The following is a 144,179-nucleotide window of genomic DNA, read 5'->3' as shown; positions in this document are numbered from 1 at the left end:
GCAATCTCACAGTCCAGGGACGGTGGTCGACAAGAGAAATGCTTTTGCACATCAATGTGCTCGAGTTGAGAGCGGTGCAGCACGCGTGCAGGCATTTTCAGTCATGCATTCAAAATACAATGGCAAGGATTTTAACAGACAACACGGCGACTATGTTTTATATAAACAAGCAAGGAGGTGCGCGATCCCGTTCTCTTTGCGCAGAGAGCATCCGTTTATGGAATTGGTGTATTACCAACAACACTGTTCTAACAGCTTCCTACCTGCCGGGTGCCGACAATCTAGTAGCGGATTCTCTCAGCAGGCGTTTTCCACACGACCACGAGTGGGAGATTCGCTTGGACGTACTGAATCGTATCTTCGGTTGATGGGGATTTCCAACGATAGACCTGTTTGCGACAGAACTCAATTCGAAATGTCCCAATTATTGTTCAAGAGCCGGGATAGGACGCCATTCGCTGGGGGACGCCTTCCTTCTCCATTGGGGGACGTCATTACTGTTTGCTTTCCTACCAGTAGTGTTAATTCCCAGAGTTCTCGAAAAGATCAATGTAGACAAAGCTCGAGTAATCCTTCTCACGCCAGCATGGGCTCGCTAGCCTTGGTTTTCAATGCTTCACCAGATGTCAGTGAAAGTGCCATATCCTCTACCTTCCCTTCCGAATCTGTTGACCCAGGACAACGGATCCCTCAGTCATCCGCGACCGGAGGTCCTACACCTCACTGCGTGGATGCTGACTGGTTTACCGACTCCGAGCAACCCTGCTCCCAACGAGTCAAACAAGTGTTGATGCATAGTCGGAAACAATCTACTCGAACTGCTTACACAGCTAAGTGGGCAAAGTTCCAAGCATGGTGTGCGGACAATAATGTGGACTCGCGTTCTGCACCCTTACCTTGTGTACTGGACTATCTCTTGCAACTACATGACAATGGTTTGGCAATTGCATCGCTACGGGTGCATTTGGCAGCAATTAATGCATTCCATCATAGAGTTGGCGGTATTTCTTTGTTTGCTCACCCCACTACGAAAAGATTTCTGAAGGGGCTCTTGAATCTCCACCCTCCGCGGAGACCCCCCCATCCCGCATGGAATTTGGACCTGGTCCTACAAACTTTGACTCGTTCCCCTTTTGAGCCCTTAGCGACAGTAACACTACACTTACTTACGCTCAAACTGGTTTTTCTCCTAGCCCTCACCTCAGCTCGCAGAGTGAGTGAGATAGCAGCCTTCATGGCTTCTCTGCCCTACACAGTCTTTTCGAAAGAATCAGTAACGTTGAGAACCCATCCAGCGTTTATTCCGAAGGTGTCTTCTGAATTCCACATAAATGAACTGGTGGTCTTAATGTGCTTCTTTCCGAAACCTCATACCTCAACTCAAGCAGCGCACTTACATACTCTGGACGTGAGAAGGGCGTTGGCGTTCTACATCGACAGAACACGGGGTTTTAGGAAAACAGACCGTCTGTTGGTGGCAGTAGCGAGTCACTCAAAAGGACAGCCTTTAACTTCTCAGCGTATTTCTAAGCTCATAGTTTTATGTATATCCATGTGTCATTCGCTGCGAGGGAAGCCTCTCCCCTCTCGCCCTAAAGCTCATTCAACTAGGGCAGTGGCTGCCACTACGGCCTTCCTCAGTGGAGTGTCATTTCGTGACATTTGTAGAGCAGCAACATGGTCTTCATATGCGACTTTTATGAAACATTACGCTATAGTAGAACAGTTTACTTCAGATTTTTCCGTGGCTACAGCAGTACTAAATCGTGCTGATAGTCTTGGTTCCGGAGCGCTTTAATTCTGCTCTGTGTACTGCTCCGGAGTCACCTAGAGTGGAGCACCCACGGGGCCACTCGAAGAAGAAAGAGAAGTTACTCACCCTGTGAAGTAACGATAGTTCTTCGAGATGTGCCCCGTGGGTGCTCCACGACCCGCCCTTCCTCCCCGCTCCGGAAATTTTTCCTTCTTAATGTCTCTTTCAGATGAGCGGATGAGAGGAACGGACGGTTGCCGGCTCGCGCGCGGTTGATCAAAGGCGCGAACGCTATCCTGGTGAACCACGCATGCGCGCGCCGGCGGAGCACAGCTATGAAAAGTCTCCGAGCCGCGGCGCCGGGACGGGACCCGACACCTAGAGTGGAGCACCCATGGGGCACATCTCGAAGAACAATCGTTACTTCACAGGGTGAGTAACTTCTCTTTCTGACTGTCTTCGTTTGTGACGTTTTCAGGCTTGTCTTAGTTCAATATTAGTTTTTATATCCTCCTGTTTTAAAAAAAGAAAAAAAATCCTTTGTTTTTCATAATTAAATGTTCCAGTTCCACTTAGGGTTTATATGGTTGTTCTTACCTTGTTATAAGTTTTCAGTTTTTTCTTTTCTTGTTGCTACAAATTTAAAAAAAACAAATCAGAGAGAAAGGAAAAGAACACAGAGGAAGGGGTGAGAAGGTGACAGAAGGTTTTAAGACACTTGGGGGTTTTTCCCTCATTGGGACTGAGTGACGCAGTATAAAATGCCCGGCTCCCCGGGATTCAAAAAATGTGAACAGTGCAAAGAGGCCATGCCAGCTTCTGATGGCCACGCTTCGTGCATATGCTGCCTAGGAGAGAGCCATGTCCTGCAGAAGTGCTCTCTTTGTTCTAAATTAACAAGTAGAGCAAGGCGTGAAAGAGAAATGAGGCTGAAAATGTTTCTCTTTGATAAAGCACTCCAGCCCCAGGTGTCCTCCCTGCCCCCCGCGGCCTTCACCACAGCCACAGAAATGCCGGGCCTCCTCTCCGACTGCTTCATCTCCCAGAAAATCAAAACCCTCCCCAACTCACTCTCTACCTGTTACTTCTAAGAGTAGATCGAGCGTCGGCACAAAGCCGAATACCTCGGGCCTATCTAAAGCCCGACCGGCACCGACCAAGGCACCAAAACTTGCACCATCAGTGCCGATAGCGCGCCATCTGCTGGCACCGGCAGACACCGCACCGACAACTTTGGCGCGCGGTGCATTAGCACCACCAACAGCTCCAAGAGCCACAACCACCCCGTCGGCACTGCTCCGCACCGACGACCATGCAGCACCGAAGCTCTCAAAGGACCACGCGCAGACTATAGCACCACTCCCAGCGGCACTGCAAGAGTCCTTGGTGCCAATCACCCCTCCAGATAGGGAACCTATTCTGGCACCAAAAGAGCTACAGCCTAGGAAGGCTACAGCAAAGACGCCAAAGAACAGGAGCCCATCTCCTCTCTCTCTCTCGCGTTCTCTCTGGAACACACCTTGCCACCACTACCGTCTCCCATCAGAACGCCACCTAGAAGGTTCCCTTCCACAGAGCGTCTTCCATCTCCATTCTTGACACCTCCCACACACTATAACCATCACGTGTATCAAAGTCATTACCAGAGGTTCTCCGCCTCTCCTTCTCCAATACGTCCTGCTTCATACTTTGTCACATAGGTCGCCTACTCGATCCTACAGGAGATCTTACAGCAGGTCCAGATACCATGACCGCTCTCCATCTCGGTCCTCATATTAATATAGGGAGCCGTATGACAGCCGCACATATTATAGGACCCACTCACCTGATTGCTGAGCCTACTATCGATCCTCCAGATCGCCAATCAGATCGAGGACACGGGATTCCTCTTATAGGTACTCTCCACCCATGCAGCCACCTCCCTCAGTGCATATCCCTCATTCACCATCACTTCCTCCACCTCAAACTGAAGGGGAGTAGCATACATTCCAGGAACCACATCAGGATCAGGAGTCTCTGGAGGATCCTTTGTCATCCTCCCCCAACAAGGCAGTGATACCAGGTGACATTTCACCCCCGGATGATATTAAGCAGTTCCAGGACCTTTTTAAGTCGCGCTCTCTCAAAACATCCAACTTACCAAAATACAGAGTAAGCACCACAAGCTCTTTAAGAACTTAGAGACGTCACAACCTCCCAAACTGGCTATCCCTCTGGATGAGGCCATTCTGGAGGTCGCGAACGAGCTGTGGCAAAAACCGGCATCTGTACCTCCAACTAATAAGAAGACTGACAAGAAATACCTCATGCCACCTAAGGGCTCAGAATTCCTATTCATGCACCCACTCCCCAACTCCCTTGTAGTCGATGCCGCACGCCAGAGGGCATGGGTGCCACAATACAGGAACCAAAGCTCGGACAAGGAGTCTAAAAAACTCAATTTATTTGGTAGGAAGGTGTATACCTCCGCAACCCCGCTTCTACGCATAGCTAATTATCTGGCTCACCTATCCAACCATTATTTCAATAATTATTCGAAATTTATTACTCTCACCGACTCTTTGCCAGAATCAACGTAGCCTATTCTCCGAGCATTGGTCCAGGAGGGATACGCCTCTACAAGAACCAGCCTGCAAATAGCAGCTGATGTGGCAGATACGGCAGCCAGAGCCACGGCTACAGCAGTGGTCATGAGGAGATTCTTGTTCCTACAAGCAGAAGCGGTGCCCAAGGAACTGCCCTTCAAAAAAGACACCTTGTTTGCGGAGAAAACAGACACCCTATTACACTCTAGCAAAGACACCAGGTCCACACTGCGGACTCTTGGTATGTATACACCACCATTTAGAAGACGCCGCTATACACCATTCCAGAGGCGTTATGACTTTTACCACCAGAGGCAGCCATGGCAACAGCAGCAGCAACATCAAAGGCCATTTGATGACTCTTGACAACGCCAATGACCTCCCAGACGCCATAACCAAAATAGCCGTACGCAAACCCAGCCAAGCGCCAGGCAGCAAGTTTGACTCCTTGGTTGAAAGTAATCCTCTAGTCATACCGACACCATCCTGTTGTTCCATCATCATCTACGCCCATTTTACCACCAATGGGCAGCTATCACCAATGACAAATGGATGCTAGAGATTATAAGAACCTGTTATACCATACCCTTTCTCTCCCTACCACCTTCAACCCCCCGAAACCCGTCCCTTTTCAGGGACCCCTCTCACGCAGCTCTGCTCAGTTCGGAGATTCATCACCTACTGCAGATCGACGCAGTGGAACTAGTTCCACAAGAGTTCAGAGGGAAAGGGTTTTATTCCCACTACTTTCTCATTCAGAAGAAGACAGGAGGTTGGAGGCCGATCTTGGATCACAGGCAGCTGAACAAATTCCTTTGAAAACACTGCTTCAGGATGGTGACACTTTCATCTATAATCCCAGCTCTAGATCAGAATGACTGGTTCGTTGCTCTCTACCTTCAGGGAGCATGTAATATTTTCATATTACAATTCACCCTGCCCACAGACAATTCCTCAGATTTGTGATGGGCAACGGACATTATCAGTACAGAGTCCTCCCTTTCGGGCTTTCCGCAGCGTCAAGGGTATTTACAAAGGTATTTTCGGTGGTCACAGCCTACCTATGTCGCAGCACGAACTATAATTCCCTACCTCAACGACTGCCTGATAAGGGCCACATCCTCTATACAGGCAAGCAAAATGCTGACATTCACAATGCAGACCTTTCATTCTCTGGGGCTACTTGTAAATAACGACAAGTCAACGTTATCCCCAACCCAAGACATAGAGTTAATTGGGGCAAGGTTAGATTCAAAGAGAGCGAGAGCATTCTTACCCAGCATAAGATTCCAAGCCATACAATCCCGGATAAATGCATGCACATCCAACACCAGCAGCCAGGTCAATGAACCCATAGTGTTACCAGCGTATTTCCCCAAGCCACACTCTTCACCCAGGGAGGCAGCTCTCCATACATTAGATGTACGCAGGGCACTAGCCTTTTATATCGACCGCACCAAACACTTTAGGAAATCTGACAGGCTCCTACTGTCCCTAGCACAGCGCTCTAAGGGCGAACCAATTTCTGCTCAGAGGTTTGCTAACGTTATTGTTAATTGTATATCTCACTGCTACACAATTTGGGGAATTCCTCTCCCTGCATGCCCTAGTGCACATTCCACAAGGGCAATAGCAGCTTCCACCGCCTTTCTCAAAGGGGTTCCACTCGCAGACATTTGTAGATCGGCCACGTGGGCATCCTACCGCACATTTGTGGACTATTATGCTGTTCAGCAAAGGTGGCTTTGGCTAATCGATAGAGGTCTTGTATCCCATCTCCTCAGTGCTAAGGGGGTGGGGGGTGGGGGGAATACTACTGTGCAGACACCTTCTGTGGAGCACCCAAGGGGACTCCTCGAAGAAGAAAGCGAAGTTACTCACCTTGGTGCAGTAACTTGTTCTTCGAGATGGTCCCCGTGGGTGCTCCACTACTTGCCCTCTTCCCCGCTTCGGAGTCTGTGTCTGTTTCCTGTGTTACAGATACTGAGTGGGTACGAGGAACTGGCTCAGACCGGACTGAGCAGCGCAAAAGGGTGCAAAAGCCGTGAGACATTCCCCGTACATGCACAGTCCGGCCAGACTACTGCTGCAAAAAGTCTCCATCCTGTGGCACCAGGGCAAGCCCAGCACCTTCTGTGGAGCACCCACAGGGACCATCTCGAAGAATGAAAGTTACTGCACCAAGGTGAGTAACTTCGCTTCTGTTGCATCCCAAAGCTGCATCAGCTCAGCACATAGCTCTAGGAATGTTGCTGCTGCTTCAAGTGATTGCTCACATCCATTCCATATAGGTGTGCACACGCTGCGTGCATGGATCATCAGAAGATTTTTCTTTCAGTGGTACTCGTTGAGGCAGCAGGGGAGCCCCTTGGAGTGGTGCCCCTATATTGGCGCATGTATACTCCTGCTGGCCTTCCACCCCCTCAGTTCCTTCTTGCCGGAATACTTCGATGAAGGGGTGAAATTTGGAATGGACATGAACAATGCATCTTAAACAATAGTTACAAGAGTTAAGTAACTGTTTTTTCTTGGAGTGATTGCTCATATCAAATTCCAAATAGGTGACTCCAAAGCAGAACCCAAGGAAATGGGGTCACAGGCTCAACCTTCAATGGAAAGAAATACTGCCCTACCAAGGGTCACAGCATCCCTGGCGTGGTGCACTAAGATGTGATGATTAACAAAAGTGTGCCCTGAGGACCAGGTGGCTGCCCTACAGATGTCAAGGATAGTTACTTGACAAAGAAAACTGTGGTGGATGCCTGGGCCCTAGTGGGCCATCAAAAATGGGGCTGGTAGCCCAGCCAGGTCATAATATGCCTTAATGCAGAAAGTGATCCATGATGAGATATGCTGGGCTGAGACCAGGAGGCTTTTCACTCTCTCAGCTATTTCAACAAAGAGCTGAGGGGACTTGTGGAAGGACTTTGTCCTGATTAAATAAAAGGCTAAAGCTCTCCTAACATCCAGAGTGTGTAAGACCCATTCCTTACCTGAGGCGTGAGGTTTGGGGTAAAACACAGGGAGGAGGATGTCCTGAGACACATGAAACTGGGATACCACCTTGGGTAGAAAGGCCAGGTGCAGGCACAGTCTGACTTTCTTCTTAAAAAAGATTGTATATGGAGGGTCTGAGGTTAGGGTCTTAAGCTTGGACACCCACCTGGTCAATGTGATGGCCACTAGAAAAGACACCTTCCAAGAGATCTAGGAGATAGTATTAACAAACAGGTTGCCAAGGGCTCAAAATGAGGACCAGTGAGCTTGGTAAGGACCAACTTAAGGTCCCACAGGAGGATGAGCTGGTTGTCATGCAGGTAAAGACTGTCCAGACCCTTCATAGAACACTAGAACTGGAAAAGACCTTGAGAGGTCATCAAGTCCTGTCCCCTGCCCTCACTGCAGGACCAAGTACTGTCTACCTTCCCTGATGGATGTCTATCTAGCCTGCTCTTAAATATCTCCAGAGATGGAGATTCCACAGCCTCCCTAGGCAACTTATTCTAGTGTTTAACCACCCTGACAGGAAGTTTTTCCTAATGTCCACCCTAAACCTTCCCTGCTGCAGTTTAAGTCCATTGCTTCTTGTCCTAAGGAAACGGTGTACCATGGGGTCTGAAAAGAGTGATTTGCCCTGGGAGCCCGAGTGAAAAGCAGAGATAGCTACTAGATGTACCCTGACTGACAATGAGGATAATCCCTGAACTCTTAGATCTAGGAGATAGTTGAGGACTTGGGTATCCATTGGTGATTGGCCCCTCTGGGAAGCCCAGATAGAAAAACACTTCCACTTAGCCAAATACATGGCTCTAGCAGAAGGTTTCCTACTCCCCAGCAAGATTGCTTGGCCCCGCTATGAGCACTGATGTTCCAGTGCTGTCAACCATGGAGCTTCCAGACCATGAGGTATAGGAACTGCAGGTTCGGATGGCAAAGCCTGCCATGGTCCTGTGTTTTCAGGTCCAGGTACATTGGGAGGGCAATTGGCTGCCTCAGCCACGCTGGTGCTTTGAGGATGAGAGAGGACCTGAATTCCCTGGCACTTAGGATCACCTTCTGCACCAGGAGAAAGGGAGGAAATGCATGCAGCAGTCCCAGGGGCAAAAGGGTAAGGAGAGCATCTCCCAGAGATTCAGGGCTATGGCTCATGAAAGAGTAGAAATGGGTAGTTTCTGTTTCTGAAGGTCACAAACAGGTCCAGGTGGGGAAACTCCCACCTCTGGAAGATGTCACGGTCCACGTCTGCCCTGAGAGACCATTCATGACCAGAAAAAGACCTGTTGAGCCAGTCCTCCAGGGTGTTCTGAGTGCCCAGGAGACACAAGGACACTGGGTGAATGCCCTGCTGAAGGCAGAATTCCCGGAGTAGAAGGGCTTTGTGACACAGGGTAGGGAAATGAGCACCATCCTATTTATTTATTTAAATATTTTACCCCGCCTCTCTATTTAAAATATTCAAGGTGGCTTACAAAAATTGTTAACACAATACAAATATATATAAAAATTTAAAATACGAGACTCCAGAGGGATATAAAACCTGCTAAAACATATCAAGAAGAGGAACATACACATACAGACTCAAATATTAATAAAAGCACAAGTAAAATGGGTGGCTTTAGCCTGACACCGAAATAATGCTAGTTTTGGTGCCATGCAAATATCCTGAGGAAGAGAATTCCACAGCCTAGGAGCAAAAGCTGGGAAGGCCTTGTTCCGTGTAGATGTTAATCTCATCTCCACAAGTGGGGGAACATGAAGCAGAGCCTCCCCAGCTGACCTCAATCCCCGGGCAGGTTCATATGGGAGAAGATGGTCCTTCAGATACCCAGGACCCAAGCCATTTAGGGCTTTATAGGTCATAACTAAAACCTTAAATTGTGCCCGGAAACATACCGGAAGCCAGTGCAGCTGCTGAAGCACTGGCATAATGTGCTCTGTATAATGAGTATTAGTTAAAACTCGAGCAGCCACATTCTGGACCAGATGAAGTTTCTGAAGGCTCTTTAGAAGCAGCCCCACATAAAGTGCATTACAATAATCCAGTCTGGATGTAACAAGAGCATGGATCACTGTGGCCAAGTCATGCTTGTTCAGGAAGGGTCGCAGCTGGTGGATAAGCTTTGTTTATATAGAACACCATTATCATATTGTCTGACAGAACTAGGACCTCCCTGACATGCGAGGTGAACCACTCTCAGCTCCCTAACATTTATATGAAGGGATAGCTCTTCCTGGGACCACATACCTTGCATCCTCAGGTCCCCGATGTAAGCTCCCCAGCCAGTGTCGGATGCATCCATCATGAGCCACAGTGATGGCAGGGGTCGAGAGAATGGAATCCTGGTGCGGGCCACCTCCTGGAGCCAGGGGCAGATGACCATTTTGCGTGGCCCAGGGCAACACAATTTCGTGGGGCCCCCCTTTGCCACGGTGCATGCGTGAGGCTACTTGAAGCACAGGGCCCGGGGCGGCCGCCCCATTCACCCTGCCCTATATCCGCCCCTGCCTGGAGCCACCAGTCGAAGGAGGCTAGGACATCGGCTGGAACTGTCATCATCATGTCTAGCAGGTAAAAGGCTGGATTGTACACCCGAGCTAGCCACATTGCACCCAAGCTAACAGCTATAGGGGGCAAAGAAAGAGCCTGGCATGCTGCACCATGTATATGCATGCTGCCATGAACCCAAAGAGCCACTTACAGTTCCTGGCTATAGTCATGGGGGAGGCCTGCAGGTAGGATGGACTCCTTGATGGCTAGGAGCTGAGGCCTGGGCAGAGAGGCCATGGCTACTGTTGAGTCCAACAGAGCACCCACAAACTCTATTGTCTGGGTAGGGACCAAGGTGGACTTGACCTCATTCAAGAGAAGACCCAGGTCTAAAAAGCTGGCCCAAACTAGGGATATATGTTCAAGAACCTGGATGGGAGAGGGTACCTGAACCAGTCAGTTGTGCAGGTAAGGGTGGACCTGAACTCCACAGAGAAAAGCGGTTACTACGGTCATGCATTTGGTAAAAACCAGGGCGGGGGGACCTTAAAGAGACCAAAGGGGAGCACAGTGAACTGGTAATGGTCCATGAAATGGGGGAAGCATCTGAGAGATGGGATGATGGAAATGTGAAAGTAAGCATTGTTGAAGTCTAGGGCAGCATACCCATTTTCCAGATTGAGGGAGGAGATGATGGTCACCAATATCACCATCTTGAACTCTGTCTTGTTTATAAAGGCATTGAGATCCCCGAGGTCTAGGATGGGACGAAAGCCTCCTCAAAATCTTCATGGATGCAGAATATGGCAGCCAACACAGATGTCATATTTAAATTCCAGGGCAAAAAAAGATCAGCATGTACTTGGTTTGCACTGTGTTTCTTTAAAGAAAATTCAAAGGCTATTGTTGGCCAGGCTGAAGCAATTATTCTGAGATATGAGTCTCTCCCTTATTGTTTTTGAACCTCTCATATTTGCAGTCCGGGACAGACCTAAATTTTTAGAACTATAAAAAAGCCATAATCTTCATATGCAAAAAGAGTTAAGAAACCATACCAGAGATCAACAAGTTGGAGTGAAACAGTCACTTCAAATTGTGCTAATTTACTTCTCAGTTCAGTTTAATTTAAAAAAAAACTCACAAGACATAATAGGGCAGGAGTGTTACATTTAAAATATATAGTGGGGATGCTTATTTTTAGTAAGAGAATATTACTTTTTTTAAAAATTTGATATTTGTTCCTTGTCAAGGTCTCTGAAGATCTATGGACTGGCCATGAATTTTTTAAGTGACTAGAGATTTTTTTATTGGTTTATTGAAACTTTATTGGTTTTTGTCCAAAATGTCTTGTAATGTTATTTTTATCACTACAGTTTGTTTACTCTCTCTCTCTCTCTCTCTCTCTCTCTCTCTCTCTCTCTCTCTCTATATATATATATATATATATATATATATATATATATTTATATATAATCTCAAAATAAATACATAATACATGGCACTTTGCACTCTATCCACCGCTATTTTGGCTTTTCGTCTCTAACTGGTTGGCCACCCCTGGGATAGAATATCTGTTCTCCACTATGTTCAGTAGTCTGATGTTACAGCCATCTAGCCACAGTGACAAGCGGATGAACAATTCAGGAAGGGGAGAGTGCAGGAATGGACCAAATAGTAAATAGTCACTATTGCTGACTATCCGGCCAAGCGTTGAAGAAGATACAGTCTTCAGTAGTTACCCTGCGGTCTTACTGGTGGTTTCTTAGCCCTTTCAGTCTGAAAATGGATCTATGAAGAACCTCCCTGAAGTCAGTTGAAATTTTCCCTCTCATTGCAAGCTCAGGGCCATGGACTGTAATGTCTTCAGGATGAGAACTAGGGCCCCAGAAACCTCAGATATATTGAGGTACCTAACACTATTGAAAAAATAGGAGTTAGGCACCTACATGCAGATGAGGATGTGGGCTTCTGCCTAATAGTCCATATCATGCAAACATTACTAAGTAACTTTACATATGTTTAGTGCCATTAAGTTCAATAGGACTATTCACATGAGTAATGCTACTCGTGTGTATATTTGTTTGTAGGGCTACGCTATGCATTTGTATAACACATAGTACATTTGGGCCCTGATCCTGCTCAGATGATGCCACATAATAAACAATGTTTTTCTGTCTGTGCGAGTTATCATAATACAAGATAGAATTAATTCATAATGTAGCAGGTTGACTCACTTTTTTGCATGGCTCACTCCCTCAGGGTAGCTTGTGGGGAAGTCACCAGCTGCTCCGATGCCGACGCACCCCCTTTGGGTGAGGTGTTCTCTTCAGGTCACTGCCCTCTGGCAGTGACCACTCCGCAGTTGGTCCACACCCCCTTCCGGAGGGTAAGTCATTGCTGTTCTTTCTTCAGTCCAGGGTCCTCCCTACTCCCTAAGGGTATGTCTACACTACAAAGTTAGTTCGAACTAATGGACGTTAGTTCGAACTAACTTTCATAGGCGCTACACTAGCGCTCCGCTAGTTCGAATTTAATTCGGACTAACGGAGCGCTTAGTTCGAACTAGGTAATCCTCATTCCATGAGGATTAAGCCTAGTTCGAACTAGCTAGTTCGAATTAAGGGGTGTGTAGCCCCTTAATTCGAACTAGTGGGAGGCTAGCCCTCCGCAGGTTTCCCTGGTGGCCACTCTGGCCAACACCAGGGAAACTCTACTGCCCCCCTCCCAGCCCCGGACCCCTTAAAGGGGCACGGGCTGGCTACGGTGCCCGTGCCAGGTGCAAGCCTGCCAGCACCCAGCCAGCAGACCCTGCACCTGGCACGGATCGAGCCAGCCACCCGATGCCCCCCAGCCCTCCCTCTCTTCCCGGGACCAGGCTGGCGGCTCCCAGGAGCTTGCCCGGGACCGCAAGAGGCGGGCACCCGCCTGGGCTAGTGCGGACATCGTGGACCTTGTCCACGATCTCCGCACTAGGCACAGGAAAGTGGCCGTCTAGGGCAGGAGAGCTGCCAGCCTGGCCACCCAGGAGCAGGTGTGCATGAAAATCAAGGTGGACCACTGAGACCCCCGACCCTGAGCCCTGAGCTTACAATGGCTGTCCTGGGTCAGACCAAAGGTCCATCTAACCCAGTAGCCTGTCTGCCGACAGCGGCCAACCCTAGGGACCCTGGAGGGGATGGACCGAAGACAGTGACCAAGCCATTTGTCTTGTGCCATCCCTCTCCAGCCTTCCACAAACCTTGGGCAGGGACACCACTCCTACCCCCTGGCTAATACCACTCCATGGACCCAACCTCCATGACTTGATCTCACTTCCCTTTAAACTCTGTTCTAGTTCTATCCTTCACAGCCTCCTGCAGCAAGGAGTTCCACAGGTTGACTCTTTGCTTTGTGAAGAACAACTTTCTGTTACTAGTTTGAAGCCTGCTACCCATTCCTTTCCTTTGGTGTCCTTTAGTCCTTCTTTATAGGAACTAATGAAGAACTTTTCTGTATGCACCCTCTCCACCCAACTCCTGCTTTTAGAGACCTCTATCCTGTCCCCCCTCCGTCTCCTCTTTTCTAAGCTGAAAATTCCCAGTCTCTTTAGCCTCTCTTCATATGGGACCTGTTCCCAACCCCTGATCATTTTAGTTGCCCTCCCCTCTCCCAGTCTCTCTCTTCCCCTCTTCCACCTCCTTTTCCCAGTCTCCCCCAGTTTTGTTCAATAAAGACAGATTCCATTTTTGAACACAATTGTCCTTTATTTTGTACATCAAGAAGAGGGGCTAGGGAAAGGTAAGTGGAAGGAGGTAAGGGAGGAATGGGGCACGAGCCCCCGATGGGGAGGACTGGGCTGGCTCTGCGGGCTTCTGGGGGTGGAGCCTCTCCTGCAGCCCCCCCAATTGCCCCCTCTCCCCAGGTGGCAGCCTGCGGCAAGTGCAGCCGGTCTGAGGGCTGAGTGCTGTGATGTGCCCAGTGTGGGTAGTCCGGGCAATCCAAGCCAGGACTGCTTTGCAAGCGGGGCACCCCTGAGAACTGTCTGTCCGGGGTGGGGGTCGGGACCCTTTAAGCACAGCCCTCAGCTAGCCTGAGACAGCATCTCCACGCTCTAAGTCCTCCTCTGATGCCCTGCTGGCACTGCTTCCGGCCAGCCTTAACCCCGCTTCAGGGTCCACTTAATGTGGACATGCTAGTTCGAATTAGTAAAACGCTAATTCGAACTAGTTTTTTAGTCTGGATGCGTTAGTTCGAATTAGCTTAGTTCGAATTAACTAATTCGAACTAAGTTAGTTCGAATTAACGTTGTAGTGTAGACGTACCCTAAGACCCCCAGTTCTTCTGCCCCAGGAACACTCAGTTCCCTCCACGCCGTCCCGGCCTCAGTGGCCCACTGCCAGTCCCTTAATAGCCCCTCCAGGCAGACCACAGTATCTCCAGGCCCCTCCTCCCTGGCCACAGGCGCGCCTCTGCCTGCCCAGTTGCCTCCTACAACACTGCCTCCTGATCTTATGGATCTTCCCTGGCTCAAGCTTCCCCTGTCTACCGCAGCTGTCTCCATGCTAGCCATGGCTGCCTCCTTCGCAGCCCGGCCTTTTAGGGCTGCCTCCATGCTAGCCCTGGCCATTCGTGACTGCCTCCTTGCAGCGCTGGGCCTCAGGCCAGGTAGCCTGGGTTCATCCTGCCATAGCCTCCCCAGTCCTGCCCTCCTCCAGGGAGCCTCTTGCTTCCCCGGCAGTCAGGTCTCCACTGCTCTCCCTCCAGAGCAGCAGGCAGGTAGATCTCCTTCTCCTCCTCCTAGGAGCTATTCTTACTGCCTCCAGCTGGGCCCTCCTCAACTGCCTCAGCTGGGTTTCCCCCTGACTCCAAGTCCTAGCCCCGTAAAGGGCCAGAGCAGGGCAATACCCTGCCACAATAAGCACTTCTTTTAATTTGGTAACAAGGAGTCCTGTGGCATCTTATAGACTAACAGATGTATTGGAGCATAAGCTTTCCTGGGCAAAGATCCATTTCATCAGATGCTTGTAGTGGAAATTTCCAGAGGCAGGTATAAATATGCAGTCCAGAATAAGGCTAGAGATAGTGAAGTTAATTCAGTCAGGGAGGGTGAGGCCCACTTCTAGCAGCTGATGTAGAGGTGTGAACACCAAGAGAGGAGAAACTGCTTTTTGTACTTGGCTAGTCATTCACAGTCTTTGTTTAATCCTAAACTGATGGTGTCAAATTTGCAGATGAACTGTAGCTCAGCAGTTTCTTTTTGAAGTCTGGTCTTGCAGGATGGCTACTTGAAATTTGCTATGGTGTGTCCAGGGAGATTGAAGTGTTCTCCTACAGGTTTTTGTATATTGCCATTCCTAATATCTGATTTGTGTCTCCATGATACCACTGATTTCCTGAGAAAACTACAATGCATTGGTGATCTTCCAGAAAACACCATCCTAGCCACCATGGATGTAGAGGCTCTCTACACAAATATCCCACACATAGATGGAATACAAGCTGCCAGGAACAGTATCCCTGATGATGCCACAGCACAACTGGTGGCTGAGCTCTGTGACTTTATCCTCACACACAACTATTTCAGATTCGGTGACAATATATACTTCCAAACCAGTGGCACCGTTATGGGCACCCATATGGCCCCACAATATGCCAACATTTTTATGGCTGACCTGGAACAACGCTTCCTCAGCTCTCATCCACTAACACCCCTTTTCTACCTACACTACATTGATGACATCTTCATCATCTGGACCCCTGGGAAGGAGACTCTGGAAGAATTCCACCATGATTTCAACGGCTTCCACCCCACCATCAATCTCAGCCTGGACCAGTCTACACAAGAGATCCACTTCCTGGACACCACAGTGCAAATAAGTGACCGTCACATTAACACCACCCTATACCGAAAACTTACCGATCACTATGCCTACCTTCATGCCTCCTGCTTCCATCCCGGACACACCACACAATCCATTGTCTACAGCCAAGCACTAAGGTATAACCGCATCTGCTCCAACCCCTCAGACAGAGACCAACACCTACAAGATCTTCACCAAGCATTCTTGAAACTATGATACCCACATGAGGAAGTCTGGAAACATATTAACAGAGCCAGACATGTACCCAGAAGCTTCCTACTGCAAGGCAAGCCCAAGAAAGAAACCAACAGAACACCACTGGCCATCACCTATAGACTTCAGCTAAAACTTCTCCAGTGCATCATCAGTGATCTACAACCCATCCTGAACAATGATCCCTCATTTTCACAGGCCTTGGGAGGCAGGCCAGTCCTCGCCCACAGACAACCTGCCGACCTGAAGCAAATTCTCACCAGCAACTATACACCGCACTACAGTAACTCTAACTCAGGAACCAATCCATGCAACAAACCTCGGTGCTAGCTCTGCCCTCATATCTACACTAGCGACACCATCACAGGACCTAACTGGATCAGCCACACCATCACTGGTTCATTCACCTACACATCTATCTACCAATTTAATATACGTCATCATGTGCCAGCAATGCTCCTCTGCTATATACATCGGCTAAACTGGACAGTCCCCACACAAAAGAATAAATGGACACAAATCAGATATTAGGAATGGCAATATACAAAAACCTGTAGGAGAACACTTCAATCTCCCTGGACACACAGTAGCTAGCAGATTTCAAGGTAGCCATCCTGCAGCAAAAAAACTTCAAGACCAGACTTCAAAGAAAAACTGCTGAGCTACAGTTCATCTGCAAATTTGACACCATCAGTTTCAGATTAAACAAAGACTGTGAATGGCTCACTAACTACAAAAGCAGCTTCTGCTCTCTTGGTGTTCAGATCTCCACATCAGCTGCTAGAAGTGGGCCTCGCCCTCCCTGACTGAATTAACCTTGTTATCTCTAGCCTTATTCTGGCCTGCATATTTATACCTGCCTCTAGAAATTTCCACTACATGCATCTGACGAAGTAGGTCTTTGCACAGGAAAGCTTATGCTCCAATACATCTGTTAGTCTATAAGGTGCCACAGGACTCCTCATCGCTTTTGCAGATCCAGATTAACATGGCTACCCCTCTGATACTTTATTTGGTGAGATCAGCATCTATATTTTCATTGATACTAAAGCCCGGTAATGCACAGCCTTGTGTCATTTAGAATTGATTTCCATCTCCATTCCAACTGTTGATTGCCTTGCCTTTAAAAACCAGCTTTCCATTCACAGGCTGCAAATAAATAAGATTTGAACAGATGTTAAATAATGTTTTGTGAATCTAGGGTACTTTAGGAACCTAATTAGAAGTATCATACACATACCTGGCATTCAGCATAATTAATCACTGCTATTTGCTTTCATTTGCTATCAATATACCTTAGCTAATGTGTGAAATTATCTCATGTGTAGCAAAACATAATACATAAAACTTACTAGGAAGACAGAAATTAGCAGTGCTTAGCATACATTGGCATTAGATGCAAATTTTGACACACATGGTCAATTGCTTTAAAATCTGAATGTATGAATATAAAACAAATGTTCTTCGAGTGATGTCCCCGTGGATGCTCTACTGTAGGTGCTGGGCTTGCCCCAGCACTGCAGGATGGAGACTTTTTCCAGTAGAAGTCTGGCCGGACCGTGAATGCATGGGGAGTGTCTTGCAGCGTTCGCGCCCTTTTGCGCTGCTCAGTCCGGTCTGAGCCAGTTCCTCTTAACCACCTCAGGCTGCAGATGGAGGAAACTGCTCTCCTTGGACCCCTTTTCGTTCATGAGGAATTCAACCTTGTTTCTTGTTCAAATCCATTCTATACTTACCTTTTCTCCTTCCATTCGTTTCCTGTTAAAAAAAACAAAACAACAAAAAACCATTTTTAGTTAAAGACTTACAGTTTAAAATAGCTAGCGTAAGTGCTTAGCTTCCTTTACTTATTAAGTTTCCATTGACTCCCCAGTTTACCCTACTCGTTATTCTCCCTGTTTAAAAAAAAAAAAAAAAGAGAGAGAGAGAGAGAAAAAAAAAGTTAAAAGTTAAAGCTACAATGATGGATTCAAAAAATGTGAGGCCTGCTGTGAAGCCATGCCTGCTTCAGACAGCCACTCCTCCTGCATTCGTTGCTTAGGTGAGGGCCATGTTCCACAAAAATGCCCTCACTGCTCTAAGCTTACAGCTAGCGCTCGGTGTGACAGGGAGATGAGACTCAGGATGATCCTGTTCAACAAGGCTCTTCAGCCTCCAGGATCTGCCTCCCTCCCATGGCCACCATGAGAACCACAAAAGTGAAGGGGCTCCTCTCCAACTGCTGCCCCGCGAAGAAAGAGCAAGCCGTCTCCGACCCGCTCTCTGCCTGCTACTTCACATGGCAGATTGAGTGTTGGCAATAAACCGGGCACTTCAGGCCTGTCTGCGGTGCACACAGCTGTAACGGCACCATCCAAATTAGTAAAATCCACCTCCACAGTGCCGACCACATGCCAATCATTGGTACTGACGCCTGCGGCACCGACAAGTTCCACTTGCGGCAAGTCAGCACCATCGGCACTGACTGCAAAGGTGGCACTGGACCCTGCTGAGCCTCACCTGGCACCGACTCCGGCGCTGAGCCGCCTGGAAAACCAGCCCGCCCGTGCGGCACTGATGCTATCAGCACCACAAGCGGCGCCGGTGCCAACAACGCCATCTCCTTTGATAGAGGAGTTGGCACCGACATCGACACTGAGATGGTCGCAGCCCAGGAAGGCTACAACCAAGACACTCCGTGAGCGGAGCCCATCTCCACGTGCCCCTTCTCCAAGCTACTCTCCAGAACCCTCGTCGCCACTACCGCTTCAGTCACCTAGGCGGTCCCCACCCAGGAGATTCTCTTCCCATGAGCACCTCCCGTCTCCATTCTTAACCCCACCAAAGGAGCATCATTACCATCACAGGTTTTCCACCTCTCCCTCTCCCTTACCAGAGAGGTCCTACTCTCCGTAGTTACTCCTACAGACAGCCATAAAGCAGACCTCATCACCATGAGCGCTCACCGTCTCACTCCTCCTTTTATTACTGGGACCCTTATGACAGTTGCACATACTACAGGACGTATTTGCCATACCACCATTCTTATCATCACTCATCCAGATCACTCCCAAGATCCAGGACACATGATTCTTCCTTTAGACACTCACCTGTGTCCAACCCACCCCGCTCCGGGCATGGTCCATGGTCCCCACATCCTCCCCATCCTGACGTGGAGGAGGAGCCGCTCGCAACAGTGGAGATGCACGAGCCTGAGACATTGCTTACCGACCCGTCATCATCCTCAAAGCAGTTATCCCAGGGGATGCTTCTCCCCAACGATCTCAGGCAATTTCAGGACCTTTTTAAAAGAGTAGCAGTCTACCAGGAGATCCAGCTTACTGAGATCAAGAAGAAACAGCATTATCTCCTCAAGAATCTCCAGACGCCTCATACTTCCAAATTGGCTATCCCCTTGGATGAGGCCATGTTAGAGGTCGCCATCGAGTTGTGGCAGACCCCAGCATCAGCATTACCAACAAATAAGAGGGAGGACAAGAAGTACTTTGTCCCCCCCCCCAACGGATCAGAGTTTGTATTCACCCACCCACACCCCACCTCCCTGGTGGTTGATGCAGTGCAACAAAGAGCACGGGCGCCACAATATATAGGAGTCACACATCAGACAAAAACTAAAAAAGGCTTGATTTATTTGGAAAAAAAGTCTACACATCATTGACTCTTCTTCTCCGAATAGCCAACTATTTAGCACATTTATCCAATTATAATTTTGATAATTATTCGAAATTGACAACCCTCATGGAATCGCTGCCTGAATCAAAAAGACCTATTTTAAAACCTGTGGTTCAGGAGGGTTATGCTGCCACCAGGATGAGCTTGCAGATAATGATGGATGTAGCAGACATGGCGGCTAGGGCCACTGCCACTGCAGTCGTCATGAGAAGGGCCTCATACCTCCAGTCAGCAGCAGTTCCCAAGGACCTGCAAACAAAGATAGAGGACTTACCCTTCGAAAAAGATAACCTCTTTGCAGAGAAAATGGATATGATGCTATGCTCTAGCAAGGATACCAGGTCAACGCTCCGAACACTTGGTACATACACTCCACCATATAGGAGACGGCGCTACACCCCATTCCAGAGGCAATATGATTATACCCACACTATGCAGCCATGGCAACAACAACACTGGCCCGTAGATAACTCTCACCTACATCAACGGCCTCCAAAGCACCACAATCAAAATAACCGCCCACAGAACCAACCCAATACCAGGCAGCAGGTTTGACTCCTTGGTCAGGAGCACTCAACCAGTCTCACCAGTTACCATTCCGCTGTTTCACCATTGCCTACGCCCATTTTACCACCGCTGGACAGACATCACCAGCAACAGATAGGTACTAGAGATAATCAAGAGCGGTTATGCCATACCTTTCGTGTCCATGCCACTTACAACCCCCCCAAGCCCATCCCTCTTCAAGGACCCCTCTCATGAAGACCTCCTCATTACCGAAATCAATCATCTATTGCAGATCAGTGCAGTGGAAAGAGTGCTGCACGAATTCAGAGGGAAAGGGTTCTACTCCCACTATTTCCTGGTGCAGAAGAAAACGGGGTTGGAGACCAATATTGGACCTCAGGAAACAAAACAAATATCTTCGGAAACAGAATGGTAACCCTTGCATCTATTATCCCATCCTTGGATCAGAACAACTGTGTGTTGCGGTGTGGTCACAGATTACCCCTCGGGGGAGTCTCCTGGGGTGCTGACATGGCCACTGCCACTCCCCTTCCTGCTCTCTGAGGCTCCTCACCACCCAGTCCTGCTGGGCCAGCTCTGCTGGTCTCCCCCAGCCAAGGCCCCGAGCTGAGGTTCCTGCCCCCACGGAGAAGCAGTACAGACACTGAACCACTTTAAGTCCAAGGAGAGTGCAGTTTATGGCCCAGCCTCCTGAGAGAGCACTCCCCAGATGGGATCAAACCCCAAAAAATTAGGTAAGGCCCATTTGGCAGTAGCCTGCAAGATCTGCAAGTCTTTCAAGCCTCGTACCAGAAAGGACAGAGTTTCCCGCTTGAAGCTTCTCCTTATGGAGACGGCGCTTCAACCGGCACTGCCGGACCAGCCTGCGGTGCGCAGCGCACCGGCCTCCACGCGCGAGGCCATACACTGGCACCGGGCGTCGGCGGCGGGCTCCCGGCACCAGTCTCACTCTCCCCCGTCTAAGAGGGTGAAGATAGTCCAGCACACTATCCAGGACTTGCCCTTTGAAGGGAAGACATTGTTCTCGGAGCATACAGACTCCAGGCTCCATACCCTAAAGGACACTAGGTCAACCCTGAAGTCCTTGGGCATACATACGCCAGCTACTCAGCGGCGTCAACTGCCGTTTAGGCAGCAGGGTAGAGCGCAGCCCCAGATCCCCCGTGGGGACTTCTGGAGGCACCACTACCGGCCCTCCGGTGGAGGTTCCGGGGCGGCTGCACACTCTCAAGTATCTAGGGGTCGACGTCGTTGCCCCAGGTCAGAGTCCCAACGGGCAGGCCCTCACGGCCCTTCCAATCAGGGCAAGCCGCAATTTTGACTTAGAGCTAGAGAGTGCCGTACTAGTCTGCCACCCAGGCCCCCTGTTTGGGGCCCGACTTTCCCGTTTTGCCCAGACATGGGCACAAATAACGTCAGATGCCTGGGTCCTCAACATTGTACATACGGGCTATTCTATCCCGTTCCTGGGCCCACCGCCTTCAAAGCCCCCTACCCTGTCCCTAATAAGGGACACCCCTCACGAGCACATCCTGCTTCAGGAAGTGGGGGCACTCCTCGAAAAAGGGGCAATAGAAAGGGTTTCCCCGCACTTGCGGGGCAAGGGGTTTTACTCCCGTTATTTTGTTGTCCCAAAACCAAAGGGGGGTATCCGCCCTATCTTGGACCTCCGGTTTTTAAACAAGGTGGTGGTGAAACAAAAGTTCAGAATGGTAACTTTAGCCTCGGTCATCCCAGTACTACAACTGGGCGACTGGTACGCGACTCTCGATTTAAAGGACGCCTACTTCCATGTGGCTATCAGGCCCAGTCACAGGAGGTTCCTTCGGTTTATGGTGGGCCGTCACCATTTTCAGTTTACGGTACTCCCCCTTGGGTTGTGTACTGCGCCAAGGGTGTTCACGAAATGTATGGTGTGGTTGCCGCCTTTCTGCGCAATCGAGGAGTACATGTGTTCCCCTACCTCGATGACTGGTTAATCAGAGGTCGCTCGTACGAGCAAGTAGAAGCTCACGTGTCACTCACAAGAGCTTTCTTCTTAAGGCTGGGGCTCTTGGTGAATGTCGAGAAGTCATCCCTGACCCCCTCCCAGAGCATAGAGTTCGTGGGAGCTCTACTCGATGCGAAGGTGGCCAGAGCGTTCCTGCCCCATAGCAGGTTCCTTGCAATAGGGGAGCTGATTTCACAGTTAACCCGGTCCCCCATCACGACTCCCCGGGTCTGCTCCAGGCTCCTGGGACATATGGCGGAATGCACTTACACGGTGCGACATGCCAGGATGAGGATGAGACCTCTGCAGGCTTGGCTGGCGAAAGCCTTCTGCCAGTCCAAGGGCCTATGGGACTCCATAATCACAGTGCCCCCGGACATTCTGGACTCCCTACTCTGGTGGACCCAGGAATCTGTGGTGCACAGCGTAGTTCCCTTCAATGCCCCCCCCTTCGCTGACCCTGGTCACCGATGCATCTGACCTAGGGTGGGGTGCACACCTCGGGGGCCACAGAACTCAGGGCCTCTGGTCCCCGTCTGAACGGTCCCTGCACATCAACGTCCGGGAACTACGAACGGTGAGGAAAGCCTGCGAAGCTTTTCTGCCGAGGCTTTCCCACTGCTCCATCCTGGTACGTATGGACAACACTGCAGCGGTTTTCTACCTCAACAAGCAGGGTGGGGCACGTTCCCCACCTCTGTGCAAGGAAGCTCTGCTGTTATGGCATCTATGTGTCACGCACAACATCTCGCCCCAGGCGGAATTCCTCCCCGGGTGCAAGAACCTGCTTGCAGACACACTGAGCAGATCCTTTGGAGCCCACGAATGGTCGCTCAAGGATTCTGTACTCAGCCAGGTTTTCCACAGGTGGGGCTATCCCCACCTGGACCTGTTTGCCTCGGCACGCAATAAAAATGCAGGAACTATTGTTCCCTGCTGGGGCTGGGGAAATTTTCCAAGGGAGATGCCCTAACGACTACGTGGCCAAAGGTCGTTCTCTACGCTTTTCCCCCATTCCCACTAATATCCAGGGTGTTGACCAGAGCGAGAACTTTTAGGTCCCGATCATCCTCATAGCCCCCAGGTGGCCTGTTCTGGTTCCCCATTCTGGTGGACATTTTGGCCCGGGCCCCCATAGTACTCCCTCCAGTTCGGGACCTACTAACCCAACCTTGGGACGGAGGAATAATGGTTCACCCGGATCTCCGGTCTCTCCACCTGACGGCCTGGTTTATCCGTGGTTGAACCAACCGGAAAGGGAATGTTCCCGACAGGTACAGATGGTGCTTCTTAGCAGCAGGAAACCCTCTACAAGACGGTCGTACGCTGCCAAGTGGCGGCGCTTCTCGTCTTGGGCGTCCCGGAGAGGAGTAGAGCCATCTTCGGCTCCTATCCCAGCTGTTCTCAACTATCTCTTTCAACTTCGTTCCTCTGGCTTGTCCTTTTCATCTATTAAAGTCCATGTGGCATCTCTCTCCGCCTTCCATGTGGGTACGGCAGGAGCCTCTCTTTTTTCTAACCAGGTGGTTAAAAGGTTTCTTACGGGGTTGGAGAAATTGTATCCCTCGGTGAGGGCTCCATACCCCGAATGGAACCTCAACCTGGTTCTCCACAGGCTTATGTCCCATCCCTTCGAACCCTTGGCTACCTGTTCGCTGAAGCACCTTTCATTGAAGGTTGCTTTCATAGTAGCCATTACGTCTGCTAGAAGGGTATCAGAGTTAAGGGTGCTGACCATAGAGCCGCCCTACCTTGTTTTTTCTTGTGATAATGTGAGGCTACGACCTCATCCAACCTTCCTCCCGAAGGTGGTTTCCCCTTTTCACCTATCCTAGGAGATTTATTTACCAGTGTTCTTCCCTAAACCTCACGCATTCCCTAAGGAGCGTGTTCTACACTCCCTGGATGCCAAGCGAGCGCTGGCTTTTTATATTGACCGAACCAAGTCCTTCCGTAAATCCCAACAGTTGTTTGTCACATTTGGGGGAAAGGGAAAAGGTTCGCCTGTTTCTACCCAAAGGTTATCAAGATGGGTGGTGCAATGTATAGCAGAGTGTTACCAACTGGCGGGTAAAACCCCGCCCAGGGTAAAGGCACGCTCCACTAGGGCGCAGGCATCCTCGGTAGCCTTCGGCGCCCAAGTGCCTATCACAGAAATCTGCAGGGCAGCCACCTGGTCTTCCCTCCACACGTTTACAACGCATTATGCGCTACCTCAACAGGCCAGGGAGGATGCGAGGGTGGGCTCTGCAGTCCTCGAATCTGTGATGTAAATATGTAAATATACAGATCTCGTTGTCTTTGTTCTGGGTTGGTGACTTGTCACTGTTTATTTGTTCAAATAAATCTGTTTATTGTTCACCTTCCTTTATGACTCTGGTGCTATGACTGTTCCGACCCCTCCTCCTTGGGGTTAGCTTGGTAGTCACCTACTTCGAATGGACATGAGCAACCACTCGAAGAAGAAAAGAACGGTTACTTACCTGTAACTGTTATTCTTCGAGATGTGTTGCTCATGTCCATTCGACTCCCACCCTACCTCCCCTTCGTCGGAGTATCCGGCAAGAAGGAACTGAGGTGGGGCAGCACCGGCAGGGGTACTTATGCCTCGCCATGGCGGCGCCACTCCAGGGGGCGCCCTGCCGGCGCTACGGGTACCGCTAGGGAAAACGCTCCGGAAGACGTGGTGCACGCGGCGCGCTCACCTATTTCGAATTGACATGAGCAACGCATCTCGAAGAACAACAGTTACAGGTAAGTAACCGTTCTTTTCTTCAACCAATCTTTCACAAGTAGGCTAATGAAAAGTTTACTGTAATTCAAAGCCAACTCAAAGGCTACACTGCTCCCTCTTATGCAAGAGAATATGCAAATGAGGTAAAAGGGTGAATATTGCCGTGCTTCATTTACATACTTAATGAGCCGCCATTTTGCACAAGGGGCTTTTGCACAAAAAGGAGCTGTCTACATGGCTCCTTTTTGCTCAAACGCCCCCTCTTGTGCATTCTGTCGCTTTTTTTCCAGGAAGAATGGCTCTTGTGCAAGAGGGGGGTTTTGTGCAAAAAGGAGCAGTGTAGATGGTTCCTTTTTGCGCAAAATGGCGGCTCATTAAGTATGCAAATGAGGCACATCGATATTCACTGCTTCATCTCATTTACATATTCTCTTGTGCAAGAGGAAGCAGTCTAGACATAGCCAAAATGTTACAAGCATATACTTGCCAAGGGCATATGTTCTAACTTTTTGTTACCCTGGAACCTTTAAGGCTCATGAATTCCTTCACCTCCAAAATCCTACCTTGTATGGGAGGACATTTCTCCTCACAGTGGGGAAAATAAAATGCAGTTCCTCTGTGGAGTGTATAATGCTGTGCTTCAGATGGATGGAAGCGTACACAGTGTAAAAGCTCCATTAAACTGCTCACATCTCTTTGTGGACAAATCTAGTGCTACTGCTTGCCTGGCCCAAGCTGTATTTTAAAATTGAAACTGTCCCATCAGAAATAACATGAAAGGATTTCATATTTCTAAAGCTAAACTAGCTCTTTATTAACATAACTTTAAGCAAAGGCATTGCAAGTGGCATACAAACCAGAGGCACACAAAGTGCCTGTTTCAAATGCTTTCCTCTTGCAACCTATGTTTCTCCTTCCAACTGCCATTCAGGTTGCTCCCTTCAGTATGTCTTTTACTTTACAAGTGAGAAGACAGGCTATTAGAAATCTGTTGAAATTGTAAGTTCTAGCCCATGTGACAGAATGCACCCCAACATGAGGCATGGCCAACCCAGGGCATGTGAGCCCTAGTTAAAGTGTTATTCCTGTAAAGTTATAAGATTCTTCTGTATAATATAGCCGTAATATGTTAGAGTTAGAAAGGCAGGCCCAGAACAGTTTTTCAGAGAAAATGGCACTCCAGCCAACCGTCAGGATAATCAGATGAACTGTTGTAGGCTATCACATAATTAAGTTTCAGGGGGTAGCCGAGTTAGTCTGTACAGGATAAACTTTTAAAACAACAAATGGTCTGGTAGCACTTTATAGGCTAACAAAACATGTAGATGGTATCATGAGCTTTCGTGGGCACAGCCCACTTCTTCAGATGACCTAATTAAGTGGCCATTTTAAGGCTGTAAAAAGGTGTGAGCAAGAACTTTCCATATTGACAATGGGATAGTTAGAAGCTTTGGTATAATCAAACTGTCTGTTCCCTGAACCCTAGCTGGAGGTAATTAAAGAGGGAATAATGGGATAAGAATGGAAGACACACACAACACGCATTCTTTCTCTCCCCTCTTTTCTTATAACTTTACTGGAATAAATTGCCCAGGGAGGTTGTGGAATCCCCATCTCTGGAGATATTTAAGAGTAGGATAGATAAATGTCTATCAGGGATGGTCTAGACAGTATTTGGTCCTGCCATGGGGGCAGGGGACTGGACTCGATAACCTCTCGAGGTCCCTTCCAGTCCTAGTATTCTATGATTCTATGATTTCTACTCATAACATCAACAAGACAAAGAAGCATAATTGAACGGGGGGCGGGGGAAGACCTGGCTGAAGCAATTCACCCAGCCAGCTATAAGCTTTCAGTGAGAGAGAATTTTTTTCTTTGACGTTCACTTGTTAAGTTAGGTATAGTTTGTGATTTAGTTTTTTATTATCTTTGTAACCAGTTATGACTTTGATGTCTCATTAGTTGTAATCACTTACAGTCTAGCCTTTTGTAGTTTATAAACTAGTTTCATTGTTTTATCTAAACTAGTGTGTTTGAAGTGCTTGGGAACCTCCACTTGGGCTTACAAGGCTGGTGCATATAATTTTCACGGATGAAATGATTTTCTATGAGTTTGCATTGTCTAGAAGGAAAGAGCTGGGCAGTACAGGATGCACATTTCTGGGGGAAGATCTGGGACTGGTATGATGCTGGTGTTGTCCTGTATGTATGCTGGCCATGACAATCATTGTAATTCAGGTAGGAGTGATTTTTACATTCTAAAAGCTATGTATGAGCAGTAGCAGAATTGGTTGCTCTCACAGCAATGCAGTGTAAAAGGCACCTGAAGTTGGAGATTTGAGGGGATGTATCTGTCCTGATTGTACTTGGGGGACTGTCGCACTCAGTTAGTGGACATTAAATCATGTAGAGGAGAGTTATGATCTAGTGTTCAAAGACATGAGCAAGAGTCAGGATCTCCTGAGTTTTAATGCACACACTCATGCAGATTTCCTGTGTGGTCCTGGACTGGAGCCCGTCAGGAATCTTCTTACAAAATAGTTTTCCTTCAGAAAATGTCAGTTGGTTGAAACCAAAATGTTTTTCAGAAATGTTTTTGGGTTTAATGAACTTTTGCTTAAATGAAGGCAGGTTTCTGAATAGAAATCTTCTTGGTATACTGACAGCTTACCAAATGGGCTGCTGGGAAGCATGGGTATCCAGGGGCCATACAGTTTGGAAACCCTGAGTCTAGGCTGCTAGCTCGCAGTGGGGAACCTGGAAGTCCTGAAAGCATCAACTCACTGTCAGCAAAAAGGGGAAACTTCAAGGTTACATCTACACTACGGGCTTTTTGCGGAAGAACAGCCATTCTTGCACAAAAACTTGCAGTGTCTACACTGCCCGCGCGTTCTTGTGCAAATGAATTAACAGTAAAGTGTCAGAAAAGAGGGCTTCTTGCACAAGAGTTATTCCTCTCCCTACGAGGAATAAGCCCTCTTGCACAAGAAGGCAGTGTGGATGGGCAATAGAGGTTGCTTGCACAAGAAACCCCTATGGCTAAAATGGCCATCAGAGCTTTCTTGCACAAGAGAGTGTCCACTCTGCCATGGATGCTCTTGCGCAGAAGCACATGGCAGTGTGGACGCACTCTTGCGCAAGAATTTTTGCACAGAAAGTCTTGCGCAAAATACTTCTTGCGCAAGAAGCCTGCAGAGTAGATGTAGCCCAAGGGTTGTCTCAAACCTGGGAGGTTGCCCCAGGCTTCCCCGGATGGCAGCCCAGGGAGCTGGAACAACTAACTGTTCCATTTTGTGTTGGGAAAAAAAATAACATGGAAACATTTCAATTTTTCAGAAATCTTTCAGAATGGCCTTTCTGTGGAAAATTTTAAAATAGAATTTTCATTTAAAAAGGTCAGAATTTCCATTTCAGAATCAAATGGAATTTCCATTTCAGAATGGAACAAATTTTCATTTCAGAATTGAACAAATGGAATTTCCTTTCAGAATGGAACAAAAATTCTCAGTTTCAACCAAATCTAACTTGGATAAGTTCCTTACTTCTGCCTCATTTTCTGTATAACTAAAATATGTACAGTTATATCATTCACCTGTAAGTATTAATTAGATGAAATTTTGAAAGCACTTTTGGCGATAATTTTAATACAGCCAGTATTTCCAACTCACTGTAATGTAGTTTTTAATGCAGACAGTTTTAACTTCTAAGAGTTTATTATGCTTTTAAAAAGAGAGACAGAAATTATTTAAAGTGGAAATACCTGCTATGGGCTCTTCTTTTTGGAACTCTCTCACTCTTCTGCCTACAGATGTATTGCATTACCAAGGCTATTCTGGGATAAGAATTGTATAAGCCTGATCATCTTAAAAGGAAACCATTCAGACAAAAAGCTAAACCCTAGATACAGAAGCCACTCACATCAAATTTACTTGCTGACTAGAATTGTATTTGTAGAAACATAAGCAGGACAGCTCTTAAACATGCAGCACTGTTTTGCCTAAACCATAATATATTTGTCACTGGTCAATGAGACATTTTGCAGCAATATATCTGTTTTGATTCAGATGCGGTCCCTTCCTAATATAGAGATATTCACAGACTCTTACAGAATCGGGATATTGAAAAGGGGAAAGCAGATTCTTTTATTTATATTTTTGTAACCATTTTTGAAGACAAAATCAAACTGAAGAAACTGCTCCAACTGTTTAATGGGTGTGAAGTATCAGTTCTGGCAATGGATTTATTAACAAGACAGGAGTCAGCATGTGCATCTGGAGGAGGAAACAGTGCCCTCTGGGAGCTCAAAAGTTAATTTATGATACAGATACCTCTTGATATGATTTTTCCATTATTGTCTGGCTCTTGATGAATTTGGTTTAAAATTTATTTTAATTTGGAAATAAAGAGAAATCCTGTTCATAGGCAGAGAAATGTGATCATTTAACTCCTACAGCGAATGGTCCAATGGGTTCCCAAATAATCTGCCATCCTATAAGAATATCAGTATGAGAACCACAAAGCTTTCCTTCTGAACAATAAAATACCTTAAGAGAAGAGAGAGAGTGCCACAAGCCTCATGATACTATCATACAATAAATCTGAGCACGATCATTCAGCATAGTCCCAAACTGCCTGGACTTTTTAGCTTCAAGGGGATTTGGCTTCTGTTCAAGACATAACACAAAGTGCTTCTGCACAAAGGGTCTTCGCAGAAGGGACTAATCTGCCCTTGATTGTCATACCATGATTTTAATCTGCATCCAGCTTCTTCCACAATGATCTCTTTGGGGATCATTTGCCTCTGCCGGCCAGGACATCATTTTTACCAAAACTACTAGGGCAGCAGTGGGAGTCATGGTGCCTAGCTATCATGGCACCAGTTGTGTAGCCTGTTAAAATATACATGCCCATTGAGAAGGTTCTGTATTCTTTGATCCTTTAGGAATAAGGAAGTAAGCTCTGTTTTTTCCGAGTCTAAAGATGCTGGTCAGAACTGAGGGAGCTGGCTCCAAAAATCTAGTATCTCACAGCATCAACATCAATTAACTCACAGAGCCTTTTCCTTCATTAGTAATAGAAATGTAGCCGTGTTAGTCTGGTGTAGATGAAGCAAAATACAGGACTATGTAGCACTTTAAAGACTAACAAGATGGTTTATTAGATGATGAGCTTTCGTGGGCCAGACCCACTTCCTCAGATCAAATAGTGGAAGAAAATAGTCACAACCATATATACCAAAGGATACAATTAAAAAAATGAACACATATGAAAAGGACAAATCACATTTCAGAACAGAAGGGGGATGCGGGGGGGGGGGGGAAAGGAAGGTAAGTGTCTGTGAGTTAATGTTATTAGAGGTGGGGAAAGTTAGATGTCTGTGAGCTAAGGTATTGGAGGTGATAATTGGGGAAGCTATCCTGGTAATGGGTAAGATAGTTGGGGTCTTTGTTCAATCCGCCCCCCCCCCGGAGAGTGTCGAATTTTAACATTGAGGTTAGGTGGTTGTCTATAGGAGACTATGGGTCTGTCTCCCAGAGCCTCTTGGAGTATGGTATCCTGTTCCAGTATAGGCTGTAGTTTATTGATAATGTGTTGGACAGGTTTAAGTATATATGGTTGTGACTATTTTCTTCCACTATTTGATCTGAGGAAGTGGGTCTGGCCCACGAAAGCGCATAATCTAATAAACCATCTTGTTAGTCTTTAAAGTGCTACATAGTCCTGCATTTTCCTTCATTGTTGTTTGGAGGAGGATGAGGGGAAGGATACCACTCCCTCTGTGGCGAGCAGTCCCTTTTTCTGATTTACCAGATGGAGGTCTGGCTCTGACAAGGCACACCGTCCCAGGAATCCAAAGTTTATCAATTAAAAACATCAAAATAAAAATAACACTGAAGCAGGTGGCTGTACAAACATAGCACAAACTTAACACCTATGTTCAACCACATATGGAATGACAAGGTTAAACCAGCAGGGCCATTCCAGCTGAGATGGAAGAAGCATTCAGCATATGAGAGCATTCTTTTGGTTTTTCAGGACTGCATTTCATAAGAAGAATTAATCTGAGAGATACAAAGGACAGTTCTTTCCCACATCAATTTGAAATATGCACTAATGGAGATTACTTTAATGAGTCCATAGATGTTATGCCAACTTTTATTGTTGATGAATGCATATAGAGCTTTCTCTCCCATCTATCATTCAAAAGCAATGTTAGTTTTTATAATACATTTATATATCATAGAGAATGGAACATTCTGACCAACTTTCCCTGGCTTGTCGGTTGATTTTAATGACTTGGCTAGTTTACTCTGGAGCTATGCACATAATGCAAAACAAAAATACCACTGCACACCACTCTAAAGGTATTCTCTTAAATAAGTATTATGGGAATAAGCTTTGGGAATGTTCACACCTTTTTAGTGAGATTTTCAATCCTCTCCTTAGTGTCTGTTTGGTGATCTGAGATCAGCCATTCTAACCTGTGCAAAACTTTCTTTGTCTTTCTTTTCCCTTCCTTTTTATTGAGGTTATTTGTTTTGATATGTTGAGATTTATTTTCTTTGAAAGGAAAGTGAGGAGTATGACATGTTATCTGTTAAAGCACTGTTGTATATATTCACCTACTGACTAATCAATAATACACAATTTGTTTGTTTAAAAAAATACCTCTTCCCATACCTGACACAAAACCCAGTGAGTGAAGTTAATGGGAGTCTTTCCATTGACTTAGTGTACTTGGGATCAGAACCTTAGCCTCTTTGAAAATAATTTTTATAACAAAGGACCAACACCAAATGGCAAGACAGTTTGTTACATATCTTAAATTAACAGAAAAAAGAATTAAGGGGCTGGAAGATTTTAAAATGAGTCTAAATTAAAATAGAATAGAAAACCAAGCTAAGAGGATATAAATTAGAGGTCTCGGAAATAATGTTAGTATCACCGGTCCTCTGTTTCATATAGTTTTTTATCAGCATCCTAACTAGCTTTCTTTTCATCTGTCAAGTTTTTGGCAGTATCATTAGAAAAACCCTTCGTTTAAATATACTTGACATTCACTAAAAATCATTAACTCCATGACTGCATCATAGAATACACATGTACAAGTCCTAGAAAATCCTGTTAGGTCATCTCCACTGTCAGGTAGGATTCTCCCTCATATTATTCTTTCATGAGTTTTACCCAAACTAATGGTAATGTCTCAGCTGTTGATTCCTATCATAGCATCTATAAACTTCTTTATCTATAAACCTAACAGGCCCGTACACAGGAATTTCTGTGGGGCGTGTGTGTGTGGTTTTTTGTAAATGTGGACCACAAAGGTGTGAATGCACCCCCATGATCCTCCCAAGTAAGTGGGGAAATCAGCCCCAGACTTCCCCCAGCCAGCCAGAGCATAGGGGAGGGAGGCTCAGGCAGTGCGCCGCTCCTGCCTTACCCTGGCCAGCCAGAGCATGCTTACTTGGGGGACCACTGAGGGATGCTTTTGCACCCTTTGCGCACATACACACACCCCGTGAACAGGCCTGCCTAATAGCCTATACATTGCATACCAAATTTTTTATACATCATATGCCAAATGAGCTATTCCTTTCCTGACACAAGTCAACTTAGTCTAGACAAGCTAAGACGAGGGAATGAGCAACATTTATTGATGGCTGTTGTTCATTTAGTACAATTTGTACTTTAACTGTTGGCAGAATAACAAATTGGGGGCACTTCTGGCCAAACCAGCTTTCATCTCTGTGCATTTAGCTAGCACTCACTTTAATAGTGAGCCCTTTTTGTCCATCTGAGGAGAAAATGGCAGAGAGTAAAATTTCCATTACAATGCATTTTCTCAGCCTCTTTGGTACCTGTTGTTGCTACATTGTTATTTTTGCATTGCCTTGTTTACAGATTTCTATCACTTCCATTTTACTTCCAACATTTTCTATTTTCCACTTAATATACATGAAAAGAGAGCTTTACACCTCTCCACAAAAAATAACAAACATTCATTATAATCAGCAAACCCATATCAATCTAACAGGATAGACAAAAAATACCAAATTGAACTGTGTATTTTAATCAGCCCTTAATTTTATGGTAATAAGTAATTTCTTTTTTTAAAAACATCTACTCTCTTTGCAAGGTAAAAATAAGCCCTTTACGTAGTCCTAATATGGTTTATGCATCAAATGTGGAGAAGGAAAATTTTCTGCCATCTTGTGGTACCAAAATTTACTGCAGTTAGGCAGCAAGTCCTTAGTGATGATTAGCTTCATTTACATCAAGCAGTAAATGTACAGACGGGAAGATGACCAGTCCATCAGATTCTTAGATGCAGGCTGAGGATTTCAGAACATGCTGTTATAGAGTTATATGCAGGTACATGAAGTAAACATGGCTTTGACTCAATATCTAGCAAAAATATTTCACTACATTACAGTACAATTAAATATTATTAGTATTAGTAATTAATATTATATTATGCTGAGTGCCCATAGATCTCTGTTGGAATAGTAATCTATTGTGGCTTACAGCCCAAAGCTTATCTGTGATACAGTTTGTCCATTGTTTATTTCCCTGAAGTGGAGCTAAATACATAATGTTCATTTGAGCCATGATGAACAAAATAACTTACCTTCTTGAAGAAATCTGGATATATGAAGGAGGCGATTGTCCGTAAGATTCCAGCTGATATCTTGCAGAAGTTGGAAAGTGCATGGGGCAGAAGACGGCAGGAAGAGGAACAATATTCTTATGGTTAAGGCAGATGAATGCTGCCCTGAATAACCAGATTCTGTCACTGTCCAACTCTGTGTCATGCTGAGCAATTCACTGAAACCAAATTATTTGTTTCTTGTTTTCCTGGTGCTCCACTTTATACACTGGAGTCTGATTTGCAGAAGTGCTGATGCTCACAACTGCAACTGAAGTCAACAAAAGCTATGCTTTGAATGTATAAAATGCTATGTAATTCTAAGTATCAGAGGGGTAGCCGTGTTAGTCTGAATCTGCAAAAGCGATGAGGAGTCCTGTGGCACCTTATAGACTAACTGAAGTGTAGGAGCATAAGCTTTCGTGGGCAAAGACCCACTTCGTCAGATGCATGTCATTTACATGACATGCATCTGACGAAGTGGGTCTTTGCCCACGAAAGCTTATGCTCCTACACTTCAGTTAGTCTATAAGGTGCCACAGGACTCCTCATCGCTTATGTAATTCTAAGTAACCAAAAAATCGGGTCCTACACATTTCAAACTGGACACCTAAAATTAGTGGACACTTTGAAAATTAATCTCTCTGTGACTCAATGCTTATCTTTAAAATGGTCATAACATCATTTGCTCACCTCACAGTGGTATTGTAAAGTTAAATTAATTATTGTTTGGGAAGCACTCAGATACTTTAGTGCTGAACATCACTGAAAGTGCCATGAGGAAATTAGTATATTGAGAGAAAGGTTTGAATTTTAATTTAAAAAGGTGTAATGTGACATATTGAACATTCAGAATTAAGTAAAATATTGAATAGTGAGCATCATCCAGTATGTGGACTAAATGAGATAGGGGTCCTGTGCGAAAAACAGTATGACCCAGATCCACCTAGGTACAGTAAACTTCCGATAATCCGGCATCTTTAGGACCCAGGGGGTGCCGGATTATCAGATATGCCGGACTATCAGAAGCGGGATGGGCTATGAGAGGTCTGGGGTGGGGTGGGGGGATGCTACCCCAGACCCCCTCATAGCCCTCCCTTCTGATAATCCGGCTCTGCCCCAGGAGTCCCTGATTCAGCCGCTGCTGGTCAGTTTCAGCAGAGGCTGAATCGGGGACGCCTGCAGCAGAGCAGCTGGAGTGCTGCCGGGTTGGTCCGGTAGCGCCGACCCTTGGCGCCGCGAGACCAACCCGTCAGCACCCCAGCTGCTCTTGGGGATGCCTGGGGCAGAGCAGCTGGGGTGCTGACGGGTTGGTCCCGCAGCGCCGCTCCTCGGTGCTACTGGACCAACCCAGCAGCACCCCAGCTTCTCTGCCCCAGGTGTCCCCAAGTCAGCCGCTGCAGAAACTGATCAGCGGCTGACTCCAAAAAGCCAGAGGCAGAGCTGCTCAGCCCCGGGCTTCCTGGAGTCAGCCCTGGTCAGTTTCAGCAGCGGCTGAATCGGGACAGCTGGGGCGCGGCTGGGTTGGTCTGGTAGCACCAAACCTCGGCGCTGTGGGGACCAACCCAGCAGCACCCCAGCTGCTCTGTCCCAGTTGTCCCCAAGTCAGCTGCTGCTGAAACTGACCAGCGGCTGATTCCAGGAAGCTGGGGCAGAGCAGCTCTGTCTTGGGCTTCCTGGAGTCAGCCACTGGTCAATTTCAGCAGCGGCTGAATCCGGGACAGCTGGGGTGCTGCCGGGTTGATCCCGCAGCCCTGAGGGGCAGCGCTACTGGACCTACCCGGCAGCACTCCAGCTGTTCTGCCCCCTGCTTCCCGGATTCAGCGCTGGTCAGTTTTAGCAGCGGCTGAATCAGAGAAGCTGGGGGCAGAGCAGCTCCAATGGTCCGGCTGCCCACAGCACTTCCAGGTTCCTGATGGTGCCGGACCATCAGGAGTGCCGGACCATCAGATGCCGGACCATCGGAGTTTTACTGTACTTAAGATTTGTGATGCTGTGTATAACCCCACCTAACTTTGAGGCACTTAGGAAATGCCAGGAAGAACATTTTGATCCACAAAGTATGTGTTAGGGTGCCTAGGCTCCCGATACAATGAACAGGAAGAAATAGGAATCATAGATTGCAATCTAGGCAGCTCACCACCTAACATGCTGGTTTTGTAAACTAGCCAATGAGAGACACCAAGCAGAGAGGTGTGTACTAAATCACAGTTGCTTGCAGGAGGCTCCTTCTAGCCATTTTGTTTTGGCCTCGCATGCAACTTACGTGGCCACTGTTTGTGACTTCTCTTGGACAGATTGACAACAGGTGCCCGGATATCTATCATGAGGTGCACATGCTCAGAAGAGAGATAGGTATCTATGTGAGACTGCACTGTGCATTCCCAAAGGAAAACACTGGGATGCTAAGTGTGCCTATATGGTTAGGCAGCAGCCAAGCAAGAGTTTGATGGTTCACAGTTGTGCCTAAAAACAAGAATTAGGCACCTAAGTACCTTTGTGGATTGTACCCTTTGTGATCACATAAAGAGTGTACGACATAAGCACAAAGGAGCCACATTAAGTTCTCAGGCAACCTTAACTTTAGTATTTCCTATCTTTTAAGAGCTTGACTACGTCCTTAATATGTTCTTAACACAGTTTTCTGAGTAATATATATAGGCAGATTTTAGTTCCTGCTGCATCTCCTATTCACCACTACAGATATATTTAGGGATCAAAAAAGGTAGCCAATGATCTCTAGGAACACTCCTCTGTGATGCTTTATAAGGAATATGTGAAATACTTGGTGATATTACTGATACCAAACAATCTTACCAGATAGGCCATAAGAGAGCTACAAAACGTTATAATTTGCCAAGTAGGATAATCTTGTTTCTATATTTTTACACCTTTGTATGGTGAGTTACAGAAATATAGCACATAGCTGTATTTCCAAACTTGTGCTGTGTTTCTAAGTGACACCCCCAGACAGATTGGCATCAATGCTAACTAGCCCATTTGATGACCAATCAAGAGTCTTCAGTTGTACAAAGTACCCGTTGAAAGGAGCCGGGGATAGACCTTGTGAGTTAGCAAGGCATGTAAGGGCAGACCAATGGAAAGAACTCTAAAGCTTTTCCAGGCCATGTGCTGTGAACCTTGTGTTTGGGACACACAGTACAAGCCACATGGTATCAAGGGCAGCTGCCTGCAACATCTCCATTTTGTCTTTATTCCTGTTTCTTACCTCTGGAGTAACTTTTCTTCTCACTGAAGCTCTGAACAAAGGACTGAATGACCCATCCAAGCTGTGGATGTGTTCCAGAGGCATTTGCAAGTCAGCAACTCATTAATACTGCTAAAAATCTGATATATGTACTTCTTAGTCTAACGCATGTATCACATTGCTTATCATCTTGTTATTCTTTCCCTTATAATAAACATTTAATTTTAGACACTAAAGTATTGGCTGGCACTATGGTATTTTGGGTAAGATCCAAACTAATACTGACTTGACAACATGGCAGAACCTTTGGAGTCTGAACAACATTTTGTATACATGAGCAGAGTCATAGAACTGAAAGGGACCTCGAGATGTCATCAAGTCCAGTCCCCTTCACTCATTGCAAGACTAAGCACCAGACCATCCTTGACAGGTGCTTGTTTAAACAGCTCTTAAAAATTTCCAGTGATGGAGATTCAACAAAACCTCCGGAGGTAATTTTTACCAGTGCTTAACCATTGTGACAGTTAAGAAGTTTTTCCTAATGTCCAACCTAAACCTCCCTTTCTGCAATAGAAGCCCATTGCTTCTTATCTTATCCTTATCAGAGGATAATTTTTCACCCTCTTCCTTGTAATACTTGAAAGCTGTTATGATGTCCCCTTTCAATCCTCTTTGCCAGACTAAACAAACCTTTCAATCTTCTCTTGTAAGTCATGTTTTCCAGACATTTAGTCATTTTTGTTGCACTTCTCTGGACTTTCTCCAATTTGTCCACATCTTTGCTGAAATGTGGTGCCCAGAACAGGGCACAACACTCCAGTTGAGGCTTAATCAGTGCAGAGTAGATCAGAAGAATTTTGTCTCACATTGTGCTTAAAACACTCCTGCTAATGCATCCCAGAATGAAGTTTGCTTTTTTTTCCCAAGTGTTACTACAAACAGGAGTTTGAGAGAGAAAGGAGATCCCTCTACTATCCATATCTGAAACATAACGGAGGAATTGTTGAGCATCATCTGGCCCTCTGATTACTACAGCAGATCAGAATGACTACAGCCTCTGGGAGTAGGGGTGAAGGAGCTAGGTGCACAGTGGTGCTCTCTTCTTTCTTTCCAATTAAGGGTAGAGCCCCAGGCAGAGATAGATGCATCCTGGAGGTGAATGCCGTGCTGCAAAGAATATGTTGCTAGGAAGGCTTTGGCTTCCTTGACCATTGGATGCTGTTCCAGGAAGAAGGACTGCTAAGCAGAGATGGAGTTGACCTATCAAGGAAGGGTAAGAGCATATTTAGACACAGACTGGCTGACCTAGTGATGAGGACTTTACACTAGCTTCAAAGGGGGTAGGTGACCAAAGCCCACAGGTAATTCAAATGATTTCTCACTGTATTGGACCTATGTACTGATTAGGAGCCAGAGAACTGGAATGCAATAAAAGAGCCTGTGTGATTTTTTTTTTCTCAGTTTCTCCCATAAGGCATGTAGTAAATTGAGGGTTAGTAACATAAAATCAGCAGGGCTGAAATCTAGTGAGCAAGACTTTGGTTCAGTAGAACTGCAAGCAGGAAAGAGGCTTGGCAAAGAGAAATAGTATAAGCCAGGTCAAGCATAAAGACTGCCAAAAGGTACCATGCACAGGTACCAAGCACAGGCTGCAAGCACATTCCAGAGAGGTTGTAACAGAACGTCTTACTGAGAAACATTTTGGTACCAACTGCCTCCCCACAAATAAAGTACATACTGAGCTAGGTTCAGGACTGAGTTGAAGTTAGCAGCATGATGAACACTAAGTAAACCCTCCTTCTGCAAGGTAGGGATGGTAACCAGTTAACAGGCAACCTCATGTGTGTAACTTGCTTGTACCTGTGTATAAAAGTGCACCTCAAAGTGTGATCACTGGCTGACCTTGGGGGATTGCTGAAAATTTAGGGTGCTTAATGGGTGTTAGTCCATTGCCACGGCTTACATAAGTAGTGCAGCGGCAAGTTTGTTCGCTGACAACTATTATTGTATGTCGTTTGGCAATAAACCTGCTAGGGTAATTTCAATCTTTATTTAATTTGTGGTCTCTGGGGGCTTTCTCAGGAGTCTGTCATGTTAACTAATTGTACATGGTTAACATGCTAGACGGGAGCAAATGCATGCATGCACGCAGCCAAAAGTCTATAATGAATGGAGTAGAGCAGTGTTTCTGAAAGTGTTCCGGGGAATCACTCTCAGAAACACATTAACTGGCCGCCCTGGTTTGTTTATTTACCGGCGCCGCGGCCACGAAGCCTTGCAGCTCTCATTGGCTCCATTTTGTCCTGTGCAGCCAAGGGGAGCCGCAGGAAGTGGTGGCCTGGCCCACACTGCAGATCCCCTTAGCTGCAAAGGACGAAACGGAGCCAATGGGAGCCACAGCGCCAGTAAATAAACAAACTAGGGCGGCCAGTTAATGTGTTTCTGAGAGTGATTCTGCGGAATACTTTCAGAAACACTGCAGTAGAGGACCTGTCAGAAACCCTTCAGAACAACCCCAAATCCTAACTGACAAGAAGGCTGGCAAATATGGCCCTATGCTGTCCCCCATTACAGCCTCTGGCCAGGGCCATACTAGGTACACGAGAGGAAGTAGTCAAACTATTCTGCACTCTGGCTAGGGGGGATGTAAAGCAGCCCATTCTGGCCACAACAAGGTCAGAAAAATCAATCAGTATGCAGACCCCCTACATCAGAAAAATAAACTAAGAGAAAAGACAAACAAAGTAAGGGGCATACTCTCCATCACCTTCTCTGCTGTGCACATTGAACTAGCACTAATGTCAGTAGCATTCGCAGAGGAGAATCATTCACTACGTATCTTATGTTTTCATAAGAACGGCCATACTGGGTCAGGCCAAAGATCCATCCAGCCCAGTATCCTGTCTGCTGACAGTGGCCAATACCAGATGCCCCAGAGGGAGGGAACACAACAGGTAATCCTCACATGATCCCTCCCCTGTCTCCCACTTCCAGACAAATGCTGTGTTTCAGCTGCTGAGTTTCAGAGTTATCTTCAAAGGACAAACTGCAGAAAGCCATCTGCCTTGATAAAAGTGGCAGCCACCCAAGATCTGATGCGCTGTACAGAAGAAATTGGTTGAGCAAGACAGTAAATGTTTTGACAAAGCACTTTAAAAAGAATCACAATGCAGAAACAGAAGGACATGGATGGAACAGTCAGCTATACACTGTCAAGAGATTTTCCATTAAGGCATCCTCTAAGACAGTGGTGGGAAACCTTTTTGGGGTTGGGAGCTGCTGACCCAGAGAAAAATCAGTTTGGGGGCTGCAGACAAGTGAGAAACAATGTGAGAAGCCCCTAATTGAGAAGGAGAAAGATACTCCCCACATTCCCCTTGCACACCAGAAATTAGGGGACCCCAGGCTAGTAGATTTGTGTGCTCCAGCCCTGAAGAGTTCTGCAAACCCCATGGCCGGCTGGGGAAGGATCCCCCCAGTGTAGGTGCTAAGGATTGCTATGACAGCCTTCTGAGACTCCTCTCACAAGCCAGAGTAAGGAGGGCCTTTTGGGAGTACAAGGGGCATGTTGAGGATTGGGGGCACACTACACAGCACTATGAAGATTCCAGAAAGTATCACAGATCATAAACCACTCTTGGACACTGCTGTAATTTACACTGGCCTCCAGGATTGCTCCAGGGGGCTCTGCAGCCTTTGGAGCAGCTTAGGATCAGGAGAGCACAAAGGTGGCTTCTGGCTAGCTTAGTATCCTCCTTCCTCTTCAGGCCAGCATAGAAGGCACAGCCCATAGAATCTCACCCATCCATTTTAAGGCCAGAAGAGATGGGGCATTTACCATGTCTAGTGCAGGTCAGATCGTGCCAGCGCTAGACACAAGCAGACTTAGCAATTGTCTACAAGCAGCTCCAGGGGTTTCCCCAACATATTCCTGCTTAGAGCTCCCAAATTTAGTGGTCCAAGCTCTTACCATTTAGGAAGAATAGTGATAGAAATGTAGCCGTGTTAGTCTGGTGTAGCTAAAACAAAATACAGGACTATGTAGCACTTTAAAGACTAACAAAAGCACTTTTGTTAGTCTTTAAAGTGCTACATAGTCCTGTATTTCATTTAGGAAGAGTTCTTGAACAAACTCACAAATGGGATGGTCAGACAGACATACAAATTCTTTCAAATATATAGTAGATTGCTAACACCAACCATTCCAAAATCAAACAGGCCCTCAAAAATGAAATGACTGACTTAATAATCATGCATTTAACAAAATATAAGTGAGTTCTTTTATTTTCCTCGTTTTTGAGCCTTTAAGATGCACTTGAGTTACATTGTCAAGTTCTTCTCTGCAACCATGTGGGCTAGAATCTTACTGTGTCTTCAGAAATGACCTAAGAGTCTCACCTAATCACTTTACCCAGGAGCTATAAGAAAGAAACCAAATATCACAAGACATAATAAAACTGCAAGAATTGGAAATGGTGATATTCAACAAAAAATAATTGATATTAATACAACTGAGGATCAACTGACAAGGTTAAATAATAATCCAATCAATAACTCATAGCTGTATACTATAAACTTTTTATAAGCAAAAATACCTGAAAATATCAATATTAAAGTTGTGAATTGCACATTCTATAGAAATCATCTATTTTGACTTGGATATCACTTGCAGGGATAATTCTGTTATAAAGGATATATTGGGCTGTATATAGCTATAACATAGAAAGTCAAAATAAAGCCACTGTAGCTAATTTTGAGGTTCAATATTCATTGTGGCTACATCTACATTGCCCAGTCTTGCGCAAGAACATATGCAAATGAGGTGCAGCTATGAATACTGCCATGCCTCATTTGCATGCTTAATGAGCCACCATAATTGCACAAGGGAGCAGTGTAGACTGAAAATATGAGGCTTTTGCACAAGAAGGAGCAGTATAGACTGCTCCTTCTTGCACAAAAGCCCCTTTCACAAAAATGGCAGCTCATTAAGTATGCATCATTTGCATATGTCATTGCATAAGACTGGGCAATGTAGACGTAGCCTGTAAGTTCAGTGCTTGTCCTCTACTTCAGAATAATTAATTTGTGGATTCCAACTTCCTGTGAGAACTTCTGATGCAGCTTTTTATATTTTTTCAATAGGACTAAGAATTGCTACATGAGAACAAACTGCACCACTCCCTTATAAACTTATAATCAGCAAAACATATGTTATTCTGTAGACAGCATGGTCAATCTCAAACCTTTCTACAGAATATTAAAAAGAAATCCATAATGCATGCCATTGTGTAATATTACACAATGGCACAGGGAAGAATTTCTTCCCTACCTTATCAGGCCTATCAATTAGTTCATACTCTGAAGAATAAGTATTGATAATCAGTATAATTTCTATTCTAGAAGATGAATCCTAAGATTCAGGAAGAGTGGGCTCCCAATAAGTAAAAGTAATTGTGTGAAAAGCTACCCATTTGCACATGCAGCTACCCTATTTGAAAATGGGAGTTTTGTTGGTAGAATGTGTACTTTTTGCAGACTCACTGAATGTATTTTTGCAGGTATGCCCATGGTATTCACAAGCAACAAATTCTTCATAGACATATTTGTGATGGTTTGAGACCCCCGGGGATGCCAACTGAAGTGCTGAGAGACCCTCTCAGTCAGCCTATTCTGCCAGCCTTGGTCCCTCTTAAACCTTGTCTTGCTTAGCCAGATACTAAGGCCTCCTCTAGCAAAGCGCACAATCAAGACCACACCCAGCTGCAGTAAATACAGCTCTGGAAGACTCAGCTTAAGGGATTTATTATAGCACCCTAATGTTCACACACACCTTTGGAGCACAAACTCAACATTATATGAAGTTTGCATCTTTCATTAGTGTGAAGGAAGGCATGCACAGCCTCTCATTCCTGCCTCCCAGTTAGAAATTACATAAACTGGATTATAAACCAGAAATATGTTTCTTGAACATGAAAAAATATGATTTAAGTTCATAAAGAGTTGGCAAACAGAGCAAAGCAGATTACTAAGAAAATACAAACCATACTATCTAAGGTAGATTCACTAAAGAAACTGGTTACAAATAATATTTTCTCATCCTAGACATTATTTCAGGTAAATTCCTTCACAGGCCAGGTGTCTTTTCCAGCTTGGGTCCAGCAGTTCTGTTTCCCTCCCGTCCTCCCCGTTACATCCTTTTGTTTCTAGGTATTTTCAAGTATCTCTTTGGGGTGGGGAAGCAGGAGGTAGAGTAAGCCGAAGACCATCATTGTTTTCCTCCCCCACCTTTTATATAATTTTCATAATTTGCTTAATTTCTTGTACCTCCCTTTGGAACAGTTCAGCAGTCCAAAATGAAGGATAGTATCAGGTGACCAGGCCACCTGATTCCTTCATCCATGAGGCAGTAGCATAATGGAATGTTGGCAGCTTTTTCCACAGTCCATTGTACTAGCTAATGAGCCATTAACCCTGTCTGGCATCTCCACTGTAGTCCCCGAAGTATCAGCAGTAGGAGTGACCCAAAGCAGAAAATATGAAACACAGATACACAGGTCAATATTCCTAACTTCAGGTACAAACATTATACATGCATACAAACAGGATAATCATATTCAGTAAATCATAACCTTTCTAATGATACCTTACATGAGCCATCTTAGATAAAACATATTTCAGTTATGTCATTCATATCATAAGCATATTTTCATAAAGCATATAGAATGTTCTGTCAGTCTTCATGCTAGCCTTGAAAAAAACCAGCCAAGAGGGTATGTGCCACAGTACTAAGAGCCTGGGGAGAGAGACGTTGTTCCCTAATGAAGAGGTAGATGTGGGGAAGCATGCAAGCAGGTCTTGGGGAATAAAAGATCCAGAATTCCCTAAAGACAGCTTCCTCTGATTTCCTGCCATGTCTGTCAGTGACAAAGCTTTAACAAACATTTGTGATAAGCACTTTGTCAGGCTTCTATAGTGAAAGCTTTGAAACTGTGCCTGATTGTAGCTGGTGATAGTGCAGCAGCCATTATCCATCAAACCTTTATTCATCCAGTTTTATATTTATCATCAAAGAATGACCTTGTATTTCTCCTCTGATAGCTCCTGTTCACAGACAAGTGCTCCCAATTAGCTTATCTTTCACTTCTTTTCCTGCAGCTTTTCTATTGTTGCCACCTGTCCCTGCTTATCCATTGCTCTTTCTGTTCCCTGATATATATCAAATTGGAATGATAGAAGTTCCTGGTTTAAGGGCTTTCAATGGTTCAGAGGATATGTGATGGTATACAGAGCCTTACCTTGGGGACATTTGTCTGCATCCAGCATGGAATACTAGTTTACAAAAGTTGTTAACATTTGTTAGCTGAAATGGGTTGCTGGTCTCAAGCATCTTCCTGGTGGACATGGATCATCATCATGAAACCACCATCATAACCAGCACTCCTGTGAGCAGACTAGGGAGTAAGGCAAAGGACCTCATGGCCTAGAGACTGACCTATACTTTGTCTCCTAAAACAAAGCTGAAGCAGGTTGGCAGGGCAGTGTGCTGAGAATTTTGTTTTTTATTGGAATCATTAGTGTTTTTCCCCAATTCTATTTTTTAAAACTCCAGTTTTAGTGAGAATCCAAGTTCCCATCTCCATCTGCCAGAGCTTCGGAGCTAGTGCCACTACTAATAAATAGCTACAGCAAAAAATGAATACAATTTACTTCTAGCCATTGCCGCTCAAAAGATAAACCAGATGGTCTCACTCCAACAATGTCAGTCACTTGTTCACTGAAGAGATGTCTAGAAATGAAGGTTTCTATAGAGTGAAAGGCCATTACTAACAAGTAGCAGAAAAACTGATGACTACTCAGCTGGGTGATTCTTTAGGGCAAGAAACATCTAAATTCCTTCCAGCTCCTTATGCTTCCAAGTCAGATTTACAACATAATATTTGCTGGAATTCTTGTTCACTTTCTGTATATCCTTGTTGAAAATGGTAAACAGAGCAAGTAGCAGGACTGATCAATTAACAAAGCAAAAGAAATCCTGGTACCCCTTATTCAGGCACTTTAAAACCAAGTAATTCAGCTGGGACTAGGGCCTTCTTTAGCACAGTGCAAAAGTCAAACAAGATCCCTGTTTTGAATTATAATGAAAATATGTGGAGTATAAGTTTCCACTCAGAACTGCACACTTCATATTCTCCAGTTTGGATTAAAACTGGTGGGTAGATGGTTCTGGTAAAGTGAAAGACTGGCATCAATGTACTGGAACATCTGTATCCTCTAACTGGACTGCATGATGTTGGAGACATCAGGCCTCTCTGTTCCTGCACTGAGGTGTCTACTCACTTTCATGCATTGGTTGGGACCAAATGCATTACGACACTGAGGTGAGAAGGCACAGATTCATCAACCACCAAAGAGGTTGTACATGAAATGAAATTCTCTAGTGGACTTCAGTGGCAGCTAGCTAGATCTCGTGCTGACCATCTGCACCGTGGGTGAATTTCAGTGGAAATTGCTTCCCATGAATGGGTTATACTCTGTATTCCCTTAGTGAGAGAGAGGTATTGACTGGTTTTGCGATGAAATATACACACCTCACACTGGACAACACAGGGTTAAAGAACTGCTCTTGGTTCAGCCAGACACTCCCTGCCTCACCTGTGAGAAATGCACCAACTAGAGGAAGAGTTGAAAGGCAGAAGAACAGCTTATTTGATGGTGGCCCAGTGAAGAGAGCAGACCTGCAATCTGCAGTTCCAGGAGAGGAAAGCTGAAGTCAAGGCAGAATCTCTCCTCACAACAGTGCCAAAAGTTCCCTTCCAGAGAGAAGGGAGGACCTGCTTCAGAGACATCCTTTGAGGCAAGTTTTCCCCTTTCCCTCTCACATAAACTCACCCCACTTTATTTTGTTTGACTGTCCAGCAGGGGAGAGCCATAGGACTGAGCTGGCCCAGCAGGGCAGGCCATACCGCGGAAGGAGACAGTTGGCTCTTGAGAAAGGAAGAAAGCTCCCATGAAGCTGCCAGAAGATGCCTTGTGAAGAGAGGACATCCTTCACAGCACTATAACCCAGATGGTAATATTGGGGCCATCATAGGGTGGGTGACAGAGAGGACAGCTCTAAGCATCCTCTAGCTCTCAGATCACTGGTAGCTCTCAAAAGTCTCTGGGTCAGAGCCTGGTGGAGGGGGTGGGCCCAGGCTCCTCCACCAACAAGCCGTTGCAAGTCATGGACTTAAAACCCCAAATTTGCCTTCTGGTTTCTAGGCCTCTCCAGTCTGAAAGGTGATATTACTTTAATGGATGTCAAGTCAGTTTCCACCCCTCCCCCCCCCCACACACACACTTTATATTCTGCTATTTAGGTGAACAAAATAGAGAAAGATGTGTTCCTATGCATTCAATTAGCATTCCTGCTGCACTCTGTGAGAAAAATCCCAGGATATGACCTTGCATATGTCTCCCTTTGCTGCAAGTACTGTTTTTGGTGACTGAAGGAATGTTGTATACTATCTTATAAAACTCTAATCTCTCTCTATATATATTTCAGAGTGCATCTGACTTTGTGTCTGTCTGCATGTCTGTTTGGTCAAGAACTCCTCCTAAACTGTAAGAGCTTGGACCACCACATTTGGTGTGCAGCTTCCTCTTCTCCTAACTTAAAGCAAGGTCATGGTCCAGTTGCACCAGGAGTAACTGGAAGCCCCAGGAAAGGAACAGTTTTCCATAATATGGAAAGGGAGGAGTGGCTGCTGTTCCAAGGGATGTGATATGACAGTGGTCACTGGGGGCAGCTGTAGCACCAAGGGAATGGCCAGCAGGACTGGGGATCTGCCATTTTGCCTGCCAGCAGATCAGGTAAATGGGGCTTCCCTGCCTGGGAGACATCCTAGCTGGCCTTCCTAGCCTAGGAGGGGCCAGAGGTATAACAGTATGGTTTTTCTGTAGCCATATTGGAAGGCCTAAACTGAAGACTTCTACAGCCAGACTGAAGAGCAGCAGCCATTAGTTGTAAATCCTGGAGTCTCATACTCACATTCCATCTAAATTGCATTAAAACAGTGTCACACTAGGCTGTGAGAAGGTGACCTTGTCCTAATGGCACCCACTGTCACCAGATAAAGAAACAGCTATCAAGATGGGTAGAGAAAACATAGTTAATAACAGTTTGTGTGGCAAGAAACTGCTTACAGGTTGTGGAATCCTCATTCTATGATTATTGTCCTCACTTCCCTATTGTTTGTCTGTGTGATCTCTGTCTGGTTTGTAACTGTTTCTGTTGCTGTATAAATAATTTTGCTAAGTGTAAATCAACTAACGTGGTGGGGTATGATTGATTAGGTATTCTGTTACAGTATGTTATGATTGGTTAGTAAAATTTTCTAAAACAATTGGTTACAGTATAGCTAAGCAGGACTCAGGTTTCACTATATAAACTGGGGTCCAAGAAGGAGACCAGTAAGCAGAGGAAAAGGGGGGAAATCGAGAAAGAAAGGAACACCAAGAGGGAAGAGGGAAGACCTGAAAGAACTCACCTCCAAGACACAGCCTCCTCTGCATGACCGTGACGTGCAGCAGCTAAGCTCCAGAGAGACTGGCCTTTCCTGGCCAACAAGGGAAGTCTGCTTGCCTTTATCAGGATTGGTGAGCATGACACTGTATACTTAGCATGCGTATTCTGCTTGCTTGGGAATTGTCAATAAATACAGAAGAATATTACTGTGTAAGGCTCTTTCAGTGGCAAAAGATCCTGCAAATGTGCAGGAAGTTACGCCCTGAGCCCGAGGAACAGGGGTTAATGGTGACTGTTTATATTAACAGGCTTGCACCTTGAGCCCTAGGAACTGGATAAAGCTGTGTGTCCCTAAAGTGTGGAAGAGATAGAGAAATTTGTACAGGTAACCGAGGAGAGGGAGAGAGGCCCCTTTTCCACCCCGAGCCAGGCTGGGAGTGCAGGGGAATGTCCCCTCCCTGCCTAGAGCCAGGCTGGGGAGGGAAGGAAGGAGCCCCTGCTGGTCCCCGGAGACAGTCCCTACTGCCCTGGGCCACCTCCATGGAGAAGCCAGTGGCTATCCCCACTCCCTGCCCTGAGCCCCTTTTCACTTCCTGCCCTTACTCCTGCACCTTCCCATGCTCCAGCCTCCTGCCCTCAGCCCTCCACATTCCCAAAGCTATGCCTTGACTCCTGCACTCTCCACACCACCAGCCCCGCCCTGAACGACACGCGCAGTGCTGAGTAAGTCTTTTAGTTAATGAACAATTAAAAACTTGCTTGTCCATATCAAATATAAAAACGAAAACAAGAATGAAACATCTTAAAGGCACCGAAGAGATCTTAATTTTAGTTTTTTTTTACAAAGGAAAAGCTATCAGTCAGAAATAAATCTGCAAAGTTACATTTTACAGGAATTGAACACGTGTTATATTTTTGTTCATAACTAATTCAGACAAATATGAAACGAGACCCTATAGACGCTTGTTTATGATATATAGAATTTTAAAGCAAGGGAGAGACAATGCTGGAGGTCAAGCAAGTACAGAGATTTACGAGTCCAAGTAATGCATTAGACTTAGTGTTGGCAAGAACTATGCACAGCAGAATTTTGAACCAGATGCAGCCTATGAATCAGCAGCTCTGGAATGCCTATGCAGAAAGAATGGCAGTAATGGATCCAAGAGGACACAAATGCATGTGTAGGCCATTCCAAATCTATTTTAGTAAACCACATGTCTCTAAGCTCAGAGTGGGTGGGGAGAAGCAACATGTATTGTGGAGAAGAGCTGAATCTGTCCTCAGCTGCCACTTACTGCATTGCAGCAGGATAAATGCCAGGTACCTGGAAGGCTAGATATAAACCTCTAAATTGCAGAACAGTCCCCCCACTTAGGGAAGTGGTATGTTGGACTGATATATTTCATTACTAATATTCCTGGCTCTCATTACTAATATTCTCTTGAGCATGCCAAAAAATTCTTGTCCTGCTATTTTTGCACAGGAAAAGACTCCCTGTTCTCTCTTATCTTTTATAGTCCCCTTCTCCATCTTCCCCCATCCCCATCTCTTGTCCTCTCTGCATGTGCCCATGTCCAGTACAGAGCAGCATTTTTTCTCCAGCATCTTCCAAGATCCCATTCCCAAAGCATCTGACTACTCATTAAAGGAACATGATTTTAGACTGTTAACTTGAAGAAAAAGTGGAGTACAATGACCTGTTTGTTACTATAAAGGAGAGGAAAAGATGAGCAATAACAGAAGAATTTTGCAACTGTGCTTTATTTTTATTCAGGACCTCTTCCCCCTTGTTGAATTCATTTCAAATCTTTGTAGAGAATGTCTATCTTTGCTCCAAATCTAACTTACTAATTCTGAGGCTAATATAACCTTTTTGTGAGTTCTAGAGGGCAGACAAAAATAAGTCTTGGAATGAAGCTCAGTTGAAAACTTAATTGCAATTCCTATTTAAGAGAACAAATGATTCCAGAATAAACTTTTCTCCAAACTTCTTCACAATAGAACTCAGTTATCTAAAAATCTCCCCTGGTTAACAGAAGCAGCTGACTGAGCATTCAGAATTCATTGCTGTCATTCGCAGCACAAACATTAAACTCTATTAAAAATCATTTGGCAGTGCAATAATGGTGGCTAGATGGATAGCTGGAAGGTAGGGCTCTGAAAGTAATAGCAGAGACTTCAACTAAAAATTATCACTTGGTTTTCAGTTGAATGGGATTCTCTCAATCATTTCAGTTTCTTGTGAAAAGGCAGGCTCTGTTTTAAGTAGAAAAGAGTAGCTCCGGTGCTTCCTATACCTATTTCTATAACAGTCTCTAACTGGAGGTTCTTTCAGCATATACTATGGTTTACTTGTGGTACCTTAAGGGTATGTCTAGACTACATGCCTCTGCTGACTGAGGCATGTAAATTAGACATAGCGACATAGTCAATGAAGTGGGGATTTAAATATCCCCTGCTTCATTAGAATAAAAATGGCCACCGCATCGTGCTGGCTCAGCTGTTTGTTGGCATGAGCCAAATTTCAAAATAATCTGCTATTCCAAAACGTCCCTTACTCCTTGTGGAATGAGGTTTACGGGGATGTCGGGATAGCAAGCCCATTATATTTTGAAATAACAGGTTTGCTGTTAAGATGCGGGATAGCTATTTTGGGGTACTGAAGCACTGCAGTCTATAGATAGCCTTTCAGAGAGAAGGATAATAATCCTTCTACCATTACCTGCTGCATTGAAATCCTTGAACGAGATTAAAATTGGGATGAGGGCAAGCCAGAAATTAGAGGAAGAAGAGTCATTAGCATTTAATGCAACTTCGCCACTATAAAAAAATCCCAAAGGTATCATAATGTATTTCATCAAGGATTGGGGTCAGAAGGAGAATATTGCATTCAGAAGATTATTGGTAAAGTACTGTTGTGAAGAACTGCACTGTTCTGATCTCTGAAAGCAGTATATACCCATTCTTTTCAGCCCCAGTATGTCCAAGCCAAGGGCTTAAGTGGAACTTTAATGATGCATAAGGCCTTGTGTGGGCCACCTACACTGGGTTGAATTTCACCCACAATAATGTGAACGCAGGCAGCAGGACCAACTTCCCCACATGCTTCTGCTAATGACCTCAGCCCTGGTATGAAAGTCTACTTCTAGGATGAGAGAGTAATTCACTCCCCTGTATTCATTCAGTCATTGTTCTCTACTGGCACTGCCCACAAGTGTGGGTAATAAAATGTGACAGTGTGGGTAATAAGGACACCTGTCCACTGAAAACTGAACTGACACCATTATAGTTTCACACAAAATACCGAATAAACTACATGTGGGATTTGAACCAATAAATTAAAGGCATAAGGATGTGTCCTGTTGCTTAGCCCCTGGGCTATAAAAGCATAAAGGAACTGCTGAAACCTCTGGCTGTTTTTTTTAATTTGTTGCCCAGGGAGGCTTTGTCTTGCCTCTAAATAATGAGATCTGTCTCCTGCTCAGCATTTTGCCCTTAATGAGTAATTTTTAATAATTCAAAATAAAACAGAAATCAGTGCAGAATAATTATTTTACCCACTGAATATAAAGCTTTTCTGTAGAAATAAATACATCATTAAACCAACAAATATAGTCTGTAATTGTTCTGCTGGAAAACTCAGTTAATTTACATTACTCAGCTGGTCCCTTCCCCCAAGGCTGAGGAAAAAGGGCCCTCCAGAGGAACAAGCAGAAAAAAATGATTTGAACAGTCACTCTCAATATATGAGACCACTTAAATAACACTTTTTGAGATGCTTATGATTTTGGACATCAGCTCTGGTTATGGGCAGGAAAAGAAAAGAGCCGAACAAAGCATATAATATGTTTTAACAGTAAAATGTCTATTTTGGAACACTTAAAGTAAAAGGTAACTAGGTGTGGTACATCACTAAATGATTATTTTAAAGCTGTTATCTAGACAAACAATTTTAATGCATGTCTATGTTCTTTAGCATTTACGTATATCCAGCTTTTATCTTTATTAGCTTTTTAATAAAGGAAGTATAATGACAGGATAGAAAATTGAGAAGTCATTGGCAGATGTGGGCATGCAAGGAATGTTGTTTGGACTCTAAAGTATGCATTCTCTCTCTTAGTGATAAGTGCAAGATATATCTTTATACGCTACCAGCCCAATTCTTTGTGAGCAACGAGCAGACATCTTAACAGGTTAAATGCAGGGAGTCCACTTCATAAATAATATTAAAATGCTATACAGTCTTTAGATGTCAATAAAAATATTTGATATATTATTCTTGATCATGCACAAAATTTTGATCTGAGTCAATGGTTTGTTGTGGAGAAGGTTCTTATCAGTATAGCTAGTGCTAATAGCATGCCAACACAAGAAAAAATAATTCTGAAATGTTATATCATTTATTAATTGAGCCAGCTGGAGTCTCAAATACAGGTTATCCAATGTCAGAAATGTCTATAACAATTCACTATATCTATCATATATTTTGAAAAGTTTGTTTGTTAGTGGATTTGTTTGTGCAAAATAAAGTCAGACTTTGTGATTACCTACAGATACCAAATTTTGATAAAATTGCATAAACAATCTTGTCACTTAAATTAGCTGAATGCACTACTTTTTACACTGGAATATGCTGCGTAAAAGGTTTAAATAAATATTTTTGTTTCTCATTGGAAAAAATATTATTATTATTATTAGAATTAATAAAAATATTTGCTAACAAAATTAAGATAGTCACATATTCAACTGTCATTTTAGTGCAAATAATATTTTTATTGTTACAAATCACAAAATAATTCAAATTATTTACAGAAAGAGTAATGGAAGCTTTACAAGTTTCTGATTCAAATTTACTATATATGGTAATTACTCAATAAAATAAATAATGTTTGAAGTTGAAATCATTCAAATTTAAAACTGTTCTTTTACTTCCCTTTTGCAAGCATGTTAATTACCGGTAAAAATTCTATTACATATATTTAATTTCTTGAACTTTCCTATTAGTGTAATCTACACAAAATTATTTTGCCTGGTCAATGACGGGCCTCACCTGATAGTACTAAATATGTGCTGAAAATATGAGCTATCCCCTGAGCTGGAGTTCTGAGGTTACTGTTAGGGCTGTCAATTAATCACAGTTAATGTAAGTGATTAACGCAAAACAAATTAACACTTTTTATCCACAAGATCTACTCTCCGGTCCTTGGGGATCCACATGCTGGCCCCTCAGCATCGTCAGCTTCCTTATAGACAGCAGGGGAGAACGCAGTCCCAGGTCCCCCATGGGGATTACTGGAGGCGCCATCCTCATGCCCCCAGTGGGGGTGCGGGGGCAGCTGTGGGCCCGTCGTCCACAAGGGGTCGTCGATGCCGCCCAAGAGGGGACAACCCCTGTGGAGTTGGTCAGGGCCCCTCTCAGCAGCCCAAGCACCAGTTTTGATGGGCTGCTAGAGAGTAGCGCACCAGCCTCCCACCCTGGCCCCCCGTTTGGGGCCAGGTTATACCGGTTTGCACTCCTCGAAAAGGGAGCCGTGGAGAGGGTCCCTTCACATCTGAAGGGCACGGGGTTTTTATTCCCAGTATTTCATTGTCCCAAAACCCAAGGGTGGGGTTTGTCCCATCTTAGATCTCAGGGACCTCAACAAGGCGGTCATGAAATCCAAGTTTAGAATGGTAAGCCTGGCCTCTGTTATCCTGGTTTTACAGTTAGGAGACTGGAACGCAACTCTCGATCTCAAGAACGCTTACTTCCATGTGGCGATAATACCCAGCCACAGGAGGTTTCTCTGTTTTATTGTTTCCTAATGCCACTTCCAATTTACAGTGTTCCCATATGGCCTTTCAATAGCACCCAGGGTCTTTACAAAATGCATGGTGGTCGTAGCGGCGTTCCTCCGCAAAAAAGGTGTACACGTATTTCTGTACCTAGATGACTGGCTGATTCATGGTCATTCCTACGACCAAGTGGAGGCCCATGTTTCCCTCACAAGGGCCCTCTTCGTAAGGCTGGGACTCATGCTAAACGAGGAAAAGTCATCGCTGAGTCCCTCTCAGCACCTCGAATTCGTAGGTGCCCTCCTGGACTCCAGGGTGGTGAGAGCACTCCTCCCCAGAACCAGGTTCTGTCCATAGTGGAGCTGGTCTCCGAGTTAACCCAGTTCCCCATCACGACCGCCTGGGTCTGCTCGAGGCTGCTGGGACACATGGCGGCATGTACGTATGTGATACGCCATGCTCGAATGAGGCTCAGGCCTCTGCAGGCCTGGTTGGCAAGGGCATTCAACCAGTCCAGGGGTCTCTGGGACATGGTTCTCACAGTGCCTCCAGAGGTGATAGCCTCCTTACAATGGTGGACTCAGGAGGCGGTGGTGTGCAGCAGGGTTCCGTTCACTGAACCTCCTCCCTCGCTTACACTGGTCACAGATGCTTCAGATCTGGGTTGGGGAGCACATCTGGGGTGTCACAGAACCCAGGGTTTGTGGTCTCCTGCAGAGCGGGCTCTGCACATAAATTTCCGGGAGCTCAGGGCAGTCAGGAGTGCCTGCGAGATCTTCCTGTTGAAGCTATCTCACCGCTCTGTCCTTGTCCTCCTGGACAACACGGCAGCTGTGTTTTACTTCAACAAGTGGGGGGAGCCCAGTTGCCTCCCCTCTGTCGCGAGGCTTTGTGGCTCTGGGACCTGTGCATAATGCACAACATAGTTTTGTAGGCAGAGTACCTACCGGGGTGCAAAAACTTGCTGGCTGATGCTCTGAGCAGGTCCTTCGGAGCCCACGAATGGTATCTCAAGGATTCGGCCCTTCGCCAGGTCTTCCACAGGAACGTTCCACGAGGCATACAGATAGTTCGGATTAGAAGCCTAATCCGAACTATCTAGTCCGTGCCGCGTGTAGCCGCGCGGCACGGGGTTCGCACTAGCCGGCTTTTAAAAATGGCGGCGCCGGCTTTATGCTAAGGAAGCCCGGGAAATTCAAATCCCGGGTTTCATTAGCAAGTTCGGTATGCATACATTACCCCCCTAGTTCGAACTAGGGGGATAGTGTAGACATACCCTGAGTGACAGAAAAGAAGAGCAACCTGTTTGTTTTGGATTGGTGGAACAGTAGGCAGGAAAATGGGTGTGGAAAAAATTCCGAGTGAGCTAAACTGATACAGAATAGCAGAGAACAAAGGGGAAAAAAACAGATTCTGAAAGTTTTGAAATTGGTTTTACAATTGTCTTATTGTTGCTGTTGCCTTATCTGTGCTAGTCTCACACTTTGCTATGAGTATCCCCTTCTAAACAAACGAGTAATCTGTATAAATGCTCAGATGTCACAGTCTGTGATGCAATGGGTATATCAAATTAAATTAACAGAATAAAAGATAGAAATACAGAAAATAAGATAGGTAATAAAATTCCTGGAGAGCAATGGCAAAGAAGAAATTCAATATTGTAGAACCAGAGACAATATAGATAGATCTAGCATATAGACCTGTACAGGCAAACCTCTGTCTCTGCCCACAGAGTCAATTTACAGGATCTGGCACATAGCAGTGATGGTATAATCATTCCCCTATCTCAGTGGTGGTCTGCCTACCCTGCTTTCCTTCTTTCCCACTCCTATGCTAGTGCTGTGCTATGAATTGCCCAGGCTATTGGTAATTCCTTCGATACAAATACACATTTTATTGTGAATGCTAGACTGATATCACAGATTTTTTTTTTTTTTTTTTTTTTTTTTTTTTGAGAACTGGCAGTCAGGAAGGAGCTCAGATATCCAGGAATATTTTCTACTATTTTCACTATTATTTGTTTCCAGTATCACTTACAATGCTTAAGAATACATCAGAGTCCGTATTCAGAAGTGTTTTGGCAAAATGGGGGAGGGAGGTAAAACACACAAGTGACGTTATCAAGTGAACAACAGACCATCTTAAAAATACATTAAAAGTACAAAGTGTATATAGCAGTGGTGGAAGCCTGTGGCCCGGAGTTCTATGTGTAGCCCACGAGACATTTTGTTTGCTGTTGCCCATGCACAGGGTTGTCAGATTCTGCTGGTTTTTGTCTGCATAGTTTTTTTCCTACTGGCATTTAAAAAGGGTATGCACTTAAAGCAAGGATATGTGAAGTGAGGTGTGTGCTGATTATACTCAATATTGACTGTGAGAGCCGTGTACTCCCTCTGCATTCAGTCAAAGCGCTGCTATGGTTCAGTCGACACACCCTGCAAATTCTAAGTATGCAAGTGTAGTTAGCAATACTACCCTATCCTAGGAGACTGTCTTGGCTACAACAATCTTGCAACCTACTGAGATGAAGGACGGCCACTTATGCGGCCTACTCACTATCCTGTTAAGTGGTAAATAAACTGTTCCCAATTGTCCCTTTACTTTGCCATGACTAGTTGGCTAATTTCTTGGAGACATCAGAATAGTAGTGATTCTTTAGGAAAAACTGGTAGTAGTTTACAGATCAGCTCAGGAGGGCATTTCATGTCTAAAGAATGATGTGATAGAAAGCATAGAGCAGGCCATGGGAGAAGTAGACAAATGGTGCACTGAGGCTGGGATCATTGCAAGAGCAAAGAAGATGAAGAAGCCATAAAAGAGGCAAAGACAGGTAAGTAAAGAGATGCAGGATCTCAAAACTTAATATGGTGGAATAGTGATAGAAATGGAGCCGTGTTAGTCTGGTGTAGCTGAAACAAAAAACAGGACTATGTAGCACTTTAAAGACTAACAAGATGGTTTATTAGGTAATGAGCTTTCGTGGGCCAGACCCACTTCCTCAGATCAAATAGTGGAAGAAAATTGTCACAACCATATATACCAACGGATACAATTAAAAAAAATGAACACATATGAAAAGGACCAATCAAATTTCAGAACAGAAGGAGGATGGGGGGGAAGGTAAATGTCTGTGAGCTAATGACATTAGAGGTGATAATTGAGGAAGCTATCTTTGTAATGGGTAAGATAATGAATGTCTTTATTTAAACTCAGGTGTAAAGTGTCGAATTTAAGCATGAATGATAGTTCAGAGGATTCTTTTCAAGCGTGGTCTGAAAAGGTCTTTGAAGCAGGATGCAGGTAATCAGGTCATTGAGGTAATGTCCTTTCTGGTCGAAATGGCAAGAAACTTTTTTCTTTGTGATCCTGTCTAATATCTGTTTTGTGGGCATTGATTCTTTGGCGAAGTGTCTGAGACATTTGTCCAATGTACATAGCAGACGGACACTTTCGGCACATGATAGCATAAATTGTATTTCTGGATGATCAGGAATATGTGTTCTTGATCTTATAACTCACTTGGTTAGGACCAATAATGGTATCGGCAGAGTGAATATGTGGACAAAGCTGGCAACGGGGTTTGTTGCAAGGGAAGGTACCAGGGTTGGTATTAGTGTGGTATGTCCTGTGGTTGTTGGTAAGAATCATCTTGAGGTTAGGTGGTTGTCTATAGGAGACTATGGGTCTGTCTCCCAGAGCCTCTTGGAGTTTAGTATCCTGTGCCAGTATAGACCGTAGTTTATTGATAATGTGTTGGACAGGTTTAAGTTGGGGGCTGTAGGTGATGACAAGTGGTGTTCTATTGTTGGTTTTCTTGGGCCTGTCTTGAAGTAGATGGTTTCTAGGTATTCGTCTGGCTCTTTCAATTTGCTTTTTTATTTCTCCGGGTGGGTAGTTGAGGTTTATAAATGCTTGGTAGAGATCTTTTTCAGACCACACTTGAAAGAGAATCCTCTGAACTGTCATTCATGCTTAAATTCGACTCTTTACACCTGAGTTTAAACAAAGACATTAATTATCTTACCCATTACAAAGATAGCTTCCTCAATTATCACCTCTAATATCATTAGCTCACAGACATTTACCTTCCCCCCCATCCTCCTTCTGTTCTGAAATTTGATTGGTCCTTTTCATATGTGTTCATTTTTTTTAATTGTATCCTTTGGTATATATGGTTGTGACGATTTTCTTCTACTATTTGATCTGAGGAAGTGGGTCTGGCCCACGAAAGCTCATTACCTAATAAACCATCTTGTTAGTCTTTAAAGTGCTACATAGTCCTGTTTTTTGTTAATACAGTGGAGGTATTCAAAGAAAAGGAGCCAAGCAAACAGAGCTGTAAACAGGGGAGTTTGAGTGGGAGTTCTGTTGGAGGGGCAGTGTGCTGGGAGAGAAGCTGAGCCCTGATTAGGGGGCGGGGCTTCACTGATTAGGGGTCCTATAAAGGTAGCCTTCTAGTCAGGCAGCGGCACAGATAGCTGCAGCAGCACAGGAGCCAAGCAAACAGAGCTGTAAAGAGAGGAGTTTGAGTGGGAGTTCTGTTGGAGGTGAAGTTTGGATATTGGAACTTGTTTGGAGTTTGTTTTTCCTGTGGAGGGGGTGTTTTGGTTTGTTTTTGTGTTCACCGGACTAATAGGATTTTGGTGAGAAAGGAGATAAAACATAGAGGCATTAGTGGCCATGGCCCAAGTAGTAGAAAACACAAGGAGGATGATTGGATGTGGTATCTGCGGTATGTACATGATTCTGGAGGGGGTACCTGAAAGGAGTTTTGTTTGCATGAAGTGCCGCCTGATAGAGCTGATGGAAGAAAAGATCCGAGGACTGGAGATGCAGGTGGAAACTCTGGTCGAGTTTAGAAGGGGGTTTGAGCAGATGATGGGGCAAAGGCATGACGTGGCTAAAGGGGAAAGCTTAGATATGAAGATGGAAGCAGGATCAAGGGCCTCAGAGGGGGGACTGCTGGGCAAATAAGATGGACAGTGGAAGCATGTGACTCAGACGACCAGGCAGAGGAAAAGATGAGTCAGTGAAGGAAAAATAGAGCTCAAGAACAGGTATGTGGAGTTGGAAAATGAAGAAGGGATACAGCAGGTAGATAGTGAAGATGGAAGGGTAAGGAAGAAGAGAAGAGTGGCTAGTCCCATAGATAAAGGGGAAGACTTAATGGAGACAACACCAATAATGAGCATTAGGATTACAAGGGAAAATAGGAATGGTAAGGATTTGCAGCTAGAGGAAGCTAGAGATAGACCAGAGAATTTCACTGTCACTAGGAAAAGGCAGGTCTATGTGATTGGGGACTCCTTATTAAGAAGAATAGATAGGCCTGTAACCAGAGCTGATCCAGAGAATAGAAGGGTGTGCTGTCTGCCAGGTGCTAAGATACGAGATGTGGAACTGAGGTTGAAGAGAATTATTAAGGGAGCAGGAAGGAATCCATTGATCATCCTTCATGTAGGAACAAATGATACGGCTAGATTCTCGCTGGAACGAATTAAGGGAGACTATGCTAGGCTGGGGAGGATGCTCAAGGAAATTGAGGCTCAGGTGATCTTTAGTGGGATTCTGCCTGTTCCTAGAGAAGGGCAACTAAGATGTGACAGGATTATGATGATCAATAGATGGCTTAGGCAGTGGTGCTATAAGGAGGGCTCTGGGATGTATGGTCACTGGGAGGCATTTATGGACAGAGGACTGTTCTCTAGAGATGGACTTCACCTAAGTAGGGAGGGAAATAGACTTCTAGGGTGGAGGCTGGCTCAACTTATTAAGAGAGCTTTAAACTAGGAATTTGGGGGAGATGGTTGGGAGATGCCAAGGTAATCTCTACGCCAGATTTTAACACTGAGAGGGAGGAAAACGAAGTAAGAAAGGAGATAGCTGGGGGTAGGAGAATGAACATGAGAAAGGGTGGGGTGGATACTAGTCTAATAGGTCATATTGGAGGTATAACATCTGTGCCAAATTGGGTAAAGAATGTGAATGAGGCCGAACAGCAAAAATTAAGAAGTTTGTACACCAATGCGAGGAGCCTAGGTAACAAAAAGGAGGAACTAGAGCTATTGGTCCAGGAAGTGAAACCAGATATTATAGGAATAACAGAAACATGGTGGAATACTAGGCATGACTGGAGTACAGGTATGTGCAGTTTAGGAAAGACAGAAATAAGGGTAAAGGTGATGGAGTCGCATTGTATATCAAAGATGAGGTAGATTGTAAAGAAATAAAAAGTGATGGAATGGAGAAGACAGAGTCCGTTTGGGCAAAAATCACATTGGGGAAGAAAACTATCAGATCCTCCTCTGGGATAGTGCTTGGGATGTGTTATAGACCACCAGGATCCAATTTGGATATGGATAGAGACCTCTTTAATGTTTTTAATGAAGTAAATACTCATGGAAACTGTGTAATCATGGGAGATTTCAACTTTCCAGATATAGACTGGAGAACAAGTGCTAGTAATAGTAATAGGGCTCAGATTTTCCTAGATGTGATAGCTGATGAATTCCTTCATCAAGTAGTTGCTGAACCAACAAGGGGGGATGCTATTTTAGATTTGGTTTTGGTGAGTAGCGAGGAACTCATAGATGAAATGGTTGTAGGAGACAACCTTGGCTCGAGTGATCATGAGCTAATTCAGTTTAAATTAAATGGAAGGATAAACAAAAATAAATCTGAGACTAGGGTTTTTGATTTCAAAAGGGCTAACTTTAGTAAATTAAGGAAATTCGTTAGGGAAGTTGATTGGACTAAAGAAATTATGGATCTTAAAGTGGAGGAGGCCTGGAATTATTTTAAGTTAAAGTTGCAGAAGCTGTCAGAAGCCTGTATCCCTAGAAAAGGGAAAAAATTTATAGGCAGGTGTGTTAGACCAAGTTGAATGAGCAAGCATCTCAGAGAGGTGATTAAGAAAAAGCAGAAAGCATATAAGGAGTGGAAAATGGGAGGGATCAGTAAAGAAAGCTACCTTATTGAGGTTAGAGCATGTAGGGATAAAGTGAGAAAGGCTAAAAGTCAGGTAGAGTTGGACCTTGAAAAGGGAATTAAAACCAATAGTAAAAGGTTTTATAGCCATATAAATAGGAAAAAAACAAAAAAAGAAGAAGTAGGACCACTAATTACTAAGGATGGAGTGGAGGTTAAGGATAATCTAGGAATGGCCCAATATTTGAACAAATACTTTGCTTCAGTCTTTAATGAGGCTAATGAAGATCTTAGGGATAATGGTAAGTTAACAAATGGGACTGAGGATAAGGAGGTAGATATTACCATATCCGAGGTGAAAGCCAAACTTGAACAGCTTAATGGGAGTAAATCGGGGGGCCCAGATGGTCTTCATCCAAGAATATTAAAGGAACTGGCACATGAACTTGCAAGTCCATTAGCAAAAATTTTTAATAAATCTCTAAACTCAGGGGTTGTACCATTTGACTGGAGAATTGCCAATATAGTTCCGATTTTTAAGAAAGGGAAAAAAAGCGACCCGGGTAACTATAGGCCTGTTAGTTTGACATCTGTAGTATGTAAGATCCTGGAAAAAATTTTGAAGGAGAAAGTAGTTAGAGACATTGAGGCTAATGGCAATTGGGACAAATTACAACATGGTTTTACAAAAGGTAGATCGTGCCAAACCAACCTGATCTCCTTTTTTGAGAAAGTAACAGATTTTTTAGATAAAGGAAATGCAGTGGATCTAATCTACCTCGACTTTAGTAAGGCATTTGATACAGTACCACAAGGGGAATTATTGGTTAAATTGGAAAAGATAGGGATTAATATGAAAGTTGAGAGGTGGATAAGCAACTGGTTAAAGGGGAGACTACAGCGGGTCATACTGAAAGGTGAACTGTCAGGTTGGAGGAAAGTTACTAGAGGAGTTCCTCAGGGATCAGTTTTGGGGCCAATTTTATTTAATCTTTTTATTGCTGATCTTGGCACCAAAAGTGGAAGTGTCCTAATAAAATTTGCAGATGACACAAAGTTGGGAGCTATTGCCAATTCAGAAAAGGATCAGGATATCATACAGGAAGATCTGGATGATTTTGTAAATTGGAGTGATAGCAATAGGATGAAATTTAATAGTGAGAAGTGTAAGGTTATGCATTTAGGGATTAATAACAAGAATTTTAGTTATAAGCTGGGGACACATCAGTTGGAAGTAACGGAGGAGGAGAAGGACCTCGGAGTCCTGGTTGATTATAGAATGACTATGAGCCGCCATTGTGACATGGCCGTGAAAAAGGCTAATACGATCTTGGGATGTATTAGGCGAGGTATTTCCAGTAGGGATAAGGAGGTGTTAGTGCCATTATACAAGGCATTGGTGAGACCCCATTTGGAATACTGTGTGCAGTTCTGGTCTCCCATGTTTAAGAGGGATGAATTCAAACTGGAATAAGTACAAAGAAGGGCCACTAGGATGATCCAAGGAATGGAAAACCTGTCTTATGAAAGGAGACTCAAGGAGCTTGGCTTGTTTACTTTAACCAAAAGAAGGCTGAAGGGGGACATGATTGCACTGTTTAAATATATTAGAGGGATCAATACCAGGGAGGGAGAGGAATTATTTAAGTTTAATACCAATGTGGACACAAGAACAAATGGATATAAGCTGGCTAGTAGGAAGTTTAGACTTGAGATTAGACGAAGGTTTCTAACCATTAGAGGAGTGAAGTTCTGGAATGGCCTTCCAAGGGAAGTAGCGGGGGCAAAAGATCTATCTGGTTTCAAGATTAAACTAGATGGGTTTATGAAGGGGATGGTTTGATGAGATAACATGATCTTGGTAACTAATTGACCATTCATTATCAGTGGGAAATAGATCAATGGAGGGATGATAGGAGTTACTACAGAGAACTTTCTGGGTGTCTGGCTGATGAGTCTTGCCCACATGCTCAGGGTTTAGCTGATCGCCATATTTGGGGTCGGGAAGGAATTTTCCTCCAGGGTAGATTGGCAGAGTCCCTGGAGGTTTTTCGCCTTCCTCTGTAGCATGGGGTACAGATCACAGCTAGAGGATTCTCTGCATCTTGGGGTCTTCAAAGTATTTGAAGGCTTCAATATCTGAGATATAGGTGAGAGGATTATTCTAGGAGGGGTGGGTGAGATTTTGTGGCCTGCACTGTGCAGGGGGTCAGACTAGATGATCCTAATGGTCCCTTCTGACCTTAAAGTCTATGAGTCTATGAGTCTATGATCAGAACAATGGAAAAGGCGGATTATTTTAGCAGGTATGTTTTGTTTGTATTGCATGTAGGAAATGGGCAAGCCAGAGAGGACAATGTTACTGTAATCAAGGCAGGATATGATGAGAATTTTAGCATTATGGATGGAAAAAGAGATAGGATCTTAGAAATGTTGCAACTGGTTGAGTGCATGACTGAAATCTGGACGTAAATGAAATTTATTCATGATGAGAAAAGCTGTGCCAGTGCTGCCTGTGGAGTGACTAGTAACTACCGTCTACCTTATTTCCTTTTTGACTCAGCCACTCCCATGTGTGCTAAATCAGCACTTCTAGAAACTGAAGCTCTTGATTAATCACCAGGAGCCTTTTCACAGATGCCAATTTAGTGTTGTAAGGACTGGGCAAACATCCAAGTTAGAAAGGAAAGTTAAACACCCTGTAAAACTCTTGCAACCCCTCTCTGGTATCCAGAGTATGTAGCACAATGAATGAGTTCAATAGAAAAATGATTCTGAGATGACTGAGAGAACTTTTTTTTAAAGCTTGTATGCCTGAGGCTGCATTATGACATGCACATGCGTATGCACACAAATAATGTCACACCCATTTTTGCAAGTTTTCTAGCAAATGATGCCTCTTCTACTTCTCTGTATGCAGAGAACACATCCATTTATGGGAAGATCAGAAATCAATAGCATTATGATGTCAGCAGGAACTCGGGACAATAGCCAAGGTTAATTTTAATATAAGGTTGTACTCTGAAAATGGGTCTGTAAAAATGGCATATGGTTCCAAGGTCTGTCTAACATTGCAAGAGAAATTATGCTCACTTTACAATTAAAAAAAATATTTCAGCCTGACAAACTCAGCCTGGGTTCTGAAGATCAAGCTGTGTTCTTTTTTGTGTTCTGTCAGTATAGTGATAGAGATGCAGCCGTGTTAGTCTGGTCTAGCTGAAACAAAAGACAGGACTATGCAGCACTTTAAAGACTAACAAGATGGTTTATTAAGTGATGAGCTTTTGTGGGCCAGACCCACTTCCTCAGATCAATATGTGAAAGAAAATTGGCACGACCATATATACCAAAGTGATACAATAAAAAAAAGTGAACACATATAAAATTGACAAATCAGATTTAAGAACAGAGGAGGAGTGAGGGGGGAAGGTTAGTGTCTGTGAGGTAATGACATTAGGGGTGATAATTGGGGAAGCTATCTTTGTAATGGGTGAGATAATTAGCATATTTGTTAAGACCCATACGTAAAGTGTCAAATTCAAGCATGAATGACAGTTCTGAGGATTCTCTTTGAAGTCTGGAGTTAAAATCTCTTTGAAGCAATATGCATGTTTTAAGGTCATTGAGAGAATGATCAGTCTGGTTAAAATGGCAAGCAACAGTTTTCTCTCTGTGAGAGAGCCTATCTGTTTTATGTGCATTGATTCTTTGGTGAAGTGTCTGAGAAGTTTGTCCAATATACATAGCAGACGGACACTTTAGGCACATGATGGCATAAATTATATTTCTGGATGAACAGGAATATGTGTACTTGGTCTTGTAACTGGCGTGGTTTGATCCAATAATGGTGTCAGCAGAGTAAATATGTGGACAAAGCTGGCACCAGTGTTTGTTGCAAGGGAAAGTTCCAGGGTTGGTATTAGTGTGGTATGTCCTGTGGTTGTTGGTAAGAATCATCCCGAGGTTAGGTGGTTGTCTATAGGAGATTATGGGTCTGTCTCCCAGAGCCTCTCGGAGGGTAGCATCCTGTTCCAGTATAGGTTGTAGTTTATTGATAATGCGTAGGACGGGTTTCAGTTGGGGGCTATAGGTGATGACATGTGGTGTTCTTTTGTTGGTTTTCTTGGGTCTGTCTTGAAATAGATGATTTCTGGATATTCGTCTGGTTCTTTCAATTTGTTTTTTTATTTCTTCAGGTGGGCAATTGAGGTTTATAAATGCTTGGTAGAGATCCTGAAGTTTCTGGTCTCTGTCAGTGGGATTAGAGCAGATGCGATTGTATCTAAGGGCTTGGCTATAGATGATGGATCGTATGGTGTGTCCTGGATGGGAGCTGGAGGCATGTAGGTAACTGTAGGAGCCAGTGGGTTTTCTGTAGAGAGTGGTGTCTAATTAACTGTTACTCCTCGTTGCACGGAGGAACAGTTAATTCGAGGGAATGGTTTTGGATCGAACTACCGCGTCTACACATGGCGAGTTAATTTGGGCTACCAGCATTTTAAAATGGCGACTGGCCGTGAATATGCTAATCAAGCGTGGGATATTTAAATCCCGTGCTTCATTAGCAACTTCGGTATGCTTCATTTGCCTCCGTAGTCCGAACTAGGGGGCAAGTGTAGACATGCCCTCTGATATCTCCTCAGAGATATCTGGCTGTTAGCTCAGATTCAATATTTCTAAAACAGAGCTCCTAATCTTCCTAGCCAAGCCCTTCCCACAGCCTCCGTCCTCACACAGTGACAATACTTGTCATCCTGGTCTCCTCTAGCGCTCATGATTTCACATCTTGTTTGCCACAACAACCTTCTCTCTGGTGTTAACAAATTCAGTTCTGCCCACTTAAATCCATTCAGAATGTTGCTGCAAGGATCGTTTTCCCAATCTCAGCTCTTTGACCATATCAAGTCTTTCTGCACCTTTCCATGGTCTGCCCCTTCTCTGTTGCACCACATATAAGCTTCTTGTTTTTATTTTCAAGTCTTTATGGCCAATCCCCATTCTACCTGCAATCTCTTCTTGGCTAATCAAGCTGTCAGTACTACCTCTGATTGGCCCATGATGCCAGCCTCCATTTTCCACTTGTTACATTTTCAACTAAACACCTTGATGCTGACTCATATACTGCCCACATGCTTGAGAGGTATTTTTGTGAACATTTTTGTGATATTTAAATCCCGGGTTCATTTGCAATTTTGAATGTCTTCATTTGCATCCCTCTCTCGAAAGAGGGTGCAAGTGCAGACATATCCTTTGTAATTTGTTTAGTTTCAACTGCCCAAGTCGACAAGCACTAACAAAATTAATAGCAATATAAGGCTATGTCTACACAGCAGCGTTATTTCAGAATAACTGATGTTATTACAAAATAATAATGCCCGCACTACACTACAGGCAGTTATTTCAACATAATGTCAAAATAATGTCAAGCTGGAGGACTTCTTATTCCAACTCCTGTAACCCACATTGTATGAGGAGTAAGGGAAGTTGGAGGAAGAGTGTTCTTTCTTGTGCAGAAAGCACCAAAAGCCAAAATAAGCTATTTCAATTTAAGCTACACAATTGATATAGCTCAAGTTGCGTAGCTTATTTCGGCTTTAGTCCTGCTGTGTAGACGTGTCCTAACTGTCCCTTCCTTCTAATATTGTATTTGGGACTACAAACCACTCTCCCTAAATAAACAAATATAAACCAATTTTTTAAAAAAATCTTCTCATTCAGTCTGCAGCCTGGCCAGAGCAGCTATCCAGTATTTTTTTTTTCTCTTTGATGTTTAGTGTAAGCACACTATTTACTCTCTGCTCAGAAATGTTAACTTCCTCATAACTTTTTGATGGTGCTCATTATTATTGAATCCAAGTGCTTCACAAACATAAACTAGTTTATCTTCATCACCCCCCTATGAGATGAGGGGATGTTATTTATCCTCTCTTACAGATGGAAACTGAGGCACTAAGAGATTAAGATCGAAGTTAACCATTTGAATGCCCCATTTGAAATGCCAAGGACCTGATTTTTAAAAGTGTTTTGCATTATATGGCACTTTACAAGTTCAAAGCACAGTTCCAAGTGACTTCAATTGCAGTTTTCAGTGCTCAGCACTTCTTCAAATTAGACCCCAGAATCTCATGTCAGGTAGTCAGAAAACAAGAAACACATTTAAATGCCACCTATGAAAAGGTTAGTTTCAGTGACTTGCATAGGATCACATAGGAACTCGGAGGCAGAGATAGGATCCAATTCTCCAGTATTCAACTGTCTTAACTATGAGACCATCCTTTTTCTTTCTGCAATTCTCTGTCTCATTTATTATACATATACCAAATTCTGCAACAAAACAAGGCAATGGTCCTACAAGAAATAGCCTCCTTCTGCACCTTGCCCTGATTCGTCCTCGGAGCAAGTGCACCCTTTGCAATGAATGAGATGAGGATCTAATGGGAAAAAATAGTATGTGATAATGTAATTAAATATTCTACAATGCAGACACACAAGACATAAGCAACCTGAGCTCTCACGTTTCCTAACTTTTGTTTTCTAGATATCTAATACTCTCTTAATGAACACAGTGCACAGTCAACCTGTAGAACTCATTGATGGAGATGTTGTGAAGACCAAAACTGTAGTGGGGTTCAAAAAAGACTTAGATAAATTTATGGAGGATAGGCTCGTCATGGTGCTCAGAGGTATGATGTCATGCTCCGGGGGTTCTGAGCCTGTGACTGACAGAAGCTGGGAGTAGATGAGAGGGGACGGATCACTCAATGACTACCCATTCTGTCAATGGCCACAGAGAGAGGCAATGAACAGAAGATAGGACACTAGGCAAGAAAGATCATTGGACTCACATGGCCATTCTTATGTTCTTAAGTTTGTATATAATCTCTCTCTATATTTTAGAGAGTCCATGAGTCCATCCATCAATCTGTGAGTTGGGAACACTCCTTAAACAGTAAGAACTAGGACCACCAAATTGGCATGCAAATTCCTATTATACTAACTTACTTAAAGCAAAGTCAGCCTTTGATTGTTCCAGTAAAATGGGATGTGCCTAGAATGTGATTGTTTTCCATAATATGGAAAGGGAGGTGTCTGATAGGAGGAACAGTTATGCTCCTCAATGACCAGAGGGGGCAGCAAGTCTGGGTGACAATTATACCACAGAGTGACCACAATAGGGAGGCAGCACAAGGAAGAAAGTGTCCAGCTGGGGCCAGAGCTCTCCACATTGTTGGACACTGGCCCAGATAAGTAACTCCTCTTTACCACAATCTCTCCCCATCCCAGCTCCCAGCTGCAGTACTGGATGGGGAGGGAGGGAACCCGGCCAATCAGCAGCCTCACCCCTTTCATGAGGAGCTGCCAGGCAGCCCCATTGCCTTCTCCAGCAAGGAGGCACTAAGTGGGCCAGCCAGCCACCACTATTTTGAGCCCAACAACTTGAGCAAATTGCAGCGCTCCCTGAGCTAAGGAGTGGGGGTACATATCAAGTTATTGAGGATATGAAATTTGAATGGAAACTGTGTATGGAATTTGTATTAAGAGATTCATCTTGAAGGATGGAGTGGGTTTGCAATTAAGTTTTATTGGATTGGGCTGCAATGAATTTTATTCCTAATTACATGCCAGTGAAAGCATTAAACTGATGTTAATGTTGCTTACATGAAATACAGAATAAGAGGGATGAAAGGAAGATAATTCCTGTCATCCATGACCATAAGGAGACCACAAATCAGGAAATGCACGAGAGAGAAAGTGCTACACTTGGGAAGAGCAAAGAACCCAGCAAGGCTTAAAATTGTCTAGATTGACTGTGGAGGCAGACTGGTTGCTGGTGCAGATACCTTATAAATGAATTTGAATAAGCTGTCTGAGCCCTAAAGTAATTTTATGCTAAGTCAACAAATTTCCATTGTCAGATAATAGTAGACCTGACATATTTCGAGGCCACTGTAAGCCATGTTGTACATGGCTTGCATCTGTCACCACTACCACCCAGAAATTCCCTTGGTAGCCCTTGATATATGAAGAGAAGTGTGAGATAGCTAAGTATTTCAGACTGTTCAGCGGATACCATGTCTGACAGACTATTCTCTTATCTGCCTCTGCATACAGATTTGCGAATTCTAAATATCTTCGACATGCAATACACATTTTAGCAAGTCACGTCCTATATACATTGAAAATTAAAATAAGAAAAGCACTGTTATATTTGCATTATGGACATTAAATTAGGACTTTTTCTATCAATGGATGAATTTATCATCTCTGTAAGGCCATGTCTACACTAGAAAAGTATTTTGAAATTATCAAATTCCCAATTTATCAGATTTGAAATTAGTCTGAGGTAGGCTCCATTTAATGTGGATGCACTATCTTGGACTTAGAGCCCCAGGAAGAACTGGGGAGTAATTCATTTGAATTACTCTGGGGAGTAATTATTTTGAAATAGTGGCACCAGAGCATCCACACTACTGCTATTTAGAAATAACTATTTTGGAATTAGTGTTACTCCTGATGGAAAAGCAGCAGTACAGATTTCAAATTCAGTGGACGCTCTGCTTATATGTTTGACCTTGGAGGGGGTTATTTCAAAATAAAGACCAGGGCTAATTGTTTAAAAAGGGGTGGTAAGTTGCTTTGATTGGTTTTTGCATGAAAACCTGGGTTAACGATTTAGTCAAATATGTAACAATCTTTTTACATCAAACAAAGACTGCTGTCATTGTTCCCAAAACATTTTGATGGGGCAATTACATCATTGTTCACATATAGTTTTACTATAAGCCTCAGAATTGGCAAATCCTCTCTCCTGAAGATGTTGCTCTTATAATGTAAGACAGAGTTGAAATCTCAAGCTGCAAATGTCCTTGAAGACTTTCTGAAGTTTGTTACATAAGTCATTAATAGGAAGAACCACTGTTGTTGAACTTGCAGACATAAATCAGTCAGATAAATTACTATTTTACCAAAGTCCTCAATCTTTACCAACCTACTTTATCTTACTGATAACGTTGGTAAAGTATTAATTTTAAATTATATACAATTATGAATAGATAATGTATAGTAAAAATCAAGTCTCTTTTGAAAATGCAATGAACATTTTAATAATATGCACAGTAGATGGATAAATAGAATTCAGTCTAAAAAGTCAATAGCACAGGTTAGTTTAAGACAGTCTGAGGAGACTTGTCACCTTGCTTTATATAGCACGAATTTTCGCCACTGAGAAAATTCTTACCACAATTTTGCAACCAAATTTTTGTAAGACAATTACTCCTTAATATATCGAGATATCAAAGTACAGGTTCTACAGTTGCTGAAGACATAATCCCAAGAATCTATCTGGAAAATTACTGGGGACTTTCTAAGGTTCAATCTTTATGCCTACTAATCCAATGCTAGTCTGAAACTTTATAAAGGTATTTTTCTGATGGGAACACCACTTCTTAGGAACAGATTAAGGCTCAACAGAACTCATTTTACAAAAAAGGCCCCCAATAACAATTATGAAAAGTATTGTTAACATATACTCCAATAAGTTTACATGAAACTGCTAACATAGAAGTGAAAAGCATTTTTACAGACACTCTGAACCAACTCTTTCTGATATTGTTTGTTCAAGAGTAATTCAGATTTTGGCAATTATTTATTTCATGTTCTTTTCTATGGAGTTAATGCAATTTAAAATATTTAAAAGTTTAATAGTAGGTCTCTCCATGTAATTTCTTGAGAATTATTTCAGTTTATCACTATAATATTATGGAGTTCCTGGGGTGCAGTAGCCCTTTGGTTATGGATAATGATAATTACACATTTCTTAAATGGTCCAACATAAAAGATGTCTCAGCAGTTGAACAATTGTTTCATAAAATCAATCATAGAACACTAAAACTGGAAGGGAACTCGAAAAGTCGTCGAGTCCAGTCCCCTGCCCCCACGGCAGGACCCAGTACCTTCTAGACCATCCTTGATAGATTTCTATTTAACCTGTTCTTAAATATCTTCAGAGATGGAGATTCCACTACCTCCCTAGGCAACTTATTCCAGTGTTTAACCACCACGACAGGAAGTTTTTCCTAATGTCCAACCTAACCCCCCCTCTCCCCCGCTGCAGTTTAAGTGCATTGCTTCTTGTCCTATCCTCAGAGGCCAAAGAGAACAATTTTTCTTCCTCCTCCTGGTGACACATTTTTAGATACCTGAAAACTGCTATCATGTCTCCTTTCAGTCTTCTCCTTTCCAAACTAAACAAGCCCAATTCTTTCAGACTTCCCTCATAGCTCATGTTATCTGGACCTTGAATCATTCTTGTTGCTCTTCTCTGGACCTTCTCCAATTTCTCCACATCTTTCTTGGAATGTGGTGCCCAGAACTGGACATGATACTTCCAACTGAGGCCTAATCAGTGTAGAGTAGAGCAGAAGAATGACTTCTCATGTCTTGCTCACAACACTCCTGTTAATGCAGCCCAGCGTCACACTGTTGGCTCATATTTAGCTTGTGGTCCACTATGACCCCTATATCCCTTTCTGCAGTACTTCTTCATAGACAATCGCTTCCTATTCTGTATGTGTGAAAAGGCTTGTTCCTTCCTAAGTAGAGTACTTTGCATTTGTCCTTATTAAACTTCATTTCTCCAGACCATTTCTCCAGATTGTCCAGATCATTTTGAATTATGGCCCTATCCTCCAAAGCAGTGGCAACTCCTCCCAGCTTGGTATCATCTACAAACTTAATAAGCGTACTCTGTATGATAACTGATGAAGATATCTAAATAACTGATGAAGATATTGAACAGAACCAGTCCCAAAACAGACTCCTGCAGAACCCCACTTGTTGTTCCCTTCCAGCATGATTGTCAACCGTTAATAACTACTCTCTGAGAATGATTATCCAGCCAGCCACCTTATAGTAGCCCTAAGGTGTAGTTGCCTAATTTATTGATAAGAAGATCATGCAAGATCATATCGAATGCCTTAGTAAAGTCTAGGTATACCACGTCTACTGCTTCTCCCTTATCCACAAGACTCGTTATCCTATCAAAGAAAACTATCAGATTGGTTTGGGAGTAATAACCATAAAGAGAAAAGCTTGTTGATTTTGCTGTTAGTAGTGTATTTGCTTTTGCTTGAAAATTGATAGCAGAAGAAAAGGAATTTACATTGTAACAAATGATTTACCTCTATGTTTTTAAGCACATGCTTACTTATAAGCACATGAATGGCCATATAAATGGTTAAAGTTACATTTATGTTTAAAAGCTTCAGAGGGATAGCCCAGTCTGTACAGGATAAACTTAAAAAACAACAAATAGAATGGTAGCACTTTAAAGACTAACGAAACATGTGGATGGTTTATGTTTAAGTAACTAATCACAGTTCTGAAATTATAAACAAACATAAACAGGCTCTTTTATTTAGAAACTAGACGATTTACCTAGCATTGCTTGGGTCCTTAATTCAATTATTTGTGCTTTTTGGAAAATAAAACGGAAATGTATATGCTCCATTTAAACCATTGCTCTGGGGTGGGGGTGGTGATGAGGCTGCCCCGGGGAGTGAAGACTACCCCCAGACTCCTCTCACAGAAGCAGCTTGGGGGCCAGGTGAGAAGTGCCTCTCCATGACTGCTGCAGCTCCAGTTGGCACAGCTGGGAGAGGGGTGCATGTCCTCCAGCTGGGGCAGGTCCAGATTCATCTGCCCCTGTGCTCCCCAGCCACAGTGAGGAATGCAGCACTTTCCCCTTACTCCCTGACAAAGGGGAACAGTTACTGCATCAAGCCTTGTGCCCCATTTGACTGTATTCACACCCTGTGAATAATAATTATTGCATAGAGTACTTACGTGTCTGGGAGGTGTAGCTGTTACTGTCCTGATTAAGACGGTATGTTCCTGCAAAGGTTTCAACTAGAGCAGAAGGATGGGCTTGTTACAACATGATCTTGATTGAGAAGACTGCAAACTTGCCTCACAACACAGAACTAGATTTTAACAAATTATGTCATGTATTAAACTGAGAAACAGCTGTGGATACACTGGGATAATTGGTAATATTTAGAATAATTCCCAGTTACATGACCTAGGATGGGCTAGCACAATTATTGGGACTGCTCAGTGTCTGAGTGCACCAAACCTTAGGGTACCAGTTGCATGCACACACACACTGCTATTCTGAGGCAAGTATTGTAGGTTCTTCAGCAACTAGACCTTATAGACATTACCCTAGTGAGTCCCCATAACCACTCAGACACATGGCTACGTGAAAAGGGCTGGCAGGAAAGCCGCAGTTTGCAAATACCCTAGCTACAGAGGCTTGAACAGTTACCATTCAAAATGAACAACAGTTTTTGGTTGGGTCACTGGGGCGGTCCACTTGAAGAAGTCAAGGCTCTTTAGCCCTGCTCCACTCCAGATTTCATTCAAGCAAATAGGAACTTCCAGGTTTGCAGGCAAGGTTCAGTTAATGCCTCTCATTGGGTCCCTCAGTACTGGCGCCCTAACCAGTTTCTGCTGCTCCCCCAGACCTGTACTCTACTCTCACATCTGGCAGTCACAACCTGTTTCACACACAACTCTGTCTTCATTTCCTGAGGACTGGTCTACACTAGGGCTTTGTCTATACTGCTGGCTTTGCTGGCTGTGCCTATGCAAATAAAGCGCAGATTAGCATATCTCCGTGCCTCATTTGCATAATTTGTTCAACCCTTTTTGTGCAAAGGGTTTTTGCACAAAAACAAGCAGTGTGGACAGGGTTTTTTTTTGCAAAAACCCTGTTTTGAGCAAGATCCTTATGCCATTCTAGGAGAAGTATAAGAATCTTGCGCAAAAAGGGGTTTTGTGCAAAAAAGGCTTAAATAAATTATGCAAATGAAGCACGGTGATATGCTAATTCATGCTTCATTTGTATAGGCACTGCCGGCAAGTCAGCAATGTAGACGTAGCCTAGGAGTTTAGGTGGAATTTAGTTGCATAAGGAAATTTTCTAAACAATGAGTCCACACTGCCAAGCCCGTTTCTTCAACTTTAAGAGTTACTAAAGTCAATTTTGGTACTCCTGCTTTTCATGAAGAGTAATTCTAAATTCAACCTTGCATGGTCAACTTTACTGTAGTGTAGTCCCAGCATTGTAAAAGTAGATGTTCTTGGCCTCTTGGAGGCATCCCACAGTACCCCACTGTAATGGCTCTGGTCAGGGCTTGTGACTCTATCACTCTTCAGGTGAACAGAAAAATCCCTGGGAAACTCTGAATTTAATTTCCTGTGTGGACAGCATGGCAAGCAGATCTCAGAGCAGGCAGCATACTTGGGCATGAGTTCCATGAGTTCAAGTTTCATGAGCTTCAATTCTCATTTGTGCAGATGAGTACCAGCATGGAGCATGAAGGAGATCTTGGACTTCAGAGATGCATGGGGAGAGGAATCCATTCTCGTGAAGCTCTGAACCAGCATATGTAGCACAGATATCTATGCGAAGTATGCAACTCCATGGTGGAGAAAAGATACACCAGGGATGCCCAGCAGTGCTGTGTGAAAATAAAGAAGCTGAGCACAAGACAAAGGAGGAAAACGAATGGTCTGGGGCATCGCTGCAAACATGTCGCTTCTACAAGCAGCTGTATTTGACACTGGTGGAGACCCAATCAGCATCCCAAACCAGACCATGGAATCCTCCCAAGACACTCATCAGGGTAGCAGTGTGGAAGACAGCAAGGAGGAGAAGAATGGTCAGCAAGCAAGTGGGTAGTTGATGTGACCAAGAACCAAGAACTTTTTATAACCTTAGAGATAATCCCTTCCTCCCGGGACATCTCACAGTCAGGCACTGATGTAAAGGAGGACCTTTCCAATGAGTTCACATTTTTTATTTGCTACCAGCAGATTAAAGCAATTGGCTGTGCTCCGTGCCTACACAGTGGGGTGAACCTGGAACAGATTCTTAACATGTCCGGAGATGGAGTGGGAATCTCCCCTGCACAGCTCCAGAAAACTCTTGTACAGTTAAGTCTTTAATCCGTCTCACAAAGTTTCTGGGGAGGCCAGCCTTATTCCATACTTCATGGTAGGGCACGTTCCTATGCCACACAACCAGAAAGTGGTCCGGTGGCATTGCAGCACAAAGCATTGCAGCGTAAGAACTAGGTTGTTGACCGCATTTAGTCAGCATCAGCTCCTTATCTCTGTGTGTAATTCAGAGAAGACTGATATCTCACATGGCAACCTGGATGAAGGAGGAGAAGCTATTAGCTGCTGCTTTTGCTACTAACCTCCATTTGCCCATCCCCGGTGAAGCACGGCTGCAGCTCTTGAGGAGGCTTCGGCCCCTCCTCTAGTCCTCCCGCCTGCGGGCTCTTGCAGGAAGGCGAAAAATAATACTCTTCTGGCAAGCAGGTTGAGCCAGACAAAAAGGAGGGAATTGGCATGAACTGCTGCCCCGCCCCACTGCCATGAATGAACCCTGTTCTCCTTCCTGCCTTCAAGATGGTGCCCTGGTAGGCCCCTTATCATGCCTGCCACCAAACTGTGCGAGTTCAGATGCTCCAAGAATTCTTGTGTGCCTGCTGCACTGTTAAAGTCTTAGTCTTCACCACTTCCTCTGGCAAGGAGTTCCCCAGGTTGACTGTGAACTGCATGAAGAAAAACTTCCTTTTGTTTGTTTTAAACCTGCTGTTTATTAATTTAATTTGTCCAGAAGCCACATAACTTAAGGCTTCCGATCACAATTTCAGAGGAAAATTATTTTGAACTGATAGAAAACCACAGGGACTCTTCATGTGACACCAATGCCCAAGGTTTCATTTAGATGGCAGAGGCATAGCTGGGTGGATCTGTGATCTCTGAAAGCCATGGCTTAATGTCATTTTGTTATGCTAAAAACAATGACACAAAACAGAGCCCTGGGGTGTATTTTGAAAGGAGGGTGCCTGCTGGGGGAAGCCTTTGAGGGTCGACTCAGCTACAGAGAGGGTAGCCCTGATAGGCTCAGCGCCTTGTGAATGCTCCGCTAGCAGCACCTCCCTGTCGCTTGCTCCCCAACTCCCTGCCCCTGAAGGAAGGGCGCCCCCCGCTGCTGCTGCGACTTCCGATCATGCCCTCCACATGCCTCCCCCCGTCGGCCTCCTTCACCCAATGACTGCGTCTGCGCTACAGCGGCGCCCAAAGACAACTTGTGCGCCTGCGCAGGAGATTTTTGCATACGGCAGTGACCATGTTTTCATCTCCTCCCGCCCTACACAGTGAGCGCTTGCGCAATGCAGCTCTTCGGTTGCTGCCGCGGCGCTGTCCTCGATGCGCGCCTGCGTGGTGAATTTGAGGCGGGGAGGGGTAGGTGTTCTCTGCGGCGAGTGACGTCACCCCCTCTCTGCCTTGCTGTCGAGGCTGCTTCTGCCAGGGGAGGGCAGGGCCTGGACTCGCCGGCTGCAGGCGCCGCCATGGCTGCCATATTGGGGAGGAAGTGAGAACAGTAGGCGGCAGCGGCGGCCAGGCAGGAGCCCTTCCCCTCTGTCCTTTGCTCAGCGAGGCGCTGCTCTGCCGGCGGCGGCCGCTCGCAGGACCCCGGAGTGAGCGGCGCGGAGGCAGCGGCGGCCGGGCTAAGCGCCCCGGAGGCGGCGGCGTTGGCCTAAGATGGCGGACCCGGCGGAATGTAACATCAAAGTGATGTGTCGCTTCAGGCCCCTCAACGACTCCGAGCGGAACCGCGGCGACAAAGACATCACCAAGTTCCAGGGAGAGGACACCGTCATCATCGCGGTGAGCGCCGGGGCGGGCTGGGGAGGGGGCCGGATACCCTGGGGATGGGCGCGGTACGAAGGGGGAGGGCTCGGAGGAGGGGATGGGGAGCTGGAGGAGCTGAGGGGGCCAGACAAGGGGAGCAGCTTCGTGGGGGTGTGACAGGGCAGAAGAACGAGCAGGACAGGCGCAGGGGTTGGCCGGGCGGTGTGTATGAACTTATAAAACTGCCTCCTAAGCAAAACCTCCCTGCCTCACAGACCTCTTGTAGAGCTACTGACAGCGCTAGAAACTTTGGGCATGACTTTACGTGGTAGTTTTGAAGTGAGGTAAGACCATACGGTGAATGGGGACAGAAGAAAATGTTCAAAAGAACTAGACTTTTTTATGTAACCTAATTAAGGTTGGCAACTAAGGTAATGCCTAAGAGAGACATTACCAGAGTAACTTGCCCACTGAATAGTTTTGGCAAAATAAAATCTATTGAGTGTGTTTTGTGATCAGTCCACCAACCAGTGGGTTAGTGGCTAATACTTTGCCCAATAAAATAGTCAAATTATGCCTTTGTTTTTTTCACACACAATTATAATTTTAATTTAATAAAAATTGCTTACTGCAAAATAGAAGCTTGATGCAAAGAGATTTGGTTGGTATCCTGAAAAAGATAATTCCAGCAGTGCCAGTTTGTAATGCAGCTGCTGTAGAATGAGTTATTAACTTTATGGTTTAACTCTCTATTTCACTTATAGTAACTGTCTTCTGTGGTTTCATTGGTATTTGTTGATAAATGGGTTGCACAGAGAGAGATTTTTTTCATGTTTCACACATTCTTAATCTGCACATTCAGATGAATAATTTGCTACATGGAATCAGAATTCTGCATTTAGAGAGGAATATAACTTTAAAATATACTTTACTGATGTTTGTTTAGATTTCAGATTCTGCACACTATTATCTTTTTGAAGCAACCCAAATTAAACAGTTATTCATAGCAGCTTAACCTGGAACTGGAACAAATACATAACAGTAAATAAAACTTGTTAGAAAATTTCATATTTATAGTACAAGGCTTTAAAGTATTTCTTAAATTCAGTTTTAGGAAAAACTAATGCATTGCTAATGGAATATGCAACCTTTTGCTGTTTCTGATATAAATGCAGTTCAGGTTGGTAGTGAGTAGGCCACTGAAAAGTAAACAGAATGCTCCTGAAATGAGCTGTTGGCCCATTCAAGATCAGATTGGTGCTGCAGACCTCATTAATTCTCATTGTTTCACAGAAGCCTTGTTCATCATTTAGCTAGACTGTTAGCAAATGCAGAATATGACTAAGCTGATGTCACTATCAGAGTAAGTACACTAACTCTCATGCTTGGTCCAGAGCAGGGATGGTCAATAATTTTCGCTGGGGGGGGGCACTTAATGAATTTTGGTATGTGATCACAGGCCGGCTTCACCCCAAGGGTAGAGATTGGGGCAGAAGGGACAGAGCTCGGGACTACCTTTTCCCCAGAGTTGTCTGGGGCCAGAGACTTTAAATTAAAATCACTGCAAAGGGCTCACAGTTCCCAGCCCTGCTGTTACCACATTGCCTGACAGCTGCCCAGGCTTGCTGTGGCTATTTAAAGGGCTCACTGCTCCAGTCCCTGCTGGGGTAGCACTATAGCCGTGATCCATTTTAAATAGGATCCTGCCGCGTGAGCCTCTGCCTGGAAATTCGGTAGCACAGGCAGCAGAATATAAATAGAAAGCATCCACACACAGTCTGTGGGCTGGGTCAAAATGTTAGGTGGGCTCAATTGGCTCCGGGCCACATCTTGGCCAGCACTGGTTCTGAGTATCCATTCATACAAACACCATGTTGTCCCCTCTGAAATCAAAAGTTGTAAGGTCCGTTCCTGAGATGTATATAATTTTCTAGGTGATAAACTGTCTATTAATTCCCAATTCTCTAACCTTCTGGAAACTACCTTTTGGACCAAAGGGCATCATTGCTAATAGGGCAGGGGCTTGATATTCATGGGGAGGATTCATGGTTTAGATTTCATATAATAAAAGTGAGAAAATTTGAAGTGGACACTCGGAAACATTACCCATGTAGTGTAGGTAGCCGCCTTTTACAAACTGGGATAAAAAGCTGATTGTTTTGTTCTTGACAACTTTTTACCGCCAAAGCAAAAGCTAGAATTTTTCCTGGGTAATGAAGAAAACATCACAATAGTGTGGGGTTTGCTTTTCTAGTAAGATTGCAAAATAACATCTGAGTTGGGCTAGCCACTCACTAAGTAAGTGTGAGGTGAATTAGTCATTCTCCTTAGGGACCAGGTGGGGACAGTTGACAGTTGGTAAGGAATTAACATGCATTGTAATTACTACTTTAATAACCTTATGCTTCTGCAATAGTGATGGCCCAATGTAAAACATTCAGTAGTCATAGGGATTTGATACCAGTGACAGTCTTTTAAGTCTTATCTCACTGTTAGTCCAACCACTGGGACTGGAAACAAATGCTCTTTACAGTGAATATGTTGGAATTCCTATCATTAAGCATTTTTGCTTTGCTCCTGAGATATGGCAAGATTCCAAAACATTCTCTGAGATAAAATTTAGTTTGAGTTTTCTTTTTGTTCAAGAACTCCTAATGCTAAGAGCTAGCATCACTAAATTTGATATGCAGCTGTAATGCTGAAAGGTGGAACTGAACCTGGGACATCTGGAGCTTACTGCATGAGCCATGACAGCTTGAGATAAAAGCCAGCTGGCTTTCAGCTAAGGCCATAGAACACCTCCATTTTTCTGTCTATAAGTGGCCTGAGTGTGCCACTACGTAGGACCATACACCACACTCAGAAGGTGTGTGGGTTACGCACCTCTTATCCTAACTTAAAACAAGGTCAGGGTTTGGTTGTGGCTGGAATCTGTTTTCCATCACATGGAAAGGGAGGGAACTGATAGTAGGGACAGTTATACTGCAGAGTGCCCACAGGGAAGTGGCCACACCAGGAAGAGAGTGACCAGCTGGGGCTTTCTCTCCCCCTCTCCCTCCCTCCCCTCCTCCTCCCCCAACAAGCTGGGGAAGAGCAGCCCAGCCCAGCCCTCCCCTCCCCTCCTGAGGAACCACTGGTGGGTGGGGGGGCAGCTTCCCCACATCCCAGGAGCCACCATCAGAGCAGTGCCATTTTTGCTACCACAGGAGTCTCTGGTAGGCCTCCTTCCTAGCCCTGGCCATAAGCCTCCTGGTCTGACTATCCCCGCCACCCTGAATCCTGCACCCCAAACCCTGAGACCTGATAATCCAGCCTCCGCCCTGAGCTCCCTGGTCTGAGCCTCACCCTGAATCTTGCTCCCCATCCTGCCCTGACCACCTCCCCCTCCTTCCCCTAAGCCCCCTGCTAGTTACCAAATACAATTTAAAACTAATACTTTTTGCACCTTTCATGGCCATTCAATTTCTATCTAAGGATGGGTCAGTCAGGATTTGCAGAATTCATGGATACCTAGTTGCCTGAAGACTTCACCTACTAGCCTCTTTGAAATATTTTGTCAGCCACACCCCTGAAATAGCCTTCCTAAAGCCATTCTTCAATTAGCTCCATGCAGGGTATATCAATTTCATGCATTTGTTTTCTGGCTTCTCTTCACCATTCTAAATGGTGATAATTGCCTGCCAATCGTTGAACTAGGATTCTTCTTCACAGTGTTCACCTTAGAGAAGAAGCTAAATCCTCTCAATTGGCCTATAGTATTTACTACAAGTTCTCTGCAGGCCCATGCTCAAATATGGAGAAGATTGTCAATTATATACCTAGTAGCATTTTGAAGAGTTGCTCCTAATGTCAGGAGAAATGGTAAGACAGGGAATAAGTTAGGAGTCAGACTGGGAGCAAAGATGCTCTCAGCTACTCTTGTGTGGATTTGTCTGCCTCTCTAATTGTACATACTTATTCCTTGGCTTCCCATTCCTTTCTGGGGAAAGTAGCAATAACTTTCTCTTTTCCTGGGCATCTATACAACTACAGGCATGCTTGTTATCCTGGGCAAGTGCATCTTTTAGAGAAACAATTTATTGTAATTGTAGATGTTATACAGTGTTCCCTGTAGGGATGCAATAGTGTAGTTGCAGAAGCTTAGAGGTTGATGCTACAGACTAAATGCATTCTCTCTCTCCTCCCTCCCTCCCCCCTCCCCCTCCAGGCCAGTGGCCTAGGTCCTGGCTCATGCCGAGTCCAGGACCTACCCCTTCTGTGGCTCTATATTTAAAGTGTATTAGGAGGCAGGTAGGCAGCCTGACTCAGCTCCAGCTTGTACTGGGTCCAAGAGCTCAGCCCCCTCTCCCCCAGACAGTAGCTGCTGCCACCCTACATTGCTTCCTCCATTTCAGAGCCAGCAGCGAGGAGGGTCAGGCAGCCAGTCTGCGAACCGAGCAGGTTTTTAAATTTAATGCAGAGGCAGCAGCGTGGAGTGGCAGGGAGCTCCTTAGCCAGTGTGCTCCAGCCCCACTCCCATCTGCCCCATCCCTGGGGACTATAGAATAGTTGAATAACCAATAGGAATTCATGAGGTTAATCGACTATTCAATTAACCACTATTTAACATTCCTAGTTCCCTGTAAGCCTAGTGCTTGGGCAGCTACCCAGCTCATTAGCAGAGTACCCACAATACCCACAGATGGCAGCATGTGTTTCTACTAGTGGTGCACTCGGGATTGTGACAGTGTACATGGTTACATGCAAGTGCTCCCTCTTGTGCGCTGTTTTCTGTGTATCAGATTCAGACCTTAAATTTCTTCAAAAAGAATAAAGATTTTTTTGATCTCCTTGAAATATAGAAGGGTTTTTCATTGAGATATGAACTGACTGTAGAGGGGAACAGTGAAACTGACTACATTCACTGGTTGAATACCCATGAAAACAAAACAAAAACACCCAAATCAGTTCCGTAATCCTACAGATAAAGTAACCTTAAGTTTTCTAATTATTGTAGGTAGAATATTTTCAGGTTTAAACATGGCATTTTGTGAGGAGCACTGGGATGGTCTGGAACTAGACTGTGGAAGTAGTAGCGGTGCCCCCTAAATGTTGCCTTTCAGTTTGGTCCTAGCACAGCCCTTCTCTTAAATTTTATTTTCAGTGAGTTAGCAGGTATAGTGATTGGTCTGTGTAGGTAAGGACAAATCATGGGGTTTGGGCAGTGCCAAAGGGGGTTGTTGGTAAATCTTTTAAGTATGGACCAGGCTATGATAACTGTCACCTAACTTGAGGTAACTCATCTAAACATGATTAATTTATTATATTTATTTCCTTGAAGATTGCAGCAGCATAATTTTTAAATTGAGGTTCTTTTAAGTTATCCTGCTTTTAAAATAGGAAGGCCTTTTCCAGATAGTGACTATTGAAATATTTACAGCACAAATTATGATAAAACTGGGTTCTTCAGTGTAGAACTCATTATCATGTCTTTTGTTTTAAAATATATGCAAGGCAAGCTAAAACCTTATAGAACTTTGATGAACATGTTTTTATAACTCATATTGAAATTACCCACAACCTTAACTTACACTTAATAATGAAGAAATATATGAGGAGTGCTTACTGAAAAGGTTCTCTGACGAGAAACCAGCATGTTCATTTGTATGTGGTTTTGACACTTGAAAGTGTTTGGAAACAGAGAGCATTATCATTCTGAATGAAATGCTTGCAGGTCACTTCAGAAGTTTCCTACCCATATGCTAGAAACTCCAGCTTTCCTTGATATCTTCCCTATTACAATTATGAATTTTCATTATAAAAACTTCTCTTGTTGAAACTGAATATGGGGATATCATAAAATTGAGATTATCAAATTAAATAGCTGTTTTCACTGATTGATCTGATATACAGTAATTACTCGTTTAACATGTCCACTTAACACGTTTTCGTAATAGCATGATTTTTTTAAGGAACGTTTTTCGAATCACACAACTGTCCCCAAAATAACACGAAAATAATCAAGTGGTGGACTACTTCGCACGGCGGTATAAGTTGGTGAAAACAGTGGTAATACGCATGAGCGGATGAATTCACGTGGTCACAGTGCTCCTCCACTCACTCACGTCTTTTATCTTTGTGTTTTAACAATCCGTGGCAACTTGTGTTGCTAGATATCTAATGTTGACGTTGACAACCCAGCACCAACAAAAAATTGACTTTGCCACCACCACCTGAAACCAACCCCCATCTTTTCCATTATTTTTAATGGGAAAATTGACCCCTCATAGCACGTTTTCGCTTAGTGCGAACATTTTCAGAAACGCATCTATAGTGTTAAATGAGGAATTACTGTATCTTCTAGCAAAGGAAATGCTGCTGAACTTTATCCCTACTTGTTTCAGCATACACAGAGCTTTATATATGATGTGCTATATTAGCAAATAGCACTGAAATTACAATCTTAAATTAAAACAGAAAAATAAGAATGGAACACAGGAAAACTGAGATCCACTGACATCGCCTTTACCCTCTACAGTTACAGAAAATCAGGTCTACATACATCTTATTCTTTTGGGATGCATGAGGAGAAGTGGACCTTGAAAACCCATAATTTTTCTTCCTAAAAGCAGAGTACTATGTTAGGACTCAGCTTGTCTGTCTCTTTTGCTAGTTTGGCCTCGGTCATTGATAGAGCAGTACATTACCTTCCATGCTGGGAGACAGGGTTTGGACTAGGAAACACATGTCCTGTTAAATTAATGGAATAAAAGGATAGGTTTTGCTTAAATCACTCGGTTTTGGGATTTACTTATACCAAAAGCTTTTCATTATTTATCGGTTTTGTAGCCCAAAATGGTAATAGCAGCACTGTATCGTACTGTTTTGCATTGGGAGAGAAGCTGTTTTTAATACCTCAGCCTTTTGTAAACTGTCTTGTGCGCCTGATGTCAAGAATAAGCCAGCTACATACAGTTGGGGTTTCTAAAATGATACATTACATTAGCAAAAAGAATATGCCCTTGCTACAGTTAAACTAACTTACTTTAATTTGTGATAGAGAAATGAGATGATCAGTACAGCTAACCTGTCCTTTCTTTATAACAAAAAGAGACCATATCAAAGTTTCTCAAAACCCTCCATTAAGATTGTGGGTAATTACTGCTGGGTCATTCTGGCAGGTAGATAAAGTTAGCAACATTCCAAGCTCTGGTCTGAAGCTATAAGATATACTGATTTAGGATAGAGATGGTTGTTGGAGTAAAACAGTAGAAGCAGTTCAGGAGGAAGCTTAGACTGATGTCTTATGGATAATGTTTACCAGTGTAGCCAAACTCTGGGAAAGAGGTGAATCTGAATGTGTAACTCGGGATGTATAGGCTCTGGGGACGTTGCCTATTCACATGTGCCAAGTCCCTATTTTCCAATCAATAGGCTTAATTTACAGTGCTAGGTGATATATTTTTGCTAAGCCACTGAGAATCTGATGAGTTAAAGAACACTTTTATTCTAAAACACAAGGATACATTGTATATATAAAGGAGCTGGTAGCACTTTATAGACTAACAAAACATCTACATGTTTTGTTAGTCTAAAGTGCTGCCAGACCATTTGCTTGCTGGCGTTTTTTTTTTTTGTATCTATAAAGTTTGTGATGGCCCAGCTTGTTTTTTGTCACTTATAATATCCAAGACCTGATTCTGTGTCTGTGGCGAGCAGATGACAACCCAGAAGAGACGGCGCAGAGCGCAAAACCGCACAGCTGGCGAGCAGGACTCACCACTGCTTGGCGAGCCCTGCCGATAAGGATATGCTTATCGAATACTCAACAAGATAGTCAACTAGTCGCTATCCCCTCCCCCCCTTGCTGCCTCTGATAAAGGCAGCAAGGGGAGGATAAAAAGGAGGGTACTTCAAAGCGGCAGCGCTGCACAGAGCCCAGAGTCAGCTGCTCTGTGCTGTGCTGCTGCTTTGAATGCAGCGGGGAGCCCGGCATCATGTGTAAAGCTGTTGCTACACTTCAAAAGCGGAGCCGCCCTATCAACTAATCGAATAGTTGATGCAAGACTGCATCGACTATTCGATTAGTCAATTACCTAATACTTAACATACTACCTAATGGGTAATCCTAGAAGTCAATAGGACTGGGAAGAATTTTTTTTAACTTTTAGCTCTGCCCTTTCATACTACTATCTCAATGGCAGCTTAACGAGGACTTGTGAAGGCATGATATAGAGACATGGTGTCCCAACACGCCAGCCCAGAGGTGGGCAATAATTTTTGACCGGGGGCCACTTCAAAAATTTCTGAAGTGGCCCCTGGTCAAAAATTATTCAGAAATTTTTGAAGTGGCCAGGGCTGCCCTGGCGTGGGCCAGGACACTTCTGTGCTTCCCCACCCACAGACCCTGATTGGTCTGGGAGTGGGGAAGTCCACAAAGTCTTTGCGCTCCCCCTGAGAGAACAACTGGTGATTCCTTCTAGGTACCTGTGCCCCTGGTGGTGGGAGGAGACTTTCCATGCTCCCTGCTGTTCCCCCCCAGGTCAATCAGGGACTGGAGAGAGGGAGCATGTGAAGTCTCTCCTTCCCTGCTCTCGCCCTTCGAGGGAGCGCTATGCTTAGAATCAACTGCCAGCTGAGCAGCAGCTGGCGGTTGACTTTAAATGCTGAGCCCCTTGCAGGATAGAAGGAGATGTCATGCACTCCTCCCACCCTCAAGTCGTGATTGGCCTGGGGTGGGGGGGAGTGGGCAAAGTCTCCCACCTTGCCCCCATCCTGCAAGGAGAGTGTGGTGCTTAGAAGTTCTGCACCTCTAGCAGGGCAGGAGGAGACTTTGCTCACCTCTTCCCCCTACCCCAGGCCCAGATTGGGGGAGTGGTAGGGTCTCCATGGGCTGGATCAACTCACTTGGCTGTATCCGGCCTGTGGAGGCCCTTTTGCCCACCCCTGTGCTAGCCACTATCCATGTGTGGCTTTTTGGCTCATTGTTGGCTTGAACAATGTGGGGTTTTGGCTAGTTGCATGTGGCTGGTTTGCTATTGAAGTAGCCACTATAGTGGCTACTGCTTCAGAACTGGTTGGACACCACGGTTATAGAGAGTTAATAAACATAACCTCCTTCCACAATGTTCAATGGGCATACATTTTATACCTCTAAATATGGGGAAGAATGTTATATTGATTTTTCACCGGAGTTTGTCTCTCTTTTATTGGACCAATTTCCATCAGAGAGTACCTACCCACCTTCTCTTTCTAAAGAGTTCAGAACAGTTACAAACTATCATTAAGTTTAATTTGGTTGAATAAATTATTTTGATCAAAACTAAAATGTTAGTCACACTGCATACAATATACTTGAATGCAATGTTTAAGAAATACCTGTAAGACCTGGCATTTAAATCAAAGTAAAATATAGCAATCTGGTATGTTAGTGATGTTGTCTAAAACAGTCCATCCACTGCTATGAAACAGAACTCTGGAAATGTTTATGCAGCTTGCAGCTTTTTGTCATAGCACTATTTTCATTTTCCCATTTGAGGAAATGAGAAGCTAAAAATTAACCATACATTGTATTGTGAACATCAACAATCATCTACATTGAAAATCTACATGAATGGAAAAAAGCTTGATGAGTTTTAAACAGTCTTTTGACTGCAGGCAGTCCCCGGTTTACATACAAGATAGGGACTGTAGGTTTGTTCTTAAGTTGAATTTGTATGTAAGTTGGAACTGGTACATATTTTGGGGGGGGGGACGGGGAGCTGGATTTAGGTGGAAAAGACCTTGATTCTCATACAACTTCCTTATTCTAAGAAAAACGCATACTGTTTTGATATGAAGGTTTTTTTGGTTGATATTTTAATTAAAAATTGATCATAAGTTTCAGTATTTCATGCTATATCCAGATCTTCCTTTTGGGGTATCTGAAAGATCCCAGTTATTTAATAGTCAGAATCTTTGTTTTTTTATAACTAAAAAAAGTTTATTCAATGCATATTACTGTTCCAAATAGAATTTTCTACAGATGGTTCAGTGAAATGTGTATTAAGTGTAATCAATAGTCATTGGAGAGCACAGTGAAATAGATACAATCAAAGCTGTTGTTGTATTCTGCTGAGCAGAAAATGGAAATCCCTTCCTGTGAAGTGTGTGTGTGAATTTATCCACAGGATTAATTTTAAAGAAAAATTCTGTGTTGGGAACAAGAGTTTAGCCACAGGTGGGTCCTCATTGTCCACTCACCCACTTTGCAACCAGACCCATCCCCTGGGGGTTACCCTGCTCCGCTCCAGCCAGGGTGTGGGGTTGGGGCTTATCCCCTCTTCCCTTCTGTCCTGCTCCTCCCCATTCTTGCCCACCCACACCACTGGGTAATTTTTCAGCTTTACCTCTGGCAAGCTGGAAGGGACTTGTTAATTTCACGTGATGCTAACAAGATACTTGTAGCTCTAGTGCTGAAGAGGGAAAGAGCTGTTGCTCCCAAGGTGGGGACTGTAACACAATGGGTCTTACTGCCTCCTGCTCCTGCTGTTCCCTAGGAAATTAATTTTTCCGCTCTGGAGTGCCCCCTTTTGGCCGGTGTCTTGTTCCTCCCAGCAGACCCGCGTCCTCTGCGGTGAGAAAAGCCGCTCCGCGTCTCCCTGGTCTGCTGGGGGGAGGGGGGGCGCTAGCTCCGTGTCTCCCTGGTCTGCTGGGGGGAAGTGCCCCCCGTGCCGCCAGAGGCGGTGACAGTGGGGGAGGCACCCCGCACTAGCTGCGTCCCCCCTGCCCCCCATTTGTAACTAGGGATCCGACGTAAGTCGGATTGATGTAACCCGGGGACTGCCTGTATTAAATATAGATATGGATTACTGCGAGATCTAGTGGTTTTTTGGGTCAATGACCTGCTTCACTAAATCCCTCCATAAAGAGAGAGTTTCCAAGGTCAGTTGATAGTCACTTAACACTTTATCAGTGCTGTACTGACTTGTATATTCATGAATACACTTTTTAGTTTTTTAAAGTAGAAGAGTAACTTGGAATTCTAAATTACATTTAAACCTGGAGGAATGCCACATCTATAGTGCACCATACATTTTGTTTAGCATGTTATTGGACAAAATATTAATAGCATAGATATTGTACAAAAGGTGACAGTGGGCAATTTCGATTCAGCAGTTGTGGTGATTGTTTCATATGAAGTAGTGCATGCAGACCTGTACATTTTAGACAAATGTTACCTGAGAGTTATAATGGAGTTGACCTGCAACATGTAAAATAACAGGTGTGGCTGTTAAAATTCCTTTTAATTACAGTAACTACAAGAAAGTTGAGAAAATGGCTGTCTATAGTTGTCTTTTTTTTCTATGGCTAATTTTATATGTGCTTATTGAAACTTCATCCTCATCTTTCAGAACTGATAGTAATTAAAAAAGGCATCTCTCTAATAAAGCAATGTCCATCCCAGTTTTAATTTGGCTTGGATAAGCTTCTTAAACTGTAATAAAAGAAACAGTAATATAGATCATGAATGGAATTACCACAAGTACCTAAATGATTTGATGAAAATCAAAGGATCTTGTCCTTTGTCACTGAAGTGCTTTGAGAAATACTGTCCCAAAACATACAGTTTCTCTCATCATCATGCATTCACCATTCCAGTGGGAGTGATTATGACCATTGCAGAGTAGTCAGATGACGGAAGTGGTAGGAGCATTCCCTGAAAAAAGTTCGTAGTGACATACTACGTTATCGCTTTAGTCAAATCACCATTTAGCTCGTACAGAATATTCAAAGTATTAGTTTCGAGTTTAGCAAGTTCTTGTAGGTGTCCTTTACTAAGGCCTTGTCTACACTACCAAGTTTTGTCAAAACAGTGAAAGCATTCACATTGCAATGTGATTTTTGTCCGAGAAAACACCCACTTTTGGTGACAAAAAATGTCCATCTCCAGGGCTCGCCGAACCGCAGCGAGCCCTGCTCGCCAGCCTCGCTGTCCAGCGTTCTGTGCATGCGCAGATTGCCCTGCGCATGTGCAGATCGCCCGAACCCGGCTAATCCAGGTTGCAATCTACTCACCACGGGCGAGTAGACTGCATTATTTGTCAAATCCTGTCCATCTCATCCAAGACACTTTTTCTTTTCCCCTCCCTTTATGGTTGACAAAGAGCCAGTGTAGACTCTGCTGTTTGTTTTGTTGACAGAACTAGCTTTCCCCGCTATCCCACAATGCCTGCCCTACAGGCTCTGCTCAGTGTTTTGATCTTGCTGCCCTGAAGTATTTGACAGATGAGAGAGCTGTGTTTGAGGAACAAAGAACAAATCATTGGAATGTTCTTGTTCTGTCCTGAATTGGGATCAGTGTCAGGCTACAGGGAAAGGGCGGGAGACACTGCTGTGCTGCTTTGATATTCCTCAGCTTAGAGAACTCACAGCGCTACTCATGATACTGCTCCCAGCAGCTGAGAAGCTGAGAGAACTTGGAGGGAATCCCAAGAAGTATGGGAATCAGCTCTGTCTTCCCACAACACTGCACTGTGGGATGCTTACCCACATTGTTTTGCTCTATTGGTTGACAGGGTGCTCACATTGTGGCTTGAAATGTTGACAGTGGGAAGCTAAAAAACCGGTTTGATTGGTTTCCACTTTTGGCACTTTTGCATGTCAGCAGCACTTTTGTCACCAAACCTTCCCAGTGTAGACATTGCCTAAGTCTGCATTAACTGAAACACTTGGAAATAGAATTGAGTACTTCAACAGATTGAATATTGCATTCCATCCAGAGAATAAAATATAGGTAACACTCTGCTTTTGTAGTGTATACTTCAGCTACCTCACGTTAGGCTTCTGCCTATTAAGCATTGTGGTTTCTCAGGCTGGCTTACACTCTAGAATGCTGTTACTCTTCCTTTTCAAGGAGGATCTCATCTATCAGAATCCTGCAGTAATAACCTTCAAGTCCTTTTCTTAGAGGGAGAAATGTTGTTGGATGTACAGTACTAACCTGAGCATTTTGTTTCAAGTTATGGGTGAAACTGTAAATGAACTGACTTGTTGCCAAACTACCGTATATACTCGAGTATAAGCCGAGTTTTTCAGCACAGTTTTTGTGCTGAAAAATGCCCCCCTCGGCTTATACTCGAGTCAGCCTCCTGCTCGGCCGGCCGGGTCTAGACGCGTGAGCCTGGAGCTCCGGCCCCCCTGACCCTGCCCTCCTGGCCCTTCCGGCCCCTGCCCTCCTGACCCTCTCAGCCCCCCTGTCCCCTTGTCCCCCCCCAGTCCCTGCCCCCTCGGCCCCCCAGCCCCTGCCCTCCTGGCTCTCCTGGCCCCCCAGCTCCTGCCTGCCCGGCACCATGGGCCCTTGCCACGTGGGAGGAAGGGCGTTTGGGGCCGTTCGCCATGACGCTCGGGTGCAGCGCTGAGCTCGGGAACAGCTGGGCCAGGAGCCGACTCGCACCGTGGGCGTCTGTTCTGGAAGCGCCCGGGAGCCCTGATCACGAGCTTGGGCCCGATTCTGGGGCAGGTGCACAAGGACCAGCCGCTGCTCCCTGCTCCCCCTCCCCTCCCCTTCCCTCCTGTGGTAAATCCAGCCAGCACCGGCACCCGCTCCCCCCGCTGGCTCACTGGCCCACCGACGCCCGGCCCGGGTCTCGCACAGCCTCCCCCCCCCGCTGGCTCATTGGCCCATCGACGCCTGGCCCGGGTCTCGCACAGCCCCCCCTCCCCCCGGCTCGTTTAGAGGGGGCTCGTTGGCAGGCGAGGGGGCCGGAACGTGGGGGCTGCGGGGCGGGGGCGGCGGGGGCTGAGCTGTGGCCGTGCCTGCAGAACCATATTGTTTTTGTTGACCCCCTTTTCCACTTACAGAGCTAGGTTATTGTTTTTCTTCGAAATAAATATTCATGTAATTTTATTGGTATCTATCTTCATTTTTTACATTTACCAGTAGCTGCCTCATTTCCTACCCTAGGCTTATACTCGAGTCAATATTTTTTCCCAGTTCTTTGGGGTAAAATTAGGTGCCTTGGCTTATATTCGGGTCGGCTTATACTCGAGTATATACGGGTAAGTCAGGCTTGGTCATACTTCTGGAGAAAATTTTTGGCTGTTTAGGCTGGTTGCAGGATGCAAATATGTTCAACTCAAGGCTTCATTCATATGTGGTCAGGTACTGATTATCTTTCACTTAGTTAATGAGCGTATAAAACAGTCCTTATTGAAAGCTTCTAGTGTACAAATGTGCAAAGAGTTCAAGTGGACAGTTCAAATTTGAAAAAATGTTCAATTTTACTTTGACTAATTTTTTTTTATTCTTGTCTTTTCAGTCCAAACCTTATGTATTTGATCATGTATTCCAGTCAAACACATCGCAGGAGCAAGTATACAATGATTGTGCTAAAAAAATCGTGAAAGGTAAGGAAAAACATTGACCTATATAATAAGGAACCCGTCACTAGACTGTTAAGTGGCTTTTACTGGTGAAAATTATGACACAGATCCATCTTTTCCCTTTTTTCCACAAAAACTATATCTTAAAGTGTGAGCTAAAGCAGGAATGACAGCAATCACTATAAAATTGATGAATTACTTGAATTCTGAACCCATGTATTCAGTTCATTACTAATTGAAATGGTCATTTTGTTGAGTTTTAATCTTTCAGGCGAGGTCTCTTAAGAATTTTAATGGAAATTTTAGAAGAAAAGTCCTTAAAAGGATGGAAAAAGTTTACTTTAAAGTGATACTTGAGATTTCTAAGAAAATTGCCGCCATAATCAGTAGGGTTGAAATATGACATAGGAATGCAGTGTTTTTCTGAGTTTGTTTAATGCACAGCTAAGGAAGAGTTTGAGATCATCTTAGTTGTTTAATGAGAACTCCAGTCAACTATAGTGAAGGTCCTCTGCATATAGAACTGCTGCTTTAATGCTTATGAATCAGAGTAAGAATCTGTCCTTAAATATATTAAAAATTGAATCAGTAATTTTAAAATAGAATTATAAAACACACAACACTCAAAATCATCATGTGATAGTCTAACCTGTTCAGTTTCTGCAAAATAAAATCTTGCCTTGTTAATATAGTAGGGTCCCATAAACAAGTCAGTAAAATAACCGATAAAGGAAAGGCATCCCTGTTAATGTAAATTATTTGGGCTTTCAAGAGACTTTTAACCAAACCTTCACAAATTATTTAAAAAAAAAAAACCTCTTGGCAGTGTCCCCTCTTAATTTTGGATATGTCCATGTGCGGACATATTGGTACACGCACAAAATTCATTCTTCATATGAATGATCTGTGGTGGGAGTGGGGCCAAGGGATTTGGAGCATGGGAGGGCCCTGGAAGTGGGGGAGAGGGGAAGATGAAGGCTCTGGGTGGTGATGAGATGTTTGGTGTGCAGGAGGGGGCTCAAAGCTGGGGCCAAGGAGTTTGAAGTGTGGAAGCTGGCTCAAGGTAGGAGGTTGGGGTAGGGCTGCAGGGCCTGTACAGGAGCTAGAGTACTGGAGGTGGCTCAGGTTTGGAGTGTGGAGACTAGGGTAGTAGGAGGAGCTGGGGTAGGAGATTGGATTATGGGTCCCTTACCTGGGGCAGCTCTCGTTTGGTGTGTGTGAGGGATAGGTGGCTCCATACTACCCAGTGGAAGCTGCGGGGATATAGTTTCTCGGTGCTTCCGGTGACTTGGCTCCCACTGGGGGAAGAAACAGCAGCACACAAAGCTACCTCTATGCCCTGCCAGAAATGCTGCAGCCCCTAAAGCCTCTTTCTTATCCAGTTCTGCTGCTTGGACCAGAAGAGTGTGCCTTTCCTCTGGCTGCAGCAGTCCTGAGCCCCTGCAGCCATGCAGCTTAGAGGTAACCTTGAGTTTTGGTGTAATAGACAACTTAGCCAGCTTCTGATCCTTGCCAGTAAGAGAGAAAATGGAGGAATAAATGTTTATCACAACAAACATTTAACTGTATTTGCTATAAAGGTCGAAAGTAGCACATGTTGAATACATTAATAATTTTAAAAGGGTGTGAGCAGTTCTGAATGCGAACTTGTAGATACAGATTTTTCGGGCAAGACTGCAGAATATTGAACTTCAGAAAGATCCTTACGAAGTTAGGTAAATGCATAACACAGCATATTACATTAATTAACAATTACAAAGTAGTTTAAATTATTTCCTTAAATGCTCTTTAATCATACACCTTTCAGGGTTCTAAATTAATTGCAAAAACTAGGAAAATAACTGTGGCCAGCAAAATTAAGACTTAAGTTCAATATGTAGCAGTTGTCTAAAAAGCAAATAAGGTTAGAATGCCTAACTAGTGCCCGTCTGTATCCACAAATAAGCCACGTACAGCTGCAGATGCAGAAATCTGTGGATATCCACAGATTTGCAAGGGTCTGTGCATAAAGAATGACAGGAATAATAGTAGAGAAGTGTTGTCAATTATATAAATAGTGTGTTCTAACCTGGACTGCAGTATTTTTTATCACCTCACCAAAAAAAATTGCATTATTTGAAGGAGCTCAGAAGATTAGCGATTAAGGTGGTGGATAAATTATCATGAAGAGTTGTAAATATTGTTACTTCTCCCTTTGATAGTGTCCCTCCTAAGTAGTCTCCTTTAATAGTATTAGTATAGAATAGATAGGCAGTTTGTTCTCTTATAACACAAAGACAAGGAACCATTTATTGAAACTGAAATGGCAAGTTCAAAACTGGTAAAGATTTCATTTTTCACACTAGTCACAATTAAATTTGTGAACTTCTGGTAGCAAATTAATCACTGAGACAAATTACCTAGAAGACTTCAAAAATTTAGATGTTTAGAGGGGTAATAAGGATATCAGTTAAGTAAATATAACGAATGTGAAATGTATATATATTAGTAAGGCATTTGATATGGTCTCACATGATCTTCTTATCAATAAATTAGGCAAATACAATTTAGGTGGGGATACTATAAGGTGGGTGCAGAACTGGCTGGATAACCGTTCTCAGAGTAGTTATTGGTTCACATCCTGCTGGAAGGAAATAACAAGTAGGGTTCCGCAGGGATCTGTTTTGGGGCCGGTTCTGTTCAATATCTTCATTAACGATTTAGATATTGGCATAGAGAGTATGCTTATTAAGTTTGTAGATGATACCAAGCTGGGAGGGGTTGCAACTGCTTTGGAGGATAGGGTCATAATTCAAAATGATCTGGACAATCTGGAGAAATGGTCTGAGGTAAATAGGTTGAAATTTAATAGACAAATGCAAAGTACTCCACTTAGGAAGGAACAATCTGTTTCATATATACAAAATGTGAAGTGACTGTCTAGGAAGGAGTACTGCAGAAAGGGATCATAGTGAACCACAAGCTAAATATGAGTCAACAGTGTGACACTGTTGCAAAAAAACTAACATGATTCTGAGATGCATTAACAGGTATGTTGTGAGCAAGATACGAGAAGTCATTCTTCTGCTCTACTCTGCGCTGATTAGGCCTCAGTTGGAGTATTATGTCCAGTTCTGGGCACTATATTTCAAGAAAGATGTGGAGAAATTGGAGAAGGTCCAGAGAGGAGCAACAAGAATGATTAAAGGTCTAGAGAAGATGACACATGATGGAAGACTGAAAGAATTGGTCTTGTTTAGTTTGGAAAGGAGAAGACAGAGAGGGGACATGTTAGCAGTTTTCAGGTATCTAAAAGGGTGCCAAAAGGAGGAGGAGGAAAAATTGTTCTCCTTAAACTGCAGCAAGAAAGGTTTAGGCTGGACATTAGGTAAAACTTCCTAACTATCAGGGTAGTTAAACACTGGAATATATTGCTTAGGGAGGTTGTGGAAGTGCATAATGGAGATATTTAAGAACAGGTTAGATAGGTATCTATCAGGGATGGTCTAGAACAGTGTTTCCCAATTTTATTTGGCCACGGAACCCTTTTAAACTTGAAAGAAGTTTGCGGAACCCCTAATAACAGCCTAATATGTGGAGCTGAAAAAGTAGACCACAAATAATTAAGGATAATTAACAAATGCTAAACAAGGTCATGAGATCAATATTTAGTTTAATTGCACATATTTAAAAACAAAAAAATTACACTTTTTTTTAAATCATAAAATGTTGTTGTAATGGAATTTTCTCGCGGAACCCTTATTTTCACTTTGCGGAACCCCGGGGTTCCACGGAACACCATTTGTGAAACAGTGGTCTAGAAGGTACTGGGTATTGCCGTGAGGGCAGGAGGCTGGACTTGATGACCTCTCGAGGTCCCTTCCAGTTCTAGTGTTCTATGATTCTGGTAATTTCGTAAAAGCATTTTGCAGGATTCCTTCCTCTGTCCTCATAATCACAGTGTTTGTGATTCTAGTTGATCAGTTGTCATAGTTTTCCAGCCTAACCAAGACACTAATTTCTAATGCACATTTTTGAAACAGCCTTTCCCCCACCTTTAAATATTAAAAAGAAGCAAAAAGGCATAAAACAATTTTTTTTTGCAATTCATCTTTTAAAAGTATCTCTATGTTGAGCCTGAAACTCTAATGTACTATATTAGTTTCCATTTGAATCTGTTAATGTAACTTACTGTACTCTAGCAACCTTTAGTTCTATTTTATTAGACTTGCTCATAGTGGAAATACGTAACGGTCAAATTCTGAAATTAGATAATTCAGTGCTTCGTGGACAAATCTTCTTTCAAGCTTCTCCATATAAGGTTACTTTGCAAAGAACCCTTGTTAGGATTGAAAGTTTTATTCTTTTTATATTTCTTATCTTGGGTTTAGTAATGTAAGGTAATATATATAATCATATTTAATATTGTAATAAGTCAAATTTTTAGTAAAGTATATATCTGCTATAGTTCCTTGTTCTAAAGTTTTAGTAAGTAAAGAGACAGGATCTCATATTGTGTCTATGCTAATGAGATTAGAAATATCGAAGGCCCGGGCCTTCAATGTGAATTCTTTTGCTTTTGCTTAATATAAAACAGTATTGTTTACCTTTGAAGGATTCTGTGAGAGACTGTTTGTATGAATGAGATAGGGTGTGAAGGTCATCGTTAGAGCCAGATGGCCAGAGAAGGGGGAGAATGTGGAGTGAAGACAAACTGTAAAAGACAGACTGCGAAGAACAGAGAAACCATCAGTGCGTACCCACGGTCAAGAATGGATCAGATTGGCAGAATTGACAGCTGTAAAGGTGAAGGGTGGGCACCCCTGTAAACAACTGATTTAATCCAGGACAGGAAGAGCCTTCAAAAGATGTTTGAGAATGATTGACATCAACAAGATAACATTCTGGTCACAAGCTGACAGAGCGGGATCCATGGATTTTAACAGAGACGGAGAATTATATAAAGCACGGTGCTTTGCTATGGAACTTTGGGTTCTGTCCTGCCATGACACCATCCCAAGAGGAGCATCGGATCACAACCAACAAAGGCCCCGCTCTCCCCGCGTTCGATCTAGCTGGCCACTAGATTGATGCAGACTCTGGACTGGTAACAATGATATCATTTGGCAGGATGATGTATGCATGTTGTGGGGTGGGTGGGTGGGTGGTGTGTGTGTGTGTGTGTGTGTGTGTGTGTGTGTGTGTGTGTGTGTGTGTGTGTGTGTGTGTGTGTGTGTGTGTGAGAGAGATTGAAAAGCATATGCAAATGTTGTATTCTCAATAAATGTAGGCTGTGTCTACATTGGCACCCTTTTCCGGAAAAGGGATGCTAATGAGACAAGTTGGAATTGCAAATGCCGCGGGGGATTTAAATATCCCCCGCGGCATTTGCATGAACATGGCTGCCGCTTTTTTCCGGCTCAGGGCTTTGCCGGAGAAAAGCGCCAGTCTAGACGGGATCTTTCGGAAAATAAAGCCTTTTCCGGAAGATCCCTTATTCCTCTTAAAATCAGGAATAAGGGATCTTCCGGAAAAGGCTTTATTTTCCGAAAGGTCCCGTCTAGACTGGCGCTTTTCTCCAGCAAAGCCCCGAGCCTTCATGCAAATGCCGCAGGGGATATTTAAATCCCCCGCAGCATTTGCAATTCCGACTTGTCTCATTAGCATCCCTTTTCCGGAAAAGGGTGCCAATGTAGACACAGCTGAGGAGTACTGCCTTTTCCCCCATAAAAGATCTTGTGTGCTTCGTTTAAGCATAACACCCTAATACATACATTTTTTCTTGTTAGATGTACTTGAGGGATACAATGGTACAATATTTGCTTATGGACAAACATCATCTGGGAAAACTCACACTATGGAGGTAAGGTACCCTAAAAGGACTTTCTCATAAACTATTTTTCCATAGTACTATAACGTTATCCTTTTGAAATAAAAGTTCTCAGCCTCTTCTGTTTATCTAGAATCCTTTCCTTCACAATTACTTGGTGGGCTTGATCATAATATGTTTGGCATCATTAGTACCATGAGTCTGAGAATAGCAGTAATTAACTTGTGGAGCCTTATATGGCCCTCCAACTGCAGAATAAGTAACATCAAGTATTCCATTAAGCGCAGTTTTATCTTCAATTTAGTATTTAAAAGGTTTCATGAGGTCATTTTTTTGCCCTAACAAATTTTGATCCTAAATGGATTGGCATGACTTCTTAAACATTTTCTCTCTAGTTAGTGTTCTAAAATCAGCTCCTTCTGTGTTTAGTTTTTTTCTTTGATTATTAGAAAGTTATTGTGTTCAGGGAATTATAACTGAAAAAGAATATTGCATTTAGTTCTTCTTTTTTCCAAAAGGGAAAACTTCATGATCCAGATGGGATGGGGATTATTCCAAGAATAGTGCAAGATATTTTTAATTATATTTACTCCATGGATGAAAATTTGGAGTTCCACATTAAGGTAAATTGGTTTAAGTAGTACTATTGAAATAAAGTTGCATCTGGTTTAAAACTAGTCATGGTTAAATTATTGGACTTTTTGGTGCATGTGCAAGTCTCCAATTTCATTTGGAAGCTCTGAATCTGAAGATAAAAGTTGGGAATCTCTATTTTTCTTAATATGGAAATCATTGTCAATAATATGCTAATCTTAAAGTGAGGGAATTTATCCTTTGGTAATGAAATTTTGGTTCAATCACAAATTTTTGAACTAGGTGCAGGAATCATTGGAAGAAAGCCATCTGTTAGACAGGAGGTCAGACTAAATTACTCAGTGGTCCCTATGAATTACTGTGTTTTTAATGCTGTATTTTTTTTATTAGGTGTCATATTTTGAAATATACTTGGATAAAATAAGGGACCTTTTAGATGGTAAGTGTGTGCCCTTTATATAGGATCGGGGTAGCAGTTTTAGGCAAAGAAAGGGAAAGAAACTTTGCCACCAGATTAAGATAGTTACATGGTATATTAATAATACATTGTAAATGGCAACTGTAAATGTAGTCTTTCAGTGGTTTTCATAACCTCATAGTTGTAAAGTTTAAGAATAGTTCAGCCTTTTCTGTGTATAATGTGATATCTATATAAATACATTTGGATTTCTCTGATGGCTATTTTGTGTAAATCCCTGTTCAGAGATTAGAATATAGGAATTGCATGAGATACCGTGGGAAATGTTTGTTTCCCTGGGCATATATACTGAAAACTGCTCATTCACCATGCTATTGTGTGAACAAATTAAATATCTGTAGATTTTTTTTTCTTCCAGTTTCAAAGACCAACCTTTCTGTTCATGAGGACAAAAATAGAGTTCCTTATGTAAAAGTGAGTATGAGTTACACTATTGACCTAACCTACTTTTCTCCAGCGTCCATCACTTATCTATGTTTTGTCCATTTTTAAAGGGTTGCACTGAACGTTTTGTATGTAGTCCAGATGAAGTTATGGATACTATAGATGAAGGAAAATCTAACAGACATGTAGCAGTTACAAGTAAGTGGTTTTTTTACATGGCATTTTTTCTTTTCATTTATTTTATAAATGAGTGAGATACATTTGCAGTTTGTAAGTGAATGATTGTAGTTTTTTGAAAGATTGGCTCATGTGATTGACCATTATGTGTTACTTGAAGCGGGGAGGCAGGAGTGAGTTAAAACAAGTAAAACAATCTTGGTCTACTAAAAAGTTTGTCTCCTTCATCTAATTTTCTGTTGCTGGGGTGGAGTTACTCAACCTGAGGTTGCGTGCCCCCTCTTGGAGTAGGGGCAGAGCACAAGTATGGGGTAATGAAAGTTCATGGTCCCACATCTAGAGGTGATCCTGGCAGTTAGACAAGTAAGTCTAACATCAGTACTGGGCAAATTAGTTGAAACTATAGCAGGGATGGGGAGTCTGAGGCCCGGGGGTTGGTTGCAGCTCCTGAAGATCAGAGATCCTCTGCATTGGGGAGCCCGTGCCTGTGCTCCAGCTCCCCTGACATCCACCCACAGAACTGGAGCACACAAAATCTACTAGCTTGTGTCCCCCTAGGCTCTGGTGTGCGAGGGGAATGTGAGTTGTTCTCCTCAATCAGACTTTTCACTTTGCCTCCAACTGAGTTTTCTGTGGGTCAGTGGCCTCCGACCCAAAAAAATTACCCCACTCCGAACTATAGTAAAGAATAAAATTATCAGACGCATAGATGAACATAACCTGTTGGGGGGGGAGGGAGTCAATGTGGTTTCTGTAAAGGGAAATCATGCTTACTAATCTACTAGAGTCCTTTGAGGAGGTTAACAAACGTGGGCAAGAGGAATCCAGTAGATATAGTGTACTTAGATTTCCAGAGAGCCTTTGACAAGATCTCTCACCAAAGGCTCTTAAGTAAAGTAAGTTGTCATGACATAAGAGGGAAGGTCCTCTTGTGGCTTGATAACTGATTAAATACAGAAAACAAACGGTAGGAATAAATGGTAAGGAATAAATGGTAAGTTTTCAGAATGGAGAGAGGTAACTAGTGATATCTCCCAAGGGTCTGTACGAGGACCAATCCTACTCAATATATTTATAAATAATCTGGAGAAAGGGGAAAACAGTGAGGTGGCAAAATTTGCAGATGATACTAAAACGCTCAAGATCATTAAGACCAAAGCAGACTGTGAAGAGCTTCAAAAAGAACTCACCAAACTAAGTGATTGGACAACAAAATGGTAAATTAAATGTAGTGAGGGTAAATGTAAAGTAATGCACACTGGAAAGAATAATCTCAACTATATATACAATATGATGGGCAATAATTTGGCTACAACTACTTAGGGTGTGTCTAGACTACTGAGGCTTTTTTCCCCCCAAAAAAGTGGCCTTTTTCTTAAAAAAAAAAAAAAAAAAAAAAAAAAAAAAAAATTCACCTGCATCTAGACTGCTGTCGTGTTCTCTTCAAATTAAATTGAAAGAACGTGGCGTTTTTTTCATAATCGGTAAACCTACTTTTAGGATTAGATGTGGGTATACGATGGTTTTGAATACTGCGTACAGACATGATCGCCTTATCTCAAAAACGATATATTGGCATTGGAAAAGTTTCAGAAAAGGACAACAAAAATGATTAAGGGTTTGGAATGGGTCCGCAATGAAGAGAGATTAAAAAGACTAGGACTTTTCAGCTTAGAAAAGAAGAGACTAAGGGGGAATATGATAGAGGTCTGGCGTGGAAAAAGTGAATAAAGAAAAATTATTTACTTGTTCCCATAACGTAAGAGCTAGGGGTCACCAAATTAAATTAATAGGTAGCAGGTTTAAAACAAATAAAAGGACATTTTTCTTCACATAGCACACAGTCAACCTGTGGAATTCCTTGATAGAGGATGTTGTGAAGTCCAGGAGTTTAACAGGATTCAAGAAAGAAGTAGATGAATTCATGGAGGTTAGGTCCATTAGTGGGTTTTAGCCAGGATGGGTAGGAATGATGTCCCTAGCCTTTGTCAGAGGCTGGGAATGGGTGACAGGAGAGGGATTGCTTGAAGATTCCCTGTTCACTCCCTCTGGGGCATCTGGCATTGGCCACTGTCAGAAGGCAGGATAGTGGGCTAGATGGATCTGTGGCCATTTTTATCTATGCCTCTCACTCCATGAATGTTCTCCTGTATCTGAAAGTAAAGCGCTCTGTGTCTCATGAAGCCTACTGTAGAGGCCTGAAACACAGCTGACCACAAGATGCTCATGTTTATCTGTAGATATAAGCAACATGCCATAGGCCCAAATTTCTTTCTTTGGTCCTATAACAGTCCACGGAGTTGTGAAAGTATATGCCTTATGTCTTTGGAGCAATCCGTGGAGACTCACTATAAATATATGTAGCTGTCTACTGAATGAGACGTAGGGAGGGAAAGCTATAAAATGAGATGTCAAAAAGAGGAAAAACAGTATGCTGTGGGCACAGGAACAGAGTCAGGAAAAGCAAAATTGAAGCAGAAGAGAAAACAATATAAATATGGCAGCATTCGACAAAGGGAACAGACAGAGGGCTTCATCAGAAAAATGTTAAGAACTCCTGTTGTGGAGCTTTCCTGTTCCTGCTGCCTTTTTTTTTTTTTTTTTATCAGTATAAGGTTGGGGAATGCAATCCAATACCATGTCCAAACTTGCATTATCCCTCCCTTAGATCAGATGAACATTTTGGAGGAGTGATGCACCAAATGTAGTTCTTCTTTTTTTTTTTTCTTGTTCCAATAAGGAACAGAAACCAAGACTGGTTTCTTGAGGAACAGGGAAGTAACAGTGGCTATGGGGAACAAGAGGAGTTTACGTTTCCTTAGTTTTTCTTGTAGCTATCAGAACATCTTTGGAGGGCTGTGAGGGATTTAGGGTGGTTTCTGCCTGACACAGGGCAAAATACATCAGTTTAGACTTTTGGTACTAAACCTGAACTGTTCTAATTCAGTATGAATCATGTTTCTAAAATGTGAAACACAACTATGCTGTTAATATAGCACTAGCTTAAAGGTGTAACACAAAACCACTATCTTACATGTATAACAAATGAAACAAAGTAAAAGCTTTTTTTAATCCGGCATGTTGGGGGAATGAAGGGGCTGATAAGTGGGAAAAATTCCAGTTAATTAAGAGGGATAGAGTTTGGATGTGGAGTGTGGCTTCTGGAAGGGAGTTTAGATGCGGGTGTGGGTTGGAGTGTTTCAGGATGCTGATCCAGGAGGTGCTCATCTTGAGTGGCTCCCTGCAAGTGGTGATCTTTCCCTGCCACTCCTGGTAGAGGCACAGCTAGGTGACTCTGCTGCCTCAGTCCCATCCTCCTGCCTCCCCCACACTCCTCAAGTGGTGGCTCTGCAGCTCCCATTGGCTAGAAACCAACCCCTAGTCCAACAGTCCTAACCCTTCAGTGCTGTTCCTCTGCCTAGGAGAAGCAGGGACATATTGCCATTTCCAGGGAGCCATGTGGGACCTGCCAACCAGACTTTATGAAGATCAGAAATGCTAGTTTATAGAGCTTTCTAGTTGGTATAGAGCTGGGTAACACAGCTTTTACTGTAGTTTCTAAGGGCTCATCTAGACTACTTAGAACAGGGGTCTCCAAACTTTTCTGCCCGAGGGCCGCATTAACTATCAAACAGCAGTTTGGGGGCCGACTACACACTTGAGGTCCAAATAAAAAACAATCAAAACATGGATGTTGTTTTTAATTATTTATTTAATATTATTTTATTCAGTTATTATTTAATAACACATTGATACACTACACATGAACACCTGTATTAGTGTGAATGGTGAAATTGTTTCCTGGATGCCAAAATAGCAGACATTTCTGGCTTTAGAAATCATTGTTTGAAATTGGGGGTGGTGCTTGTCCTAGTCCTGCAGGAGGGGCTCCAGAACGGGGAAACTGCTGAGAACTCATTTCCACCTGCGCAATGTGATGAAAATTGTAAGCACCATAATCCTGGCAATACGTTCAGCCTAAGACACTCACACTTGAAGAGATGTGATCGCTCTCTCCTATCATGCAGGGAATGAGGTGACAATTTGTAACATAGCCCCATGGAACAAGGGGCATGCATTTTAATGGGAAAAGCTGGTTTGAAAGCAGACACGTTATCACTTGGTAAAGGAAGTTGGAAAGCAGTGCCCAACGCTCCCACAGACTGATACCCGGCAGGATATCGGGATGAGAGAGACCAGACGTGGAAGGGAGAGGGATGTTTCTTCAGGGCGCACTGCAGGGACCAGGGCAGCGCGCTAGGCACGGCACAGCGTCACCCAGAGGCTGTGCCACAGCAACCAGACCGCCTCCTGCAATGGGCACCAGCTTCTCAGCCCCGCCCCCAGAGAAGTAGCCCCTCGCTCCTAGCCCCTGAGAAACCACCGTCGGGTTTCCTCCCCTCCGTCCAGCCTCCCGCGATCCTCTGCTGCCGGGTCTGATCCGGAGCCCGCCTTCGAGACCCCCCTTTTTCGCCTGGCCAAGCGGCACGCGGAGCCGTCCCTGACCTGGGCTACCTGCTGTCCCGTGCGCGCGCTGGAACCTCGCGCAGCCGCCTGCGAATCCGTTTCTCCCGCTGACACCAATGCTCGGACTCAAGCTCTCTCCTTCCACCGCCGCAGCCACCCTCCGCCTGATTGGCTCTGGTTGGTGCACGCGGAAGAAGGCGGGGCCAGACAAAATTATTTGGGGCATCTGGCATTGGCCACTGTCAGAAGGCAGGATAGTGGGCTAGATGGATCTGTGGCCATTTTTATCTATGCCTCTCACTCCATGAATGTTCTCCTGTATCTGAAAGTAAAGCGCTCTGTGTCTCATGAAGCCACTTGCTTTTTGAGAAAGCACTCTGTGTCTCATGAAGCCTACTGTAGAGGCCTGAAACACAGCTGACCACAAGATGCTCATGTTTATCTGTAGATATAAGCAACATGCCATAGGCCCAAATTTCTTTCTTTGGTCCTATAACAGTCCACGGAGTTGTGAAAGTATATGCCTTATGTCTTTGGAGCAATCCGTGGAGACTCACTATAAATATATGTAGCTGTCTACTGAATGAGACGTAGGGAGGGAAAGCTATAAAATGAGATGTCAAAAAGAGGAAAAACAGTATGCTGTGGGCACAGGAACAGAGTCAGGAAAAGCAAAATTGAAGCAGAAGAGAAAACAATATAAATATGGCAGCATTCGACAAAGGGAACAGACAGAGGGCTTCATCAGAAAAATGTTAAGAACTCCTGTTGTGGAGCTTTCCTGTTCCTGCTGCCTTTTTTTTTTTTTTTTTATCAGTATAAGGTTGGGGAATGCAATCCAATACCATGTCCAAACTTGCATTATCCCTCCCTTAGATCAGATGAACATTTTGGAGGAGTGATGCACCAAATGTAGTTCTTCTTTTTTTTTTTTCTTGTTCCAATAAGGAACAGAAACCAAGACTGGTTTCTTGAGGAACAGGGAAGTAACAGTGGCTATGGGGAACAAGAGGAGTTTACGTTTCCTTAGTTTTTCTTGTAGCTATCAGAACATCTTTGGAGGGCTGTGAGGGATTTAGGGTGGTTTCTGCCTGACACAGGGCAAAATACATCAGTTTAGACTTTTGGTACTAAACCTGAACTGTTCTAATTCAGTATGAATCATGTTTCTAAAATGTGAAACACAACTATGCTGTTAATATAGCACTAGCTTAAAGGTGTAACACAAAACCACTATCTTACATGTATAACAAATGAAACAAAGTAAAAGCTTTTTTTAATCTGGCATGTTGGGGGAATGAAGGGGCTGATAAGTGGGAAAAATTCCAGTTAATTAAGAGGGATAGAGTTTGGATGTGGAGTGTGGCTTCTGGAAGGGAGTTTAGATGCGGGTGTGGGTTGGAGTGTTTCAGGATGCTGATCCAGGAGGTGCTCATCTTGAGTGGCTCCCTGCAAGTGGTGATCTTTCCCTGCCACTCCTGGTAGAGGCACAGCTAGGTGACTCTGCTGCCTCAGTCCCATCCTCCTGCCTCCCCCACACTCCTCAAGTGGTGGCTCTGCAGCTCCCATTGGCTAGAAACCAACCCCTAGTCCAACAGTCCTAACCCTTCAGTGCTGTTCCTCTGCCTAGGAGAAGCAGGGACATATTGCCATTTCCAGGGAGCCATGTGGGACCTGCCAACCAGACTTTATGAAGATCAGAAATGCTAGTTTATAGAGCTTTCTAGTTGGTATAGAGCTGGGTAACACAGCTTTTACTGTAGTTTCTAAGGGCTCATCTAGACTACTTAGAACAGGGGTCTCCAAACTTTTCTGCCCGAGGGCCGCATTAACTATCAAACAGCAGTTTGGGGGCCGACTACACACTTGAGGTCCAAATAAAAAACAATCAAAACATGGATGTTGTTTTTAATTATTTATTTAATATTATTTTATTCAGTTATTATTTAATAACACATTGATACACTACACATGAACACCTGTATTAGTGTGAATGGTGAAATTGTTTCCTGGATGCCAAAATAGCAGACATTTCTGGCTTTAGAAATCATTGTTTGAAATTGGGGGTGGTGCTTGTCCTAGTCCTGCAGGAGGGGCTCCAGAACGGGGAAACTGCTGAGAACTCATTTCCACCTGCGCAATGTGATGAAAATTGTAAGCACCATAATCCTGGCAATACGTTCAGCCTAAGACACTCACACTTGAAGAGATGTGATCGCTCTCTCCTATCATGCAGGGAATGAGGTGACAATTTGTAACATAGCCCCATGGAACAAGGGGCATGCATTTTAATGGGAAAAGCTGGTTTGAAAGCAGACACGTTATCACTTGGTAAAGGAAGTTGGAAAGCAGTGCCCAACGCTCCCACAGACTGATACCCGGCAGGATATCGGGATGAGAGAGACCAGACGTGGAAGGGAGAGGGATGTTTCTTCAGGGCGCACTGCAGGGACCAGGGCAGCGCGCTAGGCACGGCACAGCGTCACCCAGAGGCTGTGCCACAGCAACCAGACCGCCTCCTGCAATGGGCACCAGCTTCTCAGCCCCGCCCCCAGAGAAGTAGCCCCTCGCTCCTAGCCCCTGAGAAACCACCGTCGGGTTTCCTCCCCTCCGTCCAGCCTCCCGCGATCCTCTGCTGCCGGGTCTGATCCGGAGCCCGCCTTCGAGACCCCCCTTTTTCGCCTGGCCAAGCGGCACGCGGAGCCGTCCCTGACCTGGGCTACCTGCTGTCCCGTGCGCGCGCTGGAACCTCGCGCAGCCGCCTGCGAATCCGTTTCTCCTGCTGACACCAATGCTCGGACTCAAGCTCTCTCCTTCCACCGCCGCAGCCACCCTCCGCCTGATTGGCTCTGGTTGGTGCACGCGGAAGAAGGCGGGGCCAGACAAAAAGGTCTCCACGGGCCGGATGAGAGGGCCTCGCGGGCCACATCCGGCCCGCGGGCCGCAGTTTGGAGACCCCTGACTTAGAAGATTCAAAAGAGTATATGAAAATTCTGTGGGAATTTGCATATCTTCTTCCGATCTCACTTCCGAAAGCAAAGCTTCAAAAGTGAAAGTAATCAAGACGGGGGGGGGGGGGAGCGGGATTTGGCAAATCCCTCCCTTTTTCAAAACCCCCCCCCCCTTTTTTTAAAAGGAAAAAAGAGGTTTACGTGGCTTTTCAAAAAAGGAGGGGTGGCCAAAAAACCCTGCGTTTTGATTACTTTCACTTTCAAAAGCGAGATTGGAAGAAGATATGGAAATTCCCGTGGAATTTGCATATCCTTTTTTGAATCTTTCATGTAATCCTAGATGAGCCCTAAAGGAAAAACTGCATGTTGGGTCAGTATGCACCAGCTTTGGTTAAATAAATTGACAAATGTTCTATTGTGTCTAATAAACTCCAAAAATACTTGAAGCCCACAGTAAAAGGAAGACTAGTAAGTTTTTATCAATACACTTCACATTTTATTAATAGAAATGTCAAAAGGGTGATTTAATCGAATAAGATGGGATTGAATCTTTATTTGCCTGCTTTAGATTAAATATGCTGTATTCATCAGAAACTGCTGTATGGCTGTTTATTTCTAGATATATTTGTTCACTGGTAGAGGTTCATATTAACTAATAAATGTCTAGTTAAGGTCAAATTAGTCTAGTTATCAGGGCAGATTTGTTGTATAAGCAAAATGTTTTTTGAAAATTCTTAAATATTTGCATTATAGACATGAACGAACACAGCTCTCGAAGTCATAGTATTTTCCTTATTAATGTAAAACAAGAGAACACCCAAACTGAACAGAAACTGAGTGGAAAACTTTACCTTGTGGACTTGGCAGGTAGTGAAAAGGTAACTTTTTTTTTTATATTTGAAAACTAAAGAAACATACGTGAACCTGTTTAACATACAGTTTAGGTTGCTCAAGTATCAATTCCTAAGGGGATACAAATTATAATATTGACTTCTCAGTCAACTTCAGGACTCTTTTCAACTCCAGTGCTCAGATGTGAAACCTCAACTCCAGTACTGCGTAAGCTAATTTGATCTACTTCCTATTGACAGATACAATTGACTTTGGTAAAATGTGTAGTGACTTTTTGTACATGAAAAAAGTAGAATGAAGTTCATTTTCTCCATTTAAATGTGATATGACAAACTGGAGCTGTGGCCTGAGATTTGGTTATGTTGGAATTGAAAGGGAATTTGTTGTGAAGCTGGTGGTGTAGATTTTGAGTAAGTTGTAGTTGCTTGTATTAATACTATCCTAATACATTGATCTGTGATCACATTGACTGTAAATGCACTTGTGAAACCTTAATTCTGAGAAAAGGCCGTTGTGTGGAAATTTCTTCCTTATTTTGATTAACAGAATGAAGTGGAGTCATCTTGTGAACCACTCTGCCAGTATTTACAGGGTCTTGCTTGTCTCCCTGCAGGCCTATGTTAGGCCTGAGTGAACTGTGTTTTTAAAATTGGGTTTGGATTATAGCACAAGCAATAGGTGCAAAGCATTTGACCAAATAGAATAAGATCAGGAAAAAGGGAGATTGTCTATGTTTAAGTTTGTAATGACCCTTGAAATACCAGCCTTACCTCAGCCCAAATCTTAAGATAATCAAAATAGGAAAAAGACTGATTGGGTCCTCATCAGGTACAGGGAAATTAAGGAAAAATTAGGGGAAAATATGGCAAAGTGAGATGAGAAAAGCGTGGAGAGTGCAGGTTTCAGTTAAAGTACAATTAGTTAAAGTACAATTAAGAGCAATGACATTGCTTGTTCATTGATCATATAAAAAGACCTGGTTTTAAAGGTTTCTCAGAGCTTTTCCCTTGCCCCTCTGGAATCATGCCATGATGGAAAGGCATTTTCCAGGCCTGACCCAGTTGTGAGTATATCGCCAGAGGAGTGCAGCAAAAATGACACACAGTTTAGAAAATCTAATGTACAAGGTTAAAAAACTGACCATGTTATGTTGTTGAATCTCCTTAATTGTTCAATTGGTTCTTAAAAATAGTCAGACACCACAGTTTTCCCACAAGTTGTGTGCTCACCTTGTGGCATATATATTGTGTTCATTTTACACTTAATGCTTGTTTACTTAAAATAAAATGCAGCTTCAAAATTATTTCAATGTAGATTGGGAGAATGTGAGGGAGGGGCAATACAGATGATAGAACTGTGGAGCTACGCATGGCAGCAGATATGGGGATGGTGTTAGCAGGAACTAGTGACTTTATTTTTATCCAGGAGCCTCAGGTACCTTCTGAGGGAAGTGAGGCTGCAGTAATTTTCCACTGTAATCTTCTCTGTAAACTTGTAGCGTCAGGAACCTGTGTCTTAAGGTTTTTTTGTGACAGAGGCTGTTTCTGAATCTGCTCCATATATAGTCTGTATGCTGCGACAGAAACACCCCTTTCAGAGACACAATTTTTTTCTTTGAAGAGCCTTGGGTTGGTCACCCCGGTCTAGTGAGTATATTTGGTCCAACTTTTCACCCAAATTGAGTTTTCAACTACATTTTTTTAACAAGAAGTGTCTGCATTCCTTGGGAAATTTTTGATTTTCACTGAAAAAACTGAGTAGTCTTATTTCAAAATGTGTTTCGGTGGAAAAATCAGAATTTTTCTCAAGGTTGTGTGGAGAGAGGGAAGAGAATCCAGTTTCCCGGCTGACTTTACTAGTTAGTGGTGCAACAGTGATAATACTTTTTAAAAAAGAGTAAGCTATTCAGGGTTTTTTATAAACACCTAACCTGAAAAGTGCTTCCCAGGATGTTTGCTTTGTTCAATCTTTTTTAGGTTAGTAAAACTGGAGCAGAAGGTGCTGTGCTAGATGAAGCTAAGAATATCAACAAGTCTCTCTCAGCTCTTGGAAATGTCATCTCTGCTTTGGCTGAAAGCAGTGTAAGTGCATTTTTTTAAAATCCAGAGACACAATACAGATGCAATAGTACTGAGGAAACATGGGCTGAGATTTTCAAGTCAACACATGGGATTTAACCACACATCCCCATGTGCACTGTCTGAAAAATCTCAACCATTTGTATCACTGCACTTTAAAAATGCAACAATGTCTGCTAGTGTCATTCTTGCTGTGTAAAGCAGAATTTTAAATAAGCGTATATAACATCAGAAGATTATCTTAACGGATGTTTCATCTACCCTAAAAGTATAAAGTCTTGGACATAACATTTTTATTTGGAAGATTTGTGCTTATACCACTCTGATGGGTATCGTTTAAGAATCTGAAGAGAATTTATCTTTACTATCCTCAGTGGAGGTGACAGCCTACATAGGCCCCTGGGCATGGCGGAGAGAGGACTCCGTACTCCATGAATCGGGGAGGGATGAGGGACACCAGCCTTCAGCACTGCCTGAAGTGCAGCATTCTTTCCCCATCCCCAAGCATCCCAGTCCTTAGTGCTGCCTGGAGTGTTCAGTTCAGCACTTTGTTGCTCTGGCAACAATTTAAATGATGCAAGGCTCCTTGAATCACTGGGCCATGGGGCACTTGCCCTCTCCTTTCCTCATCGGTGAGCCTGACTGTTCTTCCTGGTAATTTATTGATCTTAGCTGAATTGAGTGCAGACAGATCCTTATCCAACAAACTGTATCATTAAGTCGATCAGTTCTAACCTCCTCTTTTAAACATATGCTAATCTATACTTTTATTTATTCCAGAGTTACGTTCCATATCGTGACAGTAAAATGACCAGAATCCTTCAGGATTCATTGGGTGGTAACTGTAGAACCACTATTGTAATTTGCTGCTCTCCATCATCATACAATGAATCTGAAACTAAATCTACACTCTTATTTGGTCAAAGGTGAGTAAACAATTAAATGCTTTTAAGAAGACACATTTTGCCTAAACTAGAGAACATGGAAGAATGAGAGTTTCAAGTAGATTGGCAAGGTATGTATCCTTTACTGCAAGCTATTTTCAGTTTAAGCCCTACTTTGTTATCTCCAAGTAGTGATTCTTCAAAAGTTGGTGTTTATGTAGAATTTACAAAATTAAAATCCATGTATGTCTGGCATTGGAATTATCTTTATGGTTGACGTTAAGGCCACCCACTGGTTATTGAACATATGGAACTTCTGCATAGATGATTGGAAGGAAGATGTCTGTGATTTAGAAGAGGAACTGATTAGTGCAGTGTCGACTGGCTGTTTAATGACTTACCTGCTTAATCTTTAATGCACTATGTGGTCATCTCATCACAGCCTTACTGAAGGCTTTCTGTTTGGAATGAATAAGGACACAGGCACAATATTACACTCATTGGATAGGCAGTAATCTGACCAAATTATGTATAGGCTCAAATCTCAGTATCAAACTTGTTCAGCCTGGCTATTTTTCTGATCTTTTTGTCTAGAGCTAAGACTATTAAGAACACAGTTTGTGTCAATGTGGAACTTACTGCAGAACAATGGAAAAAAAAGTATGAAAGAGAAAAAGAGAGAAACAAGACACTGCGTAACACCATACAGTGGCTTGAAAATGAACTCAACAGATGGCGCAATGGTAAGAAACTATGAATTTTTGTATTCTATGAATTTTAGGTTACTGAAGATTGGCCACACCTGACCAGTCTGACTAATTCAACTAAACTGATTTGTAAGTTACTTGCAGCTCTTTTACAGTGAGTGTGATTTGCGGAGCACCTCCCTTCCCCGGGGGAAAGGGAGCTTGGGGCTTATGCCGTGCATTGGGGTGGTGGGGTTAGGGGCTTCTGCCTTGTAGGCGGGAGGTCTCAAGGCTTTAGTCCTGTGGTATGGAGGGTATCACCCCCATGATGCAGAGCTTCTGCTCTGTTTACACTACGTGACTCCATCGACGGAGCCATGTAGATGAGCTTTGTAGACATAGCAAAATGAAACGGTGATTTAAATAATCTCCACTTCATTTACATCAAAATGGCTGCCACCAATCAGCTGTTTGTTGGCTCAGCGCGGTAGTCTGGACGCTCGGCAGTCGACATCATAAGCCTTTGTCGACCACCCCGTTATGCCTCGTGGGATGAGGTTTACTGGGGCGTTCGACAAAGGCTTTTGATGTCGACCGCCGAGCGTCCAGACTACCACGCTGAGCTGACAAACAGCTGATTGGCGGCAGCCATTTTGATGTAAATGAAGCGGCGATTATTTAAATAGCCACTTCATTTTGCTATATCTACAAAGCTCATCTACATGGCTCTGTTGCTGGAGCCATGTAGTGTAGACATACCATGGCAGGCACTCCATCATATCAAATTTGGAGGGTCAGTAAATCTGGCTCCCCTGGACTAGATGATCATCTTCGTTCCTTCTAACTTTAGAATGTACAGGTAGTCCCCGAGTTACGTGGATCCGACTTATGTCGGATCCGCAGTTACGAACGGGGATTTTCTCGCCCCGGAGGACTCGAGCGGCGGGACGCCTGGTCCCGCCGCCCGCCTCTTCCTGGGCGAGAAAAGCTGCTCCCCGTCTCCCTGGTCTGCTGCGGGAGCCAGCAGACCAGGGAGACGGGGAGCAAAGTGGCGGAGGACCCGGGGCCGGACCTGCGGCCGCTTCCAGATCAGCTGGAAGCGCCGCGGGTCGGGCCGGGTCCTGCGCGGCTTTGCTCAGCGTCTCCCTGGTCTGCAGACCAGGGAGACGCGGAGCAAAGCAGCAGAGGACCCGGGACGGACCGCGGCGCTTCCAGATCAGCTGGAAGCCCCGCGGGTCCGGCCCCGGGTCCTGCGCGGCTTTGCTCAGCGTCTCCCTGGTCTGCAGACCAGGGAGACGCTGAGCAAAGCCGCGCAGGACCCGGCCCGACCCGCGGCGCTTCCAGCTGATCTGGAAGCGCCGCGGTCCGTCCCGGGTCCTCTGCTGCTTTGCTCCGCGTCTCCCTGGTCTGCTGGGGGGGGGACGCAGCTAGTGTCCCCCCCCAGCAGACCAGGGAGATGTGGAGCAAAGCCCGGGGCCTGTGGTAGAGCAGGTGGGGCGCTGCCGGTTGGTCCCACAGCACCGCTCCTTGGCGCTACTGGACCAACCCGGCAGCACCCCAGCTGCTCAGCCCCAGGAGTCCTGATTCAGCCGCTGCTGAAACTGACCAGCGGCTGACTACAGGAAGCCCGAGACAGAGTTGCTCTGCCCCAGGCTTCCTGGAATCAGCTGCTGATCAGTTTCAGCAGCAGCTGACTTGGGGACGCCTGGGGTTCTTAAGTTGAATCTGTATGTAAGTCAGAACTGGTGTCCAGATTCAGCGGCTGAATCTGGATGCCAGTTCTGACTTACATACAGATTCAATTTAAGAACAAACCTACAGTCCCTATCTTGTACGTAACCCGGGGACTGCCTGTATGCACCCCTGTAAAATTTTTAAAAATGGATATATCAAGAACTGATAAATTCATAAACTGCAGTGTTAATCTGAACTCTCATCTTTCGCTTTGCATTTCATGGCTTGTTATAAACATAACGATACTTAGTTCTGGGTTACCGCTTTAGTATTGCACTTGTTTTTTGCATTTTGTAGACCTATTAGCTGCTATTCTTTTCCAAATAAGAATCAGTATATTGAGTTTATTAAAGTTTAAAAGTTAGTTGTGGTAGAAGTTGAAAGTGTCTAAATGAGAGAAACTGTTTTTTATCCTTATATAATATAGACATTGACAAATCTATTTTTCCAGTTCAGTTCACATGTTGCTATCAGATTTTGCTAACAGTTTTAACTGGGAGCAAACTTATAGGCACGTTAATGGTTTTTGAAAACTAGGGTTGCGTAATTTTGAAATATGCTATTAAAATAGCATATAACCCCCCACAGTGCAACCGCTGGCCCTGCTGCCTCCAGCCCGAGCTCCACCTCTCCTGGAGCCAGCCTGGGGCTGCATTCCCCACTGCCAACCCTATTGCCTCTGTCCCTGGCTAGGGCTGCACTTCTGAAGCTGGCCAGCCAGGGCTCTCTGGTCCAGCATCTAGTACCACGGATGTTGCTGAACCAGAGTGTCCAGATGTTAGAGGTTCAAACTCTACCATAGGAATTGGTGGATTCTCAGTTTTTCATATAAAGGCTAGATCCCTTTCTGAAAGGTATGCTTGAGTTAGCCTAACTTATTTGACTACAGCATAAGAGTTATGGGGCTCATAAATTAACTGGGTGAAATTTAAGGCAGGATAAAACCTTTAGCCTGTCTGGTCTGACTTTCTGTGTATGACAGACATTAAACTCTCTGAAATATTTTATTAACCATTTAACTAATATCTATCATAACTAGGGACTATCTAATTAACTTTTCAGGATTATTTTTCTTTGAAAGGCATTTCTACTATTAACAGTGATAAGAGAACATATTTTTAAAATCTTTTTACTTAAGGGGAGACTGTACCATTTGAAGAGCAGTTTGACAAAGAGAAAGCCAACTTGGAAGCTTTTGCACTGGATAAGGATGTTACTGTCAATAATGATAAACCAGCTGCTACAATTGGAGTGATTGGTAATTTTACTGATGCTGAAAGAAGAAAGTGTGAGGAAGAAATTGCTAAATTGTACAAACAACTTGATGACAAGGTATATCATTCTTGTTAAATAGAAGACTTTGTGGTAAGCATGTTTGGTGCTACAGTAGTTATTTAATTCAGATAATCTTCATTTGCTAATACAAATGAGCATGGTGGGTGTACTTAATCCATGGTCTCACTGAAGTTCTTATGGATTAAACATAACAATCACCTCATTTAGGACTAATTGGCATTCTCCTTATCAGTTTTAACAGAGGCCGGAGATTGAAAAGCTTTAAAGAAAAAAGTAAAAGTGAACAGAGTGTAGTATGTGAAAATGGAGGGTGATGTAGGAAGAGAGCAGTCTTGTAGAATGTTCTTCGTTCAGTTAGTTGAAATGCTCTTGATTAGTTGGATGTCTTGGATACTGAGTACTGCATTGGTGGTGGAAAGTAATGGGTACTGTGCAATTAAACTGCCATTTGAATACAGGCAGTCCCCGAGTTACGCGGATCCGACGCAATTACGAATGGGGATTTTCTCACCCCGGAGGACTGGAGCGGCGGGACGCTTGATCCCACTGCCCGCCTTCTCCAGGGCGAGAAAAGCTGCTCCCTGTCTCCCTGGTCTGCTGGGGGAGCGGCCGCGCTACTGGACCAACCCAGCAGCACCCGAGCTGCTCTGCCCCAGGCGTCCCCAAGTCAGCCGCTGCTGAAACTGACCAGCGGCTGACGACAGGAAGCCCGAGGCAGAGTTGCTCTGCCCCGGGCTTCCTGGAATCAGCTGCTGATCAGTTTCAGCAGCAGCTGACTTGGGGACGCCTGGGGTTCTTAAGTTGAATCTGTATGTAAGTCGGAACTGGTGTCCAGATTCAGCTGCTGTTGAAACTGATCAGTTTCAGCAGCGGCTGAATCTGGACACCAGTTCCGACTTACATACAGATTCAACTTAAGAACAAACCTACAGTCCCTATCTTGTACGTAACCCGGGCACTGCCTGTAGTCTGTTTTGGAAAAGCTGAGATGTTGCTCTCTTGTGTGTTATATTTTAAGAAATTTTGCCATTTGCTTACATGTCTTTAAAATTAAAACAATATTACTAAATAGTTTCAAGTAATGAATTTATCTAAATGCAGGAGAATTTTCATCCCATTTACTTTGCTTGGGAGTTAGGGAGGAAACATGTCTTAATTTTTGAACTTGGAGAAGGTACTATGACATGCACAGATGTAGGATTTTAGTGTTCGGTGCAAGGTAAATTACTACAAATACACTTGAAATTAGAAGCCTGTTGTATTGTTTTCGTATTCCTTTTGAGGCAGTGAATTATCAGTCATGTATTTAATTTGATAATTGTTTCAAAAAAGAAAGGTTGATGAACAAACAATTCTTAATGTATATTTAGGATTTTTGAGTGTTCAAACTGTTCAATGGGTTACTGGTTTTAACTGCAGGATGAAGAAATCAATCAGCAGAGCCAATTAGTAGAAAAGTTGAAGACACAAATGTTGGATCAGGAAGAGGTGAGTTACTGATTTTTATTTTACTTTGAGTTTTTCATTGATACAGAAATAATTGAGGATAATGAAGGGAAAAAATTTAAGTCCTAACTAATTTTTCAGTAAACCGGTTGGGTTAGGACAGTGGTCCCCAACCAGTATATTAGGATCAACTAGAAGATCTTGGAGGGTCTGACAGGTGATCCTGACTGGTTTGGTCAGGAAGCTATCAAGCGCTAGCACTTCAGTTGCCCCTTCACCCACTGTCATGCTGCTCCTGCCTTCTGCCTTGGAGGCTCCCAGGGCAGCAGCTGTGCAGGGTGTGGGAGGGAGAAGAGGGGGGTGGTGTCAGGGTGTCCCTCCTCCCCCACTTGTGTACCTTATCTCCACACAGAGAGAAAGGGATGCAATGCAACTGTCACACTCACACTGTGTGTGTCTGTCATTCTCACAAACACACACTGTCCTTCACACTCATCTCCCAACCCAACACTTAAGTGGAGGGTTGTTACTACTTTTACTACTTGCAAAGTGTGTTGTTTTTGGATTTTGACTGGTCTGTGCATTTCATAATTTTTATTTTTCACTTTAAATTTAATTTTTTGAGTAGCGAGTTCTAAAATGCTTAACTTGTAGTGACTTGAGTAATTATTTGTATGGTTGCTGCTGCTGCTGGAAGAAATTGTGGGCTCAGTGCCAGTAAGTAAGGTGCAAAATGTGGCACCATGGAGCCATTGATGTCCATGCCAACTTCTTTCAGTAGTGGTGTAGGGCCAGGGCAGGAATAAGCTTGCCTTAATGCCGCTGCTCTACCACCCTGAAGCCATCTCAGTTCAACAGTGCACAGCTAGAGCCTGCTTCCTGAGCCCCTATCCCAGCCCTTAACCTCCTCCTACACCCAACCTCCTGCCCCAGACCTGAGTCCCCCTGCACCCAAACTCCTTCCCAGAGCTTGCACCCTGAATCGCCTCCTGAACCCCAGTCACCCACCCTGGGCTAAGCCTAGAGCCCCTCCTACACTCTAAACTACTTGGCCCAAGACCAGAGTGTGCACCCGAACCTCTACCTCAGCTTGATGAAAGGGGGATGACTGAGCAGAGTGAGGCCTCAGAGAACGGGTGGAGCAGGGGCAGGACTGGAAGGAAGCAGGGCAAGGGTATTTGGGTTTGGGGTAGATCTTACATTGCACTTAAATTGAAAAAAGTGATCTTGTGGTTAAAAAGGTTGGAGACCACTGAGGTAGGATAGTTTCTACATAAGCACATGGGTTTATTCATTACCACATCATAATCATTCTCCTGTTTTTAAACGCAAAATCTAACAGTTCACTATCTATCTAGGGCTTCCCCTTTGGAGAAATGTGACCGGTCGATATCTACAGAGTCACAAACCCTTACAATTTAATTTAAGAGTTAGGCATAATATGTATTCCCCATGTTTTCCATTCATATAAAGAAATCAAAGTCATCTCAGGAAGTTTCAAAATACTTGAGTGCCTCTGTAGGAAGAATATGAAACGTGGAAATAAACAATGTGTAGTGAGTTCATTTTTAATCGTCACCATAGTTTGATCACAAAACTGTTCAGTTTTCCAAGGCATTGAGTTGTGACATAATTTGTAAGTACAGGCAGTCCCCGGGTTATGTCAATCCGACTTAAGTCAGACCCCTAGTTACAAACGGGGAGGGGGTGCAGCTAGTGCGGGGTGCCTCCCCCACTGTTGCCGGCGCGGGAGGCGCTTCCCCCCAGCAGACCAGGGAGACGTGGAGCGGCTTTTCTCGCCGCGGAGGACCCGGGTGGCAGGACCGCGAGACGCGCCGCGGTCCCGCCGCCCGCATCCTCCGCGGTGAGAAAAGCCGCTCCACGTCTCCCTGGTCTGCTGGGGGGGAGGGGGGCAGCTAGTCGCTGCCCCCTCCTCCCCCCAAGCAGACCAGGCTTTTCTCGCCACTGGTCAGTTTCAGCAGCGGCTGAATCTGGACGCCTGGGACAGAGCAGCTGGGGCACTGCTGGGTTGGTCCCTGCAGCGCCGCACCTCGGTGCTGCGGGGACCAACCTGGCAGCACCCCAGCTGCTCTACCCCAGGTGTCCCCAAGTCAGCTGCTGCTGAAACTGGTCAGCGGCTGATTCCAGGAAGCCCCGGGGCAAAGCAGCTCTGCCTCAGGCTTCCTGTAGTCAGCCGCTGGTCAGTTTCAGCAGCGGCTGAATCGGAGACACCTGGGGTACAATATGTACCAGTTCCGACTTACATACAAATTCAACTTAAGAACAAACCTACAGTCCCTATCTTGTATGTAACCCGGGGACTGCCTGTAGTTATCCTTTTATATATGTTGGCTGGGATATAGTGTATAACATAATGTTTTTATTTATGAACTCTATATGAATCTGCTCTTGCTGTGTAACACCAACCAAAAGCTTCTAATTTTTTACAATGTATTTAAAAAACAAAGCTTTACCAAATGTTTATTTCTCTTAATTTTGACAGTTGTAGATTAGCTAATATTAATATAATCTACTTTCCATACAAAGCTGATATGTTTTACAAAAATTTCATTCAGCTATTGAATTTATTTCTTAATTTTAGATGCAATGCAACCATTTGCAGGAGGAAACAGAAGGGGAGCCTTGGCAACCTTGTCTGGCTCTCCTATGTAAGAAAACAGATTTACTTCATTTTAAAAATTTGTCTGAGGCCATGTTTACACTAAAGTTGACTTAAATTTTGACAGCTGTCATAAGCAGTTTTAATTACTTTGGTTGTGCATCTCCACTATGCTCCTTGAATTGGTGGAACATGTCCATAGCCTCGATGCTCTTGCATCAGAGAGAGACTGTTGCATTGTTGAAAGCTATGTTACTGTGCAGACCACCACCCTCTACCTCTGGGAGCTATGGGAACAGATCACAGTACATCATGGGGATTTGCTCACCCTCCCATGATGCAGTAATTTCAGTCCCATCGTTCTATGGGCTTTCAACTTCATTTTGCGCTAGTTTTCAACAGCCGTTGTTAACTGTGTGCCTGCCATCTCTCTCTGAAGGCCATGGATCCTGAGGTGCTTATCAGTCTGGTGATGAGCATTATGAAAACAAAGGATCAGTACTGCAGTATTTCATGAGCTGCAAATCAGAGTGAATCTGTGATGCCTGCCATGCTATTTCCCATGGGAGGAAATAATTTAAGATTGCTGCTGACATTCATGAAGCAGCTGCACACAGTGGATGGTCAGTACTAGGCTTGGGGGATTGGATTGCACCATAATGCATGTATGGGATGACAAGCAGTAGTTACAGAACATTCAGATGTGCAAATCCACCTTCCTGGAATTCTGTACAGAACTCATCCTAGCACCGTGACTCAGGGACTCAAAAATGAGAGCTGTTCTCACTGTGGAAAAGTGAGTAGTGATCACTGTGTGGAAGCTGGTAACTCCAGACGGCTACTAGTCAGTCATGAATTGGCTTGGAGTTGGAAAGTCCACCATGGGAGCTTCAGTGATTCAAGTGTGCTGGGCCATTACTGATCTCCTGCTATGAAGGACTGTAACCCTCAGTAATGTGCTGGAAATACTTCATGGCTTTGAGGCAATGGGATTCCCTAACTGCACCAACCGGAAAAGCTACTTCTCCATTGTTTTGAAGGCACTGGTGGATCATCAGCACCATTATACTGACATCAGTGTGGGGTGGTCAGAAAAGGCTCGTGATTCAAGCGTCATAAGGAGCACTGGATTATATAGAAAGCTGTAAACTGGGACTTTCTTTCCAGACCACAAGATTCAAATGGACAGTATGGAAATGTCTGTTATGATCCTGAGAGAGACCATCTACACCTTGCTCTTGTGGTTCATGAACCTTACACCAGGAATGTAGGCAGAAGCAAAGAGCACTTCAACAGGTTCAGCAGGTGCCAAATGACAGTTTACTGTGCCTTTGGCCAATTAAAAGGTTGCTGGTGCTGCCAAAAATATTCTGATGGTCATTTCAGTTTTCTGCGCTCTGCATAACGTATGCAGAACAAAAGGGAAAAGGCTTCCTCAGGGCTGGAGCACTGAGGTAGATCAGCTAGATGCTAATTTTGAGCAGCTGGATACCAGGGCAGTTAGACTGGCACAGTAAATGGGGAGGGCTATTTGAATTATGAAGGCTTTGAAGAAGAATTTTGACAGTGATTCTAAGTAATGTCTCTCTTCATGATGCATTGAGCTAGGTAATATTAACTTGCCACACTGAAGAAGCACTGTCATGCTTGCTTTCTTAACTTAAATTGTACTGAGCAAATATTCATGCCTGTACCCATTTTTTTGAGTCCTAGCACCAACTAAAATGTATGACATACACACTCATTTTATTTAAAAAACTGAAATTTAACTGGATAAAACGCACATTTTCTCAGTGGGACATGGCAATGAGGAACAATCTCATGTTTACAGCTCTCACAATTACTGTAACTTCATCTTTCATTCTGAAACCAGTACTTAGAGTGCATGAGGCACTGCAAGGGGCTGGGAACATGTGAGGTATGTGTCTGGGGAGTGTATGGAATGGAGTTCTGTATTGGCTATGGGGGCATTTGTGCACAATTATGCTCTGATTGCTGGCTAAAGAAGAACTTTAACATGACTGGCCCCCATGTTCTTTCCAGGCTATCCTGCTTGACTCGTTAATTGTCTCCCTCTATGCTCTTGTTTTGCTACATGCTGCATCTGTTGACTGTAGCACTTTGTGAAACATATTCTCCTTACTCCTTCTGATTTGCCGCCTTATCTGATTGAAGTGCTAAGTAGAGTGTGAAGTGCTCAGTAGAGTGAGTTCTTTGCAGAAGCCAAAGAAACTAGGAATGGAGACTATATTTTGAGTTCACTCTCACAGCTGTGAATAGCACCATCTCTGTGTGGATGTGGGGTCCAAGGCCTCCCCTCCTTCATTCCAGACCCTGCCTTGCTTCTTCCCGTCCCTGTTTCACCCCTTCCCATGCCTTTTCCCTTCTTTCTCAAGCCCCCTCTCCTAAGTGATGTGATTACCTGGTGCCAGGCGCTGGGATCAGGCCCCTCCCACCACACTTGCTACAGTGACAGGAAGCAGAGCAATGCAGCTCCAGTCCAGTGTGCTCCACAAAGCTGGCATGATCAGCTGGGAAGATGCTGTGAACTGTCCTCACTAAGCAAATAGGAAGAGGAATTTCAAAAATTCCTATCCCTTTAGAGCAGTGGTCTCCAGCCTTTTTAAGCATGAGGTCATTTTTAGAATTTAAGTGCAATCCAGGATCAACCTCAAACCCAAAACACCCTTGCCCCACCTCCTTTCCACCCCTTATCCAAGGCCCTGCCCTTTCTCACTCCATTCTCTCTCCACCATCTTCACTCTTCTGGGGGCAGGGACTTGGGGTGCAGGAGAAATTCAGGACTGAGGCTGGGGTTCAGAATGGGGGCTCCAGCTGGGCACTGCTTACCCCAGGTGGCTAAGGCAGACTCACCCCTACCCTGGCCCTGCACCACTTGCCCAACAGTAGCCAGCAAACTCACTCCATCCCTGCCCCCCTCTGCTCTGTAGAGATGGGGTACAGAGTGGAGGGAGAGGCACCCTGACATCCACACACACACACACCCTCCTTCCTCTTCTTTCCATGCTCTGCACAGCAAGCAGGAGGCTCCAAGGGGTGAGGGGCACTTCTAAGGGAGAGGGCAGGAGCTACACAGCAGTGCTGAGAGGAGCAGATGAAGCACTTGACAGCCTCCCAGCCAAACCGCTCAGGATCACCTATCAAAGGTTCCACAATTTACAGTAGATCCTGATCTACTGATTGGTGACCACTGCTTTAGAGAAGGAACGCATGCCTGTGTATTTTCAGGACAGCGTGGTTCAAACGGTTGTCTAGAGCAGTCATGATGGACATTATGGTACACCTTCTGAAGGCCAGTTAGGGTAATATAAGCAAGTATGGTGTCTCTCTTCTGACACTGTGTGTTTATTTAACTCTGTTGCAAAAAGCCCTATGATCTTTTTGAAGTGGCTTTCTTTTGTCGACATAGTAGAAGAGTTACCAATAGGAGGACCATTGTAGTATGTACACCTCCTCTGCTTTGTCAGTGAAAATTCTGACCTCCACAAAATTCTGTAGTGCAGACAAGGCCTGTGCTTCAGAAGACCATGACCATGCTTTAGAACAGGGGTGGGGAACCTATGATCTGTGGGCTGGATCTGGCCCTGGCTTGCCTGGTCTGGTCTGCAAGGCTTGGGGCTCTTCTCTCCCCCCTTCCCCTTCTCCTCCCCAGCATCAGGGAGCCTATACTGGCACTCCAGTTCCCCTCCCCCCAAAACTGGAGAACCAGTGCCGGCTCCCAGCTGCGAAGGGTAAGCCCTGAGCCTCACGGGCTGGAGCCAGCACGTGGACTCTGATTGGCGGGGGGAAGGGGAGGGAGGAAGGAGCTCTGTGCACTGCTGCTTCCCCTCCCCTCTGGCTTGGAGAATGGCAGCACAGGGAAGCGCTTGCCTGGAGGCTTTCCCCGCTGCTCCTATTGGCTGTAATTCCAGTTAATGGGAGCAGGGGGGTGGTACCTGGGAGCAGTGAGGGATGCAGAGCCATGTATGCTCCTAGGAAGGTGTCCCAGATAAGCACCTACTCATCTCCCTCCCCCACCCACGCCTAAACCCCCAGCCTGCTCTTGTACCCTACCTGCTGCCCAGACTTCCCCACCCCCACTCCACTCCACCCACCCTCGCACCCAGACTCCTCCCACACATTGAACCCCTCATTTTTGGCCCCACCCCAGAGCCTGTGGGGCCCCACACAATCTACCTGCTTGGGAGCCCCTTGTCTCTGGAGCTGGAATGTGAGGGGAGTATCTCTTTCTGCTGCCAAATCAATGAAGTTTTGGGGGTTTTTTGCTTCTCATAATTGTGTGGTCCCCAACCTGAAAGATTCCCCACCCCTTCTTTAGAAAACTGTTAAGTCCAGTTTTTCAATATTTTGAAAACTCTCCATTCTGCTTGTTCATATGCCTATTCAGTAATGAAATATTAAAATACAGAGAGTAAAGTTCTGGCCCTGTTGAAGTCAGTTTGGAGTTTAGAAAATTCTAATGACACTGATTAGTAACTTCTTTTAAAGTTCACCAGGAAGATAGGCTATATGAATTTTAGGCCTCCATTCCCTCCCCTACAAGATTTAACTAACAATTAACTTACAGTAAAAATGTCAAGATCTTGTCAGACCAGATATTACAACCTGAGCTTTGTCTGCCATCCTTCTACGCTGACAAATAGTTTTTACCATTTGTTAATTAAAATCCTATTGTACTGAGGATAAGTACAGGGTAGTAGACCACTTACAGATCCTAAATAAGGCTTTATACTCTAGGAGAAACTCTTCAGTGAATTCGGGGTTACATTTGAATTTTTTCATTCCACTCAAATGACAACTTATGTTTAATTATTTTTTTATTGTTTGTGTAGCTTCTAGCATCTACTAGGCGGGATCAAGACAATATGCAAGAGGAGCTGAATCGCCTCCAGACTGAAAATGATGCCTCTAAAGAAGAAGTGAAAGAAGTGCTACAAGCCCTTGAGGAACTTGCTGTCAACTATGATCAGAAATCTCAGGAAGTTGAAGATAAAGCAAAGGAGTATGAACTGCTTAGTGATGAACTCAATCAGAAATCGGTAGGAAATCAGGACAGAGAATTACTAAATATCTATAATGTGACTTTTGTTATTAGGAAACATGTTTTTTCAACAGCATACATTTTCTTTTAAATGGCTTTTCTGAGTTAAGAGCATGAGCTTTAGCTTTCTTTCTGATTTGGAATTGCAATAGTTCTGATTTGATTATATAAATCAGATTTTGGCAAATATTAATCTGATGTGTAGCTAGCATAACAAATCATAGTAAAATTGTATTTTCTATCTTTCCCATTATATCTGCCACTCAAATTTTCCTTCTGGGGCCTTGGCTTGGAGTTGTTGTTTTTGAGGAGTTATTCATTATCTACTAATTTTTGTACAATTCACATGGTTTTTTTTTTTCTTTCAGGATTCTGTAGCAGCAGGTTGTATAGTCAATTCTGTTTTCTGAAGTGAGTAGAGTTAGGTGTTGAGTCTCGACACGTTAATGCAATAGGCAATTCAAACTCACTAGCTTAACCTAGGGGTGGAGAGTAAGAGTGGAAAGTAGACAATTTTACTGTATTGTTGATGAGAGAAGTGTCTGCCTGCCTTACACTTTTGGTGTCCAAGTCTTTGATTCTGTGTATCTGTTCTGTTCGAGTACAGGCATTATGGTATATCACCAACCAGAAGGTGGAGAAAGATTCTTTTCTCTACTTTCTATTTGAGCTGCTTCAGAAGTTCTAATGTTTGTCAGGGTTTGGATTCATCAAAAAAAATTTCTTCTCTTTTTCCTGTGGATTCTTCCCACACTTTTCAAAACAGTACCGCCAAGGTGTAAAATATTTTTCCTGTTGATTCAGATTTCAGATTTAATCTGTTTTTTAGGATGAATTTTGCTTTTGTTTTCATCACACCAGTAACACACAGATACTGTTCAGTGCTTACATAAAAACTGTGATTTCACGCAGGTAACATAGATGTTTCCATTTGCATCATTGCCAACCAGTTGCAGAGTTTCTTAATTTAAAAAGCATTTTGTGATATCCAAACTAGATCTTCATTTGCTTGAAAAAATTTAGTTTTGAGAGTCCTCTCTACTCCAGCCTGTGGAGTGTTCTGTTCTTCTCTTCCCTTTGCTAGGCTGAATGTCTGTATTTACATTTCACTTCCTTACTTACTGGATAGCAAATAACTGGATACTAGCTTGAGGGATTTGTTCGAAACTCTCTGGGTACTTGATGTACGTAATAGGCAGTATTTGTTTACTGTCAGCAACCTAAAGCTGGCTGGGCCTTTATTTGAAATAGTATATGACATCATTCCCATATTTGTAAAGCCCCTGGCCTTATTTGTTGGCTGATTTGTTGGGACAAACAAAATACTAGTGATGCAGTCTTAGAAATGTTCAAGATTATATTTTCTTCCAGTGTTTGGGAGTAAAAAGAAGCTTCCTTGTTGCAGCATGAACACATTTCTTGAAGACTTATTTTTGTTTGTTGTCTAATCTGTTTTTCAATTAAAAATTATTTATTCACTCATGGGTCTATAAACACTAAGTTTCTGCACTTGATTTGCAGACTGATTTTAAAAGCTCTTAAGTTTTGGTTTTTTTGTTTTTGTTTAACATTCTAGATTGGGTGGATGGCAGATACTTTAAGAGCAATTAGAATTGGTAAATTAGAATTATTTCAGGCTAGAATGATTTTAGAAGAAAATGTTTCTCCATCTTTCTTGCAAGTGGATTTTATCACACTTGAGTAGTGGAACCTAAAACCAGTAGAAAAATATTTTTAAATTTGCACTTCTCCAAAGAACCTAATTCCAGGAATCCCTCTTGTCTGTGTGCAAGCCAGCTTTGGAATTCGGTATTTATCTTAAACTTTTAGGTTCAGCAGTAAGCTTATAGCATCTCTCTTGCCTGGGAATCTGTGCTAACTTCAGTCTGAACCTTTTCTTAGTTTCATTATCCAGTACCTGTCTACTTGCATCTGTAGAAAAGTCAAGCTTTTGGTATAAGTTTCTGATGCTGAGCCTAAATATGCTTTGGATGACTTTATCAAAATTAAGCTTGTAGAACAATGAAGTAGTATTTTCTGTTAAGCAGCTGGTATTGGCATATGGTGGCCTCTTCAATTTAAATCTAACTATGGATTTAACTATTGGTTACACATGGATGGGCTGATTCATGGTCTTTGTCATATCTTTATTTTGAATTAGAATTAGTGGCACTGCACAAAAAGCCAACTTAGAAAACTTCTCCCACACCCATATCTGTTCAGAAAGTTCTAGACAGGGATCAACTGAAATTGATACAGTCTCCTTCTGTGCAGAGGACTGCAGCTAAACATCTAAATTGTCCCACCAGCAAACATATGTAGTGATGAAAATGTCTTGCTATGAGAGAAAGCGATAAGAATGGGTCACCTTTTAATGTCTTAAATAGAAACCCCTGTACTGTCACACATTGATAGATGTACTCACATATGCTATTCTAGGGTGTTGACAGAATCATTTGGCAGAGTTGCAGGATTATTTATAGTGTGCTGAACGCCTTTGTCTTTCAGCAAAGAACTCTAGGAGTTTTGGTGAAATACTGTTAATTGTTCAAACTTTTGTTTTACATATTACACTACTTTATAGTGTGTTCAGTTTTTAAAAGTAATTTTAAAACATAAGGTAATTACTGGATTAGGACACTTTATCAAAATCTTATCTTGCCATAATTTTCTATTCTTTATTTAGATATTGATTTTGAGGTTGATGGATGAAAAACTAGAAGAAATTTTTCCAAGTAAAAACTTAAACTGAGTCTAATTTTTCACTTTCATCACTTGTTCTAGGTAATTTTATCCACTATAGATGCAGAGCTGCAGAAACTTAAAGAAATGACCAGCCACCAGAAAAAAAGGGCAACCGAGATGATGGCCTCATTACTGAAAGATCTTGCGGAAATAGGAATTGTAGTAGGAAATAATGATGTGAAGGTAAAGTAGAGCTATCACAAATGTGAAATGATAAATTAATTCATTCTTAGGTCTTTTCAAAGTAGTAAAGATGTAATAACTACAGTAATTTATAACACCTCCAATCAAATAAATGTCTTCCTGTAAGGTTCTGAGGGAGGATAAAGGTAACTCAGGTGTTCAATTTTGTCTTATATGCTGTTTATATCTGACTTACTATAATTCAGTGTGCAAGGTTGAAGAACAACTTAGTCTAATTATGCAAACAGTACAAACATTCCTCACTTCAGGAGGAATGTTTGTACTGTTTGCAGTTTGTCACTTCAGTCCGCATTGCTAAATGACCATATGTAATTTGGTGCACTGAATGGTACATACTTAAGAAAGGTTGAATACTGACCAAGAATGGTAACTTTTACTTCTAGAATAGCTGTTCCAGCCAGAGTAATTGAGTTAACTAATAAGCCTTGTATAGAACATACGGCAGCTTCCCTGTGGGTGTAAGACAACTTCATTTTCTACTTCAGACACTTTTGGTGTCCAAGTCTTTGGATTTTTTTTCCAAGTGAACATGTGAGCATTTGAAAGGAAACTAACGCTCAGTTATTTTGAAGAGCTTGCCATTGACATGTAAACACTTGCAAACAAGTCAATTTCTAGAGAGTGACAAAGAGTATGATTTGTACTAGTTGTGTGTGAATTTTATTAAAATTTTTAGAGAAGATGAAAAATAGTAGTAGCTTTAGTTACTGTGAAAATGGTGTGGAATTAAATAGCAGTGCAGTGACTGTACTATGGACTAGGCATTTCTGTTTTCTGGTTGCACTTTGAGCTGCTGTATCCTATATTTAATTCTGTATACAGTGAATATTTTTGTCACTTAAACCTTTCAAATTCTGATTTTTTCCCCCCCAGCAACCTGAAGGAACTGGCATGATAGATGAAGAATTCACAGTTGCAAGACTATACATTAGCAAAATGAAATCAGAAGTGAAAACAATGGTAAAACGCTGCAAGCAATTAGAAAGCACTCAAACTGAAAGCAATAAAAAAATGGAAGAGAATGAAAAGGAGCTGGCAGCTTGTCAGCTTCTTATCTCACAGGTAAAAGTTGCATTGCTCTAGCTTTTCTGATTCAAGTCACTTTTGAAACATGATTCCTGTGTTTGACTGATTTGTCACCAATTGCTCTTAACCTATAGCATACAGTTTTGAAAATAGACAAGTTGGACCAGTTTAGGTTGCTGAGACAAGCTTTTTAGCTTACACAGAGTTCTTCAGCTCAGATTTGGAAGGTAATTCAAAATGTTGGTCTGACCTTTTTTGCACAAGTGGGAAGTCAAACATCCGTTTCTTCAAACCCTCTAACATTGTATTCAACCTGTTTTTAATATCAGCTATACACTCAAGTAAAAAAATTATCTTAAGATGTCTTATTTTTTCATACAAAGTACACTAGAGAATTATAGTCAGAGAACTATAGACACTGGACTGAGGGCTTGTCTATACTGGCACATTTTGTTACCAAAAACTGTCTTTTGGCAACAAAATATGAGATCATTTACACTGAAGTGCGGCTTTGGTCAGGGAAAAACTGCTAGTTTTGGTGACAAAATACTTCCAGCCCTGCAAGAGATTTGAGACTTTTGTCTTCTCCCCTCTTTTTATTGTTCGCAAAAATCCAATGTGGACTCTTTTTTTTCCCTCCGTGCCAGCCCAGATGGCTGTGTTCAGTGTTTTGTGATCTCTACTGCCCTTTTAGCTTTCATCCCTCCCCTTTCAGAGCTCTCGGAAGTATCTGACAGCTGAATGGGCTGCTCCGTTTGGGGAATGAACAATGAACAAATCATTGGAATGTTTCTGTTCTGTTCTGCCCTGCTAGCGTGACAGCAGCAATTAGACTGCTGCTGTAGGGGGGAGGACTGAAGAAAGTGCTGTGTTGTTTTGACATTCCTCAGCATGGAGAGCTCACAGAGCTAAGAGGGAATCCCAAGAAGCACAGGGATCAGTTCTGCCTTCCCACAACACTGCACTGTGGGATGCTTACCCACATTGCTTTCCTCTGTCCTCAGGGTGCTTGCAATTGGGCAACATGAAATGTCAATAATGGGAGGCAGGAAAACTGGTTTTCATTTTTCGTGACTTTTGCCTGTTGACAGCACTTTTGTCGCCCAACCTTCCCACTGTAGACATAGCCTTAGTGTTATCCCAGGAAGCATGAGAGCACAGTTCTGTGTTTTAGGATGTCTTAAAACCCCAATATAGGTTCCTAGACTTTAATCTCCACTTTCATAATTTTATGTTTAACACCAAAAACATGTTTATACTGGGTTAATCTTAACTTTTGGGACTGACTGACATTCCTCTTATTGTTTGAGTTTTGCACGCAAATAACTATTTCTCAAAGCTTACAAAAGCAATCACTCTTTTGAAGCACACTCTTGAGAAGACAGCCAGTTTAAAGACCATTTGAAGGGATGGAGGACATGGGGATAAGATACCAAGATGCAGACACAGTATGAGGGAGTTGTCACATTAGAACTGCTTAGTGCAGTTGTGAGCATATACTTATAAGCATATGCCTATTAGTTAGTTGACTAGTGACTTGACTAGTTGCTCTCCCCCTTCTTCGCCCTCCCTCCCCCCTTCCACCTGCCTCTGTTAGACAGAGGCATCAAAGAGGAGGCAGGGGGTGGGAGGAGCTGACTTAAAAACTGGTTATCCTCCCACACCTCCTCTGCAGGGCAGGGAGGCAGATGTATAGCAGGGGAACGGGCAAGCTCATACCTGGTCCCTCCTGCTGCACTAGTGCTTTTTAAGTGTATTAAGAGCCTGGCAGCAGATCAGTATTTGTCCATGAGCTGGAGAGTAAGTTTCACTGGAAGGTGGAATCATTAATATTCATAATTTGAACATAACTATTCATAATTTGAGAACTGAGTTACTCAAATCAGCTAGTAGAAAGAAACTGTAAAACAGGAATATGAACACATCCACGTGGGCTTGGTGGATGTTCTTAATGAGACACATGATGGTGTCTCCTGAAGTCAAGAGGCCAGATTGTTATGCCTGTGATGATTTTGCCAGTCTTTAGCACCCAGTAAAACAGACTTTTAACTCCGTTTTTGATAGAGGATCATGGATTGAGCATATTTTTTAATTAAATGTTTTAAGAGATTATAATTTTAGGATTTAACAGATCTTGCATTAGTTTCAGATTTCATTGTAAACAGACCTATTTTTACAATACAAACTTATTTAAATAACTAACATACTATTAACATTTTTAAAAAATCATTTAACATTTTCTGCCCAAAATCAATTTTTTTATTCTGATGTGCAACTATAACAGTCCAAAGCTTGCCTTTCTCTCATTCCATTGACGTATGTACCTGTGACCTGAAGGATTTTGAAGTATTATGATACTTCAGGGATCTTGATCCTGGCTTGTCAGTCTTCTCTTTTTCTAGGAAAAAAAAGAATATCTGTATGCATTTGGTTTTTAGATTAGTTATTTTTACTTACATTTTTAAATATTTTTAATAGAATTTTATTTACATTTGCCTACTTTAAATGTAAATTAATCTTGTTTTCATTTTGAAAGCACGAAGCCAAGATCAAGTCATTGACAGAATATCTTCAGAATGTGGAACAGAAAAAGAGGCAACTGGAAGAGTCTGTGGATTCCCTTAATGAAGAATTAGTCCAGCTTCGAGCACAGGGTATGAATTATTCTTCATATTTAAGTATGTAACCAGTAATGTGACCATGCAGTATACCATAACAGACATTAGGCAAGATGAGGAGATAGCACTGTCTTGATAGGACAAACACTATGTAATGTGTAATTTAGAAGAATAAGAAAACAAAGTAAAATTAGTAGAGATAACGTATTTGGACACACTTGTCTGAAAACTATTTTTAGGATGAAGCAATGGGCTTAAATTGCAGCAAGTGGGGTTTAGGCTGGATATTAGAAAAAACTTTCTAACTGTCAAGGTGGTTAAACAGTAGAATAAATTGCCTGAGGAGGCTGTGGAATCTCCATCACTGGAGATAATCAAGAGATGGTTGGATAGACTTCTATCAAGCATGAACTAGACCACAGGTGGGGAGAAAAGCTTCTCAGTGGCCCGGATCCAGTCCACCCAGGGCTTTGATTCAGCCTGCGTGGCAGTTCCAGGCCCCACCCCCACGTTGCCTGGGAGCCAGAAACCTGCGAGTCCTTTTAACTGTTTCTATTTAAAGGACTCGCACCTTTCCTGTGGCTGTCAGGCAACAGCCCTGGAAAAGGGGTGAGCCCTTTAAATAGAAGCAGTTGAAAGGGCTCTCACATCCTCGGTTCCCTGGCAACGTGCTGGGGCAAGGCTTGGAGCAACCAGCCCTTTAAACAGAGGAGTTGAAATGTCTTGCAGCTCCCATCTCCTGCTAACATGATGCCTGGAAGCCACAGGAAAGGCGTGAACCCTTTTCATCTCCTGCTATTTAAAGGCCCACCCCTTCCTCCTGGGGCTCTGCCACTTCCATCTAAGGCCCCGCCACTTCTGGGGCAGTCGTGACCACTTCAAAAAATTTTAAACTAGCCCTCATTCAAAAATTATTTCCCATCCCTGATCTATACGGTGTTTGGTCCTGCTGTGAGAGCAGGGAACTGGACATAATGACCTCTTGAGGTTCCTTCCAGTTCTAGTATTCTAGGATTCGATACATAACAGGGATAAGATAAAGATATAAAGAGTTCTCCTTAAACTATCTGCATAGGAAAAACTTAATGTATGCAACCTAATTCAAGGTTTAAAATGAAAGGGGGTAAGTGTAAATCTGACAAGCATTCCTCCAATTGATTGGGCTTTGTAACTGAAATCTTTATTTTCTCATTAGAAAAAGTCCATGAAATGGAGAAGGAGCACTTAAATAAGGTCCAAACTGCTAATGAAGTCAAGGCAAGTAAATGTATTTTTCTATTCCTTAATAGTTTTATGTGCAACTTCATATTTTAAATAGTAAAACAAATATTTCTTTTTTACTATAGCAAGCTGTTGAGCAACAGATTCAAAGCCACCGTGAGACACATCAAAAGCAAATTAGTAGCCTAAGAGATGAAGTTGAGGCAAAGGAGAAGCTCATTACTGAACTCCAAGAGTAAGAGTTCTGATGTTAAAATCATTTATTGATTTGGACTGTGAGGAAATAATTACTTTGACCCATATACCTAGCAGATTACTACATTTTTTATTATATTAATTTTTGGATGGTAGTTGAATCTTCTGACTTAATTGTTCGTTAAGTCTTTAACCATTCTTCATAGTAGTGATGAGTAGGGTAGTTCTTATCACCTGAGGTGCAGTGCTCAAAACAAAGTGAAGAATGTCATCCTTCCCTTTCTCCCCCACTGGCCTGTTGGTTCTGAGTTTCAGGGTTCCTGCAAGTAGTGAATAACAAATAAACAATGACATTTAGCATTTAGAAATACTAACTTTAGTGCAGCTAATAGTCATCTATTGGTATAGTGAAAAAACCTTTCAAACATCATAAACATGTTTAATGTGAGCATGATGCGTTGATAAATATTTCATTCATCTGACAATTATCATTTCTTTTGTTGATCATCAATCAAATAATTAAGCATGCACAACAGTTGGTTGCTAAGATTTCTGATTAAATTAATAATGCAATCTAAAAAGACTCCTTTTGGAAGTTTTAATTTATCAAAGGGAGTAAAGCATTTCCTGTCTCAGCTTAGTTTTGTTAAGAATGAATGGCATGTGATGATGATAGCTTGAAACATAGTCCATGAGTATCATCGTGTTTCTATATTTTTATATTAATCCTATCTTTGTGTCCAGCCAAAACCAGAAGATGATGCTTGAGCAAGAACGTCTTAGAGTTGAACATGAGAAACTGAAAGCTACAGATCAGGATAAAAGCAAAAAACTGCATGAACTTACGTAAGTAATAATCATACTTCAGGTATTAAATGTGTGACTGGGGGCCTTAAAATTGTAAATACTAGTGATCTGATGCAGTGTAGATGTTCATTACATAACATGTTACTAAGGGCACAATTCTGTCATAGATCACAGATTCCGTGACTTCCTGGGACCTCCATGACTGTTTCTGAGAGCAGCTTTCTGCTTCAGGGCTGCTGGAGCAAGTGACCGGTAGTCACCCCAGGGGTCAGCAAAACAACTGGCTAGCAGTCAGCCCTGGAGCAGAGGGCTGATCGTATAGCTGGCTGGTGGATGGGGTGGGGGATGAGGGACACCAGAGCAAGTGGCTTGAGTTAGGTCAGCTCCTCTGGGGCTGGAGCAGCAGCAGGGCTGGAGTACCTGCAAGCTCCTGCAGCACTGCTTGTCCCCCTCTACCCCCTCACTGTATTTTTAATAAGTCAGGGACAGGTTTGTCTGTGGTCTATCCTTGACTTGTATTAAAAATACCTATGACAGAATCTTACTTAACCAAAATCTTTAGAACTCTCTGCTCCTATTGTGGCTCAGCCACACCATCCATAGTTGTGTTAATTTATTCTGTATTAGTGTTATTAGTTCAGTTTCTCTCGGATTCAAAATAGTCCATATTTTACAAAAATTATTTTCCCTCCATATGGCAACCAAAGTCAGTATGATCTGATTCTGAAGCACTTTTGTTCCAAAATAAACATGCTGCCATTTAGTTGTCTGTAATGCCATTTCTTTATGGGAGAATCATTTTGGATTACCCAAATGCTAAATTATAAGATGTGTAGAGTTTGCCCAGTGCATACAAGACTGAATCTCTTATTAATTTCTTCAGGAAATTAAATAAGCTGTTTAAAGGAATTGGTTTTGATGGCTCAAATTTGCATGTATAAATGTAAAAAATAATTCTCTAAATACCTCTAGCCATAGGAGCTCTCATGGATATCTTTTAAAAGTATTTGTCCAAAAATTAATTCATTTTATGTGAGGGGTAGGAGACAAAGCATATTCTAAGTTACAGAAAGTTGGCGAGCTTGTATTTGGAAGGATTACCAGAGTGTTGAATGTATTGTTTTATTGACTACTATATTGAATTATGTAATTTACATTTATTAGGGTTGTGGTTTTCCATAAACATAAAACCTGAAACTATTATTCATGTCTACAGACATGCAAGAGATTTTTATTTTGTGTAACTAAAGCTTGAAAAATCAGTCATTAAAATGGCAAAACAAAATCCCTTTGGGTGATAGTACCCAAAGGCAAGTCTAAAATCTAATATCAGTTGCCAATGATTTTTAAACAAATGCTCTTATGCCAATGGAAAACATGGCTTTATTTCAGATGCTCATAGGGTACAATTTTTGGCCCATACAGTTACTTAATTCTGACGTGCGCTTCATATCCACGCCCCAGAGCATCAATTCCAACAGTTTTTCTATTTGCCACCTTGAACTGCAGAAGTTAGAAATCCTGCTGCTGTATGTATACCATCTGAAAGCAATTTGGCACCAAATTATATCAAGCATTACTCTCTTAATCTAGCAGTTCCTCATACAATATTTTAAAAGTACAGCCCAAGGTAATTATTTTTAGCTTTATACAGTACAGTGTCGTAAATATGCATGGCCTTTTTAAATGAAAGACAAATACTGAATGCTAACTCAAAACACATTTGTAAATTTGCTCTAGCTCCCTCCAGGTGAAATCTGAAAGGCAGTTGGAGTTCATGAGCATTTCCTGTTGCAACATCAGAGTTGGTGGAATAGCCTTATCAATTTAGAACTTTAGACTTTTGGTGGCACTGGGTAGAAGTTATTGTTAGAGACAGAAAAAAGACTTTCCTCTCCCTTTAAACTCAGTACTGTTTCTGTGCTTTTCACCTTCACTGTGTTTTCAATAACGGTAAAGTTCCCAGGTCCATTCCCCAGTATCCTGCCTGATTTCTCAGAATTTGAAAGAAACTGAATCAGAGGCCTTAGTGTTCATTTTCCAGGAAGGAATCTTAAATAGGATGATTGAGAGAGTTCCTGCCATGTGATTTGTTGTCATTAGGGTGTGTTAACTTTTAGAAAATGAAAATCTGAACTGTTCATATATACAGGAAAAAATCAGTAAAGCAGCATGAAAAGTTATTTTCCCCAAATTGAATAAAAATCCTCTAGTCCATCCCGTCCATCCCCACATAACATCTAACTTCCTTGATCAGTCAAGTACTAGAAATATTTGTAGGATTTGTAGGTCTTTCTAAATAATGGCTATGCGTCTATAACCAGAAGTTTTCAACCTCTGGTATGCTTGTGTGACTGTTCTAAAATGTTCTATAACTCAGATGTCTGAAATGACTTATCACTCGAATACTAATTGTATGCAGTTATTTCTCACAATATCCTTACTCTTCTAGTCTTGGGCTCTTGAATACTCTGTCATTTGTGGCTAATTGTGGGGTGGTTTTTGCACTTTGATATACTCTAAATCCTTAATTATGCAATCTCCTTTCTATTTGGAAACTAAAGTAGAATTTCAACTTTTTCTAGAGGTGCAAGACTCATTTTAATTTGCTGTATTCCCCATTTCCTCTCAATCTCTCCTCTTCCCATAAGTAAACGTAAGATACCGTATATACTCGAGTATAAGTCGACCCGAATATAAGCCGAGGCACCTAATTTTACCCCAAAAAACTGGGAAAAAGTATTGACTCGAGTATAAGCCCTAGGGTAGGAAATGAGGCAGCTACTGGTAAATGTAAAAAATGAAGATAGGTACCGGGTCTAGCCCCGGAAGTCGGGGCGAAAGCTGCTCCGGTGCCCCTGGTCTGCTGGAGACCGTCTCCAGCAGACCAGGGGCACCGGGCGGGTTCCCGCGCTTCTGAGGCTTTGCCAGACCAGGGGCACCGGAGCAGCTTTCGCCCCGACTTCCGGGGCTAGACCCGGCCAGCGGCAGAGACGCGCTGAGCCCGCCCGCCTCAGTTCTCGAGATGCTGACTCGAGTATAAGCCGAGGGGGGCATTTTTCAGCACAAAAACTGTGCTGAAAAACTCGGCTTATACTCGAGTATATACGGTATGTATTTGTACATAAATATAAATGTTTAGCTATTCTAGTGTGAATATATTCTTTGTTTGCTAGGGTTATGCAAGACAGACGAGAACAAGCAAGACAAGATTTGAAGGGTTTAGAAGAGACAGTGGTAAGTTAGTTATTACAGTATAACTTTAAAATAAATGCTTGTAACTTTTTTTGTTCGTGTTAATAATTCTAAGTTATAAAATGCTTATTTGTTGTTTTAGGCTAAAGAACTTCAAACGCTACACAATCTTCGAAAGCTGTTTGTTCAAGATCTGGCTACCAGAGTTAAAAAGGTAACATGACATATCAAGACTTGTCTGTTTAAATGTGGAAATGAGCGAGCCTAAATAATCGATGGTTCAATTTTTATCAGATATCTGAACATCCACATATCACTCTTTCCTGTTGTTATCACAGAGTGCAGAAATTGATTCGGATGAGACGGGAGGCAGTGCTGCTCAAAAACAGAAAATTTCCTTTCTTGAGAATAATCTTGAGCAGCTCACAAAAGTCCACAAACAGGTACAGTGAAACATAATTTACTTCAGTATTAACTTTAGAACTTCAAAAACAGTTGCTTGTTCAAGATGTATTTTAAAGGTTTAAAGTTTATGTACATATTTGTTGTAGAGTAGTGTTCATGTTCATACGATTCAGAGATGCTGGTCTCAAATTTTAATTTCAATTGTTAATATTATATAAACTAATTTATTCCTTTGAAGGTCTTTTACAATAATTTGGACTTAAGTGATTGTGTGAATATATTATAGTGATATCTTAAATGGTGTAGTTCTATTGACTGTTAATGCTTAAAAGGAAATGTTTGCTAATATGTAGTATTTTATTTAGTTTATTCAGTTTAAACTTATAACAAAGTTAATATTAGTCTGTCTCTTATGGTTACTTTCATCTTGCTTCAGTGTAATTGCTAGTTTGTTTTTTTTTTCAGAAAAAAATTAAAGATATATTGTTTATCCTCAGCTGGTGCGAGATAATGCAGATCTTCGCTGTGAGCTTCCTAAACTGGAGAAACGACTTAGAGCTACAGCTGAGAGAGTTAAAGCTTTGGAATCTGCGCTAAAAGAAGCCAAAGAGAATGCATCTCGTGATCGGAAACGATATCAGCAAGAGGTAGACCGTATTAAGGAAGCAGTCAGATCCAAGAACATGGCCAGAAGAGGACATTCTGCACAGATTGGTTAGTAAAGAAAATGCAGCAACTTCCAAATGTGTTTTAACTTTCCTTTCTGTTTCTTTTTTGATAACACAAGGCCAAATTCTGTCCTGTACACATGCCTGCAGCTCTTATTAATGTCCAGAGTTGCAAATGTGAAAGGCAGGATTTGTCCCTTAGGGTATGTCTAGACTACAGGCTTTTGTCGACAGAAGTTTTGTCGACAAAGAGCATCTAGACTACATCCAGTTCTTTTGACAAAGCGGCTTGCTTTGTCGACATGACAGTGTAGACGCAAAGGACAGTGTAGGTGCAATAACACCTTCTGTCAACAGAACTCTTTCAACAAAAGATGTTATTCCTTGTAGAATAAGGTTTACAGGCGTCGAGCGGCAGTGTTGACGCAGATATAGTTTTGTTGACGAAAGTCCACTTTTGTCGACAAAACCCTGTAGTCTAGACACACCCTTACTGCAAAAATGGCTATTGTTAATTTGTGTATAATACATATAAATCTATGTAAGTCATTGCTTTGTTGACCTGATCTGTCACTTCAGTGTTTAGGCTTTCACACGATATAAAACCACACCTGCCTGGAATGCCAACTACGAAGGTTAATGTTCCCTTTCCTTTTAAAAACAAAGGAAAAGTTTGAACATAAACTAAAAAATTCTATAATTTGTCCTTGAAGTCCCTCTTTGTAATCTTGTCATTATAAGAACAAAGTGGTTATCCAAACAAAGGAAGGGACATGTAACTTGAAGTGTACTCAGTTTAATTAGCAAATTAATAATGCCTTTGCTAAAGCAAAAACATGGCTTTCTCAGCACTTTTTTTGGTAATTGATTTGTTGTGTATTTTAAGCAGAAAAATCTCATCTGTAAAACTTGACTATCATTTTTGTGTAAAACTAGAAAATCCAAGCAGACAATGCAAGATCTAAAATGCCTGTAATTCAATATTTTTAATTTAAACTTAAGGATCAAAACAATCCTCATTACCTTTCATTCAAAGTGCACGGTCCATTCCTTTACCCTTATCTTCTCTAATACCAGTACAAAGCAACATATATTTAAAAATAAAAAACAAACAAAAAATAAGCCCAATCTCAAAACATTCCATCTCTCTGAATTTTCTCTCTAGAGAGGATAAGAACAAAACCAAGTGTGACTGATGTTAGTCAGATCTCTTAATGTGGGACTGTAAGGCACTTTGATACTGTGGTGATGAGAATAGTATAAGAATATGGAATAGAACATACATTTTATTAATTTATAAAAAGTTATCTTAATTTTCACTTTACACAGGATCCTGTCTTCTAATAGCAGCCATTGCTAGCGCCCCAGAAGAAAATGAACTGAACAGATAGTCATCAAGTGATCCATCTCTTGTCACCCATTCTCAGCTTCCAGCGGACAGACTAGGCACACAATCTCTGTCCCCTGGTTAATAGCCATTGAGGGTCCAATCCTCTCTGAATTTATCTAGTTCTTTTTTATAGTCTTGGCCTTCACAACATCCTCTGGCAAGAAGTTCTGCAAATTCTTCTATCGTCAGTGTGAAGTCCCTGAAAAATTTTCTGATATCTTGCTAAGTGGTCTGACAGTGTTATTAACCATATAGCTTGTGTTATACAGTAATAACTTCCAACCTCAGAATTCACTAGCAGAGTAAACATCAAGCGTATTTGCTTATTTAAATCTGAAAACACAGTAGAATCTTGCTCATCTATACTTTAGTAAACCATCAGTCTATATTGAAAATTGATTTAAAGATTCATTGCTCAAAGTAGAGGGAATCTGGAAAATTTTCTTTGTGCTCCTGGGGTGGGACCACTGGGGGAACATTACATCATCCACTAACCTTGATCCAGCCTTCACTGAAGCTTTGAAACTGGACTGCAAAAGCTGCTCCTAGCCTATGCTTCTGAAATGGGATTGGGTTAAACCCTGCAGCACATGTCTGTTGCAAAAGTAGTGGTGAAAACTGCTGTATTGAAATGGTTTGGGTTATGCAGACAGTAATTTGCTTTGAAGGGATAAGAGAATCCCTTATTTCTACTCCTCCGATCACCAGAAGGACAAGGACTATGGAGAAAATGTTGAGGGTCTCTTTCTACCTTTGTCACAGAGCACAGACAGAGGCATCTGATATTCTAGAAAAGGGGTCACCAACCAGTCGATCGGGATCTACAGGTAGATCTTGGAGCCTCTGACAGGTGATCCTGACTGGTTTGGCCAAGAGGCTATCAAATGATGGCACTTTAGCTGCCCCACCCCCTGGGAGCCTCCTGCTTGCTGGGCAGGGAAGGGAGAAGAGGGGTGCTGATGTCAAGGTGCCCCCTCTCCCACTCTGTATCCTATCTCCACACAGCCAAGGGGGGGGGCAAAACAGGATTTGGGATGGAATTTTCTGGCTGCTTTTGGGAGTGGTGCAGAGTCAGGCAGACTCACCCCTGTCCTTAGTCCCGCTGCACCACCACCTAGCAGCCACTTGACTTAAGCAGTGCCAGTCAGAGCCCACCTCCTGAAGTCTTACCCCAGTTATGAATCCCCTTCTGCACCCGAAGCCCCTGTCCTAGTCCCAAGCACCCCTGCATCCAAACATACTCCCAGAGCCTGCACCTAGAACCCCCTCCTGCACACCAACTGCCTGCCCCAAGATAATCCCTTTATCCCAGACCAGAACCTTCACCCCAACCCACTGCCACTGCCTGGTGAAAGTGAGGGAAGATGGAGGAAGGATGGAGTGAGCAGGGGTCGGGCCTCAGAGAAGGGGCATAAAGGAGGAGGGGCAAGAGTATTTGTGTTTGAGGTAGATCTTGAATTGCCCTTAAATTCAAAAAGGGATCTTAAAAAGTTTGGAAACCACTGTTCTAGAAAATGGCCCCGGCCATTAAGAGAGTGGCTTTCTGTGAAAGGTCCCCTCCCCATACCCCACAAAAAAATTTCTTGCAAGAAGCTAGCTGGACAGGAAAGGAAGGAGAGCTGAAGTAAACTATTTTAGTCCAGTTTTACAAAATTGTGCATGCAGATTTCTCTGGTAAGTATAGCAACCTTAAATATAACACAAGCACCAAGCTTCTTGTGTTTCCCAAATCCTAGCTTCAGAACTGTCCCCTCTCTTCCTATCATTGAAGTCATCTAGGCACAAGAAATTACTCTAACTTCAGAGTCCAACAAGGGAAATGGGACATGTCCCAGGCCTGTTTTATTATTTTGTCTGTAAGTTGGGGAAACATGAGGGAAGAAAGTCCCTTTCCATGCTGAGTTGCTGGAAAGTAGTGGAAGTGCTCCTGATCCTGACCTCTCATCTTCTCCTGGGGGGAGTCCTAAAGAGGAAGAGAATCTGTAGCCATAGCTGCTTCTCCGTGACAAAAAAGAAGCTATTTGCCAAGATAAGAACTTACCCAACTAGTATTCAGCCTTGGCCCCAAACTTTCTCTAGCTGATCCTGTCAGCTAGCTAGTAAGATATTTAGCCAGGATGTAAGAGAACACATGACCATTGTGAATCTGATTGCTGACAAGTGTTATGATTCAGCTTTTTGAAGGAAGCATCTGACGGGAGCTGCAGAGTCCATCATATACATTAGCAACAAGCTGGACTTCCACCTTTGGACAGGGAGCAGCTTCTGCCACTGTAACTTTCATATATTTTTTTCTCATTTTAGAAAGCATGATTCATACAGTACAAATTATTTTTTCAGGGTGTCATAAAACAAAATATTAATAAATTTGAACAGTAAAAGGTCACATGATAGAATTGCTTGTGTGTGATTTCTAATCACATTTTATTTTGTGTAGCTAAGCCTATCCGTCCTGGCCAGCATCCAGCAGCTTCTCCAACTCATCCAAGTGCAATTCGTGGGGGAGGTGTGTTTACTCAAAACAGTCAGCCAGTCACACTGCGTGGAGGTGGAGGACGTCAGGATAAAGTGTAAGATTTTTTTCTTTTGTTTGGTAGAGGCTGTTTTTAGTGTCTCCTTAAACCACTGTGTTTCATAGTTTGTGTTTGTAATCCATCTGTCAAAAACACTTTAGTATTCTATGTTTAACTTGTTGTTCGTATTACCATATCTTGGAATTAGAGGACTATGCTAAAATATTCAGCTCATACTGTTACCTTCTTTTGTAAAACCAAAATCCTGTAGTGAAGTAAAGTGGCAGTTCTAGAGTTACGTGTCCTATTTCTAATTGAACAAAATACAAAAACTATAATATATAGATCAGTTTGCGACAACCATACTGCATAAAATATCTAATGTAGATTTTTAAAAAAATGCTGCTGTTTGTGTTGTTCACCTCCTAATTTTTTGGTAATGGGTAGCCCGAGTTTAAAGTAATAATGGGTCTGCTTCACGCAGCCTTCAAGGATAAAAAATTAGTTTTAAACTCATCATATTGTGGTGTTCTTTTAAATTAATATACAAATACGAAAGAGCTTCAGTAACTGAGGTTTGTATGTGATTTTAAAAAAATGCATCTGAGCATATATTATAGTATATGAGTACTTTATTGAAATCAATGGGACTATTCACAGATTTAAGTACCAGTGTTGATCTGGGCCTTAAAGCATATTTTCACACTAATAGGTTGTTTGTCACTCCCCTCTGCTCACCATAAAACATCAACCCCATTTGAATATTCCATCTGTCTGAGCATCTGCTGCACAATTAGTTGTTTGAATTGAAACCATCTGCATCTTCAACTGAAGGGCAGTGCACACTTAGAACCCTGTATATGTAATATTTCTCTCAGAATTTGACTTCTATCTTAATTCCATTCCTTCCTAATTATTATTAACTTATTTTCTAAAGTTTATTTTATACTGATTTAAAAATTGTTGAAGGCTATTAGAAGTTATGCTTTTTGTTTTTTGGTAGTAGAAAGGGATCAGGGAACAGGAGTTTGAAGTACAAGATTTTGAAGTCCAGACACTATCTGATGCTGGCAGTTGATTAGCATCTAGGTACCAAGGTGATTCTCTCCTATTGAGAGAATTCTGTGTGTTAACTTTCTTTTACTCTCATGTAAAAGCTAGCATCTCACTTGGAAAAGAAAAGGAACTTTTATTCTTTTAAGTTGTACACTAGTTGGTGTTGAGAAATTCTAGCAGGGAGACTGTTAGTTTGATGACTTAAGTACAGCAGCTTACCCAGTTCAGGGCCATAAGTGACAATTTTGAAAGCCTTATATTTTTGTCATCAATGTTAAGAAAATTGTTTTTGCATCAGGTTATTGCAGTTTTCCCCTGAGGAGAGGAAAGGAAAAGAGGGATTGTCATTTGTGCTAGTCAGATATTAATGTTTAGAAGTTTTTTTAATTGAAAAGCTGTGAAACTTCTATTTGACACCGATCTGCAAAATTCCCATTGATGTTGGCAGTTAAGTTCCATGTGTATATCAAAGCCATTAAAATGGCTCCTACTGTGTAGAGTTAAATGCAAAAATCGTAAAGAGTAAACATTACCAGTATACGAATTTATTAACAAATGGGGTTATGCTCTTTTTGAGCAGTTGCATTAGTTTTACCACTGAAAACTAATAATTATTCCTGAATATGTAGATCATATTTTTAAAAAAACCCTTTGTCACCTGTTCTCTCTCTCTCTCTCTCTCTCTCTCTCCCCCCCCCCTTCCCTTTCCAGCCAATGTATTTGTTCTGAAGGGGTGCGGCAGGGAAATTAGAAATATAGGCACATTATTTGACCAGTACTGCCAGGGTTAGTATGGATACTTCACACTTGAAACCCATCTTACTGCGTGGCAGGCTTTTAGGGGTTTTGTAAGAAACAAGAAGTTTGCTTTTTATTAGGTAATGTCATTTAATTAATGGATTACATGCAAAAATAATAAAACAAGAAGGGTATTTATTGTCTACTACTCATACAACCCAGTCTTTTGGGGATGACTAGTAAATAAGAATGTCTCCTTCCAAACACCACCACCTTTCTAAAACAGATGAAAAGATTCAATTTGAAGAGTAATTTTATCAGGTGCTTTGAATGTATCTTTATCACCCAACCCCAGTTCTCCTCTTTTGAAAATGTTACACCCTGAAAATTGCCAAAATTCTGTTCATTTTGGCATGGTGAGGATAAAAAGCAAACTTCAGACCATCCATTGGATAAAAGCAAATAAATGTTGAAATGGGTATGATATTGAAAATAGCACTAAGCACCTTGTGTTCCTAATGAATGTAAAGGATTATATTTCAGGTCTGGGATATGTGTGCATATGTATTTAACTGTCTTTTTTTTTGTTTTAATAGTTGCTGAAAAGTAAATGCATTATGAAGATGACTGGATATCATGCAGAGAAAGTCATTCCATGACAATAATCTCTCCCTTTGGGGATTGTAAGATTATTTTTTTGAAAATGTATAAATTATACCTGGCCTGTACAGCGCTCTCCCCTCCTACAAATTCTGATTCCCAACAAAACTAGAGTGCAATTTTGGCGTCTTGAAAAATGTTACTTCAGGTGTAGCTCTGTCCATTACACAGTTTGTCTTTCATGTCTTAAATTTAGTCTGCACTGTGCCAAGTTGAATGTATAAGAGAAATCTTAGTTCAAATTTCCTAGTTTAACTTGTGTACATTTTGTCTTAGAGCATATGGAATAATGTTGAAGTAATTTTTAATTTTTGTCACTTTAAATAACACTATTTGTCCCACTCTGTTAGAACAGCACTGTACACTAAAGTTCTCCTAAAACGACGTTCTGTGTAGCCATGAGAAGAGCTGTCTTGTCCATAGGACAATTTGGGGTGGCTGCCCCAGACTCTGTGCTTTGGAGGCTTCCGTGGCAGCCACATCAGCCATCCTATGGATGGGACGGTCTCCTGTGTTAGCTTTCTGGGGGTAGTGGCCTGGCACAAGACAGTGTCAGGGTTCAGGCCTCCATAATCACCATGGCAGGAGCTGGAGCTACCCAGCAGCCAGTTCCATTCCGCTACCTATCACCCAACCTACTGTGCTCCACTTCACTATGCTGGTGGGAAGCTAAATGTCCTGGCTCTGGTCCACTTCCCCAAGCTCTGCATAGCTTGCGGGGAGTGGGCTAGAGTTGAGGCCAGGGCACTTTGCTTCCTGCTGCTGCTGCTGCAGTGAGTCAGAGTGCACAGGGCTGGGAGAAGGCAGTGGAGCAAGCTGCTGGGTAGCTCAGACTCCTGCTGCCATGATGAGTGCAAGAAGGGGCGATCCTTGCTCTTGCCCCACACCAGCGCCCCCAGTAATCCTCCAGCTCATGTCATGTGGGGAGGGGCCTTGGGGGAAGAGTCATGGCAGGGCTTGGGGGATATTGGGAGAGTGCCCTAGGCCCCGCACCCCCTTAGCGATGGGCCTATCCAGGACTAATACTGCTTGTACAGTGTGGAAGTACTGAAGTGTGCTTATGACAGCTGCCATTAGGCACTTTAATCTTAAAACCACAGAGCTAAAGATTTCAGTTTGAACAAGGCTGTTTAACTGTTATCTTATTAAATACCCATTACTGGGTTATTTTGAATTCAATATTGTACAAGTAACAAGAGTAAACTTAAGTTTACATGGGAAAAGGCTTTGGCAATAGAATATTTCATCTGTTCGTTCTTGATTCTACATATAGAATAGCTTGATGGAATGAAAACATTCTGCTTCATTCTGATGAACCTGTTCACTGTCAACTGAGTTGGACAAACGAATATTTTTCAATAATTTAGTGTATACTGAAATGAGCTAGAGTAATCAAGGATTCAGTTCTTGTATCTCCAATACCGTATACATCCTGGAGTTCTTAAGCTGAAATTTAAACTTTTGATTTGAGAAAGTAAGTCAATTGAACTACTGGATAAGGAATTGAAATCCAATAGTAATGGAGACAGACATTTTCAAATATATACTCTGAAGTAGTTGTATCAGATTTTTTTCTTTTTCTCTTTGCAATATAGTTGTGTAGACTTGGCTAATAACAAAACACTGTTTCATTTTTGAGCTGATTCTCAAAAGTTTTGAGCACTCAACACCCACTGAGGTTAAGTTCAGGCTTTTAATGTTGCAATTCCATCATTTGTGTAATTTATTCCTAGGGTTTTAGCCACTATGTTTTTAGAATGGTCCTTCTCAAAAGATGCACATGAATTGCCAGATCATTGAGAGGGAAGGAACTTAGTGATATGAAAGAGTTCAAACTGTTTTTTCCAGAGCCAGTTAATGTCATCTTTAATATTAGTGGTCTGTCCTATTTTGGCTATTCATCAGTCATTGTGAAAATGTAAAACACCATAAGGGCATCAATGCCAAATCACTTTTAATAACTTTTTATACAAAGTAGAACAGTCAAATTGTCGATCATAATTCAACTTACTTTTTTTGGTTCCCTTGTAACTACTGCAGCTTGATTTTTATAATAGTTTTGATTTGATAGGTTGAATCTGTTTGCATCAGTCAGAAATCCACACTGTTTTGGAGTTTTTACTCTTTAAAGATGTATTTTTTACTCTTTAGAGTGTTTGTTGAAGCATGATAAAAGCAGCATATCAAGGATAGAGAACAGTGAAGTAGCAGTTGATAGGTTTTTAATTGAGTCCTCTTAATGGAAACAGCCCTGTCCATTATCATTCAATATTAAGTGCTGGTTTTCAGACCTCTACATATTTTACTTTACATTAGCTAAAAACTGGTTTCCTTGGAAATACTCTCAGATGAAGCAGGATTTTTTTCTCATGTAGATGGTAGTTCCATTCCTGTAAGTAATGTATCACGGGTATTGGTGCTGAACATTGCTGTGTAATAAGCAGTAAAATAAACTGTAACTAGCATGTAGCTCAAAATGTACATCACTTTTTTATATCTAAGCTTTTTTTTATGTTAAGCTTTTATGAAGTTTACCAAGAATTGCATCTTACAATTTTCAAAGAAATTGCTATTTTGTTCTTTTTGATTCAGTTATGGTAGGTCGTCTGGAAAGGACAAGTTACTGTTTTGTAAATTACATCTGTAATAGAATGTTAAATGCATTGCTGTTTCAGTTTGCAGTCGGAGTGGTTTTTATTTTTATGTTCCTCTGGATCATATTTTTTTAAATGGTTTAGAGTAGGAACTGAATTAAATAAAAGAATAATATTTATTCATGGTGATCAACTAAATTATTTGCATAACTTAAATACTGACTCACTACTGTGTGTAACTCTAAATTTGACATGAGATGACAAGTCTACCTGTGGAACACAGTGACTTAATTTCAGTACATGAAGATGCATTAAAATAGAATTGGATTGGGGAAGACGCCATCTAGTTTTAACTTACCTGCATGCTGTAAATGTATCTGTGTTTAAATAAAGAGGAAAAAAGTCTTTGAAATGTATTGAACTTTATTAAGACCTTGCAACTGTCATTGAATCAGATTAATATTTTCATTTGACAAGATAATGTTTTTTGCATTTGGTTGATTGTTATACTCATTCACTTTATTGGAGCCTTTGTATAGCTAATGTCAGCATCTTGGGTGTTGGGAAAAGATTGTCCATCAATCTTAAGTTTGTGGTTTTTACACTCTAGTAAATTCATGGTATGAAAAGCTTCCAAGCTTGATTGCATCTTATCCAGAGTTAGACTTTAAATATGGTGTGAACTACTTCAGCAATGGATTTATT

General features: G+C 43.1%; 1 protein-coding gene across 2 annotated transcripts; it reads left to right on the top strand.

The window, feature by feature from the left end:
• The first annotated feature begins 75,195 nt into the window (after positions 1-75,195).
• Positions 75,196-143,879, top strand: KIF5B (kinesin family member 5B). Of its 2 annotated transcripts, none has more exons than XM_075922660.2 (26): positions 75,196-75,614; positions 89,858-89,945; positions 95,690-95,763; positions 96,249-96,353; positions 96,715-96,763; positions 97,161-97,216; positions 97,297-97,384; positions 105,535-105,659; positions 107,610-107,714; positions 108,492-108,637; positions 109,190-109,338; positions 112,154-112,347; positions 113,731-113,799; positions 121,231-121,437; positions 124,224-124,367; positions 125,262-125,450; positions 127,951-128,068; positions 129,228-129,289; positions 129,379-129,488; positions 130,193-130,294; positions 133,432-133,492; positions 133,593-133,664; positions 133,789-133,893; positions 134,353-134,569; positions 138,351-138,483; positions 140,817-143,879. In XM_075922660.2, exons 1-26 carry the CDS (start codon positions 75,489-75,491, stop codon positions 140,821-140,823), a joined length of 2,901 nt encoding a protein of 966 aa, XP_075778775.1. In that variant the 5' UTR covers positions 75,196-75,488; the 3' UTR covers positions 140,824-143,879. The 2 variants fall into 2 exon arrangements, with proteins under 2 accessions (XP_075778775.1, XP_075778776.1); XM_075922661.2 differs by lacking the exon at positions 75,196-75,614 and adding an exon at positions 75,769-75,922.
• The last annotated feature ends 300 nt before the right edge of the window (positions 143,880-144,179 follow it).

Source organism: Pelodiscus sinensis, chromosome 2 (assembly GCF_052426305.1).
Source record: "Pelodiscus sinensis isolate ZL-2025 chromosome 2, ASM5242630v1, whole genome shotgun sequence".
Taxonomy (NCBI): domain Eukaryota; kingdom Metazoa; phylum Chordata; order Testudines; family Trionychidae; genus Pelodiscus; species Pelodiscus sinensis.
This window is presented reverse-complemented; position numbering and strand designations above follow the sequence as displayed.

Coding starts and splice junctions, on each gene's coding strand:
- KIF5B (XM_075922660.2), top strand. CDS start 75,489: ATGGCGGACCCGGCGGAATGTAACATCAAAGTGATGTGTCGCTTCAGG. Junction 128,069..129,227: donor AGTCCAGCTTCGAGCACAGG/GTATGAATTATT, acceptor TTTTCTCATTAG/AAAAAGTCCATGAAATGGAG. Junction 133,493..133,592: donor AGGGTTTAGAAGAGACAGTG/GTAAGTTAGTTA, acceptor TTGTTGTTTTAG/GCTAAAGAACTTCAAACGCT.